The sequence below is a fragment of the Heterodontus francisci genome, chromosome 11, assembly GCF_036365525.1.
Source record: "Heterodontus francisci isolate sHetFra1 chromosome 11, sHetFra1.hap1, whole genome shotgun sequence".
In the NCBI taxonomy this organism is placed as follows: Eukaryota; Metazoa; Chordata; class Chondrichthyes; order Heterodontiformes; family Heterodontidae; genus Heterodontus; species Heterodontus francisci.
In genome coordinates, this window is record NC_090381.1 from 56,429,767 (window position 1) to 56,573,945 (window position 144,179).

The window sequence follows — 144,179 nt, forward strand, 5'->3', positions numbered from 1 at the left end:
ATCTGCATTGGTAGTGGAGTTGGGGAGGGATGGGACAAATATGTATTTTTGGTGTAGTTGTGAGGGAGGAGACGGGGGCAACTCTGCAGTTTCTACGCAGAGCTAGCAGCCCTTTAAAAACGGCATCAGTGCCTGTGCAGAAACAGTTGACGTCGTTCACGGAGTTGCCAAGCCTGCCCCCACCACATGGTTGTGGAGGGGGAAGGGGGTGGTGGGCAGCGACCGCCCAGCATATGATAATGAGCCACCGGGCTCAAGATTGTGGCGGCATAGCGGTGCGCGGCCTGTGTGTACCGGCTGCCATTTTTTATGCCTGCTGCCACTCCCAGCTGCAGGACTAAAAGATTGAGCCCAGTGTGTGTGGGAGAAAAAGAGAGAGGGGGACAGAGTGAGAGAGAGAGGGGGCAGAGAGAGAGAGAGAGAGAGGGGGTGGGACAGAGAGAGAGAGCAGTGCGGGGGGGGGGGGGTGGGAGAGAGAGGGCGGGTGACAGAGAGAGAGGAGAACAGGGGAGAGATGGGGCAGAGAGATATAGAGAGGGGGAGAGAGCGAGACTGTCTGTGGGACAGTGAGAAGGGGACAGAGAGGGGGCAGAGAGAGGGATTGAGCAGAGAGAGAGGGGGAGAGAGAGTGTGTGTGGGAGAGAGAGAGGGGGGCAGAGAGAGGGGGCAGCGAGAAAGAAGGAAAGAGAGGGGTGAAGAGAGAGAGAGTATCAGATAAAGAGGGGGAACAGCGAGAGAGAGGGGGCAGAGAGGTAGAGAGGGGAGAGAGGGACAGAAAGAGGGAGGGGGCAAAGAGAGAGGGGGGAGAGAGTATGTGTGGGACAGAGGGGGGCAAACAGAGGGGCAGAGAGGGAGAGGGGGCAAAGAGAGAGAGGGCAGAGAAAGAGAGAGAGGGGTGCAGAGAGAGATAGAGTGTGTGGGAGAGAAGGAGAAAGGGGACAAAGAGGGAGAGAGAGGGTGGCAGAAAGAGAGAGGGGAGATAGAGTGAGAGGGGCAGAGAGAGAGGGGGCAGAGAACATGAGGGACAGAGAGAGATAGAGAAGGGGAGAGAGAGAGTATGTCTGGGGGAGAGAAAGAAGGAGCAGAGAGGGGGGCAGAGAGAGAGAGGGGGCAAAGAGAGAGAGAGGGCAGAGAAAGAGAGAGAGAGAGAGGGGGCAGAAAGAGATATGATAGAATTCTTCATCAAGATGGAGAGTGACGTAGTTGATTCTGAGACTAGGGTCCTGAATTTTAATAAAGGAAACTACTAAGCTATGAGGCGCGAGTTGGCTATGATGGACTGGGAAACATTACTTAAAGGGATGACGGTGGATAGGCAATGGCAAACATTCATAGAACGCATGGATGAACTGCAACAATTGTGTATTCCTGTCTGGCGCAAAAGTAAAACGGGAAAGGTAGCCAAACCAAGGCTTACATGGGAAATTAGAGATAGCATTAGATCCAAGGAAGAGGCCAGAGGATTGGGAGCAGTTTAGAATTCAGCAAAGGAGGACCAAGGGATTGATTAAGAAGGGGAAAATAGAGTACGAGAATAAGCTTGCGGGGAATATAAAAACTGACTGTAAAAGTTTCTATAGGTATGTGAAGAGAAAAAGAGAGTTAAAAACAAATGTATGTCCCTTACAGTCAGAAACAGGGGAATTTATGATGGGGAACAAAGAAGTGGCTGACCAACTAAATGAATACTTTGATTCTGTCTTCACAAAGGAGGACACAAATATCATACCAGATATGTTGGGGAACACAGGGTTTAGTGAGAGGGAGGAACTGAAAGAAATCAGTATTAGTAGAGAAATGGTGTTGGGAAAATTGATGGGATTGAAGGCCGATAAATCCCCAGGGCCTGATAGTCTGCATCCCAGAATACTTAAGGAAGTGGCCCGAGAAATAGTGGAAGCATTGATGGTCATCTTCCAAAATTCTATAGACTCTGGAACAATTCCTGCAGATTGGAGGCTAGCTAATGTAACCCCACTACTTAAAAAGGGAGATAGAGAGAAAACAGGGAATTATAGACTAGTCAGCCTGACGTCAGTAGTGGGGAAAATTCTGGAGTCCATTATAAAAGATTTTATAGCAGAGCACTTGGAGAACAGTGGTAGAACTGGACAGAGTCAGCATGGATTTACGAAAAGGAAATCATGCTTGACAAATCTACGAGAATTCTTCAAGGATGTAACCAGTAGAGTTGATGGGCGTTGGGGGAGGGTGGGGGGGGCGGCAGTGGATGTGGTTTACTTGGACTTTTAGAAGGCTTTCGACAAAGTCCCACATAAGAGATTAGCATGTAAAATTGAAGTGCATGGGATTGGGGATAGTGTATTGCGATGGATAGAAAATTGGTTGGCAGACAGGAAACAAAGAGTAGGAATAAACGGGTCTTTTTCCGAATGGCAGGCAGTGACTAGTGGGGTACCGCAGGGATCAGTGCTGTTCACAATATATATTAATGATTTAGATGAGGGAACTAAATGTAATATCTCCAAATTTGCAGATGGAACAAAAGTGGGTGGGAGGGTGAGTTGTGAGAAGGATGCAGAGAGGCTTCAGGGTGATTTGGAGAAGTTAAGTGAGTGGGCTAATGCATGGCAGATGCAGTATAATGTGGATAAATGTGAGGTTATCCACTTTGGTAGCAAAAACAGGAAGGCAGATTATTATCTGAATGGCTATAAACTGAGAGAGGGGAATATGCAACGAGACCTGGGTGTTCTTGTACACCAGTCGCTGAAGGTAAGCATGCAGGTGCAACAGGCGGTAAAAAGGCAAATGGTATGTTGGCCTTCATAGTGAGAGGATTTGAGTGCAGGAGCAGAGATGTCTTGCTGCAATTATACAGGGCCTTGGTGAGGCCACCACACCTGGAATATTGTGTGCAGTTTTGGTCTCCTTATCTGAGGAAGGATGTTCTTGCTATAAAGGGAGTGCAGCGAAGGTTTACCAGACTGATTCCTGGGATGGCGGGACTGACGTATGAGGAGAGATTGAGTCAGTTAGGATTATATTCGCTGGAGTTCAGAGAGTGAGGGGGGATCTCTTATAAACCTATAAAATTCTAACAGGACTTGACAGGGTAGATGCAGGAAGGATGTTCCCGATGGTGGGGGAGTCCAGAACCAGGGGTCATAGTCTAATGATACGGGGTAAACCTTTCAGGACTGAGATGAGGAGAGATTTCTTCACCCAGAGAGTGGTGAACCTGTGGAATTCACTACCACAGAAAGCAGTTGAGGCCAAAACATTGTATATTTTCAAGAAGGAGTTAGATCTAGCTCTTGGGGCGAAAGGGATCAAAGGTTATGGGGAGAGGTTACTGAGAATAGGTTACTGAGTTGGATGATCAGCCATGATCATAATGAATGGTGGAGCAGGTTCAAAGGGCCGAATGGCCTACACCTGTTCCTATTTTCTATGTTTCTATAGAGTGTGTGGGAGAGAGGGAGACAGAGAGAGAGGGGACAGAGGGAGAGCGGGGACAAAGAGAGAGAGAGAGACGGTGGCAGAAAGAGAAGGGGGATAAAGAGGGCAGAGAGAGAGGGGGGGGGCAGAGAGAGAGGGGGGCAGAGAGTGAGAGGGGCAGAGAGGGAGGTGGCAGAGATAGAGAGAAGCAGAGAGAGATAGAGGGTGAAAGAGAGGTGGAACAGAGAGAGAGAGGGGGCAAAGAGAGAGCAGGGCAATTGAGCGAGAGAGATGGAGGAACAGAGACAGAAAGGTGGAATGGGGTGGACAAAGAGAGATGGGGGACGGAGAGAGCGGAGACAATGGGGGGAACACAAAGGGGAGGAAAGAACACAGAGAGGGAGGAGCGACACAAAGAGTGTGGGCAGAACGACACAGAGGGGGAGAACGACACAGAGAGGGGTGAACGACACAGATGGGGGGAACGACAGAGGGGGGGACAACACAGATGGGGGGAGAACGACACAGAGAGGGGATTAATGACGCAGAAAGGGGATGGAACGACATGGGGCGGGGAATGACACAGAGAGGGGGGACAACACAGACAACGTGGAGAAAGAGAGAGGAGAGGGAACAATCAAGATCACTCCTGATAGATGGACATCTGTCCGGAATACTCCGTATCATTACAAGAAGCGTGCGGGCAGACATTGACTACTTGTGCAAGCAACAAAAATGCCAGGTATCTCACTCAATCAGTGTCCAACATAGTGATGAGAAAGTAAGTCAATCAATTAGTCTTCTGATTTAAAGCTTCTTCACAAAAATGCACATTTGTTGTTGTTTTAATTAATAATAATCAACATTTTAATGCCTTTATATTTCCAAAATTGTCTCACCGGCCCCTATGTAAGACAAAAATTGTAATGTGCCCCCCCCCCCCCCACTCCCACACAAAAAGGTTGGACACTCCTGCTCCAAGCTTTAACCTTGTGTTTTAAAATAACCTAGCAGCTAGGTTATTTTAAAACACAAGTTTAAAGGCTTGTGTTATGTAAACACATTTTAAAATGGCAAAACTCACGATTTCTATGCACTGGCATGCATTATTTTCACTTGGGACATAAGCTCAATGGCATGTTGAAAGTTGCTGGATTGTTACTTCTTTATAAATGTCGCAGTTCCACTGCTATCCATTTGGAATCACATTGTTCCAGAAATTGTATTGAGGGGAAAACAGGCAAGAAAATCCAAGGGATCTTCAGGAGTCAGCCCTGTAAGTTCCTCATGAATACAAGAGTACGTGTAATAGGGCTGAGTGATATTGGCAAAAATAGGATGCTGCTGACCCATATACAACAGTTTGTAACTACAATGCAACAGATAGCTTTAATAAACCTTAATCTATGATGAACTATCTACGATTCCTTAACAAAATTCATGTTGCATTTGCATTTTTAAAAACTGTCAGGGAAGACATAGTAAAAATTTATTATGTATCAATGACTATGTTAGAAATAGTCATTAACTGATTTTGTTTTGCTGCCAATTGGATTAACCGACAAGTTTCACAAGTATGTCAAAGATCAGTAACTGAAATGTGTATCATTTACTATCCAGTTTGAGGGCCGATAACCTGAGTGGGCAATGTCATTTGAAAGTTGTCTGTTCCCTATAATTAAATTACATTAAAAGTGCATCTTTGCTAACAGGGAAGAGATTTGGCTTGGACATAAATATTTTAGTCTGGAGTACAATCTCACAGATAGTGACTAAACATCTTGTAACTGAATAATACATGTAGTAACCACTGCTCAATTTTTTGCAGAAAAGCTTTTAGTTAATATTTATCTTGTCAGAGCTGAATCGGAATTGACAGTGATAGACTGAGATATAGACATAAGTGAATTTAAAAGAATCGCTTTATTAGAGGAACTGAAGTGTGCCCTTTATTTGTAATTGTGTTTATCTAATTTTGTCACTAGCTTTGGTGAGCAAATGACATTTTGTCCATGAGAGATTCTGTTGTTTCTGTATTTTAGAATCCAAGACCTAGTTTAACAGCCTGCCAAGATGAATAAACTAGTCTTGGGTACCTACCATTAATCACTCTGTCCTTTCCTGTCCCACTCTGCTTTTCTGTTTTACATGACTCTTCTGAAGTACTATATGCTCCATCCTATAAAATTCTCCTGCTTGGAGATCACTGCCCTTTTGTTAGCTGCCCTGTCTTCCGACATATATTACAAGCAAATGGGGAAGATGCACAAACATTGACCATCACTGGTTAAATTGTCTTGTGCCAACAGCAGTGTGAGAAGTGGTCCGTCTTCCTATTGCTGATTTTTCTACTGCCTCAGCTCAATAACAATAACAATCCTCCCCTTGAGTTTTATGGTTTATTGGATGAATTTGTGGTCCTAACACAGTGTGAATCCACAGAGTATGATAAGGTCCATGTACCACCCTGTGACATAGTGTAGCTAGCTCTATTCTGTCAACAAAAGTAATTCACATTGGCATTGGATACTATTTTGCTTGCCAGCTAGCTAACAGTTTTGCTACTCACCATTGTTGTTTGTAAACTTATTTATAGGGAGAAATGTGTTTCAAATTGGACTGTGTTTTGATGGCATTAGATTAGTTATACACTTTATATGCAGATTAATTGCCCCCATGTCTGTGTCTGAGTCAGTAATTTTGTCAAATGTCTGCGGTGAAAAAAGTTGGTACCTATTCCTGGCTTCATTGGAAATGTAATCTTGTGTTGTGATGTTAATACTGTCTTTGCCAGTATTGCTCTGTACTAATTATAGAATGTATTTCGTTTTAAAGTAAGTGTACACGGGCTTATACTCTTGGCTCTTTTTGAGTTCCAACTTATTGGAAACTCTTTTTTAGTTTTCCAGGTTTGCATATATGGGGTGCAATTAACATGGGCATTTCAACTTATTATAGGTCTCAACAAAGCAGTACAAGTACCTTTTAATTTTGTTTAAAAAAGGCATCGTTTCTCAGCGCAGTTTTATATAACGTCTTGTTTTAGAAACACGCAATGTTAAAACCTCACTGACAGGCGAGGCGTGGCCAGCTATTCGGAGGAGCCGGAAATGTTCAGTGGGGTCTTCAAGCTGGCACGTTGTCCGGGAGGAATCAATCCCAGCCCGAGGAGCATCGAGCCGGAGGCCGGGGGGAGAGTCAATCCCAGCCCGAGGAGCATCGAGCCGGAGGCCGGGGGGAGAGTCAATCCCAGCCCGAGGAGCATCGAGCCGGAGGCCGGGGGGAGAGTCAATCCCAGCCCGAGGAGCATCGAGCCGGAGGCCGGGGGGAGAGTCAATCCCAGTCCGAGGAGCATCGAACCAGTTTGTACTCAATCGCTCGAGACGGGTGCGTGGGGAAGAAGGGGGCTCGAGGTGGGTGGGGGAAGAAGGGGGGGCTCGAGACGGGGGTGGGGGGGGGCTCGAGACGGGGGTGGGGGGGGGTTCGAGACGGGGGTGAGGGGTGCTCGAGACGGGGGAAAGGGGCCTCGCGGGGGGAGCTGGAGACTGGGAGCGGGGGGGGGTGGGGGGTGGTGTCTCGAGACGGGGTGGAGGGGGGCTCGAGAAGGGGGGGCTCGAGATGGGCGGAAAGGGGGGGCTCGAGACTGGGGGGAGGGGAGGCCTGAGATGGGGGTGAAGGGCTTGAGACTGGTGGAGGGGGAGCTCGAGACGGGGGCAGGGGAGGTTCGAGACGGGGGGTGTTGGGGGGGAAAGGGGGGGGGCTCGAGACTGGGGGAAGGGGGCGCACGAGACTGGGGAGGGGGGCTCGAGATGGCGGGGAAGGGGGTCTTAGACTGGTGGAGGGGGGGCTCGAGAAGAGGGAAGTGGGGGGGGATTCGAGACGGGGGTGGTGGGGGGTACGTGGGCCTGAGACGGGGGGCTGGAGGGGAGAGGGCGCTTGAGATGGGCGGTGGAGGGATTGGGGGCTCGAGACGGTGGGACAGGTAGGGAGAGGTGGCTCGAGCTGGGGGGGGGGGGGTGGGGTGAGAGTGGGCTCGTGACGGGGGAGGGGCATGAGAGATAAGGAGTGGGGGGAGAAGGGGTCATGATGAGGGGTTGGGGGAGGAGTGGGGGCTTGAGACAGTGGTGGATGGAAGGGGACAGCATGGGTGGGAGGGGGGGTTGCCAGGAAGTGGGGAGGGAAGCAATGGTGTAAAGATAAGCCCAGCAAGTATAGCCCAGTCAGTTTAACTTCAGTGGTGGGGAAACTTCTCAAGAAAAAATAATTTGGGGCAAAATTAATAGTCACAAGGACAAATGTGGGTTAATTAAGGAAAGCCAGCATGGATTTCTTAAGGGAAAATCATGTTTCTTTAACTTGCTGGAGTTTTTTGAGGAGGTAACAGAGGGTTGATGAGGACAATGCTGTTGATGTTTTTATGGACATTCAAAAGGCATTTGATACAGTGCCATACAACAGAATTGTGAGCAAACCTATAACTCGTGGAGAAAAAGGGACGGTAGCAACATTGATATGGAATTGGCTGAGTGACAGGAAACAAAGAGTAGTGGTTAATGGATGTTTTTGGAGCTAGAGGAAGGTTTGTAGTGGAGTTTCCCAGGGGTCAGTGTTGGGACCCTTTCTTTTCCTGATGTATATTACTAATCTAGACATTGATGTACAGGGCACAATTTCAAAGTTTGCAGATGATACAAACTTGGGAGCGTTGTGAACTGTGAGGAGGATAGTGTTGAACTCCAAAAGGACATAGACAAGTTGGTGGAATGGGCAGACAGGTGGCAGATGAAGTTCAATGCAGAGAAATGTGAAGTGATTCATTTTGGTAGGAAGAACATGGAGAGAGTATAAAATAAAAGAGGGTACAGGAGCAGAGGGACCTGGGTGTATATATGTATATACAACCTGGCAGGGCAGGTTGAGAGAGTGGTTAATAAAGCATACAGTATCCTAGGCTTTATTAATAGGGGCATAGAGTACAAGAGCAAGGAAGTTGTATTGAACTTGTGTACGACAGCTGCAGTATTGCATCCAGTTCTGGGCGCTGCACTTTAGGAAAGACTTGAAGGCATTGGAGAGAGTACAGAAAAGATTCACAAGAATGGTTCCAGGGATGACTAACTTCAGTTATGAAGGTAGATTGGAGAATCTCTTTAAGGTTTTAGTTTAGGCAGGCATCAAGATCGGCATAGGCTTGGAGGGCCGAATGGCCTGTTCCTGTGCTGTTACTGTTCTTTGTTCTTTGTAATTCAGGACTGTTTTCCTTGGAGAGGGGAAGGCTGTGAGGTGATTTGGTAGAGGTATTCAAAATCATGAGGGGTCTGGACAGAGTAGATAGAGAGAAACTGTTCCCACTTATGAAAGGATCGAGAACAAGAGGGCACAGATTTAAAGTATTTGGTAACAGAAGCAAAAGTGACAGGAGGAAAAACCTTTTCACGCCACGTAGTTAAGGTCTAGATTGTGCTGTCTGAGAGCGTGGTGGAGGCAGGTTCAATTAAAGCATTCAAAAGGAATTAGACAGTTATACGAAAAGGAGAAATGTGCAAATGTGGAGAAGGCAGGGGAATGGAACTGAGGGAATTGCTCTTTCAGAGAATCAGTGCAGACACGATGGGCTGAATGGCCTCCTGCACTGTAATGATTCTGTGATTCTGTGGGACGAGTTGGGGGGGTGTGCGGCGGGGGGAAGCAGGGGGCTCAGGACAGTGGAGGGGGTGCGGGTGGGGGAGAAGGCTGGGGGTGGGGGGAAGATGGGAGGGGAGAGGGGCTCGAGCACTCTACTGACTGACTTTGTTGCCTTACAGGCCCGTACGGTGCACTGATTAACATCGCCAGAAGAGATGGAATACATGACAGAACCTGCTGTAAGCACCCAGGGACATATGTAAGTACATTAAGTTATAGTATGGACTGTTAAAAATTATTTAAAGTCTGTGTAATAACAATGCACAGGGTCTACCTGTAAGGACGTATTGTTATGACCAAGGCAGGAGTAATGCACTGTTAATTCAGTCCCACTATTCCACATGTCAAGCATATTAGTAAAGTTTCCCACCTACAGGATAATCACCAAATCAAACACTTGAGGAATTTACAGGAAGGAGTGATGAGGATAGTGCAGTGGATGTGGTCTACATGGATTTTAGTAAGGCATTTGACAAGGTCCCACTTGGTAGACTGGTCAGTAAAATGAAAGTCCATGGGATACAGGGGAATGTGACAGGTTGGGTCCAAAATTGGCTCAGGGACAGGAGACAAAGGGAAGTAGTCAACAGATGTTTTTATGAATGGAAAGCTGTTTACAGTGGCGTTCCACAGGGCTCAGTGTTGGGTCCCTTGCTGTTTGTGATATATATTAATGATTTGGACTTAAATGTGGGAGGCATGATTGGGAAATTTGCTAATGAGGTAAAAATTGGCTGTGTAGTTGATAGTGAAGAGGATAGCCGTAGACTGCAGAAAGATATCCATGGTTTGGTTGAGTGGGCGGAAAAGTAGCAAATGGAATTCAATCCAGATAAGTGTGAGTATTGCATTTGGGGGTAGCAAATAAAGTGAGGGAAATACACAATAAACGGGAGGATATTTTGAGAGGGGTAGAAGAAGTGAGAGACCTTGGAGTGCATGTCCACAGGTCCCTGAAGGTGGCAGGGCAAGTAGATAGTTATGAAGAAGGCATATGGAATGCTTTCCTTTATTGGTGGAGGTATAGAATTCAAAAGCAGGGATGTAATGCTGAAACTTTATAAAATGCTGGTTAGGCCACAGTTGGAGTATTGCGTACAGTTCTGGTCACCACTTTACAGAAAGGACATAATTACTCTGGAGAGAGTACAGAGGAGATTTACAAGAATGTTGCCAGGGCTCAAAGGTTGCAGATTGGATAGGCTAGGGTTGTTTTCCTTAGAACAGAGGAGGCTGAGGGGTGACTTAATAGAGGTGTACAAAATTATGAGGGGCCTAGATAGAGTAGATGGGAAGGACCTAGCGGAGAGATCAATTACCGGGGGCACAGATTTAAGGTGATTGGTAGAAGGATTACAGGGGACATGAGGATAAACTTTTTCATCCTGAGGGTGATGGGTGTATGGAATTCACTGCCAGGAACGGATGGTGCAGGGAGAGATCCTCAATTCTTTTAAAAGGTACCTGGACATGCACCTGAAGTGCTGTAACTGGCAAGGCTATGGACCAGGTGCTGGAAGGTGAGATTAGATTGGGCAGCTAGTTTTTTCAGCCGGCACGGACACGATGGGTTGAATGGCTTCCTTCTGTGTCGTAATTCTTCTATGGTTCTCAGGTTCTCTATTTGTCCCCCAGAATAAAACACAGCAAACCAGGTTTCTTTAAAATAATATTTATTAGAAAAGAAATAAGAAGTCTGAACCACTAATGAGATATATCTATATATGAAAGATTCCTTAATTCCTTAACTCTCATACGTGCACACACACATTCAAAAAGAAACCGGTTAACCAGGGAAAAAGGATTTTTTGGTTTACGGCTCTGTCTTCGGAATAATAACAACTGTGGAGTTTATCACGCTCTCGTAGGCTGTTTTCAGTACGGTGAGGTGTCCCAAAGTCGAATAGTTGGATGCCACGCGAAGTCTTTCCCAGCGAGGTTAATGAGCAGTCTGTGTTGGGTAGGCATTCACAGCAATTTAACTGCAACAAGTGTCACATAGGTCTTCCTATGTGAATGCACGAAGCATTCGGAATAAAATAAATGAGTTAACAGCGCAAATAGAGACGAATGGGTATGATTTAGTGGTGTTTACTGAGACGTGGTTACAGAGAAACCAGGTTTGGGCACTCAGTACTTCGGAAGGATAGGCAGGAAGGAAAAGGAGGTGGCGTAGCTTTGTTAGTAAAGGAAGAGATCTGTGCTGTAGTGAGAAATGATATAGGCACTGGAGATCAAGATGTAGAATCAGTCTGGGTAGAAATAAAAAATAGCAATGGAAAGAAGTCCCTGGTGGGATTAATCTATAGGTCTCCAAACAGTAGTTCCGCACTGGGGCACAGTATAAACCAGGAAATACTGGGGGCTTGTAAGAAAGGTAAGGCAATAATCATGGGTAATTTTAATATGCATATAGACTGGTTTAATCAAATTGGCAAGGGTAACCTCGAGGGAGAGTTCATCGACTGTATTAGAGATTGTTTTTTTGGAGCGATATGTTGTGGAACCAACTAAGGGAGCAGGCCATTCTAGATTTGGTATTGCGTAATGAGATGGGATTAATTAATGATCTCATAGTTAAGGATCCTCTAGGGAAGAGTGATCAGAGCATGCTAGAATTTCAAATTCAGTTTGAGGGTGAGAAACTGGAGTCCCACACTAGCGTTCTGGAGATAAACAAAGGTAATTGCATAGGCATAAGGACAGATTTGGTCCTAATGGACTGGGCAGGAAGACCAAAAGGAGGACAGTTGATGAGCAGTGGCAGATGTTTAAGGTGATATTCAATTCCTCTCAACAAAAATATATTCCAGAGAGGAAGAAAGATGGTAAGAGGGGGAAAAAAACATCCATGGCTGAGCAAGGAAGTTAAGAATAACATAAAGGCAAAAACTAAGGCATACCATATTGCAAAGGCCAGTGGCAGGCTGGAAGATTGGGAAACTTTTAAAGATCAACAAAGGGTTACTAAAAAAGTATTAAAAAGAGTACAGATAAATTATGGAGGAAAACTGGCGCAAAATATAAAAACAGATAGCAAAAGCTTCTATAAGTATATAAAAGGGAAGTAGCTAAAGTGAATGTTTGTCCGTTGGAGGATGAGACTGGGGAGTTAATAGAAGGGAACACCGAAATGGCAGAGATACTAAATCAGTATTTTGCCTCCGTTTTCACGGTGGAGGACACTAGTACCATCCCAATAGTACCAGGTAATGCAGAGGTTATAGAAAGGGAGGAACTTAGAACAATCATCGTCACCTAGGGAAAAGTACTGAGCAAACTATTGGGGTTGAAGGCAGACAAGCCCCCAGGCCTGATGGCCTACATTCTAGGGTCTTAAAGGAAGTGGCAGCAGAGATAGTGGATCCATTGGTTATAATATTCCAAAATTCCCTGGATGCGGAAAAGGTTCCAGTGGATTGGAAATATAACACCCTTATTCAAAAGGGAGGGGTCGAAGACAGAATCAATTTGGCTAGAGCTAAGGAACAAAAAAGGTGCAGTTTAATTGTTTGGCATTGTCTGTAGGCCACCAGCTAGTGGGAAGGACGTGGAGCAACAAATTTGCAAGGGAATTATAGAGAGGTGCAAAACTTATAGGGTAGTTATAATGGAGGACTTTTTTTGGATAATATAATTATCCAAACATAGACCGGGATAGTAGTAGGGTAAAGGGTAGTGAGGGGCAAGAGTTCCTAGAGTGTGTTCAGGAACATTTTCTGCAGTATGTTGCTAGTCCAATGAGAAAAGAGGCACTGCCAGACCTGGTTCTTGGGAATGAGTTGGGCCAAGTGGATCAAGCATCAGTAGGAGGGCACTTCGGGGACAGTGATCATTGTATCGTAAGGTTTAGGCTGTCTATGGAAAAGGACAAAGAGCAATCCAGAGTAGGAATAATTAACTGGGGAAGGCCAACTTCAATGGGGTAAGAATGGAGCTGGGGTGAATAAATTAGAGTCAAAGGTTGGCAGGAAAACCAATAGCTGAACAATGGGCTACCTTCAAAGAAGAAAGAGTTCGGGCACAGTCAAGGTATGTTTGCTTGAAGGGGAAAGGTAGAGCAAATAAATCCAGAGCTCCCCGGATGACAAAAGAGGTCGAGATTAAGGTAAAGAAAAAAATGTGTGTCAATGACAGATGCCAGGTAGAAAATACTATGGTGAACCAGGCTGAATATAGAAGGTCCAGAGGGGAAGTGAAAAAACAAATATGAGAAGCAAAGAGAGAGCATGAAAAGAGACTGGCAGCTAGCATTAAAAGAAATCCCAAGGTTTTCTATAGATATATAAAGAGTAAAAGGAGGAGTAGGGCCTGTTCGGGACATAAAGGGGATTTACACATGGAGGTAGAGGGCATAGCTGAGCTATTAAATGAATACTTTGCATCATTCTTTACCAAGGAAGAAGATGGAACCCAGGCAATGGTGAAAGAGTAGGCAATTCAGACACTAGAAGGGTTTAAAATTGATAGATGATGTATTAGTTAGGCTGTCTGTACTTAAAGTGGATAAAGCACCAGGAATGGATGGGATGCATCCAAGGATAATGAGGGAAGTGAGGGTGGAAATCACAGAGGCACTGGCCATAGTTTTTCAGTCTTCCTTCGACTTGGGGTGGTGCCAGAGGACTGGAGAATTGCAAACGTTACGCCCTTGTAAACTTAAGCCCAGAAACTACAGGCCAGTCAGTTTAACTTTGGTGATGGGGAAACTTCTCGAAAAAGTCACTCGGGACAAAATTAATAGTCACATGGACAAATGCGGGTTAATTAAGGAAAGCCAGCATGGATTTAAGGGAAAATCATGTTTAACTAACTTGCTGGAGTTTTTTGAGGAGTTAACAGAGGGTTGATGAGGGCAATGCTGTTGATGTGGTGTACATGGACTTTCAAAAGGTATTTGATAGTGCCGCAGAACATACTGTGAGCAAACCAATAGCTCATGGAGAAAAGGGGACAGTAGCAACATGGATGTGGAATTTAGCTGAGTGACAGGAAACAAAGAGTAGTGGTTAATGGATGTTTTTCGGGCTGGAGGAAGGTTTGTAGTGGAGTTCCCCAGGGTCAGTGTTGTGACCCTTGCTTACCTGATATATATTAATGACCTAGACATTGATGTACAGAGCACAATTTCAAAGTTTGCAGATGATACGAAACTTGGAAGCATTGTGAACTGTGAGGAGGATAGTGTCGAACTTCAAAAGGACATAGGCAAATTGGGCAGACAGGTGGCAGATGAAGTTCAATGCAGAGAAATATGAAGTGGTTCATTTTAGTAGGAAGAACATGGAGAGACAGTATAAAATAAAAGGTACAATTCTAAAGGGGGTGCAGGAGCAAAGGGACCTGGGTGTATATATGCATAAGTCATTAAAGATGGCAGGCAGGTTGAGAGGGTGGTTAATAAAGCATACAGTATCTTGGGCTTTATTAATAGGGGGATAGCGAACAAGAGCAAGGAAGTATTACTTAAACAGAATAACTGCAGAATTGCGAGTCCAGAACTAGGGGGCACTGTTTTAAAATTAGGGGTTGCTCTTTTAGGATAGAGATGAGGAGAAATTTTTTCTGAGGGTTGTGTGACTTTGGAATTATCTGCCCCAGAAGGTGGTGAAGGCAGGGTCATTGAATATCTTTAAGGTGAGTTAGATAGATTCTTGTTAGGCAAGGAAATCAGAGATTATTGGGGGTAGTTGGATGTGTGGAATTCGCGACAGAAACAGATCAGCCATGATCTTATTGAATAGTGAAGCAGGCTCGAGGGGCCGAATGGTCTAGCTCTGCTCCTAATTCGTATTGTCATAAGTTATGTTGAACTTGTATAAGGCACTAGTTCGGCCTTAGATGGAGTATTGTGTCCAATTCTGGGCACCACTCTTTCGGAAGGTTGTCAAGGCCTTGGAGATGGTGCAGAGGTGGTTTACCAGGGATAAGGACTGCAGTTGTGTGGAGAGGCACGCCTAACTTTTGTGCTATAGTTAACCAAGAGATGAACCTCTGACCGCATAACTGTGCCATCACTTGGACTGTCTATTTCTACCTCTAACATCGCCCAACCCTGCCCCTACCTCATCTCATCTGCTGCTGAAATTCTCATCCGTGCTTTTGTTACCTCTAGACTTGACTACTCCAACACACTCCTGGCCGACCTCCCACATTTCTTTCCACCAAAAACTTCAGGTCATCCAAACCCTGCTGCTGTGTCCTTACTCACACCAAGTCCTGTTTACCCATCACCCCATGATTGCTGATCTACCTTGGTTCAGATTCAAGCAGTGTCTCGATTTTAAAATTCGCACCCTCATTTTCAAATCCCTCCATTGCCTTGCACCTCCCTATCGCTGTAATCTTCTCCAGCCTCGCAACCCTCCAAGATAGCTGCACTCGTCTAATTCTGGCCTCTTGAGCATCACTGCTTTTATTTACTCTACCATTGATGGCCATGCCTGCAGCTGAGGTCAGTGATTATCAGCTTTAATAACAGGAAGTGACTTTTAAAAAAAAAAAATTGTCAAGAACACTATCTTAAGAGCTGCAATGCTTTTACTCAAATGCCAATAAGTATGAAAAAACAAGACAGACACATTTCAACAACACTTTAAATGTTTTTATAAAATGTTAATATTTTCTCAAGTACCAAGTTAATAAAGTTTTATAAAATGAAATAAGCCAACTAATTACCATCAAAATGGGTTTGATCTATCCAGGTTGGGTACTGCACGAGTCCTTAATGAGCTGCATGCCGAGCTGCAGGTTGCAGACCCCTGGCCTCGGCCAGAAGCTCTGGAATTCCTCCTAAAGCTCTCTGCCTCTTGTCTCTTTGCTGCATTAAGATGCTCCTTAAAACCTACCACCTTGATCAAGCTTTTGGTCATCTGTCCTAATACTGCATTATGTGGCTTGGTGTCAAACTTTGGTTTAACCCTCCTGTGAAACGCCTTGGAATGTTTTATTACATTAAAGGTGCTATATAAATACAAGTTATTGTTGATGAGATTGGCAAGGCTGTGATTGTTGCCCATTGTGTCAGCTGTGGCTCAGTTGATAGCACTCTCCTGAGTCACAAAATTCCAGGTTCAAGTCCGATTCCAGGACTTAAGCATTAGAATCAAGGCTGACATTCGAGTGCAGTACTGAGGGAGTGCTGTGCTGTCGGAGGGGCAGTCTTTTAGATGAGACATTAAACCTAGGTCCCATCTGCCCTCTAAGTGGATACAAAAGGTCCCATGGTATTATTCGAAGAAGGGCAGGGGAGTTATCTCCATTGGCCTGGCCAGTATTTGTCCCTCAATCAACATCACAAAAACAGATTATTTCGTCCTTAATACATTGCTCTTTGTGGGAGCTTGCTGTGCACAAATTGGCTACCGCATTTCCTACATTTACAACTGTAAAGTGCATTGAGATGTCCAGTGGTCATGAAAACTGCTATGTAAATGCAATACTGTCTTTTTTTTCTTTTTAAAGCAGATGCGGTTAAGGGGAGACCTAATAGAGGTATTCAAAGTTGAGGGGTTTTGATGGGCGAAGTAGGGAGAGACTGTTCCCTCCGGCAATTGGATTGACAACCAGAAGTCATGGATTTAAAATAAATGGCAAAACGAGAGGGGAATACGCTTCCCTAGAAGGTGGTGGAATCTGTTTTGATAGGAGCTTTTGAAAGGCAATTGTAGATGTATTTGTAGGGAACTAATTTGTTGTGTTATGAGGAAAAAGTTGGGGTGTGGGACTAAATAGAACAGCTCTTTCAAAGAGCTGACACAGGCTTGACAGGCTGCATATCCCCCTTCTGTGCTGTGACATGCTATGAAAATAATTACACTTCCGCATGCAGGGCACTGGCACTGCTTGTCCAATTATGTGCACCAGTCTGTTAGACATTCATTTTTTTTTAGGCTGCGTTTGCTGACAATTTAGCCATTAGGTGGCGCAGTACTTGCACATGCGCAAATGTAGGCTCTTCAACTGGAACGTCTGTGACGTTCAGGCAGCTGCCAGGATTAGAGATGGCGCTGCTCAGTTTATCACAGGAAATGCTTATGGCTAGATCGTTCTAACAAACTAACCTTACATTAAGTTGGATGAAAGCCCAGTTATATGCTATGTAGTTACAGGATACTAACTAATCCTCAGATCCATTTAATATTCCAGTAATCCTATTAAATACAAAGGAATTTTATGGTTGAATTTCCATTGAAAGATAGTGAATTGTCACCCTGATAGAAAATCAGGCAGAGTATAAAATGGTCTGCCAATTCGTTATTGTGATTCGTTTATATGACTGACCAGGACTGATTTCACCTGAATACAGCTACTAGCTCCCGCCCCACTGGTCGCTCTCACCCCCTCGGCAATTCGCTTTCTCCCCCACCTCCCCACTGGCTGCTTCGCCACCCCCCCCCCCCCCCCCCCACTCCCCTGGCCGATTGTTCCCTGCTCGCACCACCCTGTTCACCGGCCGTTCACTCCCGGAGGGAAGCAGCGCGGCCTAGAGCTAGCGGCTGGCGAGGGCACGGGGAAGTGCGAAGCGAGCAGCCAGAGAGTGGGGTGACATGAAGCGAGGAACAATCGGCCAGGGGAGTGGAACGGGGCAGCGAGGTCTGGAGCGAGCAGCTGAAAGGGAAGCAGCATTGAGCCCTGGAGTGAGTTGCTGAGGGGGGAGAGCAGCTAGTTGGACCGGGAGTGAGTGACGGGGATCGAGCTCCAGCTTCAAAGTCTCCCATTCAGCTGCTTCCTCCAGCCAAGTGGGGGCCTGGATGCCCGATGATGCTTTATTGCGCATGCGCGAAGATGGACCAGGCGCGGATACATCATCCCGCGTACACGCCACTTGGTCCTGGCAAGATGTAGCTGCGCATGTGCGCAGCTTGGCGCACTCTGACATCAGCGGGCCGCTGCGTTGTCAGGAATCACTTTGTTATTTTTATTCGTTCGTGGGATGTGGGCATTGCTGGCTAGACCACCATTTACTTTCCCATCCCTAATTGCCCTTGAACTGAGTGGCTTGCTAGGCCATTTCAGAGGGCATTTAAAAGTCAACTACATTGCTGAGGGTCTGGAGTCATACGTAGGCCAGACCAGGTAAGGACAGCAGATTACCTTCCCTAAAGGACATTAGTGAACCAGATGGGTTTTTACAACAATCGACATAGGTTACATGGTCACCACTAGACTAGTTTTTCAATTCCAGATTTATCCACCGTGGTGGGATTCAAACCCATGTCCTCAGAGCATATGCCTGGGGCTCTGGGTTACTGGTCTAGTAACATTACCACTATGCCACCACCTCCCCTTGCAGGAACTGACCAAGGACAGTTGGTCTCCAGTGATTGGACTGTCCTTCAGGTCTGATCCGTGAGTTGCACTTGAGTTGTAGAGGGGCTCGAACATGTGTGCCAATTATTTGTATGTCCCCACAATACAGTGACACCACCTAGTTTAGATATTGGATTACTGAGTATAAACTCTGTTCCATTGTTCCATTTCTTGGTTCTGATTTGAAGTGAGTGGCTGAGAAGAGGGAAGTGGTGTGGCCTAAAGCTTGCGGCTGGAGGGGTGGGGGGAGATACGGGGAGTGAGCGGCCAGAGAGCGGCATGGCTGGGGTGTGGGGGTGATGGGGGGTGTGGGTGGGCTGGAAGTGAGGAGTGGGGATCAGTTGGTTGAGGGGAGTGGGGGGGAGCAAGCAGCTGGAGAACGGGGTAGTGGCGAGGTGCGGGGAACAATCCTCAGAGGGGAGTGGGGCAGGAGCAGTGGCAAGGTCTGGAGCTAGTGGCCAGGGGTGGCGGAGGTGGAGAAAGCGTTGAGGCCTGGAGCGAGTTACTGAGGGGGTGGGGGGGGGGGAGCGGCCAGTGGGGCAGGAGCGAGTAATTGAGTTGGGGCAAGCGAGTGGCGGGGAACGGTTTCCCACACATGCGGCAATTAGTCCTGGCAAGGGCTGAGACGGTAGGCTGCGCATGCGCAGTATCTCTGAGAGCGGGAGACCATTTGCGCATGTGTGCAGCTTGGAACGCTCTGTTGACGTCGGGCCGTTGCATTGTCAGGAGTCACTTTGTTACTGGAATGGTACGAGCAATGAAGGACTTCAGGAATGCCGAGTGTCCAGAGAAGCTGGGGTTGTTCTCCTTGGAGCAGAGAACATTAAGAGGAGGAGAGTTGTTCAAAATCATGATTGGTTTTGACAGAGTAAATGAGGAGAAACTGTTTCCAGTGGCAGAAGGGTTGGTAACCAGAGGACATAGATTTTATGGTGATTGGCCAAAGAACTAGAGGCGACATGAGGAAATGTTTTTACACAGTGAATTGCCACCTGGAATCCACTATCTGAAAGAGTATTAGAAGTAGATTCAATAGTTGCATTCCAAAGAGATTTGGATAAATACTTGAAGGAAAAAACTATTTCAGGGTTATGGAGAAGGGTTGGGACAAATTGGATAGCTCTATCAAAGATCTGGCACAGGAACAAAGGGCTGAATGGCTGGCTCCTGTGCTGTAACTTTCCATGATTTTATGAAGTCATATGGCAGTGAATTTCTCCAGGGATTTGGTGGAAGAGTTCTAGAATCCCTGGAACAATGGCATAAATGGCATTAGGTTTTTTCCAGAGTGTCCATGGCTCTTAAGTTACAGCAGACAATCTGGAGAACCATTCTGGAAATCCAACACCACGAGCGCTTTTTTTAATTTGACCTCCAGGCTATCCCTACCAGGTGGTTTGTCCTAAGCCTCAGAATTTCCTAGCAATAGTATGATAGAGAACTGCCTTCATTGTTTTATATTCTGACTTAATCCTAACCTCCAGTATTAGCTATGCCGTTTTACACCTTAAAATATCCAACTGGAGTAGGTTAGGTATAATTTTCTACCTCCTGTAGGATCACTTTCTATTGTTGAGAGTATTAAGAATGTTATTAACAAAAGGTTAGAAGTGGATATAATGCAATAATATATAAACTGTTGGAGTTTGCTCAAACCATCTGAGCCCTTCGAGTTAATTGTATTGTCTCCATTCTCCTAACTATTCACATCCTTAGGTTTAAAAAAAAAGTGCTTTACAGAGGTGGTAAATGAAGATGGTTTGGGAGCTACAGATAACTATTCTCACAAGATTCAGATGATATCATTTGGTTACATTGCAGAATACAGGAAAATATACTGTCATTCAATTTCTTGTTAGTAGGCTAGATTTTCAGACCGTTCAAAAGTAAACTTTTACATATTTGGTAAATTGAGAGTAATCTCTCGGATGTATTCAAATTCAGTTGTTTTCCTTCCATTCTCAGCCTGTGCTGCCAGTGTGGTATTCCTATCTCTCCAAATCCTGCAAATATGTGCGTTGCCTGCTTGCGGACGCAAGTTGACATCACAGAAGGAATCCCAAAACAAGTAAATGTTCATTTCTGCAAGCAATGTGAAAGGTAATGATTGCAGACTAGAATTAATTTGTGCTTTTTTGTTATTTAAAGATAAGCATACTTGCGTGTTGATGGCATGGGAAGGCACAAGTTTTCACTATCTTAAAAGTTGTGTTGGTTTGCTAAGGAAAATGAGGTGTTTCCCTGAAACCGATATTTCGTAGTGAATAGTTGAGAGTAATTGCTTGCCTGTTAGTTGTTTGTAGTCCTGGCTGAAAGTAAACTTGTCTAATTTTTTTTTTGTAGGGAATATTTACTTGTTATAAAAATGCCCTATTCTGTTTTGAAAAAGTCGCCGTATGAATGTTTGGAGAGATGATGGTTTGGTATGGAAATTAATGAAACATTTCAGAATCAATAGTTCTTAAAAATGTTGGTCAATTTAATTCAACCTGCCCGCAGATCAGAGTTTAGAAAGATACTAATATTACATTTATCACATTTTTTTCCTACTTTGTATTGTTGAGTGCCAGAAATGCTGGATTGCTTGTTATTATTTCAGAGGCCTGAATAAACAGTTTGTTTCTTTTTGTCAGCACCGTGGCATTGTTTAAGGATTAAATTGGTGGGATAGGCTTTGGAAACGTGCTGAAAAGATTTGTCAAATCCTTGGCTTTTCTAAGGCTTTTAAATTTTATACTATCAATTGTGAATTGCTTTAAAATTGTGCAAAGACAGTACATTTCCTCTGATTCAGATATTCATGTACAAACCTTTACAGAATAAGTGAAACGATTTGGAGGTATAATCTGCTAGATGAAAACAGTTATTTAGACACATAATTTTCAGAGTTATATAATTTCCTGTGTACTCAGGATAATTATGATTACGTATATAAAAAATGGTTTTGTTTATGCAAAAAAATCTTTCACCATTGTTAGAAACTAAATTTTCTTTCTTCATTCTTTATAGTCTGTAATTATTTTTGTATTAAATGGAAACTAAGTTACCATGTTTATCTGCGATTTCCATTAAACCACTTGAATAGTACAGGACTCTAGCTACATGCTACACTTTGCAAACCAATTGATGACAACACTCCAACAGTAACACTGCTGTGGGCTACAAAATATACCATGTAAACAGTTGTTCTTAGGCCTATGTTCATTGACTTGTTCAGTGAGCCATCTGCTATCATAAATAGTTGTGACCTCTTTCCAACCATCCTGTTCTGCTCCACATTCTGTATCTCAGGTGATGTCAAATTTTGTCATGAAGGTAAGGCTGCTTTTAATATGCCAGTCTGAGGTATGAGGGATCTGACTTTTTAAATTGTTCTTCTTGTAGTGGCTTCTTACCTGCAAAGTTATGTGGAGTTGAGTTAAAAGTCAATTATGAAAAGTGACATGAAAAAAACGCTGGGTTGGACTTTTGTAATGCATCCTTAGTTAAAAATCAAAAACAAAATTGTATTGAACATGTTAAATAATCTTTTTTTTTGCTAGAGCAAGCTTGAGTCTTTTGCCATTAATAGTGTCTATTTGTTTTAAGTCATCTATGTGTCTGATACATGTAGAAATCCGTTGCCATACTTGCAGGTGCCCAAACTTAGCTATGCAAGGTACCCACTCTAGGAAGAGGACTCACTCGCCCAACTCCAATCTGTCAGGTGCGGAAGGAAGACTTGGGGATTAGAGTAGGAACAGTGATACTTGTAGAATTCAACTAGCTAAAACCATATAGTTTACCAGCACATGGTACTGGTAACTTGCTACTGTTCGTCTGTTTAGAACCTATCTATCCACTGGTTTACAAGATTTTCTGGAGCTGAGTTGGATGAATCCCAGCCCCTATTGTTAGATCTATTAAATAATGGCTAGACGATTGCCTGGATGAATTAACTCAGATGTTGGCTTTTGGTTTTGTTCCGCAGATATCTTCAGCCTCCAGGGACCTGGATACAATGTGCATTGGAATCAAGAGAACTTTTAACTTTGTGTCTTAAAAAACTAAAGTCCCCTTTGACCAAAGTTAGTAGACAGTATCATCTGACAAAATGAATGTTTCATTTTTGTTTTTTTTTTAGGGATGATATTTGTTTCATGGCTTAAAGTTGTTGTTATATATTTTCCACTGGATAAAAATAGGCATGGAGTTCAAGCCTGTCTATCAAAATTCTTTGATGATGTTTGAATATTTTCCGTAGTTGTACATGGATACTAGCAGTCTCTTCTCATTTTAGCTTAAGTAATTATTACGCTATCAGCATTGCTAATTTGCCAGTGATCTGGAATTCTATTTTCTCAACCACTATTGTCTGTAGTTTAAAAATATCCTTGTCTTTTCAGCATACCCTGAAGTATTTATACTTCATATATTTAAAATCCAACCGTCTTTAATCTGTAAATTTCTAATGCTGAGCTTTACAAAGTAGAACTGGGAAATGTCAGAATTTTTTTTTTAAAGAAGAATGTATCGGTATTTTGATTTTTGAATGTTTGAATTTAAACTGTGAGCACTGACAAACTCCAAGGAAGTTGTCCAGTAGGGCATCAACATCTATACAGTGATTCTTTATAGGTGCCAATTGTTCTGCTGAGTTTTCTTCATTAGCATCATCAGCTTGTATTTATATAATGCCTTTAATGTAGTAAAACATCCCAAGGTACTTCATGAGCATTATCAAACAAAATTTGACACCAAGCCACATGAGATATTGGGACAAGTGACCAAAAGGTAAGTTTAAGGAGTGCCTTAAAGGAGGGAAGCAAAGAACAGAGATGGAGTAGTTTAGGGAGGGTAATCCAGAGCTTAGGTCCTTGGCAACTGAAGGCACGGCCACCAATGTTGGAGCGATTAAAATCTCATGTTCAAGAAACCAAAATTGAAGGAGCATAAATATCGCAGAGGGTTTTGGGTTGGAGGAGATTTCTGCTCATCCAGTACTGAATATCAGGAAAGCAGTGTGAAAATATAGCGATTGTGGAGGGGTTGAGGGAAGTGGTGGTAAGGTAGAGCTGGGTATTGGTGGTGTATATGTGAAAACTGATGCTGTTTTTTTTGGGTGATGTTGCTGAGGGGCAGCATGTAGATAGAGTCATAGAGTTTTATAGCACAGAAACAAGCCCTTTGGCCCAAAGCGCCTGCGCCGACCATCAAGCTGCCGTCCTGACTAATCCCATTTCCCCGCACTTGGCCCGCAGCCTTGTATGTTATGGCGTTTCAAGTGCTCATCTAAATACTTCTTGAATGTTGTGAGTGTTCCTGCCTCTACCACCCCTTCAGGCAGTGTGTTCCTGATTCCAACCACTCTCTGCGTGAAAAAATTCTTCCTGAACTCCCCTCTAAACCTCCTACCCATTACCTTAAATCAATGCCCCCTAGTTATTGACCCCTCCGCTGAGGGAAAAAGTTTCTTCCTATCTATCCTATCAATGCCCCTCATAATTTTGTATACCTCAATCAGGTCCCCCCTCAGCCTTTTCTGCTTCAAGGAAAACAACTCCAGTCTGTCTTCATAACTGAAATGCTCCAGCCCAGGCAACATCCTGGTAAATCTCCTCTGCACCCTCTCCACTACAATCACATCCTTCCTATAGTGTGGCAACCAGAGCTGTACACCGTACTCCAGCTGTGGCCTAACTAGTATTTTATACAGCTCCATCATAACCTCCTGGCTCTTATACGCTATGCCTCGGCCAATTAAGGCAAGTATCCCGTATGCCTTTCTAACGACCTTATCTACCTATTCTGCTGCCTTCAGTGACCTATGGACAAGCACACAAAGGTCCCTGTGACCCTCTATACTCCCTAGTGTCCTACCATCCATTGTATATTCCATGGCTTGTTAGACCTCCCAAAGTGCATCACCTCACATAAAGAACAAAGAACAGTACAGCACAGGAACAGGCCATTCGAACCTCCAAGCCTGCACCGATCTTGATGCCTGCCGAAACTAACACCTTCTGCACTTCCGGGGCCCGTATCCCTCTATTCCCTTCCTATTCATATATTTGTCAAGATGTCTCTTGAACATCGCTATTGTATCTGCTTCCACCACCTCCCCTGGCAGCAAGTTCCAGGCACTCACCACCCTCTGTGTAAAAAAAAAACTTGCCTCGCATGTCTCAGGATTAAACTCCATTTGCCACTGCTCCACCCATGTTACCAGCCCATCTGTATTGTCCTGTAGTCTAAGGCTTTCCTCCTCACTATTTACGACACCACCAATTTTTGTGTCATCAGCGAACTTACTGATCATACCTCCTATATTCACGTCTAAATCATTAATGTACACGACAAACAGTAAGGGTCCAAGTCCCTGCGGTACACTACTTGTCACAGGCTTCCAATCGCAAAAACAACCCTCTACCATCACCCTCTGCTTCCTTCCACTAAGCCAATTTTGGATCCAATTTGTCAAATTACCCTGGATCCCATGGGCTTTTACTTTCTTAACCAATCTCCCATGCGGGACCTTATCAAAAGCCTTACTGAAGTCCATGTGGACTACATCAACAACTTTACTCTCATCTACACCTCTAATCACCTCCTCGAAAAATTCAATCAAGTTTGTTAGACACGATCTTCCCTTGACAAAGCCATGCTGACTATCCCTGATTAATCCCTGCCTCTCCAAGTGGAGATTAATCCTGTCCCTCAGAATTTTTTCCAATAATTTCCCTACCACTGATGTTGGACTCACCGCCCTGTAATTACCTGGTTTATCCCTGCTACCCTTCTTGAATAATGGTACCACATTCGCTGTCCTCCAATCCTTTGGTACCTCTCCTGTAGCCAGAGAGGATCTGAAAATTTGTGTCAGAGCCCCTGCTATCTCCTCCCTTGCCTCACATAGCAGCCTGGGAATTTATCAACCTTTAAGCCTGCTAATACTTCCTCCTTTTCAGTGCTAATTTGATCAAGTATATCACAAATCCCCTTCCCTGATCACTACACCTACATCGTCCCTCTCCATTGTGAACACAGATGAAAAGTAATCATTCAAAACCTCACCTATGTCCTCCGGCTCCACACACAGATTGCCTCTTTGAACCCTAATGGGCTCCACTTTTTCCTTGGTTATCCTGTTGCCCCTAACATACTTATAAACGCCTTGGGATTTTCCTTTATCGTCTGCCAGTGATTTTTCATGCCCCCTCTTTGCTGTCCTAATTACTTTTTTAAGTACTCCCCTACACTGTCTATACTCCTCTAGGGGCTCCGCTGTTTTCAGCACTCTGAATCTGCCAAAAGCCTCCTTTTTTTTCCTTATCCAATCCTCTACATCCCTTGACATCCAGGGTTCCCTTGACCTATTGGTCCTACTCTTCACCTTTACAGGAACATGCTGCACCTGAACCCTCACAATTTCCCTTCTAAATGACTCCCACTGGTCTGAAGTAGACTTTCCTATAAGAAGCTGCTCCCAGTTCACTTTGGCCAGATCCTGTTTTATCATATTGAAATCTGCCTTCCCCCAATTCATTTCTTTTATTTTCGGTCCCTCTATGTCCTTTTCTACAACAACCTTAAATCTTAGTCATGGTCACTATCCCCGAAATGCTCTCCCACTGCCACTTCTACCACTTGTCTGGGTTCATTCCCTAGGATTAAGTCCAGTACCGCCCCTCCTCTTGTAGGACTCTCTATGTGCTGTCTCAAATAGCTCTCCTGAATGCACTGGAAGAATTCTGCCCCCTTTAAGCTTTTTGCACAAATACTGTCCCCTCTGATTTAGGGGAAGTTGAAATCTCCTACTACTATTATTACTCTATTGCACCTGAGATTTGCCTACATATCTGCACCCTACCACTGTCTGACTGTTTGGAGGTCTGTAGTACACTCCCAGCCAAGTAATAGCCCCCTTTTTGTTTTTAAGTTCTACCCATATGACCTCATTAGAGGAACCTTCTAAGATATCATTCCTCCTTACTGCAGTAATTGTCTCTTTAATCAACAGTTCAATGCCACCTCCTCTTTTAACCCCTCCCCTATCAGGTCTGAAGATTCTATACCCTGGGATATTAAGCTGCCAGCCCTGTCCTTCCCTCAACCATGTTTCAGTGATAGCAATATCATATTCCCATGTGTTAATCAACGCCCTCAATTCATCTGCCTTACTAGTAAGACTCCGTGCATTAAAATAGATACAATCCAGCCTTGCATTATTTGCCTGAGCCTTAACAGGTCTGCATTTACTCTGTCCTCCGGACTGACTTAGCTTCACATTTATATTTGATTGTACATCACCCCCTACTGTGCCTCCACTCTGTATCCCATTCCCCTGCCAAATTAATTTAAACCCCCCCCCTCCAACAGCACTAGCAAACCTCCCAGCAAGGATGCTGGTCCCGTTCTGGTTCAGGTGCAACCCGTCCATCTTATACAGATCCCACCTTTGCCAGAAACAGGCCCAGTAAAGCCCTCCCTCCTGCACCATCTCCCCAACCATGCATTCATCTGCTCTAATCTCCTATTCATGTAACCACTAGCCCGTGGCATCAGAAGAAACCCAGAGATTACAACCTTTGAGGTCCTACTTTTTGATCTGCTGCCTAGCTCCCTAAATTCTTTATGCAGGACCTCATCCCTCTTTCTACCTATGTCATTGGTACCAACATGGGCCACGACCTCTGGCTGTGCACCCTCACCCTCCAGAATTCTTTCCAGCCGCTCAGTGATATCCAAGACCCTTGCACCAGGGAGGCAACATACCATCCTGGAATCACGTCAGAGACCACAGAAACGCCTATCTTTTCCTCTAACCATAGAATCCCCTACTGTTATTGCTCTCTTGTCCCTTTTTCTCCGTCCCAGCACAGCTGAGTCAGCCATGACATCCTGGTCATGACTCTCTGTGCATTCTCCAGAGGAACCCTCTCCCTCGTCGGTACTTAGAACTGAATACCGGTTAGAAAGTGGGATGTCCTCTGGGGGCTCCTGCACTACCTGCCCTGACTTCTTTGTCCGTCCGGCAGCCACCCAGTCACCCCCTGACTATGCTCGCCTAGGCGCTGGCTTGATTACCTCCTGAAACGTGCCATCCACGTAGTCTTCCACTTCGCAGATGCGCCGCAGTGACTCCAGCCGCCGCTCGAGCTCCAAAACCCGAAGTTCAAGCTTCTGCAACCGGAGACACTTTCTGCAGACTTGTTCACCAAGGTCACGTGGCACTTCCACGACTTCCCACGTTGCACAGGAGGTACATTTCGCTTGGCCAAGCTGCCCTGCCATTACTTACTTTTACAATGAGAAAAAAAATGAGAAATAGGAGGGAGTCAAGGTTAGATACTTGGGGGACATCAGAGAGGGAAGAGAAGCCATTGCAGGTGATTCTCTGGCTATGACTGGATAGATAAAAATGGACCTAGGTGAATGCAGTCCCAATCAGCTGGATGACAGTGGAGAGATGTTGGAGGATAATGGTACGGTCAGTTGTGTCAAAAGCTGTAGATGGGTTGAGCGGCGTGAGGAGGGATGTTTTACTTTTGTCACAGTCACTTAGGATACCATTTGTGACTTTGAGTTTTGGTAATGTGGCGGGATGGAAACCTGATTGGAGGGATTCATACTATTGACAGAATCTAAGATCAACATGGTTATATGCATGCTAAATGGAACTGTGGCTCCTAATCACAGTATATACAAAATAATCATATCTGCTGTAGCCCTGTTGATAACACTCTCACCTCTGAGTCAGAAGGTTGTGGGTTCAAGTCCTACTCCAGGACCTGAGCACAAAAATCAAGGCTGACACTTTTTGCAGTACTGTCGGAGGTTCTGTTTTTTGGATGAGATGTTGAACCGAGATGCCCTCTGCCATCTCAAGTGGACATAAAAGATCCCATGGTAACATTTTGAAGATGATCAGGGAAGTTATTCCTGGTGTCCTGTCCAAGATAGCTCTCAATCAACATCACAAAAGCAGATTATCTGATCATTATCACATTGCTGTTTGTGGGAGTTTGCTGTGTGTAAATTGGCTGCCACATTTCCTACATTGCAACAGTGACTGTATTTCAAAAGTACTTTATTGGCTGTTAAATGCTTTAGGGCGTCTGTGCTCGTGAAAGGCGCTATATAAATGCAAGACTTTTTTTTTACTATAACTGTTCTGAACTACCTGTCAGCTAGCAGGTTTGATCTTACCATCTGACTTCCCAACTGAACCACATTATATTTAATACGTTAAAAACCATTAAATGGAAGTGAACTTCATTCTGACACCTGCTGCTCATCTGGAAAAAGACAACAAAAAGTATCATTTTTGGAGAGCATCATCTTGTGTCCATGAATGCCGAAAGAGGTTCAATGTTATTCTGTTTGGGTCAGTATTTAGGTGCCCTTGGCAGATAGTTAAAACAGTGTGCCTTCTCCACTTGGGAAACTTATCCACAGTAACTTCCAACAAAAAAGTAAGTACTTTTTTTAAAAGGAGTTTGTTGAGCCAGAGGCAAGGGGGTGTGTCCACACAGCGCTCTTGGGGGACACTGTCTGTGATTTTGTTTTCTCATCTCCACCAGCCCCCAAATGGGGACTTGACCATGGCCCGAATACATCCTGTTCAAATGGATGAGCTGCTTTTAGAGCAGTGGTTCTCAAACATTTTTGTCTGCAGACCATGTAGGCAGGCAAAAGATCCTGCAGACCACCTACCAATACTACCCCATCCGCTTTCACTTGCCACTGCAAAAATATTTAGCAGAACTAATGGGAAGAATGGCTCTGCTTTCGATGAAACTCCAATGAATTGGTGTCTGGTTCCAAGCTGGAGAGCCTCAGTCTCATGTCAGGCTCCATGTTCAGCTGGTTCCAGCCCCCACAATTTTTGAAAATCTGATCTCGCAGTTGCATTCGAAACATAAATCTTTCTAATAAAACTACATTGTTGTTGCCTGTGCTGATGACGACTCGTGCTCCCCATGCTGCATCTGGTCTCACAATGAGGGTTCTGGCCTGTTCTCTGGTATGGCCTTGGAAATGGTGTTGTGCATCAGTGATTTGCATTTTGCAACAGCTCGCCGACCACAATTGAGAATTATTATGTTTGAGGAGCGGCAGGCACTGTCAGCTCACCAGATTTTTGAAGTGAGGCCGGTGGGTCAATTTCGGGTGAAATTGCAGCTGGTTATGAGCCTGAAAGTGGGTCATAGTCAATTTCTATTGCACTATCTTTTCCCTCAAGTGAGTGTAGCATTCAGGAATTGGTGGTTTCAACGAACCAGATTGAATGCACTATCAGGTGGCAGGATCAAACCTGCCAGCTAGCATTTAATTTGGCATGGTTATTCTATGTATCTGCTGATCGGGAGAGATGGGTCTGATTAGCATGTATGAACATGTTGAGTTTTGCTATATTTTCTACTAACCAATAGCAAAACTTGCTAGAATCTAATGAAATTATTGATGCATGTGGAATTATTGTACAGAGGTAGCTTACTGGACAATTTTTTCACTGGTTTTGTCATCCGTATTATTAATCTTATGATTCATATATTCATGGATATATGGTGCTAAGTGTCGGATCAACCATGATCTCATTTAATGGTAGAACAGGCTTGAGGGTTAAATGGCCTACTCCTGTTCCTACGTCTTGAATGTTTGTTTGTATTTAAACAATTAATGAATGTCTTTTTAAGTACTTCTTTTTGATAACATATAAGATAATCAGAGGGTTAGATAGGATGGATAGTGAGCGTCTTTTTCCTCGGATGGTGATGGCAAACACGAGGGGACATAGCTTCAAGTTGAGGGGTGATATAGGACAGATGTGAGAGGTAGTTTCTTTACTCAGAGAGTAGTAGGGGCGTGGAACGCCCTGCCTGCAGCAGTAGTAGATTCGCCAACTTTAAGGGCATTTAAGTGGTCATTGGATAGACATATGGATGAAAATGGAATAGTGTAGGTCAGATGGTTTCACAGGTCGGCGCAACATCGAGGGCCGAAGGGCCTGTACTGCGCTGTAATGTTCTAATTCTAATAACAGGATAATTGCTTTCTAGGAATAATTGCTGCTGTATTTGTAAAGGTCATTAAAATGTTTGGGGATCATTTTCGACAAAATCTCCTATTGTAACATAATACTTGGAATGCATTCAAAATTTGCTCTGTCTGTTCATTATATTGAAAGTTTCCTTTTGGTATGGATGGGCAAGAGGTGACCATAATTTTGTAGCAGTACTGCAGTTAGATTATCACAGTAAACATTTGAAGGAAAAAAATCCATGCTCTCTATCTTGTCCTTGAACATCATCTCGCAGCCTCCTGTCTCAGGTTTGAATAAGAAACTAGAATGCTGGTGAACTATCTAGTTCATGAAGTGTTCTATCATTGGGCTATCATCCTCAATAATTTTAAAGTGTTTTCAACTTGTTGAAGAGAATGGATTAAACAATGACGCTGTTTTATATTTTCTTTTAGTCATTTAAATCCATGCCTTTTAAAAATCAACAGTTTGTCTACAATGAAAATAATGCAAATATTTAAGTCAGTAAAAGAACATCATGAGTAAATATGTAGTTTTTAATTTTGTGCAAAAGCTTAATATTTCAATTTATTATCCAAAATTATATTGCAAAATGTCTTGGGGTGGGGGGGAGGTGGGGCGGGGGGCTGACCCCTAATGTCTAAGTTGTGCCATGTAGACTGAGAAGGTCTTCTGTTTGATTTGTGGTTTCTGTTAGCTGATCTCAGCTGGGGTGGCAACAGATTCACTAAATTGACTTCAGCTCCTCTGAAGGGGGGGCAGGACTGGGGGAGGAATAGTTATAATGACCCTTCACACCCCACTCTCATCCCCCCCCTCCTCCTCCCAAACACACACAGGCTGTTGATCTGTGGAACACATCAGCAAAGCTGACTCTTTCAGAAGAGGGGACAAAATTGACAGAAGGAAAATTATATGTTGTATTGTGACATTTAGAAAGGTCTGTCTGAGCATCAAAGACTTTTTCCTAGAATCTTTGTAAAATTGAAGTATGAAGTAAAATATTGCGAATTTGGACAAATGTGTTTTTGTGTAGAAAAGATGTTAATGGGGCAAATTAATTGTGGAGATATTTTTGCTTGCAACTTAACACCAATTACGTCTTTTATTCAGGTACGGCTAATTGATGCAGGCTTTATTTGGACTGAGCCTCATTCCAAAAGGTTAAAGGTCAAACTTACAGTTCAAAAGGAGGTAAGAAAAAAGTTATTCAACAATTGCAACTCTTGTTTTTTTTTCTTTTATTGAGTCACTGCAGTTATTGGGGATAGTGTCGTTGGTGTGTTTTCTTTTTTTAAAAAATACCAGAGGTGACATTCTCACTTTGCTACATTGAATATCTTGAAGGAAAGCACTGAGGATCTTGAATGCAAAATTGGAAAAGTGGAATTTTTGAATGTAGAGAAGTAAGGGAATAAGCAAAGATGAGTCCCACACTGTTTCCATGAGAGCTGAGCAGTGACTTTGCATTTGGACACAGTGGCTTTACTAAGGGGGGAAAGGATGAGTATTGATGAGCCAATTTTCAGCCAGGCCTTTAGTATTGTAGCACTCATCCAGGATAAGGTTGTGGGTTGGGAAGGGCCTTGTTTAAGAGGCGGATGTTTTGTAGATAAAATGCTTAGTTTTTCATGTCATAGAAGAGCTTTCATTTTTTTCTTTTACTCCTTTTATAGTAGTTCTACTGGTGCATACATTGTCCTTAGCTGATAGCAATGTCTGATAACTTGTTCATAGGCTTTGTCTGTACCTATTTGAGTACTTATATATTTCCTAGGTGTCTTGATCATTTGATTAAGGAAAATGTTGTGCCCTTATGCATCAGTGAAATTACTTATGGCTGTAATTCTACAATTATATCTCAGCATTTAATATTCAACCTGTTTTAAATTTTCTAACAGCAAATTTTACGTGCAGGTAATGAGTGGAGCAGTCTTGCAGCAGGTTTTTGTGATAGATTTTGTCATCCTGCAACAGATGTGTGATGATTGTCACCGTGTTGAAGCTAAAGACTATTGGAAAGCAGTAGTACAAGTCCGACAGAAGGTGAATAAAATGTTGTTTTACCTGCAAAAGTAACATTTAAAAAGCCTTAACGTTTCAATGTGTTTAACTGCATTTATGATCTTTTAAAAGATGTATTAATACTAAAATATATGATTCAACTACTGGAATAAAACTCTAAAATGTAACAATTCATAAACTTCAATACAATTTCAAAATGTAATTTCTGAAAAGTTATCTCTTTTACTCTGAATTTTTCTTACCGTTTATGACCAGGCTGTTCGCTGATTTCTGGCAGCTCTAGTGCTGGCAGAGGTGGAAAGCTACTTCTGGACATAGTTTGCAACCTCCTAGCAGTTTTTAGGGATTGGATTTCTTTGGGTCACTATATCTGCCCATATGTGGCTGGACCTATGTCGTCTTCTTTGGCCTCCTTGTCTCGAGAGACAATGGGTAAGCGCTTAGAGGTGGTCAGTGGTTTGTGGAGCAGCGTCTGGAGTGGCTATAAAGGCCAATTCTAGAGTGACAGACTCTTCCACAGGCGCTGCAGATAAAATTGGTTGTTGGGGCTGTTACACAGTTGGCTCTCTCCTTGCACTTCTGTCTTTTTTCCTGCCAACTGCTAAGTCTCTTCGACTCGCCACTCTTTAGCCTCGCCTTTATGGCTGTCCGCCAGCTCTGGCGATCGCTGGCAACTGGCGCCCAGGACTTGTGGTCAATGTCACAGGACTTGATGTCGCGTTTGCAAACATCTTTAAAGCAGAGACATGGACGGCTGGTGGGTCTGATACCAGTGACGAACTCGCTGTACAATGCGTCCTTGGGGATCCTGCCATCTTCCATGCGGCTCACTTGGCCAAGCCATCTCAAGCGCCGCTGGCTCAGTAGTGTGTATATGCTGGGATGTTGGCTGCCTCAAGGACTTCTGCGTTGGAGATACGGTCCTGCCACCTTATGCCAAGGATTCTCTGGAGGCAGTGAAGATGGAATGAGTTGAGATGTTGCTCTTGGCTGACATACGTTGTCCAGGCCTCGCTGCCATAGAGCAAGGTACTGAGGACACAGGCTTGAAACACTCAGACTTTTGTGTTCCATGTCAGTGTGCCATTTTCCCACACCCTCTTGGCCAGTCTGGACATAGCGGACGCCTTTCCCATGCGCTTTTTGATTTCTGCATCGAGAGACAGGTTACTGGTGATAGTTGAGCCTAGGTAGGTGAACTCTTGAACCACTTCCATGATCGCTGATATTGATGGATGGAGTCATTTCTGACGTCCTGTGCCATGATGTTCGTTTTTTTGAGGCTAATGGTTAGGCCAAATTCGTTGCAGGCAGCCGCACTACTGTTGATGAGTCTCTGCAGACACTCATCTGCGAGATGTTAATGCAGCATCGTCAGCAAAGAGGAGTTCCCTGATGAGGGCCTTCCGTACTTTGGTCTTTGCTCTAAGACGGGCAAGGTTGAACAACCTGCCACCTGATCTTGTGTGGAGGAAAATTCCTTCTACTGAAGACTTGAAGGCATGTGAGAGCAGCAGTGAGAAGAAGATCCCAAACAGTGTAGGTACGAGAACACAGCCCTGTTTCACACTACTCAGGATAGGAAAAGGGTCTGATGAGGCCCCTATGCTGAATTGTGCCTTTCATATTGTCATGGAATGAGGTGATGATAGTAGCTTTTGTGGACATCCGACCTTTACTAGTAATCTGAAGAGACCACATCTGCTGACAAGGTCAAAGGCTTTGGTGAGATCTATGAAAGCAACGTAGAGGGGCATCTGTTGTTCGCGGCATTTCTCCTGCAGCTGGCGAAGGGAGAATAGCATGTTAATGGTGGATCTCTCTGCTCGAAAGCCACATTGTGCCTCAGGGTAGACACATTCAGCCAGCTTCTGGAGTCTGTTTAAAATGACTCGAGCGAAGACTTTCCCCACTATGCTGAGCAGGGAGGTTCCACGGTAGTTGTTGCAGTCACTGCGGTCACCCTTGTTCTTATAGAGGGTGATGATATTGGCATCGCGCATGTCCTGTGGTACTGCTCCCTCATCCCAGCACAGGCAAAGCAGTTCATGGACAGCTGAGAGTATAGCAGGCTTGGCACTCTTGATTATTTCAGGGGTAATGCCATCCTTTCCAGGGGCTTTTCCACTGACGAGAAAATCAATGGCATCACTGAGTTCCGATTTTGTTGGCTGTTCGTCCAGCTCATCCAAGACTGGCAGAGACTGGGCTGCATTGAGGGCGGTATCAGTGACAACATTTTCCCTGGAGTACAGTTCTTGGTAGTGCGCCACCCAGCGGTCCATTTGCTTGTGTTGGTCAGTGATTGTGTCCCCTGATTTAAACTTGAAGGGGCGATCTTCTTGATGGTTGGCCCAAAAGCTCTCTCAATGCCATCATACATTCCTCTGATGTTTCTGGTGTCGGAGGCCAGCTGAATACGACTGCATAGGTGTTGCCAGTAATCATTTGCACAGCGCCTGGCTGTTCTTTGTGCAGCGCTTCTGGCTGCTTTAAGTGGTACGGATGTTAACTCGCTGGGGGCTTTCTTGTAGTTCAACGGTGCAGTGCACTTAGTGGCTCTGACAGGTTCCAGCTCTTCAAAGTGAGATTGAAACCAGTCTGCATTCTGCTTCTCACGTTTGCCAAAGGTGGTAATTGCAGGGTCTGATGAAAACTGAATGTATACGAGAGAAACACTTGTTTCTTCCCATTTGCTCTATTCTAACTGGCTGCTATTAGTTCCTAGCATTCAACATTCAGATGTTGATGAAATGTCTTTGGATCAAATGCAGAAGAGCACTGCCATGCACAGGAATCATCAGTTTAAAAATGAAAATCCACAGGCAGTGTGCTGGCTGCCTCTTTCTTCCTGGAGCCTGCTGCAGCACATTTCCACCCCATACTGGCGTAGCTCCCCAGCATAGGTCAGGGAGAACATCTTTGATAATGTCTTTGGTAGGTATTATGGCTGGATCCATGGTGGAAATTAAAGGGGTGTGCAGAAATCCTTTTCACTAGGGATATGTTAAAAATGAAGAGAGTGTGTCTAAAGCCCAGGCTAATTGTGCATATAATACCATATCACAGCAGCATACCTCAGAAAATAAGGTGTTAGATCTACTTTTTCCTCCTTTGTTGTATATGGGAATCAATTTTTAAGTTTTCCAAAATGATACAATGTGGAATTTTTTTGTCTTGAGCATTCATTTTAACTTGTTGAATTTCATAAATATAAACACAATATTGTCAGTTGCAAGTAAATGTACTTGACTACATTTATGTATGAGCTGCCAGCAAAGTGTACCAAATTGGAGTGGAAACATTTTGCTATATTTCTGTTTGATAGATAATTTTGACTTTGAAACTTCTGCTAATATGCCGTAGATATCTTCAGAAAGTGCCCTATCAAGTCTTGCAGCATGTTTTAACTCCAGACTTATAGTCTGAAATGTTATTTGCTGGAACAGTTCATTGTAAAGATTATTAACAAAGTATAACTTGAAAATAATTTCATTAAAATTTTATTTCTGGCTAAATGAAAATTTTTTCCTTCCTATTTCTGTTGGTTTCTCCTTAGACTCCACACAAGAAAACTTTTTATTACCTGGAACAGTTAATCCTTAAACATAAACTGCACCAAAATGCACTTCGTGTCAAGGAAATCCATGGTAAGTGAATATTGTGAGCTAGTTCTTTGCCAATCTAACAACCAAGACAGTGCCCTAAAATTCTCACCATGTATTTACATTTTTTCCACAAATTTTAACCTCATGATGAAGTTTGCAGTTTGACAGGCAACTGGACATTAACCAAGTCGTCACATGAAAGTCTGGAGAGCTAGAATAAGTGGGTTGTTTGACCATGGATGGCATCAGAGTTGAGCCCTGTACCATTTTTCCTAAAATTCACATATACTTTTGAGCAGGGAGCAGTAGCTAGTGATTAGGGCTGGGAATCCAGACTCTCTTTTTGCTATCCACGGATGTTCTGGCTGAGATCAACTAACTCGAGCAATACTGGAAATTCAACCTGGGATTTTTAGCTGTATATAAGTTGGTTACACATTACTTATATTAACAGTTTTCAAGAAAAGCTATGAATTCTCGTGTATATAGGTGATAAGTATCTTAGTCACATTTTCTACAATTCAGTTTCCTGCTTGCTGAAAACTTTGGCAATACTTAACACTCGTACACAATTCCTTATTTAGGTGGTGACATTAAACCATTTTAAATAAGTAAATGAATGTCTGGTAAAATAACAAATTGTAAATGAAAATATTAAGTACACATATGATAATTGCACAGCGTAATAGCAAGGCTAAGCAAATAACATTTAATGGATGGCCAAAATGGAGTTTGAGACATGCCGTTTGGGATTATGCTGAGTAAAATTTCCTTTTAAGATTGACTAATTTTGGAAGAGCCGTCTTCTGTTTTTAACATTTGGCCATATTTGAAAGGTAAATGTGAGCCATGCTTAAGGTTTGGGTAAATCAGTGCAGGGTAATGACCTGCCTTATTTTTTTTCATGAACCTCCTTCATTTTGAAATTGTTTGTTTGAATGTTTTGAAATAATCAAAAGTTTAGCCACAGCACTAATTGAGTTTTCATTTTAGATGGTCTGGATTTCTATTATGGTTCCAAGCAACATGCCCAGAAGATGGTGGACTTCCTGCAGTGTACAGTTCCTTGCAAGTAGGTATAGAAATTATACCACAGGCAAAACTTAGCAATAATTGTGAGGGATATTTGTAGTATATTAAAATGATTCTCTGCTAGTTCAAACCTGTTTTTAAAAGTTGACATGCTATTTACTAATGAGAATAGTTCCCTTTGTCTATTCTATATTTTTTTTTAAAGAAGTGGCACATCACTAACACCACTCTCAGTTTTACTGGTACAAAACAGATTTTTATGGGGGTGGTAGGGATGATACAAAGTTTTTTTTTTCCCCTGTAATTTACACCAGTATGCATATTTGTCAAGCCTTTCTAAAATTAACCAACACTTTTTCATTATTAGCAAAAGGAAGAAAGAGTGAATCAACTTCCCAGCAATATGAAAAAATGATATAGCCAAAACTATCCTTTTAATAATATAGCTGCTATACCCAGTCTGCAGCAAAAGTGTTACACAACAGTTCTACCTGGCTGAGAATTTCAAGTCAGCTCGACTTAGAGACAAAGCTCGAAATGGCTCTCCTTTTAAAGGGAAGCCTTTGGAAAATTCGTGGATTTTTTTTGACAACAGAACGTTGAAGCCATCCTTGACATAAGATAGTTTTCACATGTCACTAGAGTGAATAGACCTACTCCAAAGGAAGTGGTGTTACTACTGAAGGGAAAAAAGATCTTCCCAAATGGATTCTAGTATTTCTTTTGTCTTTTATGTGCATCAAGATGATAGTTTGGGGGATTGAAACAGTCTTTCCCCTTAAGATACTTAGGGGTTGGGAACCTGAGGCCTGGATAATTTTCAGGTCCTGCCCATGTGCCGCATCTACAGAGCTCACGTGATGCTACCTTTAAATGTAAATGCCGTAATTGGGTTGGAGGTGAGCTTGGCCACCAATTAGCCGCACCGAGAATTACCAGGAGGCTGGAGCTGCCTGCAGAGCATGAGCGGCAAAGGCAGACCGCAGCCGTGATGGAGCCTGCTGCTGCCTTATAGCAGGCAGCTCCTTAGAGGGCCAGCAGCCTAACCAGGCGGGAAAGTGGCCATATGGCCAAATGAGAGGGACTGCGCAGGATCTAGCGCAAGACCCCCAGATCTTGAGATTATTAACCATATTTAAAAATCTCCTTTAACTTCTTTCCACATTGAACCTGACAGCTACTAATTGGAGGTGAGTGGTTTCTTGACTCTTCCCCCACTGCTCTCATTTTGAAAATTGGAGTGCGTTTCAGAGGCGTCAGGATCCAGTGCTGCTGGGAAGGGAGTTCCAGGATTTTGAGCCAGTGACAAGTGAAGGAACGACTATATAGTTCCAAGTCAGGATGGTGTGTGGCAGGTGGTGGTCCCATGCAGCTGCTGCCCATGTCCTAGATGGTAGAGGTCGTGGGTTTGGAAGGTGCTGTCTAAAGAGCCTTGGTGTGTTCCTGCAGTGCATCTTGTAGATGGTTACCACTGTGCGTCGGTGGTGGAGGGAGTGAATATTTGTTGATGGGGTGGCAGTCAAGCGGGCTGCTTCGTCCTGGATAGTGTCGAGCTTCTTGAGTGTTGTTGGAGCTGCACCCATCCAGGCAAGTGGAGAGTATTCCATCACACTGTCTTGTAGATGGTGGACAGTCTTTGGGGAGCCAGGAGGTGAGTTAGTCGCCGCAGGATTCCTAGCCTCTGACCTGCTCTTGTAGCCATGGTATTTATGTGGCTACTCCAGTTCAGTTTCTGGTCAATGGTAACCCCCAGGATATTGATAGTGGGGGATTCAGCAATCGTAATGCAATTGACTGTCAAGGAGAGATAGTTAGATTTTCTTGTTTGAGATAATCATTGCCTGCCACTTGTGTGGTGCGAATGTTACTTGCCACTTATCAGCCCAAGTCGTGATATTGTCCAGGTCTTGCTGCATTTCTACACAGACTGCTTCAGCATCTGAGGAGTTGTGAATGGTGCTGAACTTGGTGTAATCACCAGCGAACCTCCCAACTTCAGACCTTATAATTGAAGGAAGCTCATTGATGAAGCAACTGAAGATGGCTGGGCTGAGGACACTACTCCTGGAGCTGAGATGATTGGCCTCCAATAACTGTAACCATCTTCCTTTGTGCTCGGTATGACTCCGACCAGTGAATTCCCCCTAGATTCCCATTGACTCCAGTTTTGTTAGGCCTCCTTGATGCCATGCTTGGTCAAATGCTACCTCGATGTCAAGGGCAGTCACTCTCACCTCACCTCTTTAGTCCATGTTTGAACCAAGACTTTAATGAGGTCAGGAGCTGAGCAGCCCTGGCGGCACCCAAACTGAGCATCACTAAGCACTACTGTCAGTGTGGTCTCTCTAATGCCCTGTACAGTTGTAGCAAGACTTCCCTACTTTTAAACTCCATCCCCCTTGCAGTAAAGGCCAACATTCCATTTAAATAAGAGCAAAATGCTGTGGATGCTGGAAATCTGGAATAAAAATGGAAAGTGCTTGAAATACACAGCAAGACAGGCAGCATCTGTGGAGAGAGAAACAGTTAACATTTCAGGTCTGACCTTTCAGTCCTGAAACATTAACTCAGTTTCCTTCTCCACAGAGGCTGCCAGATCTGCTGTGTATTTCCATCACTTGTTTTTATTCCAACATTCCATTTGCTGCACCTGCATGCTAACTTTTTGTGATTCATATACGAGAGAATTCTGCAGCCTCTCTTCACTTAAATAATCTGCTTTTCTATTCTTTCCACCAAAGTGGACAATCTCACATTTTCCCACATTATATTCCAAATTTTTGCGCACTCACTTAACCTATCTGTATCCCTTTGCAGACTCTTTGTGTCCTCCTCACAACTTGCTTTCCCACTTGTCTTTGTATCGTCAGCAAATATGGCTACAATACACTTGGTTCCTTCATCCAAGTCTCTAATATAGTTTGTAAATAGTTGAGGGCCCAGCACTGATCCCAGTGGCACCCCACTAGTCATAGTTTGCCAACAATGAACTATTTATCCTGACTCTGTTTCTTAGTAGTTAACCAATCCTTGATCCATGCTAATATATTACCCCCAACACCATCAGCTCTTAACTTGTGCAGTAACCTTTTATGTGACACCTCATTGAATGCCTCTGGAAATCCAAATACTCTACATCTACCGGTTCCCCTTTATCCGCTCTGCGTGTTATGTCCTCAACAAATAATTTGTCAAATGTGATTTTCCTTTCACAAAATCATGTTTACTCTGCTTGCTTCTACTATGATTTTCTAAATGTCCTGCTAATACCTCCTTAATAATGGATTCTAGCATTTTCCCAATGACACGTTCAAATAACTGGCCTGTTGGGCTGAATTTTAAGCTGCCCTAGTGGGTCGGATGGTGGCGTGGGGACGGCATAAAATGAGCGGGAGGCCTCCCGCCTCTGGTCAACTTTACGGCGGTTGGGCGGGGCGGTGGGTGGTCGGGAACGGTCCGCCCGTCCGAGGCCTATGAGGGCCCTTAAATGGCCACTTACCGGCCACTTAAGGGCCCTCGCCCGCCTCCACGGGTATTTTACCCATGGCAAGCGGGCTTGCTGGGGACGTGAAAGGCCGCCGGCCTTTCTGTGCGCAAGGTGGGGCCATGGCAGTCAGGCCTCCCAACCCATCCCCGGGATCCAAGACACCTCCCTCCCCCCAAACGACCACTCCAGCCTCACCAGGGAAGGACCGATCTGCCTGGTGAGGCATGCCCAACTTACCTTGTCTCTTGATTCCATGGCGTCGGCTGGGCTGCAGTCCCAGTAGTGGCCACCGTTCCCCTCGGTGGCGCTGTTGGGACGAAGAGCTATTGGCCCGCAACTCAGTGAGGCGGGACTTCCTCCCTCATGCGGGTGGAAGTCCCGCCTCGGGCCAATTAAAGCCCGGGGACCCGTAAAATGCGGGACGAAACCCCGAGCTAGGTGGAAGTGGGTTTGTCACCGACTTTTACGCGGTGTCGAATTCCCGTCCGCCTAAAGTAAAATCCAGCCCATAGTTTCCCGCTTTCTGTCTCCCTCCTTTCTTGAATAGAGTTCTTAAATTGTGGCTTTTCAATCTGTTGGGACCTTTTCAGAATCTAGGGAATTTTGGAAGATTACAACCAATGTATCCACTATCTCTGCAGCTGCTTTTAAGACCCTAGGATGCAGACCGTTAGGTCGAAGGGACTTGTCAGCCTTTAGTAACATTACTTTTCCTAGTGCTTTTTCTCTAGTGATTGTTTTACGTTCCTCCCTCCCTTTTACCTCTTTATTTTCTACTATTCTTAGGATGCTTTTTGTGTCTTCTTCTGTGAAGACAGATACAAAATACTTGTTCAAAGTCTCTGCCATTTCCTTGTTTCCCATTATTAATTCCTCAGTCTCATCCTCTAAGGGACCAGCGTTTACTTTAGCTATTCTCTTCCATTTTATAGAAACATAGGAAGTAAGAGCATGAGTAGGCCATTAGTCCTGTGGAGCCTGCTCCACCATTCAAACAGATCATAGCTGATCCTCTATCTCGACACCATTTTTCCCCCACTATCCCTATATCGCTTGATGTCATTAGTATCTAGAAATCTATTGATTTCTGTCTTTCTTGGGTAGAGAGTTCCACAGATTCACCACCCTCTGAGTAAAGACATTCCTCCTCATCGCAATCTTAAATGGCCTCCCCCTTGTTCTAGACTCACCAGCCAGCGGAAACATCCTATCCACATCTACCCTGTCACGCCCTGTAAGAATTTTCTAAGTTTCAATGAGATCACCTCTCATTCTTTGAAACTAGAGAATAGAGGCCCAATTTCTGTAATCCCTCCTCATAAGACAATCCTGCCATCCCAGGGATTAGTCTGGTGAACCTCCGTTGCGCTCCCTCTATGACAAGTTTATCCTTCCTTAGATAAGGAGACCAAAACTGTAAATAATACTCCATATGTGGTCTCACCAAGGCTCAATACAATTGCAGTAAGACGTTTTTGTACTCAAATCCTCTTGCAATGAAGGCCAACATACCATTTGCCTTTCTAATTGCTGCCTGTACCTGCATACTAGCTTTTAGTGACTCATGAACAAGGACACCCAGGTCCCTTTGGACATCAACACTTCCCACCCTCTCACCATTTAAGAAATACTCTGCCTTTTTGCTTTTTTCTACCAAAGTGGATCACTTCGCATTATTCACATTATATTCCATCTGCCATGTTCTTGCCCATTCGCTTGGCCTGTCAAATCCCTTGCAGCCTCCTTGCATCCTCCTCACAACTTACATGTCCACCTAGTTTTGTGTCATCAGCAAATATACTTGTAGAAGCTCTTACTGTCTGTTTTTATATTTCTTGCTAGTTTACTCTTCTTTTCTAATTCCTCCCTCTTTTCATCTTTTGCTGGTTTCTAATATTTTCTCAATCTTCCGGCCAATACTAATCTTTGCAGCATTGTACGCCTTTTCTTTCAATCTGATACCATCTTTAACTTTCTTAAATAGCCACAGATGGTGCATCCTTCTCGTAGAGTCTTTCTCAATGGCATATGTCTTTGACAGTTATGAAATATCTCTGTAAATGCCCTTGCTACTATGTTACCTTTTAACCTATTTTCCCAGTTCATTGTATAGCCAACTCTCTTCATTCCTTTTGTAATCTCCCTTATTTAAGTTTAAGACACTAGTTTTACATCCAAGTTTCTCACCCTGAATATGAAATTCATCATTATGATCACTCTTGCTTAGAGGATCCTTAACTATGAGATCATTAATTAATTATGTCTCATTACCAGGTCTAAAATAGTCTGTCCCTGGCTGGTTCCAGAACGTATTGTTCTAAGAAACTGTCCCAAATGCACTCTGAACTCAAGGCTACCTTTGTCAATTTGATTTGTCCAATCGATATGAAGATTAAAATTGCCCATGATTATTGCAGTACCTTTTTTACAAGCCCGCATTATTTCTTGATTTATACTCTCTCCTATGTTGGGTGGCCTATGAACTTCTTCTGGTAGTGACTTCTTTCCCTTGCTATTTTTTTTATCTTCACTAAACTGATTTTACATCTTGATCTTCTGAACCAAGATCATTTCTCACTACTGTACCGATCTCATCTTTTATTAACAGAGCTACCCCACCTGCTTTTCTTCCTATCGTTCCGAAACGTCAAATACCCTTGTCTATTCAGTTCCCTGCCTTGGTCAGTCTGCAAACTCATCCCTGTAATGGCTATCATATCATACCCATTTATTTTTATTTGTGCTATCAATACATTCATCTTGTTATGAATGCTGCCTGTGTTCAATAAAGAACTGTTAATTCTGTCTTTTTACCATTTTTCCCCTCGTCTGACCCTATTTGCTGGTGGACTCTTGTATTTGTATGATCTGTCCTTTCCTGTCACACTCTGGTGATCAAACCATACTTAGTAATAATAACTTTAGCGTACTTTATTAATTGTAATTATTTGTGTCAGCTGCATCATTGTGGTTCTCATTTTTGGCAATATTTTCCTGATCTTGCACATTCATTGTTTTAGTTTAGTCGCATTGTAATTCACTTGTTGGGTTCCAGCCGGGATTAGCTGATTTTCAGGTATTATTTTAGTTTTAGTAGTAATTGCTGCTCAGCCTCTTGAGTTTTGTAACCATGACCTGAGTAGAAACCTGAGTTGCAGTGTGAATTATCAGTTATTTGTCTAACTATGCATCATTGAGAAAACATTTAGTATAAATGTAACCTATAAAAGATGACTGTATTTTTACCTGTTGCAAATCAAAAGCTGATATCTACTTATTCGAGGTTTTGTGTTGCATCTTCCCTTCGTGGGGTTTCTTTCTTTAGTCATTTTAGATGGTACTTGCTGTAAATTGCGCTGTCAGAATGTGGTGGCTTTTTATGTATTGCAAACATTTTTTGCATTAGAGATATTAGAAAGATACTTGTGAATTTGGTTTGAATAATGGGGGCTAGCCTTTATGGATTTCAATTCCATTATTGCTTTATTTTTCTGCTTCTTTGTTGAAGGCTAACTGCAGTAATTGCTTGGGTAACGAGTTTTTCACTTAAGTTTAGAATTTTTGCATTTTTTCCGTCAATTATTTTTCAAATGGTTTTATGTTGATAACGACTGAAGTATTTAAAAAAAAATCTATTAAATACATTTTTGGCTTTTTCATAATCTCTTTTTTATATTTAATTTCCTTCAAGTTTTTCTTCAATACTAGCAATCTTTGCTTGTTTTTGGCAGATTTTGATTTTTTCTATCCAGCAAATGTAGATATTTCCTTGAGATAATGCCTTTGTTCCTGGATTAATAGTTATTCTGCGTGGCTACCTTTTGATTCACAGGCTCCCCTATGATCAATGACAGTGAGACTTGTGATTAAACATGCAAGTGTAACCAGAGACATTTGATCATTTCAGTTCCTCTACTGACAAGGCAGAATCACTGCTCAAAGAATATTTTTTATCTAGATTCGTAGAATATTGAAGAAATAGGGCTGTAAACTGCATATGGCCCCATATAAGGCATGGCATTATGCCACTTCTAAATAAAGTAGAATGTATTGTCAAACATGAGTGTTAAGTTGAAGAAAAAACTGAGGTTGCAGAAAGTGCATTTCTAATACTGTTCTTATGAGCAGCAAGCGAAATTGCCCCAATGACTCATCGACCTTCCCGTTCCACACATCCACTGCTAACTTCACCACCTCAAAGAATTGAGTCTATCTGGCACGCAACCGGTGTATTCATCCAGTACCAGATCTGGCTGGACCATAACAAGTGCTTTTGGGCTTCATTTTCCTGTGCATAAGCCACTCACAACTTAAAGATTATTCTAGACAGCAAAGTTAACCTCTGGCTTCTTTGCCCCCCAACACCCCTGAAGGATTTCTTTAAACCTCATACTCCTGCACCTTCCATCCTCACTTCCAACAAGTGTAAGGAGATTATCCATTCTGCTGCTTCCCATGCCACCCCCATCCTTCCTACCCAAGCTGCATCTTTTTCTAATTTCTTTCCCATCTCCCCTCATATCCTCTCAAGGTAATCTACTTTTAATCCCTTGCAAACCACAGCCCTGCCTATTAATCTGTTAATTGTGTATCAATTGTTTGATTCTGTGAAGGTGGAGGGTGTCAATTGGGGTCTTACTTGAGCACTTATAAGCAGGCACTCACTGAAGCTGGTGGAGGGTTTTGAGTGAGAAGCTCCATGTTTGTAATCCTTTTACTCTGGGCAATAAATTTGAAACTGATTAAAGATAGGCTCTAGCATTATCCTTCCATAACAAACTTTCGGGAGTTTAACACCACCTTCAATCTCCCTTTCCTCTCCAACATCCTTGCCCATGCTGTTGCCTTCCAAATAAAGGCCTGCTCGGGTCTGGGGGAAAAAAGCCCGACCCGAACCTGACGGAACCACATCAGGCCCGACCCGGCCTGAGTCCTTCCATTTTTTCCTGCGCCCGACCACCGGAATGTTCGCTTTACCTATCTTCCGATTCCGAATTCGTTTTTCGCTTTTTCAGTTTGCGCAGATAAGCAACAAAAACTTTAATCGGACTTGAAAGGTTGTTTAAAAAGATGAAGATTGGAGCCACAAAGTCAGTGATTGTTTGGTCACGAGTTAAACAGAAACCCATGGAGTTGTGCCCAGACAGGTTGTGCCACACTGTGCCAGTATCTGTATTGCTTAAACTAAACACAGCTATTGCCTGAAGGCTCAGAAAATATAATTATACATTACCTAGACTCTTGCTTTACAGGTTGAACTACTTGCTGCAAGTTTATCCAGTGAGCAGCTGAGATAGAGACCAGGAAGGTCCTGAGTGATTAATTATTATAAAATATACAGTTTATATAAAAAATATAAAATGATCACTGTCAGGACTCTAGTCTGCACACATACAGTACTGTCTCACTGAAACTGACAGCAACTTCAAGAATTCGGATGTGTGCAGAATTATCCAGAAGTTGCCATCAGTGAGTCTATGCTCCTCCATAAGGTGTGCTGTAAAGCTTCCCAAAAACTGATAGCTCCCTTGAAATCTTAAATTTTAAGTGCTTTTAACTTCCTGGTTTGCTGTGCTTAAATACTTCAATATGGTTGCCTACCTGCTTGCTAACATCACTGCTGCTGCACCCCAAGACATCCCCCTGATTTGGTGCCAGATTTAAAATGCCATAGGGAAAGTGGAAATTCCCACCAAAGAGATCACTAGGTCTTTGTGGCAGCTTATGTCAAGGTCAGTGATGAGTGTTTAGTTTTAGTTTAGAGATACAGCACTGAAACAGGCCCTTCGGCCCACCGAGTCTGTGCCGACCATCAACCACCCATTTATACTAATCCTACACTAATCCCATATTCCTACCACATCCCCACCTGTCCCTATATATTTCCCTACCACCTACATATACCAAGGGCAATTTATAATGGCCAATTTACCTATCAACCTGCAAGTCTTTTGGCTGTGGGAGGAAACCGGAGCACCCGGAGGAAACCCACGCAGACACAGGGAGAACTTGCAAACTCCACACAGGCAGTACCCAGAATTGAACCCGGGTCGCTGGAGCTGTGAGGCTGCGGTGCTAACCACTGCGCTGCTCTTGCTTCACAGCTCACTGCAAAACCCTGACCTTAGGCTAGCTAGGGCACAGAATGTATTGTGGATGGAGAACTTCATTGGTAGTACCATCGTTGACTGGCCGAATCCTGAACTACATAGCTGCCAAACTGGCTTTGCGGCAGGTAGCAAGAGAACTAACATGAGGGAATAACCTACTTGACCTCATCCTTACTGATCTACCTGCTGCACATGTGCCTGTCTATGACTGCATCAATAGGAATAACCACCACACAGTCCCTGCCATCTTCACAAATCCACATCAATAAGACCACCTACTTTCAGCTCCGTAACATCACCTAGTTTCACTCCCGTTTCCGTCCATCTGTTACTGAAATCTCTATCCACGCCATTGCCAGCTCCAGACTCCATGATTCTAATGCTCTTCTGGTCGGTCTCCCATTGTGCATCCTACTTAAACCACCTTCTTTTATGACCCTAATTACAATGCACCTCTTTGTTGCAGCTTGTGGTCATCGCTCCGAATATTCATTATTTGGCTGATTACACTTCTTTGAAGCACCTTGGGACATTTTTCTACATTAAGAGTAGTATATAAATGCAGCGTGTAATTGTACTTGCCAGTTATACTTTACGTATAGTGAGTCACCTCAGTTAAAATGGAGTGAGACTGCCATAGCCTTCATTATTTGAATGCTGACATCAGATGCCATTTTATTCAATCCTAATTTTCTTGGCTGGAAAGTTGAAAACTTGCCTTCTGTACAGATCACCTCACAAGAGAGGATATGATGCACATTCTTGGACTAGCCTATCTGCCTCAAGCAGATATAGTACAGTGTATAAGGTGAATTTATTTTCTGAAAAAATACACAGGGCTTATGTTTTTTTTTTCTGTGTATCCAAAAACAAACACTTGTATTATGTTTTTAAAGGTACAAGGCATCTCAGCGTCTAATCTCCCATGATGTCCACACTAACAATTACAATTACAAAAGTACTTTCTCTGTGGAAATTGTTCCTGTCTGTAAGGTGAGAATCATTGGTTTTTAAGTTAAACTTATCTTAAGTGTCAACTGCAATGAAATCTTGTGTTTATCTTCATGGTTTTGTTTAATCTTCAAGTGTGTAAATGCTTCATTGAGGTAACTTCCAAAAAAAGCAGCTTCATATGTCACTGTAGAGCAGGTCTTCAATTCTTGTAAAGTGGCCATACTAATATTTGACTCTTAGTGCTACACTTTTTAAAAGCACGGATTTGGGATAGAAAGAAAAATTTCGGACACTTGTGTACCAGTCATGTTGCCCTTAGGAATGAAATTCTTTTCCGCGTTATATTAAAGAAAAGTTGTTTTAGTTCTATATGATTAATATCACTATTAAAGCTGTTCATAGCATTAGAATCTTCATTACGATAATATTTCAGCATCAGAGTGTATGGGTTGCACAAATTTAAGAAGTTTGTCATTCTACTGGATCTGTCAGTAGTCTGTGGAATAAATTTCTGTAGTTACATGGTTGTTTTCGAGCAACTGTTCATTCTAAACATAAATCTCTTTATACTGCAGTTAGTAATCATTCAGCATGGACATTTCTCAGAGTGCACTGATCATTAACACTGACACAAGATGTAAAAATTTTGAAAGGGAAGGGAAACGTGAACATAATACTGTAAACTTAAGTGGATATGTTCGTGGACATAAAGTAGCAGATATGTGTAGTGGCTCAGTTTTAAACATGATCAATAATGAGAGTAGAAATGATCTACCAAACATTTCGCAGCCATGACAGTACAAGAAGGTCTGTACTTTTAAAATCTTATTTTCCTCTTTTACAGGACAATATAGTATGCTTGCCACCACGACTAGCACAGAGCCTTGGAAATATGAGTCAGATCTGTGTTTGTGTTCGTGTGACCAGTACAATACACCTTATTGATCCTAATAGCTTGCAGAGTAAGTTTCTGCTGTACATTTGCTTCAAATTTGTATTGTAATATTGGCAAATAAATCTGTTTCCTTGAATATATGCTGTCTACAGGGACTGAGTTGGAGGGTTTGTTGATATTTATTTTCATATTTTAGCACTACAGTAAATTAGTCAGTGGTTATACTCTTTGGTGTTGTGGCCTACTCAACTCCGTTTAGAATTAATCGGTGTTTAATTGCAATTGAATTAGCAGCAGTCATGGAGTAGTGATTTACTCGACGGAGGAATATAACCTGGAAAGCAGAAAGAATGAAAACAATAAAAGGCGGGGAAGAGCATCCAAAAGTGAAGCATTTTAACTCTAAGTAAAACAGAATGCCTGAAAGCCCTGAATGATGATGTAATTGGGACACAGACAGACCTCTGCAACAAAATTTACAGAACGGGATTCATAACTGTGGATCTTATACAGTCAATGTTCATTAAGATCCCAAAGAAACCAAAACCCCTAGAGTGTTCAGAGCACAAGATAATAAGCCTCATGAACCATGTAATGAAAATGATTTTAATAGTCATTTTGGAAAGAAATGACCAATCTATAGAAGCAGAGATAGATAGTGAGTCAGGATTCAGACCAAAGAAAGGAACAAGAGAGGGCATCTTTAACTTGAGAGTAGTGATCGAAAGATATCTGGAAGTACAAAAATCTGTGTATGTATGCTTTATAAACTATGAAAAGGCATTTGATAGAGTCTACCATCAGAAAATAATGGAGTGCTGAAACAAACTAGAAATTGACAAATGATAAATGGATAATTCAGAATCTATATTGGAAGCATTCAGCGGTAATGAGACTTGATAGCGGCTTGTCAGACAGTTTCCCAATCAAAAGAGGAGTGTGCCAGGGATGTGTTATGTTCCCAAAACTGTTCAACCTGTACACTGAAACTATCTTCAGAGACATAGAACATCTACCGGGTTGCGATATTGGTGGGTTGAACATTAACAGCTTGATATATGCAAATGACACTGCACTGATTGCAGAGTCAGAAGAGGCTCCACAGGAAATTGTGAACAAACTGAATGCAAGGAGTGTGGAACATGGATTAAGAATGAATGTGAAAAAAACCAAGACAATGGTGATGAGCAGGGACCCAACCCTGGAAGTGAAAATTGAAGTCAATGGACAAGTCCTGGAACAACTGAAAAGGTTTATATACCTTGGGCAGGTTATCACAGATGATGGAAATCTGACTATGAGATCCAAAGGAGAATTGAGATAGCCAAGACCAGCTTTGTCAATGAAGGACTTATTAACATCAAAGAAACTGACCCTGACTCTTAGTAGAAGAATGCTGAGGTGCTACATTTTATCATCTGTGTTAAATGCCTTGGAGACATGGACAACAAATAAAGAGACTATTGATAAGTTGAATGCATTTGCGATGTGAACATATCGGAGGATGTTTCGCATATCTTACACAGGCTAATGAGGAAGTGCTGGAAATGGCTGGAGAAAAGAGGAAATTAGTGCATAACATCAAAAAGAGAAAGATACAATACTTCAGTCACATCATTAGAGCAGAAGGTAGACAGAGGCAATTATTGGAAGGAAAGATCGATGGAAAATGTAGAGAGGAAAGCAGAGAAGAAAATGGATGATAGATATAATGGACTGGATGCAGTTGACCTATGCAGAATGTGTAAGGATAGTACAGGACAGACAGAGGTGGAGATCCATGATAGTCAACCTTCTGGGAAGATGATGCTAACGAACAAACAAAAACTTTCATAAATGACTAGTTGATCTCTCGTTGCATTGCACATGGCGAATCAAGACCAAATACCATTTACAGATCAGTCAGAGAGGACTATTTGGAACCAGGCTGGGGAGAAAGGAGGGGAGTGGTGGAGAATAGGGGAAGGAGCTCAAGGAGGGGTGGGAACACATGACCAGGATGAAAGAGGGGAGAGAGCAGTTTAGGAAAAGATGATGGTGGGGAAGGAAAAGCAGGGAGAGCCAGCAAACTTGCTCTGTAGGTGAGGCGGGGCTTGTGGTGAAGTAGTCTGCCTTCCATGTGCAATTTCTTTTGCTGGGGTTATGGTAAAATAATTTCCCCTCGCCTACGTCCAGAGATTTATCAATGTGGATAGGGAAGAATTCCCATAGTGTGGCCTGGCTTTTTTATTGTTGGAAAGGGTATTGTAATCAGGAGAAATACAATGTGTATGAAAACTTAGAGGTATGTCAGTAAATTTATGTTCTTTTGGGCATTCATGATGACATTTAACTTTAAATTCTCTCATCCATCTTTGAATTCATTGAGGCTAAGCAAGATCTTCCACAGGCAATAGAAGCCTTCAAACGTCCACCTTATCTGAGGGCTATGGCTGCAGTTTAACTTCTCAGTATGGGGATAGGACCATTTCATTAAGGTGGTCTTCGAGTTTTAACTTTCACAGAGAGCATTATAGGTATTTTGTGTAACTGTAAAGATGCTACATACTTTCAAAGGAGTTTCTCATTCAAGGGCATCCAGTGGCCTTGTGTGAAATTGCAGTTAGAGCCATAGAAAAATTATGACACAGAAGGAGGCCATTCAGCCCATCATGACTGCACCAGTCGAATAAACTATCCGTCCAAACTAATCCCACCTTCCAGCGCCTGGTCCATAGCCCTGCAGGTTACAGCACCTCAGGTACATGTCCAGGTATCTTTTAAAAGAATTGAGGGTCTCTGCCTCCACCACTATTCCTGGCAGTGAATTCCAGACACCCACCACCCTCTGGGTGAAAAAGTTTCCCCCCATGTCCCCTCTAATCCTTCTATCAATCACCTTAAATCTGTGCCCCCTGGTAACTGACCTCCCTGCCAGGGGAAATGAGTCCTTCCTGTCCACTGTATCTTAGGCCCCTCATAATTTTGTACAGCTCAATCAAGTCACTCTTCAGCCTCCTCAGTTCCAGGGAAAACCACCCTAGCCTCTCCAATCTTTCCCCATAGCTGCAACCTTCAGGCCCTGGCAATATTCTTGTAAATCTCCTCTGTGCTCTCTCCAGAGAAATTATGTCCTTTCTGTAATGTGACCAGAACTGCATGCAATTATCCAGCTGTGGCCTAACCAACGCTCTACAGTTCCAGCATCACATCCCTGCTTCTGTACTGTATACCTTGGCCAATAAAGGAAAGCAATCCATATGCCACCTTCACTCTATCCACCTGTCCTGCCACTTTCAGGGACCTGTGGAATGCACTCCAAGGTGTCTCTCTTCTTCTACCCCCATCAGTATCTTCCTGTTTATTGTATATTCCATCGCTTTATTTGCCCTCCCTAATTGCAATACCTCACACTTCTCGGGATTGAATTCCATTTGTCACTTTTCTACCCACGAACCAAAACATTGATATCATTCTGGAGTCCACGGCTTTCCTCCTTACAATTAACTACACGGCCAATTTTTGTGTCATCAAATTTCCCAATCATGCCTCCCACATTTAAGTCCAAATCATTAATATATACCACAAACAGCAAGGGACCTAACACTGAGCACTGTGGAACACCACTCGAAACCTCTTTCCATTCACAAAAACATCAGTCGACTACTACCCTTTGTTTCCTGTCACTGAGCCAATTCTGGATCCAACCTGCCACCTTCCCCTGTATCCCATGGTCTTTCATTTTACTGGTCAGTCTGCCATGCGAGACCTTATCAAATGCCTTACTAAAATCCATGTAAACCACATCCACTGCACTACCTTTACCAATCCGCCTTGTCACTGCCTCAAAAACCTTAATCAAGTTAGTAAGACATGATCTTCCCCTAACAAATCCATGCTGACTATCCCTGATTAATCCATGCCTTTTTAAGCTACAGTTTACCCTGTCCCTCATAATAGATTCTAACAATTTGCCCAGCATCGAGGTCAGACTGACTGATCAATAATTACCTTGCTTATCCCTCACACCCTTTTTAAACAATGGTACAACATTCGCAGACCTCCAATTTAGAATTTAAAGTCAGTGTAGAGCAGCAGATTGTTTTTTACCGAAGTCTGTATGTACACGCTTGTAGAATCGGCAAGTTTTGATTCTAAACAGCTGTTGTGCTCCCTTTTGCCGTGTCTGCAATGGATGCTTTGAGACAATGGTAGAATGGTTGAATCAAGTGTTCCTGTCAGGAAAGGAGAACATATAAGATGTTACATACCTGAAGCTGAAATAATGCTTTCTACCTTATGGACTGGCTGTCTTTTGAAAGGATGGATTTATGGAGGTTCCTTTGTCTTGGTAAAACTGTTATGCTAAGCATCTTGGCATCCTGATGGGGAGGCTGCTTGGTATTTGGTCCTATCTGATGTAAGTTGCTGGAAATAATTGAATTTTGTAGAGCAAATAGGCTATTGTCAGGACAACAGTGCCAAATCTTTTTCACCTAATGTCAATATGACTGCTTTAAAGTCGATCTTTTACAGCTTCATTTACAGACATGCTGCTACTGCAGGTAGATGCTGACACTGGACAATTATTTCCGCCATAGCCAGAGTCTGACTGGAATGGTGTCACTGACTTACCAATTTTAATATGTAGTAGAGATTTTATATTTATCAAGGTCAAAGTGCTTGCCCTAGAATTGCATTGCAGTACTTTAGAGTTGAACCAGAGTGTAGCACTAAAGATTCATTGATCGTGCCCATCATCCTATAAAGAATATTGTGGAAGCAGTTTCAAGCTTGTAATGCAGTAAAGGGATTCTGACTATCACAAGTCAAGAGTACAGCTTGAATGTGTATACATGTCAGCTTTTAATTCTTCGTAAAGGAAATGTAATTTTTCCATAAATAATTTAAACTGGTGTGGCATAATATTGCAATTGAATTATAGGCAAGACCCAGTGTTGAAAAGTGGCTCATAATTGAAAGCAGTTCCCACAATAAGGTACAATTTAGGGCTAATTATGGCAATTATGATGCAGAATAGTGACTTATTTTAAGGGGACTGCTGTGAATATGCCATTAGCGCATAATGAAATGGCTTTGGGACCTTCGTGGCGTATAAGGCTCAGTGCATTTATCCAGTGATTTGTGCTGTTAGTGTTCTCATCCTGGGCAGCAGTGTGAGCATTAGTTACCTCCGGTGTCTCTGGTCTCGGTTAGGTTAAAATCAGTCTCAATTCCCAAACCCATTTGCTGGAAAATATGTGTAGATGTTCATGAACACAGGATTAAGGTTGACTCTGATGCCACTACTGTGGTTTTAAAGCTGACTCAAATCTGAATACCTATTTGGGTGAAATGTGATAGGTGTGTCAGTGCCCATGAAACTGTAGTCCAGATGAATCACTGCTTCAGGAGAGATAGTGAAAAAATACTAATTATTTAATGAGACAGAAAATGAAATACTGCAATTGCCGGAAAGCTGAAATGAAAACAGAAAATGCTGGAATTACTCAGCAGGTCAGGCAGCATCTGTGGGGAATGGAAAGTAGGATTATCGTTTTCGTGTTGATGACCATTCGTCAGAACCAGATTATGATCTGAAACACTAACTCTGCCTTCCTATCTTGATAGATACTGTCTTCTGTTTGAGTGTTTTCATTTTCTATTAAATAATTTTTGTTATTGTAAACTGGGATTGGAAAATGCATTTTGATAGTTATTGTGCGTTTATATGTTTTTCTTGTATTTAGGGCATATCTTGAATTTTGTTTGCCCTTACATAATGCTAGTATTGTTATGGCAACGTTGCAGGACTACCCTATTAAATTTATATATGTACATGTTGGACTGAATTTAAACTATAGATCTTTACTGGGTATTAAAAATATTTAAGGTCTGTTTTTGGACCTAACTTAATGAAGCAAGGTTTCTAATACTTAAGTTAATGCACACTTGATTGTAGACTTCAGCTACTGCAACAGAAGGCGCTTGTGTGTACGAGAGATATTGCTGCACAATCTTTCCTTACTTCTACTAGCCATAGAAAAATCTCGAGGGAAAAATTGATGAGATATCAATGTATTCATTGCAATTTAATTTTTTTGTATAGAACAATGAAGTGAGTGAATGTTTTTTTCCTGTAGAGAAGCTCTCCATCCCAGTAAAACCATTTTCTAATGCAAGATAATTTACTGTATAATACACTACAAGTAACAACATTTTCTTCTGTTGTATAATGTAGGCTACTAGAGGTGGATTTGAACAGTGCACAGTGGGCATTAGTAAAATTAACTTGGAGTAAAGTGGCTGTAGATAGTGAAACAATAGCTGGCTAAGATGGTGTGTTACCTGCATGTCATTCTCTCTTCCAATTTGTATTCTGAATCCCTTGGTTGTGTTAGCATTTTCCTGTACTCCAAATCAACTGTGTAGCTTATAGTTTGTTTAGTTTTTTTGTAATTATAGTAGCTTTATTCTTTCAATGTTGCAATAGGAGATAAGTCCCACAATAGATAGGGTTGAAGTGTCCTAATTTGTCTTTTTGTATTACTTGTAGTTGCTGAAATTGATGGCTCTACTTATTGGCGCTCCCCCTTTTACAGCCTGTATCAACCTGGGCAGCTGGAGGAGTTTATTGTTATGGATATTGACATAGTTGGAGACTGCAAGCGTGTTCCTGGTGCAGGCACAAAATCTACCAGAGTAAGTGAACAGATGATCTTTGACGAGGTGTGAAATTTTCTGCTTAGGGTCTAAGAAAACAAATTTCTCTTGTAGAAAGTAATTTTTGCAAAAGTGGAGTTTTCCACATTGTCAGAATTATTGAAAGAATAAATAAGAGCTTTCTGATTCTTCCAAGCCAGCAGACATTCGTTAGTGCTCTGCTGCGTTTACATATATTAGATACATTTTGTCACATTGGAGTGATAGTAAAAACTTGTGCAAATCATATTCAGAAATTTTACAATAACAGTTGAATTAAAAATTTGCTGGCTTCCATAATGCATACTTCAATACTTTGCGCAGCTAAATTCATAGTAACTAAGTAGACCTTTGTCGCGTAGTAAAAACAGGTCTACCTTAAATTCAGTGGATCAAATACATGTGGGTGTCTGTTTTAACATTGTAGTAAATGCTAAGATATCTGGAATTTATTTTCTGTACTGAATGGTTAGATTTTAAAAATGTGCCTCTTGGGTGGCAATAACTGGTGCATTTGTAGTGGGCATTTCAATTAAGTATTTGTTGTCGGAGTTAATTAATCATACAATATAGAAAAAATATGTTTTAATATAGAAATGTTTATTAATGGAAGCCTATGATGCCTTTTAGACATTGTGTGAGGGAAAAAAAATAAAAGGAAAAAAATAGTCATAGAGAAATGACGCAACAAATATATGAATACATTTTTACTGTACTGAAGATTTCATAACAATGTAAGTGAGAGTTGCATTCATTTCTTGCTCAGAACTTTGTGAAGTTGGGAATGTAGGACTCCACACATACTCAAATGTGTGAAAGGTGCATTGATCACCATCTTTCAACCACCTCTTTTATTTTAATGGTTGAACTTCTCCATCATTAAAATGTTGGATAAGTTGGTAAGCTATCTAAATTTGTGTTAACTTTAGAAGCTTAACATATTTTGGTTTGGCTTTGCACCAGCTGCTTTCATTTTCCAACTAAATCCCATTATTCGAGGTGTGAGACCACCTTTTCCAGATGTTTTCTGATGTGTGATGGTTGAAAGCATTTCTTGCAATTAACAGGAGACTTAATTCAGTTGCTCTAACAGACATTCAGAAGTGCCACATCAGTAAAGTGACTGCAAACTTGGCATAAACAGGCAGGTTATCACTGCCTGATACATTTTGCTGGTTTTAACTGCCTTTGTTAGTGTGAAATAAGAGCTTGGTTATGTAATTGACTCATGACTGAAAATTGCTACTTGGACTGTTGCCATTTGACATCCCTTCAACTTTCCAACCTACAGTGTGTTAAGTTTCCAAAAGTTTTGAGAGCAGCCCTTAACCAAAAATTAGACAAAGCCCCATCTTTACCCTTTGTATAAAGCAAATGATTTCACAACAATTATGATGTTTTGTAATGAAAGCTTCAGGTGAGTTTATTGATGAGAAGTTGTTCAGATGTGCACTAAAAAAATCTAAAATCAAAATCAAATGCAAAAATCCTGCTGCAAACATTTTCTGATAATTGTGACTTCCTGTTGGTTTGCAGGTACTTTGGGTAAATTTTGTGTTTGTTTTTTTTCCTATCAATTGTATTTCTAAACTTGCATGCTGAAAACGTGATTTTAAAACTTGCAAGAAAGTACTACATTCTATGTATTTTTTTTGTTTTCCTTAATTTGATTTTTCTGTCTAGCCCTTTTGTTACTCCGATCTAGTCTGGAATACTGCATCCCATAACCTAAATCTCATTGCTGATACAGTTTGTCACCAGTCGGCAATGCTTCCTTTTTTCTTCTCGAGCATTAGTTAAAAACGTTTTAGATTTAAGCAAGCAGAGAGAACTTGGGCTGCCAAACTATGAGGCAAAAGCATCCTCTGTTATTGTTCGGTTACTTTTCATGTTCTTCATAAATTATGATATTGTGGTGCTACTTCCTTCAAAGCTATCATTCGTATTTTAAAATAAACTGTACTGATATTCATTTGGTATTCCACAGTAAACTTCCCAAACTGGTTTAACAAGGTACTTTCCTAACTGTACTTTAGTTAGGCCACACTTAGAATATTGCGTGCAATTCTGGTCGCCACACGTGGAGGCTTTGGAGAGGGTACAGAAAAGGTTTACCAGGATGTTGCCTGGTCTGGAGGGCATTAGCTATGAGGAGAGGTTGGATAAACTCGGATTGTTTTCACTGGAACGACGGAGGTGGAGGGGTGAGATGATAGAGGTTTACAAATTTATAAGCGGCATGGACAGAGTGGATAGTCAGAAGCTTTTTCCCAGGGTGCAAGAGTCAGTTACTAGGGGACATAGGTTTAAGGTGAGAGGGGCAAAGTTTAGAGGGGATGTGCGAGGAAAGTTCTTTACACAGAGGGTGGTGAGTGTCTGGAACCTGCTGCCGGGGGAGGTGGTGGAAGCAGGTACAATAGTGACGTTTAAGAGGCATCTTGACACATACATGAATAGGATAGGGATCGAGGGATACGGTCCCTGGAAGTGCAGAAGATTTTAGTTTCGGCAGGCATCAAGATCGGCGCAGGCTTGGAGGGCCAAATGGCCTGTTCCTGTGCTGTATTGTTCTTTGTCCTTTGTACTCTGCTATAAAAAATGTTCTAGTTTTTTAAAGCAACACATGAAACTAATGTGTGCATTTCAAGAAGTCGAATAAATGGGGTTCAACTGCTTTGTATGCCATTAGTGAATTTTTTATACTTTTCTCATTTTGTACTTTTGCAGGTGCGTAAAATTTGCAGGACACATTTTTAAATAGTATAGTAATCTTAAACGTTGCAAAGTAAATCGGTAAAGATGTCATGAATTACAGCATCTTTTTATTGTTTCCCTTTAGCCAAAATAATAATTTGGGGAAAATGTTTCCATGCCATTTTTTTTCAGACTACTAAATTGTGATTTTGCTTGTAACATTTTTTTTCAACTTTTATTCTAGCATACATTGGCTGGGGTCTGGGTACAGAAAACATCTGAGATGGATACTAGCCAACAATACTATTGCCGTACTCATTTGGGACATTTGCTTAATCACGGGGATCTGGTGTTGGGGTCAGTAATTGCCTATAAAAGGCAGTTAATTTAAGAATTGTAAAGCAATATGACTTAAGATGTGAATTGTCTTCAACATAATTTGAAGCATATTTTAAGTGCATATACTAAAATTTGTGAAGGTTTTTATTTTCTTTCATAAACTACCCATTTGACATTCATTACCCTAAATTTGTGTATGGTACTTGGACATTTCACTCTAGTGGGAGACATTCTGTAAACTCAAATATTAATGTAAACTCAAATATTAATATTAATGAAATATCATGCCAGTATTTATAATCGGAAAACTTTCAGTGTTTTATTATATGCATTGCCTATGTAGCAGTTTGCTGTTGCACTTGTAATTGCTGTCCACTTGCCACAAAGTTGTGTACTTGTGTGTCATCCAAATCTGCATGCTTTTTTGTTTTCATAAGAACATGAAAAATAGGAGCATGAGTAGGCCATATCCTTTGAGCTTGCTCAACCATTCAATAAAATTGTGGACGATCTTCGACCTCAATTTCAGTTTCCTGCCCAATCCCCATACTCAATTCGTTTAGATTCCAAGAATCTACTGATCTCAGTCTTGAGTATACTCAGTAATCTCCATATTAGTAGCATTCACAGCCCTCTGCAGTAGAGAATTCCAAAGATAATTTTTGAAATAGCCTGGTTTGTTTTCAGATGTATTTAAATATGTTTTTTTCACTGGATTTTTGGCACATCCATAACCATCCCTAAGTCACCCTGCCCACATCTCACAGATGGAAACATAGAAATAGAAGCAGGAGTAGGCCAGTCAGCCCTTCAGGCCTGCTCCGCCATTCAGAAAAGATCATGGCTGATCGTCTAATTCAGTACCCTGTTCCTGCTTTTTCCTCATATCCCTTGATCCCTTTGGCATCAAGAAATATATCTACTTCTTGAATATAATTAATGATTTGTCCTCCACTGCCTTCTGCAGTAGAGAATTCCACGGGTTCACCACCCTCTGAGTGAAGAAATTTCTCCTCATTTCGGTTCTAAATGGCATACCCCGTATTCTGAGACTGCGACCCCTGGTTCTGGACTCCCCAGCCAGCAGGAACATCCTCCCTGCATCTAGCCTGTCTAGTCCTGTTAGAATTTTATAGGTTTCTATGAGATCCCCTCTCATTCTTCTAAACTCCAGTGAATATAGACCTAGTCGACCCAATCTCTCCTCATATGTCAATCCTGACATCCTATGAATCAGCCTAGTAAATCTTCTTTGCACTCCCTCCATGGCAAGAACATCCTTCTTCAGATAAGGAGACCCAAACTGCACACAATACTCCAGATGTGGTCTCACCAAGGCCCTGTATAACTGCAGTCAGACATCCTTGCTCCTGTACTCAAATCCTTTTGCAATGAAGGCTAACATATCATTCGTTTTCCTAACTGCTTGCTGCATCTGAATGCTTGCTTTCAGCAACTGGTGTACGAGGACACCAGGTCTCGTTGCACCTCCCCCTTTCCCAATCTATCACCATTCAGATAATGTGCCTTTCTGTTTTTACAACCAAAGTGGATAACCTCACATTTCTCCAGGTTAAACTGCATCTGCCATGCATTTGCTCACTCACCCAACTTGTCTAGATCACATTGGTGCCTCTTTACATCCTCCTCACAGCTCACATTCCCCCCCCCCCCCCCCCCCCCCCAAGCTTTGTGTCGTCTTCAGACTTGGAAATGTTACATTTAGTTCCCTCGCCCAAGTCGTTAATATGTATTGTGAATAGCTGGGGCTCAAGCACTGATCCCTGCGGTACCCCACTAGTCACTGCCTTCCACCCCGAAAAAGACCTGTTTATTCCTGCTCTCTGTTTCCTGTCTGTCAACCAATTCTCAATCCATGCCAGTACCCCTGATCCCTTGTGCTTTAATTTTGCACACTAACCTGTTATCTGGGACCTTATCAAAAGGCTTCTGAAAATCCGAATACACCACATCCACTGGTTCTCCCTTATCTATTCTACTAGTTACATCGTTAAAAAATTCCAGTAGATTTGTTAAGCATGCTTTCCCTTTCGTAAACCCATGCTGACTTTGTCCAATTCCGCTTATGCTTTCCAGGTGTTCTGCTATCACATCCTTTATAATAGACTCCAGCATTTTCCCTGTAGTTCCCTGTTTTTTCTCTCCCTCCTTTTTTAAATAGTGTGGTTACATTTGCCACCCTCCAATCTGTAGGAACTGCTCCAGAGTCTATCCAATTTTGGAAGATGACCGCCAATGCATCCACTGTTTCAAGGGCCACTTCCTTTAGTACTCTGGGATGCAGATTATCAGGCCCTGGGGATTTGTCAGCCTTTAACCCCATTAATTTCCCTAGCACTATTTTTTTTTTTACTAATACTGATTTCCTTCAGTTCCTCCCTCTCATTAGACCCTTGGTTCCCTAACATTTCTGGGAGGTTATTTGTATCTTCCTTTGTGAAGACAGAACCAAAGTATGTGTTTAGTTATTCTGCCATTTCTTTGTTCCCCATTATAATTTCCCCCATTTCTGACTGCAAGGGACCCACATTTGTCTTCACTAATCTTTTTCTCTTCACATATTTATAGAAGCTTTTACAGTCAGTTTTTATGTTCCCCGCATGTTTACTCTATTACTCTTATTTTCCCCCATTTAATCAACCTTTGCTGAATTCTAGACTGTACCCAATCCTCAGACTTACTGCTTTTTTTTGGCAGTTTTATATGCCTCCTCTTTGGATCTAATACTATCCCTAATTTCTTTTGTAAACCACAGTTGAGCCACCTTTCCAGTTTTATTTTTGCGCCAGACAGGAATGAATAATTGTTGTAATTCATGCACATGTTCTTGAAATATTATCCATTGCCTATCCACTGTCAACCCTTTTAGTAAAGTTCCCCAATCTACCATAGCCAACTCGCGCCTCATCCCTTTGTAGTTTCCTTTATTTAGATTCAGGACCCTAGTTTTGGATTCAACTACTTCACTCTCCATCTTAATGAAGAATTCTATCATGTTATGGTCACTCCTCCCCAAGGGACCCCGCACACCAAGATTGTTAATTAATCCTTTCTCATTGTACAATATCCAGTCTAGGATAGCCTATTCTCTAGTTGGTTCCTCAACGTATTGGTCCAAAAAACCATCACGTACACACTCCAGGAAATCCTTCTCCACAGTATTATTGCTAATTTGGTTTGACCAATCTATATGTAGATTAAATTCACCCATGATTACAGTTGTACCCTTATTGCATGCGTCTCTGATTTCCTGTTTAATGCCATCCCTTACATCTCCACTACTGTTCGGGGGCCTATAGACAACCCCCACCAACGTTTTCTGCCCCTTGGTGTTTCCTAGCTCCATCCTTACAGATTCCACATCATGATTTTCCGAGCCAAATCCTTCCTCACTATTGTATGGATTTCCTTCTTTACTAACAATGCTACCTCACCTCCTTTCCCTTTTTGCCTGTCCTTCCTAAGTATTGAATACCCCTGGGTGTTCCGTTCACATCTTTGGTCAACCTGCAGTCATGTCTCCGTAATCGCAACTATATCATAACCGTTTATATCTATTTGCACTGTTAATTCACCTACCTTATTGCGAATGCTCCATGCATTAAGACACGATGCTTTTAGACTTGTCTTTTTAACATTGTAAGTAATCTTAGCTTTATTTTGCACTATGGCCCCATTTGTTTCTCGCCCTTGTTTTCTCTGCCTTCCACTTTTGCTTCTTACCTTTCTGTCTTTTATTTCTATCCTTGTTTCCTCCTCCTCTCTCTCCCTGTTCAGATTCCCATCCCCCTGCCATTCTAGTTTAAACCCTCCCCGATAGCATTAGCAGCTCCCCCCACCCCCACCAAGAGGAAATTGGTCCTGGTCCTGCCCAGATGGCAGATAGATTGTATTAATACGTCAAATGCTTTAACAAATTAAGAATATCTTTATTTAAGTAATCTTAAGCAGACTGTGTTTTCTTTATTTAAACCTACCTTTCACATTGGTGCCAAAGTTACAATAAATCTGCTACAGAAGCCATGATCTTGGGCAAGGCACAATAGCATATCGCCTGACAAAATGAGCAGTGCCATGGAAGCTCTGCAAGCATTTAAAATAAATGTATGGTTGCACTAAAACCATTTTAGGAATAATATGCTTGCTGAATGAAGTGATTCAGATGTTTGTGCATGTATTTATATAAATAAATATCTATTATTTTTTAGGCATGATCTGGTTAATTCAAACCTCAATGATGAGCATGTGAACAAAATGAATTCTCAACATGTTCCTGATGTGGTAAGAAATATCCTTGTAATTATAATAGGAATATAAATATTTTTGATAACGGTCTTGTTTCAAAAAAGTGAACTTGATTATTTTTTTGAATCTACATCCTTAGTAAGTAAAGGATATTCTATCGGAAATTATTCAATGGGATGTATATTCCATTAACAAATCAGACATGGTGCCGATATTAAAGGGGGAGCACCACGCCTGAAACTCCACTCTGAAACGATTGATCCAAAGGGCTTTGCCTCATTTGCTCTTTGCTTTATTCCATGCACTTTTTGAAATGTAAAGAAACCAGATGTCCTATTTATATCTTTTTTTTGGTCTTGGGGTGTGGGGGCAATGACTGCATTTATTGCCCATCTGTACTTGCTCTGAGAAGACAGTGAGGGGCCTTCTCCTTGAACAACTGTAGTTCTTGTACTCCCACATTGTTGTTGGGTAGGGAATTCCAGGATATTGATTATTGATCCAGTGACAGTGAAGGAATGATGGCATAGGTCCAATTCATGATCGTGTGTGATTTAGAGGGGAACTTAGTGCTGCTCGTCCTTCTCTATAATAGGGGGCACAGAGTTACCAATATGATTGTCATGCTCGGCCCCCACCTGCCAAGAATGGGACACATTAATTTTGTCATGAAAATTGATTTTAAACTGTTACTGGAGAGAAGAAAGGACTTGTTAAACAGATCAGCCGTGGCTGGAAAAGGCATTTGCATATCAAGAGACAGTGTTTGGAAGGACAAAGAAGCCATTCCCTGACGCATTCAACCCACAATGGACTTTTGACCACCAGACATTGAAAGTGGGGGAGCTCGCATTCCTGGTTGACTGCTAAGATGGCTGAATACGCAAACGGACATGGTCAAACTAGCTAGTCACATGACTAACCTGCTGGGCAACCTGCGTTTTTTGAATTTGTACCAACAGTATGGGCAGAAAGTCGATTTGCTCCTGGACTGAGAAGATCTCTCTCCTGTCTGCTCCCATCTCTTTCTTACAAGCCTCTGAAGACACATGAACCTCAAGAGAGAAAAGTCTCCTACAGTGAACAAGGTTTAGGAAGAATACTGGGCCCCAGCGAAAAGCAAGATCTATCTATAATCAAGGACACTACAGTGGGCTTGAAGAACCATAATGGAAAAACCTCTTCAGATATTGCCTCAAACTTTTCCACTTTATTTTTTCTTATCTTTTCTGTCTCTATTTATGTGTGTATCGCTTATGCATGCTTGCGTGGGCGCATTGTGTATCCATAGGCGTTAACCGAATTAGAGTTTAGGTTTAAGTGTGATAAATTTCAACTTTTCTTGAAACCTAAGAAAGCTTGTTTGTGCTGGAGTCTTTGCCTTATAATCAGAAAGCAGTGAACAAGGATTCACCAAGGGGAAGCTAAAAACACAGGGTGTTTAAAATTAAACCCTGCTACAGTAAGACCAGGTGAAGACTGAAAGGGAACCCTCGACCTCTTTCTCACCTGGTCGTAACAATGATATTTTTTTAAAAATCAGTACAGAAAATGCCAATGTATTTTTGCAAATGCCTATGTACAATAAGAGAAAACAGTGTAATTGATTTAATTTTTGCACATCTCAACTGCAATAAATCTGTTTTACTAATATTCCAGATGCAAAAGGGCTAAAGATGCTTGTTTACGGTGTCAAGCCTTGGGTTACTGAATTTGAATAAATAGTTGGAATAAAAGATTAAATTCTTCCTGGGGTGTTGAGCAGTGTTTCTTTGTAATTCACATACAATCGGTTTACCATGTTGATTTAGTTTTTATACTTATGTTTTGAATATCTAATCAGTTTAACTAATGAGTATCAGAAGAAGGAAAGATATAGGGGCTAGTCTACCTATTTTGGATTGAGGGAAATAATGTGACATTAAATGTAAGAGATGTAGGTCTGAGAGCAAGAGAAGCTTTATAGAGTTGAGGCTATGAAATACACTGTCAGAGTTAGTGATTGAAACAGAGACCATGTCAACATTTAAGAATAGGCTACATAGGTGGTTGAATGAAAATGGATATAAAAAAGTATAAGAACAAAAGATGGCATATTGGTTCAGTACTGCTGTTTGTGTGAATGATAAACACCAACATGGGCTGGCTGGGAAAAGTGGCTTGTTTTGTGTTGTAATTTCTAACTAATTCTATCCATAATGGATGTGAAAACAGGTGGTCACGGAATGCAACTCAGAGTACTGGCAGGATGTTAGACCTCTTACCTTGTGGGGGATGGGAGTTAGGGTGGGCAGTTAAAATGAATTGCAAGGATTACAAGATTACTTAACATGTTTAACAAAATTATTGAAGATGTCAGTTATTCAGTTTCTAAATATTTGTGCACCAAATGTACCCTTCATTGGAAAATGACATCAACAGTTCAATGTAATCAGTCTTGTGCCCATTATTTACAATAACTTCTTTGCTCTTACTCCTACTTTTGTAATGTGCAATTCCTTTACTTTTTATTTTACAGAGAAACATAAGGGAAATTTTACTAATGTTCTTATACAGTAGTGTAGTAGATCTGGTACTGGTCCAGTAACCTGGTTTATTTCATTTTCCGTACACTGTCCAACCTATCATTATGTTTGCTCTGAGGCAGTGCAATTTATTTTCCCAGTTTCTCTCCATTGCCTCTTCTTTCCTTTTCACAAGACTCTTAACCCTTTTTGATTGGCATTTAGTGCACATTTAAAAAAAAAATTCCTCTTCCTTCTGACATAACTTCCACTCTTTTCTGCTATCTTGTAAAGCACTTTGAGTCATTTTTGTACATGGGCGGCGTAACTGAAATGATAGTGGTTGTTAAATACACGCGATTACATTTTTATAATATATCATTCCTAACAATCAAACTTTGAGCAATTTGGAGCATATTGTAGTTTTGCATGATCTTTTTGATTAAACCAACTGATTTTAAATCAATATTTTCTGGCAAAGTAAAAGGATCCTTCTCATTCTGCTACATAGATGTGTAGATTGATGTGAATGCATAATAACTAGTCAATTACTTACGTTTGATAACCCATATTACATTTTCCTCTAGGTATTGATTAAAAAGAGCTATGATCGGGGAAAGCGGCAACATCGTAGGAATTGGAAGCTTAAAGAACTGGACAAGGACCATGAGGACATGGGAACAGATGATGAAAAGTATAGTCTAGCTTTTTTCATCTTCAATCCCATTAATACAATAGATTTATGGAGCTATTACTTTGAAAGTATCTTGAAAACTAACAAAAATGTGTTCTTAAATTCTGTGCCATTAAAACTAAATATGCCAACTCAAGCCTTTTTGGAAAAAGCTGCTTGGTATATTGTCGATGTGTGTGCAGAATCTTCTGCTTAGTTTTACCTGGCCGCACCTTTCCTGTGTCTATGCAGTCAGATCATTCCTACTGTCTGCTTGGGAAAACCAGAAGCTGCACCAGCAATATTTACAGTGTAATTTTCCTTACAATAACTCTTATTAAATTGTTACTATGTGAAAGTATTTCAATCTTGAAAGATAATTGGACAAATGCATACGTTTGGCCAATAGTAGCATACCTGTGTTGAGGCACGTTTTAAAAATAATTTTACAGCGATTTAACTGTGACATTGGTCAACTCAATAATTGTATTTATAGGGGCCCAGATTTTGCAGTTGTACTGACACAATACTGTCAGCGTTTGCTGTCATTACTCTGTGAAACTGACATCAACTTCTGGCATCACATATGTGGAAATCCAGAAATTGCTGTGAGTGATTCTGAGCTTCTCTAGATGGCGTGTTGTTGAGGGTTCCCCTGCCCCCCAGAATGCAGTAAATTAGAAATAATTGAACTGACAAGAACATCCATTCTTCGACTGTTGGTCTCCCTGTGTAAACTCTTAAGAAGTTGTACCTTGTTGAATGAGATTTAACATACGAACATACATACGAACCTCGAGCCTGCTCTGCCATTCAATAAGATCATGGCTGATCTATTTGTGTTTTGAATTCCACGCTCCCATCTACCCCCGATAACCTTTGATTCCCTTGCCTAACAAGAATCTATCTACCTCCCCCTTAAAAATATTCAATGACCCCGCCTCCATCACCTTCTGAGGCAGAGTTCCAAAGTCGCACACACTTCGGAGAAAAAATTTAGCTTTTTTTAAATGGCATACTAAGTTCATAACTATTGCAAAATAGCCTCACTGGTCCTGAAAGAATAATTTTATATTTTTTGTTCTATTTTGCCATTATTTTAAAATATGAAACTTAGCATAATTTTTAAAAGTCTGTTTAGCTTAGCTTCTACCGTAATCCCATGTATACGTCCCAATAATTTATTTTGCTATCTGTAAAATTTAAAAGGGAAGGGATTCAGTAGTCTTTACTTTCTGGTTTGCTATCTGAAAATACTTCAGTGTGATTGGCTGCTTACCCTGCTTGATGACATCACTCTAGCTGGACGCCTGGTGATCCCCTTGACTTGGTGCCAGATTCAAACTGACCCTGGGAAAGGGGAAATCCATGCCACAGAGATTGCTAATCTTTGTGGGCAGCTTTCTTCAAGGTCAGTGGTGAGTGCAATTGCTTTGTTGCTGATTGCAAAATCCAGCCCTATGTAATGTAATACTATATAAAGAATTGCTAGCTAGACCACTTTTTCAAAGGACATTGAGCTCTTGGATAATAAGGACATGACAGACCTGTTAAATGAGTATGTTCTATCAATTTTCACAATGGAAGAAGGGGACAAAATATCAGCAGTATAAGTTGAGGGAGGAACTGAGTGGATTTAACATTTTTTTTTAAATGGCACGGGACATAATAATGGGGTTTAAGGTCTTGTTTCCTCCCCATGGTATTGCAAAAACAAATTAGTGAGGAAATTGCACATGCTAGCCATAGTTTTCCACAGATTTAGATTAGGGAATTTTGCTTTTGGATTGGAAAATTGTAAATATCACTCCATTTTATAAGAAGGGAATGAAGGATTAAATCAGGTAAGTACATCAGTTGTGCAGATAGTGAGAGAATTTATCATAGCTAAAGTAACTGAGTACTTGGAGGGGCATGAGATAATTAGAGAGTCAGCATAGATTTGTGAAGGTAGGTCATGTTTGACTAATCTAGTTGATCTGTTTGAGGAGATCACTAGCAAGATTGATGAGGGAGTGTCAATGGACGTAGACTGAGTGGGTAAAACTATGGCAGATGTTGGCCTTTTTCTGAGGGCATTGGAATTCACAAGTGAGGGAATGAAGCTTTAGTTGCACAGAACTTTGTTCAGACCACATCTGGGTATTGCTTTCAGAAAGAGATATTGGCCTTGGTGCTGATGCACCATATTGAAAGCAAACCTTAAAATAAATTACAGGTTGCATAGGTTTGGCTTACATGCCCTTGAGTTTAGAAGATTGAGGGGTGATTTGAATGAGGTGTTAATGATAAAGGGATCTGATAGGGTAGATACAGAGAAATGACTATATGACTGTCTCTATGACTAAATTATTGCCTCTGGTGGAGGAATCCAGAACAAGAGGCATAATCTTGAAAAAAGCACTTGATTTAGGAGTGAAATCATGAAGCACATTTTCACTGAAAGGATAATGGAAATCTGGAGCTCACTATCCAAAAAGTTGTGGCAGCTGCGTGAATTGAAATTTTGAAACCTGAACTATAGATTTTTGTTGGGTATGTATATTGAAATATGTGGAGAAAAGGTGGGTCAACAGAGTTGAGGTACAGATAAAGATCTAACTGCGTGGCAGAACATGCTCAAGGTGCTGAATGGCCTTCTTTTCTTCCTATGTGTCAGCTGTGCCGTGTGGGACTAAAACCAAGTGTAGTCCAGACCAGGAAGGGGTGGCAGGACCAGTTGAATTGTCTTTTTTACAGAAATATGGCAGCTTTCATGGTCACCTTTTCTGGTGCTTTCCCAGACATTGAATTCAGTTTCAGAAATTGCCATGGTTGAACAAACACACAACCTCAGTATTGCTAGTCTAATACGAAAAACACTATCATATCCCGCCATATGTATGTTAAGTATGCATAGTTGTCCTTTTGGATTCACTAAATTTTAATTTTATCTTTCCCCCGTCCTGTCTTCAATCATCATGCACTAATTTTGGTCTAAGCTGGTGAGATTTTTTGCTCTTGAGCTGATGGTTCTACTCCTGCTGAACATAGAGCTGAGAATAGTATATGCGGAGATACAGTGGCGGCGCAGTGGTTAGCACTGCAGCCTCACAGCTCCAGCGACCCGGGTTCAATTCTGGGTACTGCCTGTGTGGAGTTTGCAAGTTCTCCCTGTGTCTGTCTGGGTTTCCTCCGTGTGCTCCGGTTTCCTCCCACATGCCAAAAGACTTGCAGGTTGATAGGTTAATTGGCCATTATAAATTGCCCCTAGTATAGGTAGGTGGTAGGGAAATATAGGGACAGGTGGGGATGTGGTAGGAATATGGAATTAGTGTAGGATTAGTATAAATGGGTGGTTGATGGTTGACACAGACTCGGTGGGCTGAAGGGCCTGTTTCAGTGCTGTATCTCTAAACTAAACTTTCGATCTTTAGGATAAGCAGTAGTGGGAAACCAAACCTATCCTTGACACAGCACATCATTAAATTAATTTACTGCGCTGTACTGCTTTAAATTGGTTCCATTTAACCACAATAAAGGTAATATTGTCTCAATGATTATTGCGTGGTCATGACCAAATGATCTATTTTTAAAAATGTATGGGAAAACTGGATTGTGATACTTCAAAATGATGTAATGAACATGTAATATATTTCTGTACATTCTAGACAATACTTGGAATTCCTTGAAGACCTTGAAGATGATGATATCATTAGGAAGAATGTCAACATTTATCGTGGTGAGTTTCACACTGAGGTTCATGAACAAAATGACCTAAAAGCCAACAGCCATTGATATTATAGTGGTGGGGGGAAAAGAAGTATTATCAGTGAAAATCACTTTTCTCTTATTCATTCATCCCCGAATCTCTGTTTGGTAGAAGTCTTTGTTATAACTTATCCTGCAGCCCTGTGGAGAAATAACATCTCATATCAGCTGTTAATAATTTCTATCTTCCTAGCTGAGATGGATGTACGTGGAGAGGTACCAGATGTAAAGACAACATTGCACTTGGCCAGAATCATGCAAATATTTATCATGAGGGGTTTCTCATTGGTCCATTAGGATTAAAGATCATTACCATTCCTGCTGCACACTCAAAGCTGTCTGTTATTGCACAACTCAAACTTGGTTGGACATAAAAACCATCTAAATATTCAGTTTTCCAGTATGTATGGAAGGCAATAATGATTATTTACCCCTAGATGGCATCAGAGTACTATGCTTAGGTTTTTTGGGTGTAAAAACTGGGAAAATTAATAGTTTTGTATTGCAGGTGTCTTGTGCATCAAAAAGGTTATTTGATTTTATACCTTCCAAGTTTCCAGATTTACTGTAGAGGATCTCAGATCAGTTGTGTCTGCATCGGAATCTCGTATTGCAGGCAAATCTTCTGACTGCAATGCTTCATTGTTCTGACTGGGTGTAACATCAGTGGTCAGAGTCAGCATATTTGATCCAGAATCCCGTTGATACTTGTATATTGTTTGATATGTTTATTGAGGATTCACACTGCTCCATTTGACACTCTTATCTGAAATTTAAAGTATAACTATATGATTGTAATAAATTTGTCCTTAAAATGTAAACAACTTTTGTTCATAGATTCCTCAAATATTCCAGTTGAAAGTGATGATGATGATGGCGCTCCTCGGATCAGTTTAGCGGAGATGTTGGAGGACCTTCATATATCTGTTGATGCCACGGGCGGTGATGGAGCAGATATGATTGACTGAAAAAAGCCTTCTTGAAATTAAACTATTTCTTTTTCTCAAATTGGTAACCTAAACCATTGTCTGATCTTATCTACTGTAATACTAGTGTTCACTGTGTAAAGATTTACACACATTCTGAAGTATCAGAACTCATATTTAGAAGTGCTGCAAGTCTAGTCAGCAGAGTTAATATGCTCTTATTCTGAAATTAACATTTAACCTTGGAATTGATGATAAAAGTTACTTCATTTACTCAATTTCTAGGTAATCTACCAGGGAGCATGCTAACTCAAGAGATCCTCAAATTTTGTGTGTGTATTTGAGACTTGCACCTTCTTTGAATCATATTTACATAATATCCCATATCATCAAAGGATTAAATTAACTTTGTTTCCATGTGTTAACGATTGTAGGATCTGATGGTTTACAAATATGAATTACTGATGACTGCATACAATAATGTTTGCTGCAAATTGGAATTATCAGTTTGCATGTCGAATTCATATTTTTATTTTCAGAGGTTTAAATATAATTATCAGATTAAAGGATGTATTTCACTTTTATTTCCCTGTGCTTGCCTTCCAAAACAATTATATAGCAGCTCTCACATTCTTGGGACATCTCGATGCAATTCACAGCCGATTAAATGTTTTTGACATGTCACTGTGAGGTAGGAAATGCAGCAGCCAATTTGTACACAACATCCCACAAACAGGAATGAGATAAACAGACCAGGATATCTGTTTTTCTAATACTGCTGGAAGGATAAATGTTGGCCAGGACAGGGTGAACTCTCCTCCTCTTCAAATACTGCAATGGGATCTTTTACATTCAGTTGAGAAGGCAAACTGGGTCTTGGTGTAACATCTCACCTGACAGACAGCACCTCTGACAGCACACCACTCCTCTAGTACTGCACTAATGTGTCAGGATAGATTATGGGCTTAGGTCTTTGGAGTGGAGCTTGAGCCACAACCTATTACCTCAGATGAGAGTGCTATGACTGAGCGAAGGCTCACACCTCTTTAGAAAAGTGGCTGATTTTTTTTTAAGGTAATAAAATCACTGCATTAATTAGGATACTGTGGTACTGCAGAATTACGACAATTATTTATACCAGAGTTCTCCAACTACATTCCCATTTAGTTAGCTACATGTTATTGACATAGAGCGGATGCCAGTAACAAATGGTTATGACCAGTGCAACAGGGTCTCTCCTAATAACTATAATTTCCTGACCACGGCATCATCCTGCTGAATCTATGCTGTGCATTCTCTAAAGCCTTTATGTTCTTTCTATAATGCAGTACTCAGAACAGCACACAGTGCACTTAACTGGACTAACTAATGTTTTGGATAATAAATTTACTGCTTGTGAACTCTATGCATCTATTTATAAAACCCAAAGTGCTGTCAGCTTTTTATGACTTTATGCACTTGCACATGTAGGGCTGTATTTTGTTGAGCGTCTGGCTCTGTGGCGAGGGAGGGCTGGAAGATTGGAGCGGCAGTGGCCGCCATGGAGCCCAACACCAGGAATGCTGGGCCCGATCTTCCTGGCGGCAGGGAAGCTCCGTGGTGGCACATCCACTGCTCTATGGCAGGATCTGGATTTCAATATTAAAATCACCTATTTAAATACATTTAAATGGAAGCAGGAGCGATCTTACTGGCAGTTGTGGATCTTACTCCCACGCCTTCTCTTTCCTGACCACGGAAAGCCGGTGCCACTGAGGTGGGAAGGGGGGAGCTCTGCATTTGTAGTGAAGTTGGGGTGGGGAGTGGTGTGAATGGGTCAATTCTGCATTGTCAGTGTAGTTGTGGGGGAAGGCTTGAAATCTCCACTTAGATCAGTTGGGAGGGGTGAAAGAGGTCAACTCTGCACTCAGTGCATTTGGTATCGGAAAGGGGTAATCAGGGCTTTTCTGGTGTAGTTGAGCTGGTGAGTCAAACTTTAATTTTTATTGCAGTTGTTGGGTGGGGGAAACAGGGTCAACTTTCGTCTGTCAAAACAGGCCTGGCAGCCCTTTAAAAATGGCTCCAGCGCCTACGCAGAAATGGGCGTTCCATTGACTCAGTCGCCAAGGCAGCCCCCACCATGTGATTGGGGGGAGGGGGGTGTGTGACTGCCCTGCATATTATAATGATCCGCTGTGGGCTGCCACTGTTTTTGGAGTGGAGGTGGGAAATTAAAATCCAGCCTGTAGTTTCAGGGAATTATGTATTTGAGCCCTTATGTCTCTGTTTATCCATACCCTGCAGCATCTTCCAGTTGTGTATATTCTGATTCCTTGTTTTTTTCAACCAAAATGTATCACTTCATACATAACCACATTAAAATGCGATTGACACCGTTTTGACCATTCCACTAACCTTTCTGTGCCCTTCCAAAGTCTTTCACATTTCTCTGTGCAATTTGCCAAACTCTTGCTTTTGTGTCATTAGCAAATTGCAGGAGGTAAAATTCTGATCGGCAAGTACAAACTGTCCAAATATTCTAAGTATAAAAGTGAACTCACCATTAACTCCCGGCATACACTAAACCCTTCACTCCAAACAAGACTGGTTTCCCTGAACCTTTGTTTTCTATCAATTAATTTTCTATATGTGTCATTACATTTTGCTGCAACAATATGCACAAATGTTTATCTCTTGGCTCCCTTTGAACTGGGCAGACTTTGCAGCAAAAAATACTCAAATAGGACAAATTTAGAGGAGGAAGAGAAACATGCAACTCGTCTCCCATTGAGATCGCTATTAAATTTAGTGCTTGTTACTGGTACTTGCAATGTATATTTGATGCCATGGCTTGACTGAACAAGCTTAATTCCTGGAGAAAGGTAGGGTAGATGTGAAGAAATAGAACCATAATCAAGGTATCCATTATTGTATTAAAATATTAGAAAATGATTAGTAACATTTTATACAGTCCGTTTTGAGTAAGGAACTAAGGTTGATCGTTAACAGCAATCAAATTATTTTTTTTTTTAACAAATAGTTTGTTACTTGCCAGTTAAAGGTTACAATTTCATTTGCAGTGTAAGCCCCCTCCGCTTCCCCCATATGGCAAGCTTTGAGGATGATTGGAAGGTAAATCAAGGTATCTTTCCTACTGCAGAAGTCATAAACTGCATATTGAATCAGATGTGGCAAAATATCATGTGTGTGTGTCAGTCAGTGACTGCTATGTTTGTAAAGGTATTGCATTCTTCACTGACTCCTGTTCTCTGTTTCCAGTGAAACTGTTAAATACTGCACAATATACTTGGTAAAGTGTTAGTTTACTTCCCTTTGCAGCTGTTCACAATCGTGCAGGAAATGTACGTTTTTGAAGATTTAGGCCAAGAGGCCCACTATTCTTGGTGTAAAAAAAAAATTACCCCTTTGATCCCCTTTAAACCTCCTCCCTCTCACCTTAAATCTATGCCCGCTAGTTTTAGTCACCCCTACCATGGGAAACAGACTCTGGCTATCTACCTTATCTATACCTCTCATAATTTTATATACCTCCATCATGTCCCCTCTCAGCCTCCTTTGCTCCAGGGAAAACAGACCCAGCCTATCCAATCTCTCTTTATAACTCAAGCCCTCCAAACCAGGCAACATCCTTGTGAATCTTTTCTGCACCCTCTCTAGCTTAATCACGTCTTTCCTATAGTGCGGCGACCAGAACTGCACACCGTACTCCAAATGCGGCCTAACCAACGTCATGTACAACTCTAACATGACGTCCCAACTCTTGTACTCAATGCCTCGGCCGATGAAGGCAAGCATGCCATACACCTCCTTCACCACCCTGTCTACCAGTGTTGCCACTTTCAGGGAACTATGTACTTGCACCCCAAGGTCTCTCTGCTCAACAACACCCCAGGGTCCTGCCATTCACTGTATATGTTCTGCCCTGGTTTAACTTCCCAAAATGTATCACTTCGCACTTGTCTGCCTTAAATTCCATTTACCAATCCCTTGCCCACTTTCCCAATTTATCTATATCCTGTTGTAACCTGAGACAACCTTCTTCACTGTCCACTGTATCACCAATTTTGGTGTCATCTGCAAACTTACTAATCATGCCCCCTACATTCACATCCAAGTCATTAATATATATGACAAACAACAGAGGGCCCAGCACCAATTCCTGCGGCACACCACTGGACACCAGCCTCCAATCTGAAAAACACCCCTCCACACCGCCCTCTGCCTCCTATCACCAAGCCAATTTTGTATCCAATTTGCTAGCTCACCCTGGATCCCATGTGTTCGAACCTTCTGGACCAGCCTACCATGCGGGACCTTGTCAAAGGCCTTGTTAAAGTCCATGCAGACAACGTTCATCGCCCTGCCCTCGTCAATCCTCTTGATCACCTCCTCGAAAAACTCAGTCAAATTTGTGAGACATGATTTCCCACGCATAAAGCCATGTTGACTATCCCTAATCAGACCATGCCTTTCCAAATGCATATAAATCCTGTCTCTCAGAATCCCTTCCAATAACTTTCCCACCACTGATGTAAGGCTGTTGAAGTTTCAACTCCCAACCTTTGCAGTAACAGAACTAGAAGGTGTTTTATGTTATATAATACATTCCTTTGAACATAGGCATTAACTCAGAGTTAAAATAAAAGCACTGGTGTGACACTGTTGAAAGCAATTGATCAGATATGTAAAATAATTGCTTGTATATTGGTATAGAGTTATAGAGCATGGAAATGGGCCCTGCAGCCCATTGTGTCTGTGCCGGCCATCAAGTACCTATCTATTCTAATCCCATTTTCCAGCACTTGGCCTGTAGCCATGTATGTTATGGCATTTCAAGTGCTCATCGAAATACTACTTAAATATTGTGAAGGTTCTTGCCTCTACCACCCCTTCAGGCAGTGCGTTCCAGATTCTAACCACCCTCTGGGTGAAAGGATTTTTCCTCAAATCCCCTCTAAACCTCCTGTCCCTTACCTTAAATCTATGCCCCCTGATTATTGACATCTCCACTAAGGGAAAAAGTTTCTTCCTATCTATGCCCCTCATAATTTTGTATACCTCAATCAGGTCTCCGCTCAGCCTTCTCTGCTCTAATGAAAACAACCCCAGCCTATTCAGTCTCTCTTCATAGCTGAAATGCTCCAGCCAAGGCAACATCCTGGTGAATCTCCTCTGCACCCTCTCTAGTGCAATCACATACTTCCTATAGTGTGGCAACCAGAACTGTACACAGTACTCCAGCTGTAGCCTAACTAGCGTTTCATACAGCTCCATCATAACCTCCCTGATCTTATAGCCAATGCCTCGGCTAATAAAGGCAAGTATCCCATATGCCTTCCTAGCCACATTATCTATCTGTGCTGCTGCCTTCAGTGATTTATGGACAAGCACACAAAGGTCTCTCTGACCCTCTGTACTTCCTAGGGTCCTACCATCCATTGTATATTCCCTTGCCTTATTATTCCTCCCAAAATGCATCACGTCACACTTCTCAGGATTAAATTCCATTTGCCACTACTCTGCCCATCTTACCAGCCCATCTATATCGTCCTGTAATCTAAAGCTTTCCTCTTCACTATTTACGACACCACCAATTTTCGTGTATCTGTGAACCTACTGATCATACCTCCTATATTCACGTCTAAATCATTAATGTACACGACAAAGAGCAAGGGCCCTAGCACTGATCCCTGCGGTACACCACTGGTCAATAGCTTCCAATCGCAAAAACAACCCTTGACCATCACCCTCTTCTCCTGCCACTAAGCCAATTTTGGATCCAATTTGCCCAATTGCCCTGGATCCCATGGGATCTTGACCAATCTCCCATGCGGAACCTTATCAAAAGCCTTACTGAAGTCCATGTAGACTACATCAACTGCTTTACCCTCATCTACACACTTAGTCACCTCCTCGAAAAATTCAATCAAATTTGTTAAACATGATCTCCCCCTGACAAAGCCATGCTGATTAATCCCTGCCTCTCCAAGTGGAGATTAATCCTATCCCTCAGAATTTTTTCCAATAGTTTCCCTACCACTGATGTTAGACTCACCGGCCTGTAATTACCTGGTTTATTCCTACTACCCTTCTTGAATAATGGTACCACATTCACTGTCCTCCAGTCCTCTGGCACCTCTCCTGTGGCCAGAGAGGATTTGAAAATTTGTGTCAGAGCCCCTGCAATCTCCTCCCTTGCTTCACATAGCAGCCTGGGATGCATCTCACCTGGGCCTGGGGATTTATCCACTTTTAAGCCTGCTAAAACCGCTAATACCTCCTCCCTTTCAATGCTAATTTGTTGAAGTATATCACAATCCCCCTCCCTGATTGCTACACTTATATCGTCCTTCTCCATAGTGAAGACAGATAAAAAGTAATCATTTAAAACCTCACCAGTGTCTTCCGGCTCCACACACAGATTGCCACTTTGGTCACTAATGGACAAAAGCTAACCAGACTATAAGAAAGTGTTTGATTAGAGTACAGAGTACTAAGTGTGTTTTTGGCAGACCGTTACAGAAATTACATTTTCTGAAAGGAGTCATGTCCCCTGTGAAGAAGATAGCCAATGTTCCCAAGTAGACCATCCCTCTTGCTGTGTAGAAACAGAGTGGGGGGTATGGAGGATTGGTACAAGATGAAAGCATCACAACAGTTGTTGAGGAAAGTAGGCACAGACCTTCATGATTTGCAACATTAATGGAATGCTGTAATTAATGAAGGTAGTGAGCTTGTCTACAGGAACCTGCAAGTTGATGTCTGTGCAATCATTGATGGCCTGTACTGGGAGTTTATAATGTGGACAAATCCCAGAGTCCTATCTTGCTGTTTTCCATAGAGAATGTGATATTGTTTGCTTTAGTAAAAATGGCATCAGTTTCTTGCTTCATGTAAGCACAAATTGCAGATTCATGTTACTGATATCCCTTGTGACAACCAAGAAGTAGCTGGAGGCAAAGGACTTGGTGCTGTAGTAACTTTGACTAAAATGTTCAATGTACTGCCAGCTATGGCAGTGGGTTGCAGGTCTTGTTGCAGGAGCTGACATAGTTCCATGACTCCCTCCTTAAACATTGGTCCTCTGAAAAGTGCAGATATGTAACTTGATGCATACACACCCTGCTGGAGGTTGAGGATTTCTGTGAGCTCTCCTCTGTGGTCTTTTTGCAGCTGCATGTGGTTTTTCCACCTTTTATCGCTGCTCTTCCTCTAGCCAAAATGGTGTCCATTTTCAGAAAAAATGTATTGCCAATACCTACTTAAGGTACCTGAAGGTTGTTCAGCCACACTACAAGCAGCAAAAAGCCCAAAATGAGAGTTAATGGCAAGGAACCTGCCAAACAATTGCAGTGATTTAAATCAGCGTAGATGAGGGTCCCTTTAAGTAGTGCAGGAAATGGCCATGATTTATGACAGGATTATGGATTTAGCATAATAAAAGCAAGAAAAGCTGGAAATACTCAGCAGGTCTGGCAGCATCTGTGGACAGAGAAGCAGAATTCGAGTTTCGACCCTTCATCAGAACTGGCAAATGTTAGAAATGTAATAGATTTTAAGCAAATAAAGTCAGGGTGTGGCAAGAGGTAACAAAAGGCAAGGTGTTGATAGGACAGAGGGTTACAGAGAATAACTGACCAGAAGGTCATGGAGCAAAGGCAAATGGTATGTTAATGGTGTGCTGAAAGACAAAGCGTCAGTGTAGTCAGAAACGGGAATTTATTATGGGGAACAAAGAAATGGCTGTCCAACTAAATGCATACTTCGGTTCTGTCTTCACAAAGCAGGACACAAATATCATACCAGAAATGTTGGGGAACAAAGGGTTTAGTGAGAGAGAAGAACTGAATGAAATCAGTATTAGTAGAGAAATGGTGTTGAGGAAATTGATGAAATTGAAGGTCGATAAATCCTCAGGGCCTGATGGTCTGCATCCCAGAGTACTTAAGGAAGTGACCCCAGAAATAGTGGATGCATTATTGGTCATCTTCTAAGATACTATAGACTCTGGAACAGTTCATACAGATTGGAGGGTAGCTAATGTAACCCCACTATTTAAAAAGGGAGGTAGAGAGGAAGCAGGGAATTATAGATCAGTTGGTAGTGGGGAAAGATTTTATAGCAGAGCACTTAGAGTACAGTGGTAGAATCAGACAGTCAGCATGGATTTATGAAAGGGAAATCATGCTTGACAAATCTACGAGAATTCTTCGAGGATGTAACTAGTAGTGTTGATGAGGGGGAGCCAGTGGATGTGGTTTATTTGGACTTTCAGAAGGCTTTCGACAAAGTCCCACATAAGAGATTAGCGTGTAAAATTAAAGTGCATGGGATTGGGGGTAGTGTATTGTGATGGATAGAAAATTGGTTGGCAGACAGGAAACAAAGAGTATGGATAAATGGGTCTTTTTCCGAATGGCAGGCAGTGACTAGTGGGGTACCGCAGGGATCAGTGCTAGGACCCCAACTATTCACAATATCTATTATTGATTTAGATGAGGGAACTAAATGTAATATATCCAAATTTGTAGATGACACAAAATTGGGTGGGAGGGTGAGTGGTGAGGAGGATGCAGAGAGGCTTCAGGGTGATTTGGGCAAGTTGAGTGATTGGGCTAATGCATGGCAGATGCAGTATAATGTGGATAAATGTGAGCTTATCCACTTTGGTAGCAAAAACAGGAAGACATTATTATCTGAACAGCTATAAACAGAGAGGGGAATATACAACTAGACCTGGGTGTTCTCATACACCAGTTGCTGAAGGTAAGCATGCAGGTGCAACAGGCGGTAAAAAAGGCAAATGGTATGTTGGCCTTCACAGCGACAGGATTCGAGTACAGGAGCAGGGATGTCTTGCTGCAATTATACAGGGCCTTTGTGAGGCCACCGCACCTGGAATATTGTGTGCAGTTTTGGAATCCTAATTTGAGGAATTTTCTATAGAGGGAGTGCAGCAAAGGTTTACCAGACTGATTCCTGGGATGGCGGGACTGATGTATGAGGAGAGATTGAGTCAGTTAGGATTATATTCGCTGGAGTTCAGAGAGTGAGGGGGGATCTCATAGAAACCTATAAAATTCTAACAGGACTTGACAGGGTAGATGCAGGGAGGATGTTCCCGATGGGGGAGTCCAGAACCAGGGGTCATAGTCTAAGGATATGGGGTAAACCATTCAGGACTGAGATGAGGAGAAATTTCTTCACCCAGACAGCGGTGAACCTGTGGAATGCAATACCACAGAAAGCAGTTTTAATACAAGTTGTTTTTGTTTTCAACCCTGTTACTGCCTACACTGTGGGCCTTTGATCCTTCACCTTCATGTGTCAGTGAAAGTAAAACTAGAACAGCCACTGTATTTACCATATTTTATTTGTTTTGATATAACCATTCTTCTTAACTAAATATATCTGGCTCCAACAATAACAAAAAAGGTAACTCCCACAAATTTACCTATCTAATCGGGTATGTGGGTCAGAGGTCAACCACTTCCCCATTGGCAGGCAAATTGCTAAGAATGTACTGACACACTTGTCACCTGCTGACTGAAAGTGTCGCTGATAGCAGCTTCATAGTAAATGACCGCCTTCAAAAATATGTATGTTAATCAACGTAAATGTGAAAAAAGGGATTGCATCAGTGGGCAAGAAACTGGCAAAAGAGAGTGAGGATGAGAGAGTGAGTGAAAGGTGAGGGAAGGAAATAAAGAAGAAGAAAGAAAGGAAATATAACTTTGTTGACATTTTAGTGAAGGCTTACCAGACTGATTCCTGGGATGGTGGGACTGACGTATGAGGAGAGATTGAGTCGGTTAGGATTATATTCGCTGGACTTCAGAAGAGTGAGGGGGGGATCTCATAGAAACCTATAAAATTCTAACAGGACTTGACAAGGTCGATGCAGGAAAGATGTTCCTGATGGTGGGGGAGTCCAGAACCAGGGGTCATAGTCTAATGATATGGGGTAAACCATTCAGAACTGAAATGAGGAGAAATTCCTTCACCCAGAGAGTGTTGAGCCTGTGGAATTCGCTACCGCAGAAAACAGTTGAGGCCAAAACATTGTAGGTTTTCAAGAAGGAGTTAGATATAGTACTTGGGTCTAAAGGGATCAAAGGGTATGGGGTGAAAGCGGGAACAGGTTATTGAGTTGGATGATCAGCCATGATCATATTGAATGGCGGAGCAAGCTCGAAGGGCCGAATGGCTTAGTCCTGCTCCTATTTTCTATGTTTCTATGTGAAAACAAGTTTTGGTAGACACTTTATCAAACATAAGGAGGGAAATAGAAAGCAATGAAGATGAACAAGGTAAAAGAAACAAACGAAAATCTCGTCGGAGAGAAGAGCAGAGCTTTTTCAAGGTAGGCATTCCCGGAAGAGAAGTGGCAATGAATTAAACACTACTCCATGAATGGTGTTAGAGACTAAACATTCCAAACAAAGCAGAATAGCAACCAACGAACATAATTGATGTTGAACCACATTGGTAAAACGGGAATATAAGTCAAAGAAAGTAACAGTCAAGCATTATACTGCTTTGGTCAGACTGCACCTTGAAATGGCATCTCGTCCTGGTCACCAAGAAATAAGAAAGACGTTCAAGAGCTGGAGAAATTCAGAGATGAGCTACTAGGCTGATTCTCAGTCTTTAGATCTTGACTTATGACGAAAGACTGGAGAAATTTATACTTCTCACCCTAGAAAGAAGGCGCCCGATAATTACAGGGAGGGTCAAGGGGACGCCAAAGAACCTGGTAAAACCAAGATGCTGAGACCCTGCCTAACCTAACAGCAGAGCTCATTAACATGTTTTCCATTTCCTGCTTGGCAGCTGACTAAGTTGGCTGCCTGACCAGCAGCCAGGAAAGAACATCAGCAGCAGGAAGCCACAGCTGGGAACGTTTAGGGACATCCCCGGTAATCAGGGGAGGGAGAGAAAGGCCCCAATCGGAAGGGCTGGGGTCAGGGAAAAGCTGGCAATCGGAACTGGGGGAGGTCAAAGCCTTCCTTTTGGGTCTGAGGGGAGCACTCCTGTTCCTCCTCATTCACAAGGAATTCCGAAAAAGGCACTTAACTTATGGAGCTGGCAGTCCCCGCCACCTTTTCACTGTCATGTTTCACAATCCCTGGGAAACGTCTGACCCAGCACAAGTCAATTTTAAATCAGGCTTCCAATTACAGTATGTTAATCATATGCCGCACCAAACGCCCCGATAGCTGCTGCCATAAAAGTGGTGGGCATGCACATGTTGGGGATGTGTTCTCGTTGGCAACCACTACCACCCACCCTCCACCCCCACCTGGCATGGGGAGGATTCATATCAAAACTGAAGGGGGAAATTTTATGCTCTCCCCGTGGCGGGTTTGGAGGTGGGAAGAGCATAAAATCGGGTAGGATGATGGTGGTGGGGGGGATGGAGGGGCAGGGCGGTGGGGGTGGGGTTCCCTCCACCACCAAAATTTAGTCCCGGGAGGGAAGGCCTGTGAATGGCGTTACCATTCCACTAATTGAGGCCCTTAACTGGGCAATTAACCCCCAATTAAGGATCTTTTCCCACTGCAGCTGCAGTTAGCCAGGCAGCAAGCAGCCCTGTCGCTGCACGGGAGGTATGGCACGAAAAGCTGTCCAGCTGTTTCTGGCTTTGGGGGGGGGGGTCCTTCATTAAAAGGCACAGTGCTTGAACGCAGGACCCAGCATCGGGAAGGAGGGAGGACCCCCCTGCCCTTGCTGCCAACCCCGCTCCCCCCACTCCCCACCCTACAAGACCCTTCCCATTCTGATCTACCTGAGGCCTGGTTCCAGTGACTCTCCGCAGCCTCTGGTAGATGCACCTACAGCAGCAGCCACCTCCTCATTGGTGGCATTGCAGCTGCTAGCCTCTGATTGGCCAGCAGCTTTGTGAGTGCGGGACTTCCAGCGACAGGGTCTTTTTTTATTTGCCTATCATCCTGGTTTTCAGTGTGAACGAGTTAGTAGCAGAACAAAAACATTTTTTTTAAAATCACTAGCTTAGTGTCAGCTGTGTCGCAGTTAGTGGCATTCTCACCTGAGTCAGAAGGTTCCATCTTCAAGTCCCACTCCAGTACTTGTGCACAAAAAACAAGGCTGACACTCTAATGCAGTAGTGAAGGAGTACATTTATTTCATTTCATCTTAGTTTGTTCAGTTTGCTTACCCACTATTTTTTTTCAGGTTTGCACTTGCTGCTGTTCAATATTCAGTGCATTAACACCTAATCTGTACTAATGCTTTGTCTTTCAACACACCATTAACATATTGTTTGCCTTTGCTCCATGACCTTTTGGTCAGCTATGTGGCCTGGTCCAATCAGCACCTCCTTTGTTATCTCTTGCCCCACCCCACCTCACTTGCTTATAACCTGTGACTTTTCTAATATTTGTCAGTTCCGAAGAAGGGTCACTGACCCGAAACGTTAACTCTGCTTCTCTTTGCACAGATGCTGCCAGACCTGCTGAGTTATCCCTGGTGTCGTGGCCAATATTACCTCTTGATCAACATCCCCCCAAAATCTGGCATTATCTATTTGTTGTTTGTAGGAGCTTGCTGTGCACACATTTGCTCCCACATTTCCTATATTACCAGTGACTAAACTTCAAAAGTGCTTCATTGGCTGTAAAGAGCTTTGAGATGTCCAGTGGTCGTGAAAGGTGCTATATAAATGCAAGTCTTTTTTTTTTCTTCTTTTATGATTACCGCTGAAGGTATGCCCATTCTGAAATTTAAGTGGACCTCAATTTAGGAGGAAACTGTTGGGAGCCTAATCAATATATTCAAGAAAAGGATCCGTTAACATTGTTAGCACCGAAACAACATTTTCATGTTGTAAGGAATCCGTGACTTTAGACAAATAATCCCCCACTGTTCAGGCTATTTTAGTAAGAAATTACACAGCCTGGTACCCCTACAAACCCAAGATGATCAGGCTTGGCCTCCATTGGGCTGTGCCCCCAAGAACCGTTTTAACTCGAAGTGGCCTGCACCCTTTGGCTGTCTCAATCTACACATTTCTTGCACATTGATTTAGTCACACTGATATAGCAACTACTCGTCCTATCATGTTCTGACCCTGAAATTATTTTATCCAATTGTTCTGTTCAATCAGCAGTAATTGGTGGATGTGCTCAGTCAATCCTATCCTTATTTTAGCTCGTCATACTATCATTGTTCACCGGAAATTTGTTAGCTCAGTTCCCATTCTTACATAAGCACAGGCGGCACAGCACCTGATGGGATACTTGACTATATGCATCTTGAATCCTATTCCTACATGTCAATCTGATAAATCCATAATAATAAAAGTAAAATACTGCAGATGCTGGAAATCTGAAATAAAAACAAGAAAAGCTGAGCCCCCACCTCTGATTTCACGGCCTCTCCTAATTTAGCATTATCTGCAAGTGCTGAGTTTCTGAATCCAGGTCATTTATGTGAATTAGAAACTGTAACAGTCACAGCATTGAGTCCTAAGGCATCAAACTCTGTAACACTCCTCCCCTCCCCCAACTTTGACATAATTCTTCTCATGAGTACTCATTGTTTTCAAATATTTAACCAGTTTCTTAATCATTCCTGAACCCCCACAGCATTGAGTTTAATTAATAACCTTTCGACGTTTAAGAGACATCTTGACAAATATATGAATAGGAAGGGAATAGAGGGATATGGGCCCCAGAGGTGCAGAAGGTGTTAGTTTCGGCAGGCATCAAGATCGGCGCAGGCTTGGAGGGCCGAATGGCCTGTTCCTGTGCTGTACTGTTCTTTGTTCTTTGTGTGAAACTTGATCAAAAGTCTTTGAAAGTCAAGGAACACCACATCATTGGGCTTACAGCAGTGTATAAACAAAAAAGATGCTCATTTTAAAAAAAACCAAAATAAGCCTGTTAATAAATATTAGAATAGCGAAAATGCCAGAGTTGATTTTTATAGTATGCCAGTAACTACCATTACTCAGTTGGAACTATTCCCACCAGCAATTATCTTTTGCATGCTGCTATTAAGTCAATTTGTTATTGAGTTTACAGCTTCCTCCTTGACCTTATTTGCTTTCATCTTAGCAACAAGCTTTTTTGAGGAATCTTGTCAATTTTTTTTCTGAAAACAGGGATAAATAACATTTGACTGCATTGCCTTCCGGTAATTAACCTCTACTTTGCAAAAGGAAATTGTTTATCTGTAGTTTGATTTGATGATCTTAAGCATAGTGACAGGTTAACATCTAGTTAGATACCCAGTGTGATAAATACACAGTTAAAGTATATTTTTAATACTCTATACAATGTTCCTTTACATTGTAATGCAGGTTTATAATGCATCAAATATACATGCCATAACAACCTGAAGAAGAGTCATTAATATCACCAAGTTTCCATGGCAGCTTTTGGTTTTGCTAGCATCCCTCATGTTGATGTAAGTGACTTTGGCTGCAGAGGCAAGGAAGTCACTGGAAACACCATCTGTTATTGAGCCCTTTTGACATTCACACAGACTTACTCCCAGATATCCTGGCCAGCATTATTCCCCGTGAGGCTGAACAATTTGGCATGGTTACTTGTTGCATAGAGTCCATCAGTCATCTTGACTTGGTGATCATCCACAAGAGCTCACAATTACACAGAAATTATGTTTTTTTGTAAGTTTAAGTTTTTCATCAGTCATGGCAACCATCAATTCTTGTGACATGTTAACAATCACTGAAAATTTAAAGGAGTTTTAATGACATTAATGCTGCAAAAAGGAAAGGCTTATTGCATCATTAATCTAGAAATATATAAGCTGTTACTGGAGCAACCTGTTTTATTTAGTAGGGGCTTTGATGACTTGCTAGTAGAATAGCTATCTGTCTTTGGGGATAATTTTGACTTTGAGCAATAGTGTAAAATGGGTGTTAGCAAATCGGCAGCCTGTTTTACACTCATGATTGTTAATTCCATTGAAATGAATGGATAGAAAAATCGTGAGAGATATAAAACGGGCTTCTGATTCATTATCACCATCTCACTCTATTGCTCAAAGTCAAAATGATCTTTTTGTGTATCTTTAATTCACCTTATTAACAGTCACAGTTTTGCAATTGACTGCATTGCAATATTCCATTGCAATAGAATTTACATTTTAGAAGTGCTTGCATAAGTAAAAATGAAGGGGGTAAAATTGGTTTTCGGCATGCAGTAGTGAGTGGAACCCCATCCAATTTTCCTTTCCATTGTGTCACTACCAATATCACCCCTGAAATGTCAAGTTTGAATTTCAAAGAATTCTGAATTTAGAAAACACTTAAACATTATTTTAGTTATTCACAAACTGTAATTATCTGGTCTACAGAGTATGGCTTTATGTGTCATCACTAGTTCAGAAGTAATTAGTATATATTATTGCATCCTGCCAGTTGTAATGGAGCAAAGAATATATTAGCAATTACGTTCATTGTGCACATCATAACTTGATTCTTACTGTGACAACTTTGAAACAATTTAGTATCTATCTAACTTTGTACAATGACCTTCCGACAGCAAGTTGTATATCCTGCCTTTTGCAGAACGCCACGGCAGTGGAATAGTTAAGGCGCTCTCTTATTTGTTTGTTGTTCACTTATAACTCAAAGAACAATTTTGGAACCAGTGAGGAATTCTAGTGTTGCTATATTGTGCTGTAGATGGCAGTAGAGTTCTAGTAACTAGAACAGCTCCAATCAGTGCAGAACAAAGATGTGCGATCTTTCTAAATTTCTGGCCTAAAATGCATCTGAGGAAAACTTTTTGCACAATACCATTCTCGATACACTTTTTTCAGATTCACTCTCTACTTCCATGAATTTTATTAGCATTGCATGTATATGTAAAAAGAAATTGCAACTTCTGTTTTCCTTATTTTGGTTTTGCCTCATTGTTGAATATTTTATTTGTTCTGGCATTCCAAATGTTACAGTCTATTATCACAATGATAAATATTCTTTGTAAAATTGGCAACACTATCTGTTAAGGTAAAACAAGCTCTAGCTCATTTCTTTGTTCAGTTAGTGTGCTTATGCAGAGATTTTTTAAAAGCTATTTTTTAAAGCTATCAAGCATGTGACAGTCGTCATATGGTATTTGCTTATACATGATGAGATAGATTATGGAATACTAGAAATTGATTAAATGTTGTCTTCTATTTCTGAATGGACATGCTACTCTGCTACAGAATGAATTGTTATTGGCAGCTTTTGTAGTCCAGAATGCATGTTTCTCCAATTGGCAGCTGTGAAGATCTGACAGACTGTTTCTTTGGAAGCTTATTTTATTTCATATGACTATATTTCAACCAAACTTTACATATTCAAGGTATGGTTCTGGTAGTCATTTTTATCTATTTTTTGGTGGGTCATTTAGGTCATCAGGCAAAGGACACTTGTGTTCGGAATAGGAGATATTTCCACTTTGGTCGTCTAATCTCAGTATTGAATGATTCCCGGTCTAAGATTGCAAAACACAATGCTTCATAAAGTACTTCAACTCCAACTACAGAAAAGGAGCTGATGCTTCATTAGAGCAACATATCAATTACTCAAACTAGGCCTTCCTAAGTGATTCCCAAACTGGGAGCAATATTGTGTTCTGAATCCATCTCTCCCAGGAAATGGGTAGAGATGGTCAAACTCACTGTGTTCTATTGTTATAGTTAACAGAGAAGAGATTGTATCCCATCAGTGTGGACTGGATTTAAATTGGAATACTAGAGTCACAATTTATAAATGAATATCTTTAGCTTCTTCAGGGCTGATATTCCAAGAAAATTTCAACTGTGTGTGTGCTTGTGCAAACTTAATAAGTTTTTATAGCTCATTGGTATTTCTTTTCTGCCATCAAGAGCTGCACTTTTACTTATAAAAAAAATTTCAAAGACCATTTTGTAGTTCTTGGAAATTCTGCAGGAAATTATCCTAAACTAGTCTGAAAGGAGCTTAATAAAAGGGGATACAATATATCTCTAGATGTTTCTGCCAGAATATTACAATCATTCCACTTCGTCTAATAGCTAGCTCACTACAAAATAAAGCGGAGATGCAAAAAAACAAACAAAATGTGCTGGAAATACTCAGCAGGTCTGGCAGAATGTGTGGAGAGAGAAGCAAAGTTATCATTTCAGGTCTGTGACCTTTCATCAGAACTGGCAAAGGTTAGAAAAGAATTAGGTTTTAAGCAAGTGAAGGGGAGGGGGATGGGGGAGAGAACAAAGGGGAAGGTGCTTGATAGGGCAGAGCGGCAGGAGAGATTAAATAACAAAGCTGTCCTGGGACAAAGGCAAAAAGTGTATCAATGCTTGTGATGAAAGCCAAAGCATTAGTCCAGAGAGAGTGTGAATAGCAGTGTAATGAGCAGCTCTGACCACATGCAAAACAGGCACATGATTAAAAAATAAAATATAAAAAAAGCCCAGTCATGCTCTGAAGTTATTTAACTCACTGTTAGTCTGCGAGGCTGCAGAGTGCCTAATCAAAAGATCAGGTGCTGCTCCTCGAGCTTGTGTTGATGTTCACTGGAACACTGGAACAGGCCAAAGACAGAAATGTTGGCATGAGAGCAAGGAGGAGTGCTGAAATGGCAAGCTATCGGAATCTCAGGGTCATGCTTTCGGACTGACGGGATGTGCACCGCAAAGTGGTCACCCAATCTGCGTTTGGTCTCCCCAGTGTAGAGGAGACCACATGTGAGCAGCGAATACAGTATACTAAACTGAAAGAAGTACAGGTAAACCACTGCTTCACCTGAAGGGAGTGTTTGGGAGCTTGGATAGTGAAGAGAGAGGAGGTAAAAGGGCAGGTGTTACACCTCCTGTAATTGCAGGGTAAGGTGCCGTGGGATGGGGAAGAGGTGTTGGGGGTAATGGAGGAGCAAACCAGAGTGTTGCGGAGGGAGCGATCCCTTCGGAATGCTGACAGGGAACGGGAGGGGAAGATTTTTTTTATTCATTCATGGGATGTGGGCATCGCAGGCGAGGCCAGCATTTATTGCACATCCCTAATTAGAATTAGAATTAGAATTAGAATTAGAATATTACAGCGCAGTACAGGCCCTTCGGCCCTCGATGTTGCGCCGATCATCTGACCTACACTATTCCATTTACATCCATATGTCTATCCAATGACCACTTAAATGCCCTTAAAGTTGGCGAGTCTACTACTGTTGCAGGCAGGGCGTTCCACGCCCCTACTACTCTCTGCGTAAAGAAACTACCTCTGACATCTGTCCTATATCTTTCACCCCTCAACTTAAAGCTATGTCCCCTCGTGTTTGCCATCCTCATCCGAGGAAAAAGACTCTCACTATCCACCCTATCTAACCCTCTGATTATCTTGTATGTCTCTATTAAGTCACCTCTCCTCCTCCTTCTCTCTAACGAAAACAACCCCAAGTCCCTCAGCCTTTCCTCGTAAGACCTTCCTTCCATACCAGGCAACATCCTAGTAAATCTCCTCTGCACCCTTTCCAAAGCTTCGACATCCTTCCTATAATGCGGTGACCAGAACTGCACGCAATACTCCAGGTGCGGCCTCACCAGAGTTTTGTACAGCTGCATCATGACCCCGTGGCTCCGAAACTCGATCCCCCTACTAATAAAGGCTAACACACCATATGCCTTCTTAACAGCCCTATTAACCTGGGTAGCAACTTTCAGGGATTTATGTACCTGGATACCAAGATCTCTCTGCTCATCTACACTACCAAGAATCTTCCCATTAGCCCAGTACTCTGCATTGCTGTTACTCCTTCCAAAGTGAATCACCTCACACTTCTCCGCATTAAACTCCATTTGCCATCTCTCAGCCCAGCTCTGCAGCCTATCTATGTCCCTCTGTACCCTACAACACCCTTCGACACTATCCACAACTCCACCGACCTTCGTGTCATCCGCAAATTTACTAACCCACCCTTCTACACCCTCATCCAGGTCGTTTATAAAAATGACAAACAGCAGTGGCCCCAAAACAGAACCTTGCGGTACACCACTAGTAACTAAACTCCAGGATGAACATTTGCCATCAACCACCACCCTCTGTCTTCTTTCAGCTAGCCAATTTCTGATCCAAAGCTCTAAATCACCTTCAACCCCATACTTCCGTATTTTCTGCAATAGCCTACCGTGGGGAACCTTATCAAACGCCTTACTGAAATCCATATACACCACATCCACGGCTTTACCCTCATCCACCTGTTTGGTCACCTTCTCGAAAAACTCAATAAGGTTTGTGAGGCACGACCTACCATTCACAAAACCGTGCTGACTATCGCAAATGAACTTATTCTTTTCAAGATGATTATAAATCCTGTCTCTTATAACCTTTTCCAACATTTTACCCACAACCGAAGTAAGGCTCACAGGTCTATAATTACCAGGGCTGTCTCTACTCCCCTTCTTGAACAAGGGGACAACATTTGCTATCCTCCAGTCCTCCGGCACTACTCCTGTCGACAATGACGACTTAAAGATCAACAACAACGGCTCTGCAATCTCCTCCCTGGCTTCCCAGAGAATCCTAGGATAAATCCCATCTGGCCCAGGGGACTTATCTATTTTCACTCTTTCCAAAATTGCTAACACCTCCTCCTTGTGAATCTCAATCCCATCTAGCCTAGTAGGCTGTATCTCAGTAATTTCCTCGGCAACATTTTCTTTTTCTACTGTAAATACTGACAAAAAATATTCATTTAACGCTTCCCCTATCTCCTCTGATTCCGCACACAACTTCCCACTACTATCCTTGATTGGCCCTGTTCTAACTCTTATCATTCGTTTATTCCTGATATACCTATAGAAAGCCTTAGGGTTTTCTTTGATCCTATCCGCCAATGACTTCTCGTGTCCTCTCCTTGCTCTTCTTAGCCCTCCCTTTAGATCCTTCCTGGCTAGCTTGTAACTCTCAAGCGCCCTAACTGAGCCTTCACGTCTCATCCTAACATAAGCCGCCCTCTTCCTCTTGACAAGCGCTTCAACTTCTTGAGTAAACCACGGCTCCCTCGCTCGACAACTTCCTCCCTGCCTGACAGGTACATACTTATCAAGGACACGCATTAGCTGCTCCTTGAATAAGCTCCACATTTCGTTTGTGCCCATCCCCTGCAGTTTCCTTCCCCATCCTACACATCCTAAATCTTGCCTAATCGCGTCATAATTTCCTTTCCCCCAGCTATAATTCTTGCCCTGCGGTATATACCTGTCCCTGCCCATCGCTAAGGTAAACCTAACCGAATTGTGATCACTATCGCCAAAGTGCTCACCTACATCTAAATCGAACACCTGGCCGGGTTCATTACCCAGTACCAAATCCAATGTGGCATCGCCCCTGGTTGGCCTGTCCACATACTGTGTCAGAAAACCCTCCTGCACACACTGAACAAAAACAGACCCATCTAAAGTACTCATTTGTGTAATTGACCTTGAGAAGGTGGTGGTGAGCTGCCTTCTTGAACTGCTGCAGTCCATCTGGGGTAGGTACACCCACAGTGCTGTTCGGAAGGGAGTTCCAGGATTTTTACCCAGCGACAGTGAAGGAACGGCGATATAGTTCTTAGTCAGGATGGTGTGTGTCTTGGAGGGGAACACAGGTGGTGGTGTTCCCATGCATTTACTGCCCTTGTCCTTCTAGTTGGGAGAGGTCGTGGGTTTGGAGGGTGCTATCTAAGGAGTTTTGGTGCATTGCTGCAGTGCATCTTGTAGATGGTACACACTGCTGCCACTGTACGTCGGTGGTGGAGGGAGTGAATGTTTGTGGATGAGGTGCCAATCAAGCGGGCTGCTTTGTCCTGGATGGTGTCGAGCTCCTTGAGTGTTGTTGGAGCTGCACCCATCCAGGCAAGTGGAGAGTGTTCCATCACACTCCTGACTTGTGCCTTGTTGATGGTAGACAGGCTTTGGGGAGTCAGGAGATGAGTTACTCGCCGCAGGATTCCTAGCCTCTGACCTGCTGTTGTAGCCATGGTATTTATACGGCTACTCCAGTTCAGTTTCTGATCAATGGTAGCCCCTAGGATGTTGATAGTGGGGGATTCAGCGATGGTAATGCCATTGAATGTCAAGGGGAGATGGTTGGATTCTCTCTTGTTGGAGATGGTCATTGCCTGGCACTTGTGTGGCGCGAATGTTACTTGCCACTTATCAGCCCAAGCCTGGATATTGTCCAGGTCTTCCTGTATTTCTACATGGACTGCTTCAGTATCTGAGGAGTCACGAATGGTGCTGAACATTGTACAATCATCAGTGAACATCCCCACTTCTGACCTTATGATTGAAGGAAGGTCATTGATGAAGCAGCTGAAGATGGTTGGGCCCAGGGCACTACCCTGAGGAACACCTGCAGTGATGTCCTGGAGCTCAGATGATTGACCACCAACAACCACAACCATTTTCCTTTGTGCTAGGTATGACTCCAGACAGCAGAGGGTTTTCCCCCTGATTCCCATTGACCTTAGTTTTGCGAGGGCTCCTTGATGCCTTACTCGGTCAAATGCTGCCTTGATGTCAAGGGTAGTTACTCTCACCTCACCTCTCGAGTTCAGCTCTTTTGTCCAAGTTTGAACCAAGGCTGTAATGAGGTCAGGAGCTGAGTGGCCCTGGCGGAACCCAAACTGAGCGTCACTGAACAGGTTATTGCTAAGCAAGTGCCGCTTGATGGCACTGTTGATGACACCTTCCTTCACTTTACTGATGGTTGAGAGTAGGCTGATGGGGTGGTAATTGTCTGGGTTGGACTTGTCCTGCTTTTTGTGTACAAGACATACCTGGGCAATTTTCCACATTGCAGGGTAGATGCCAATGTTGTAGCTGTACTGGAACAGCTTGGCTAGGGCCGCGGCAAGTTCTGGAGCACAGGTATTCAGTACTATTGCTGGAATATTGTCAGGGCCCATAGCCTTTGCAGTATCCAGTGCCTTCAGTCATTTCTTGATATCATGTGGAGTGAATCGAATTGGCTGAAGTCTGGCATCTGTGATGCTGGGGACTTCAGGAGGAGGCTGAGTGGATCATCAATTCGGCACTTCTGGCTGAAGATTGTTGCAAATGCTTCAGCCTTATCTTTTGCTGGGCTGCTCCATCATTGAGGATGGGGATATTTGTGGAGCTACCTCCCCCAGTTAGTTGTTTAATTGTCCACATTCATGGCTGGATGTGGCAGGACTGCAGAGCTTAGATCTGATCCGTTGGTTATGGGATTGCTTAGCTCTGTCTATCGCATGCTGCTTACGCAGTTTGGCATGCATGTAGTCCTGTGTGTTGTAGCTTCACCAGGTTGACACCTAATTTTGAGGTATGCCTGGTGTTGCTCCTGGCATGCCCTCCTGCACTCTTCATTGAACCAGGGTTGGTCTCCTGGCTTGATGGTAATGGTAGAGTGGGGGATATACCGGGCCATGAGGTTACAGATTGTGGTTGAGTACAATTCTGCTGCTGCTGATGTAGGTGGTAATCAGCAGGAGGTTTCCTTGTCCATGTTTGATCTGATGCCATGACACTTCATCGAGTCCAGAGTTGATGTTCAGGACTCCCAGGGCAACTCTCTCCCTACTGTATACAACTATGCTGCCACCTCTGGTGGGTCTGTCCTGCCGGTGGGTCAGGACATACCCGGGGATGGTGATGGCGGTGTCTGGGACATTGTCTGTCAGGTATGATTCCGTGAGTATGACTGTGTCAGGCTGTTGCTTGACTAGTCTGTGGGACAGCTCTCCCAACTTTGGCCCCCAGATGTTAGTAAGGAGGACTTTGCAGGGTCAACAGGGCTGGGTTTTCCGTTGTCGTTTCCGGTGCCTGGGTCGAAGCCGGATGGTCTGAACGGTTTAATTCCTTTTTATTGACTTTGTAGCGGTTGGATACAACTGTGTGGCTTTCTGGGCCATTTTAGAGGGCATGTAAGAGTCAACCACATTGCTGTGGGACTGGAGTCACATGTAGGCCAGACCAGTAAGGACAGCAGATTTCCTTCCCTAAAGGACATTAGTGAACCAGATGGGTTTTTACAACAATCGACAATGGTTTCATGGACGTCATTAGACTAGCTTTTTTTTTAAATCCAGATTTATTAATTGAATTTAAATTCCACCTTCTGCTGTGGTGGGATTTGAACCCATGACCCCAGAGCAATACCCTGGGTCTCTGCGTTACTAGTCCAGTGACAATATCATAATGCCAACGCCTCCCCCTTTGGGGGTGGCATCACGTTGGTGGTGGCAGAAATGACGGAGGATGATCCTTTGGATGTGGAGGCTGGTGGGTGAAAAGTGAGGACAAGGGGAACCCTGTCACGGTTCTGGGAGGGAGGGGAAGGGGTGAGGGCAGAAGCGAGGGAAATGGGCCGGGCACGGTTGAGCGCCCTGTCAGTGTGGGGCGGGGGGGTGGGTGGGGGATCCTTGGCTGAGGAAAAGGAAGACATACCAGAAGTGCTGTTGTGGAAGGTAGCATCATCAGAGCAGATGCATCGGAATTGGAGAAACTGGGGAATGGAATGGTGTCCTTACAGGAGGCAGGGTGTGAAGAAGTTTAGTCAAGGTAGCTGTGGGAGTTGGTGGGCTTATAATGAATATTAGTGGACAGCCTATCCCCAGAGATGGAGACAGAGAAGTCGAGGAAGGGAAGGGATGTGTCGTAGATGGACCAAGTAAAGTTGAGAGAAGGGTGGAAATTGGAAGCAAAGTTGATGAAGTTTTCCAGTTCGGTGCGGGAATAGGAAATGGCACCGATACAGTCATCAATGTACCAGAAGAAGAGTTGGGGGAGGGGGCTGAGTAGGACTGAAACAAGGAATGTTCGACATATCCCACAAAAAGACAGGCATATCTAGGACCCATGTGGATACCCACTTACTTGAAGGAAGTGAATGGAGTCGAAGGATAAGTTGTTCAATGTGAGAACAAGTTCAGCCAGGTGGAGGAGGGTGGTGGTGGATGGGGACTGGTTAGGTCTCTGTTCAAGGAAGAAACTGAGAGCCCTCAGACCATCCTGGTGGGGGATGGAGGTTTAGAGAGATTGGACGTCCATCGTGAAGGGAAGGTGGTTAGGGCCAGGAAACTGTAAATTGTCAAAATGATGTAGGACATTAGAAGAGTCATGGATCTAGGTGGGGAGAGACTGGACCAGTGGAGAAAATATAGAGTCAAGATAGGAAGAAATAAGTTGAAAAAAGAAATAAGATGAAAAATCTTTGTAAAGTTAATTAGTGACTTAACAACTGAGCTGTCAATCTTCTTATTATATTGCCATTTGAATGTATTGCTTAATATATGATAGAAAATTGTACATTCAAAAAATAAATCAGGCTTTGATATGAATATTTGTCAGTGGATCAAAGCAGTTAAAGCTTTGTTTACTCTGACAACAATGAGGCAATACTGAAGAAGTTGACTTTGTTATGGGCAAATGCAGCTTGAAAATTCCCCAGAAACTTTTCTTGCATCGGATGAGAGCATAAATTACCTTGGAAGAACAATTCTGTCTGACTGAAAGATTACATTTAACGTTGCCACGACTAAATATTGCAGATGGTAAAATGCAACATAACCGAGGATTAATGGCTGCAAAATCGGGAACAGTTCCTATTTCTAAGAAGGGTTTAGAACGTAAAAAATGATCAACCTTTTCCAGACTATAGCCTGAAAAGATAACTGTTTGATGCAAACTTTATTTGACATTGCAAGAGATCTTCATCAGCAGTGAAATGCTCAACCTGTACTTACCTTAAACTTAGTACAATGCAACTGACTAATTTTATTTCAAGAACAACCAACTTAAAATGCTACCAAAATATGCAAATACCTTGTTTTGATTTGTAATAACATGAGAAATATTTGTGCAACTGAAAAGTATCTCAAATGTTCCAACATAAAATTATAAGAAAATGGAGGATCTTATGGGCATTGAGAATGGTAAGCAAAACTTGGCATCACCATTTTAGAAGATTTAAAAGTGAAACTATTGCACACAAATTTATGTTGGTAATTTTTATTTATTACAGATGTAGACTTATGCAGCAATTCTAAAGCATTGTCACTGACTTTCCCCAGCTTTCTTTTATACAGGTGTCTGCAGTTCTTCAACTTCAAAGTCATTATATTGATATCACATTGTTAAGTCTGTGTAACCTTGATGTTGCACAGCCTTGGTGTTTTCCTGACAGAATGTACTTCAAAATCCAAGCTTTCAAATCATGTTGCATTTGGGTTCAGCTGGATAAGGCAGAGAGTTAGGCTTAATCCAACAGAATATTCCCCGAACCCCCAAGGGACCATTATTATTGACCTGAAAATAAAGCATTGAATGTAACTACATACATAAGCGATAAATTCCCCAAAACAATAGCAAGGATAGTGTCATAATCTGTACTATATTAATTATTATAAAACAAGAGTTAGTCAATGAAGATGCGAAGCTTTAATGCACAGTGTGAAATATGTTAGTAAATATATATATATTCCCTTCTAAACACCCAACACACACACGCACACTGGTCAAAGGAAAAATAAAGAAATTTCTCTGCAGTCGTCTTTTACAAAAAGAATACTTTGGCCAAATACTTGTTAACTCTTGAAGGAACAGGAGAAGATATGGAATAATATCAGTTATCCCTTTATTCTGGTGATCCAAATACATGTCAATGGCTGCCACTGGAATCTTTCTGGAGCAGTTCTTTTCAGGTGGCATCGAGAATTAATCTGGCAGGCTTTTCAGGAGAAATGAGGCATCAGCGGTTTCAGCTATCACACACTGGATTCTCAGAGGTTCTCAGAGAGGTGGAGAAAAGATGAACTAGTCTTCTCTTTTAGTCGACTGACCTCCAACTGACTCAAAGCAGTATTCAAAATGAAATCAACTCTTGACCACCATAAATCTTGACATGTCACTTCTCTGTAAGCAACTCCCATTGTCAGAAGGCACCTGCTGTTTACTTAGCTGAAAATATGTGACTTCCTGTAAGTGTTTTTAAACAGAATCCTTCCAGTGACTTTTTAAAAAAAATAACAAAGTCCAGCATCTATGGAATCACTTCAGTCCTCCAAAGGAATCCATCTCCCCAATTGTCAATCACAAGTCCTCAAAAAAGTATTAAAAAATAGAAGCACTTTCAAAACAGTATATGTAAATGGCTTAATAGCAAATTATAGACCCAGAGGTTCCTTCAGTTTGCATTGGCTTCACCAGTGAAATTCGCTTGAAATCGGCCAAACCAGCGTAAAAGATTGAGGAATTTTAAATGCAAGTTATGTTGAACGAAAATCAAGTTTCCACAATCTTAATGCTGCTTTGAAAAACTTCATGTTGGAAGCCGGTCCAGTCCTGAAAACTGGCCATGTCCTTATCCCGCCCGGGTGAAATAATGAGCATAGCGTGTTTCCGCTTAGCGCACATGTTTGCTTTAGTTCAAAGAGGGTCTGCAAATTAAACTTGTTTGATTATGTACAAAGGCACTACTAGGCATGTTATAAAAGTTTTTAACTATTAAAAAAAACATTTAATTTACTAAGAAGCTGACTAATATGCACCAATGAAGCCAAGTAAAAACTTCCATATAGTTTTTAAGCCATTTTCAGTGATTTAAAATCGGATAACTCACAGGTGGCGGACTAGACACTCATTAGAAATACTTATTTTTTGTGATAAACCCATTTTTAGCAGTATTAATAAAACTGCAACAGGTTACCACTCTTAAGAACATCAAGAAATAATTTTTAATGCAAGAAAAAATAAACTATTATGTTCTACTTCGCTGCCCAATTATGCTGGTGCATGCAAGATTCTATGTTTGTGGTTATCCAAATAAGTTTGTGCAGAAACTTGAATCATAACTTCACTTCGGAAAACCAAAGCAATTTCAAGCACAGTTTGGGCCCAGACTGCCGATTGTGCCCAAAACGGAAACTCTACCCCGTTGTCTCTGTTAACAGCTTGTGTGTCTTGGAGATGACGGTTGTGAACCAGCACATGATGCTGAACAGTTGTTACAAACCTCCCACCACTGGAGGTTGCAGAATGTGCAATTTACCATTTCTTCATACTTCACATTTAATTTTTATTTCTGAGTTTCTTTTCAAGTTAGGCCAACTTTCATCACCCCTGGTTTTGTGACAATTCTGTTAATGGGGAACAATTGAGTATAGCTCCAAATAAGAGTCAGATTCTAGAAGAGCATGAGAAGTTGACTTAATAACAACTATCCAGTTTAGCTCTCATCTCCATTTTACATACTCTTTTATAGAATGTGACAGATCTACAGATATTAGGGTGATGTGTATTGCATAATAATATACTATTAAGGTAATCGTTTCTGTATACAGATTGATGAAAATGAAGGTTTATGCAGATGAGACGAGACAAGTCTTAAATGGCATCTTTTTATTAGTTGGATAACATGGGGGAATGGGCTGAAGTAAACCAGAATAGGCTTGATCAGCTAGTTCTATTACATGTTATTGAACTGAGTACAAGCATCAGTTACTGTAAGCATTAAGGCACTAACAGGTAATATTAAGCATGTAGACATATAGACATGCGCAGATTCTAAACCCAATGTCAACAGTAAAAATACATACCTGTTTAAAATAATGGGAACACATCAGCTTAGAGATTAGTTCGTGTCAGCGTGACCTGGGCACAGAGAGCAATCCCTGTGCTGGAATGGATAGGCCTGAGCTGTACTCAACATTGGGCTTTGGGCCTCGTTTACATGAATGCAGTGAAATGTAGATGCTTGTGAGCGGTGACATTTTTGGCATGTAATGAGAGTGTGACATATTGTGAAGACAGAAAAAGAGGCATCCAGGGCCCAAACCTGAAATAAGAATTATATCCTTTGCATATGAAAAATTGGGATCTTAACGTCTGTTTGAGGTTCCCTTTTTAAAATTGACTTGCCCTGGAAAATTGGATCCTTAGATACCCGTGCTGCATTTGTAAAATGGGCGCAATGTCATCAAAATTCTAGGACTGAAAATCAACACCAAATGAAAATTTGCTTCTCACTTTTTAAATAATATAACAGATATCCTATGTAATTGATCTTGAACAGTCTGGAACATGGTTATGATATTCAATTGCTAACCTAGCTGGTAGCTTTAAGGCCACTGATCTAAATAGACAACTCAAAGTGATTGTAGCTTCTTATAAACTGCTGAGATCAATCCGTGGTTCTGTTTTCTGCCTGGAAAGTGGGTGCACAAGGTCCAATTTTTTCCCCCGAAATTTCTTTTCTCCTTCGTAGTAAAGATTTTTCTAACATTTATCTCAAATAAACTCCAGTACAACGTGAAATCACTGCTGAATATCTCTTTGAATGTCAATTGATGTAGCATAAAGAATTGCTGTGATCTGAGTTGCAAACTATTTACTGAGTGAATTTTTATCCACATAAAACCAATGTAGTTGTTAGACTACTACTGTAATAGAACCTTCTGAAATGACAAATTAATATTACATTCAAAAAGATTGTACTGTGTGACTTATGCAGGAATCCTCAAGAATATAATATGTCAAATAGCTTCAATTTTTATTTACCTATTTAGAAAATTAGTTACATAAAACAGTTGGTGGTTTGGACTGACTGGTACTTACTATGCAACCCTGTTTTCAGTAATTCTGGGTGTTTGTGCAACTGCCTGTAATGAATTTAGGCACAGTAAGACTTGTGACAAAATTTTATGACTATTCTATAGAAACAGAGGCATTCACAGCATTCTAAGAATCTGAGAGCACATTGCTGGTTTGCTTTCACAACAAACATTATCCATGTTCTTGAATAACACTGTAGTACTAAGCTGCTTCTGTGATCTTGGATTCACAGCAACTGCCAGACATATGCTGAAATCAGCAGAATCTTTGTTTATTGCTGAATAGGTGATGCTCCAAAGCCCTAATGAAGTTTCTGTGGCATACTAATACAGCCAGGATTTCCCCAGGAGTATTGGGTAAGCTGAAGCTAGTAGGAGAGTGCTGTCAGTTTCACAGCACACTGTAATGCATATCATAGGTTCAAAGAAAGAAATGTCATAAATTCCATCTTCTGCAATATGTCTTAAACTGTTGTAAATTCCACAGGATATATTGTAGTTGTCAGTGATGTGTCATGATCTATTTATAGTTGGCGACATGATTGCTCAATTGTATACTTATTTTAAATGGAAAAGTAAAGAATTCTAGAGAAGGTTGGATGGCCATCTCAAAGAAATAGACGTGTAGGGCTATGGGGATCGAGCCAGGGAATGGGACTGACAGCATAGCTCCGTGGAGAACCGGCATGGACTTGATGGGCTGAATGGCCTCCTTCTGTGCCGTAAATGATTCTATGACTCTATAAAGCTAAGTTATTCTCACAGGAGCTGCAGTGTATAGGAAATGTGTTAACAGGTAACACTGTTAATGTACTGCAGGATACTGAGCTGTTAACTTTAATAATAAAACATATGCAAAATAGCATCAGATAATTTTTATTCTAACACCTTAAGGTGAACATGTACATTTGAGATATCTGGTTGACTTAAGGTTCAAATATATTCTGTCCCGAAAAAAACAAAATGAACAAGTATATTAAAACATGCACACTGCTATTTTCTTGCACAGTGCATTACTTCCTACTGCTATGGCAGATGATGGGCTGCATTTTAAAATCCCGCTGCCAAAATAGGTAGGGGGTGGAAAAATTTGCAGCCCGCACACACTGGGCCCATGTCAGGAAGCTGCCACGGTTCAAAACACGGCGGCTTATTAGTATGGCCGGGGCGGCCGCCCCCCACCTCCACCCCCCCCGCTCCCCAATGATGTGAAGGGGGGCAGGCAAGCCAGCCCTGACAATGGCATCTGGCACCAATGTGCAGGCGCTGGTTTCATTTTTAAAGGGCTTACAGCCCTCAAGGAGCATTTACATTTTAAAGGAACAGTGACTTTAAAGTTTTAAAAAATGAATGAAATAAGCTTTCCATGCCCTCCCCCATCCTCCCAATGGCATAACACATCATTCCTGCCTTTTCCCCACACCCCCGCAATACATATCATGAAAATTTGCCCTCCCCACCAAAGTTCAGAACAAAGAACAAAGAACACAGGCGGCACAGTGGCGCAGTGGTTAGCACCGCAGCCTCACAGCTCCAGGGACCCGGGTTCGATTCTGGGTACTGCCTGTGTGGAGTTTGCAAGTTCTCCCTGTGTCTGCGTGGGTTTCCTCTGGGTGCTCTGGTTTCCTCCCACGTGCCAAAGACTTGCAGGTTGATAGGTTAATTGGCCATTATAAAATTGCCCCTAGTATAGGTAGGTGGTAGGGAAATAGAGGGACAGGTGGGAATGCAGTAGGAATCTGGGATTAGTGTAGGATTAGTATAAATGGGTGGTTGATGGTCGACACAGACTCGGTGGGCCGAAGGGCCTGTTTCAGTGCTGTATCTCTAAACTAAACAGTACAGCACAGGAACAGGCCATTCGGCCCTCCAAGCCTGCACCGATCTTGATGCCTGCCTAAACTAACACCTTCTGCACTTCCGGGGCCCATATCCCTCTATTCCCTTCCTATTCATGTATTTGTCAAGATGTCTCTTAAACGTCGCTATCGTACCTGCTTCCACCACCTCCCCTGGCAGCAAGTTCCAGGCACTCACCACCCTCTGTGTAAAAAAACTTGCCTCGCACATCCCCTCTAAACTTTGCCCCTCGCACCTTAAACCTATGTCCCCTAGTAACTGACTCTTGCACCCTGGGAAAAAGCTTCTGACTTTCCACTCTGTCCATGCCGCTCATAACTTTGTAAACCTCTATCATGTCGCCCCTCCACCTCCGTCGTTCCAGTGAAAACAATCCGAGTTTTTCCAACCTCTTCTCATAGCTAATGCCCTCCAGACCAGGCAACATCCTGGTAAACCTCCTCTGTACCCTCTCCAAAGCCTCCACGTCGTTCTGGTAGTGTGGCAACCAGAACCTTTGTCCTTTACCCCTTCCCATCACCCCTGACCAATCAGAAGTGTTTTAACCCCGCTGCCCTACTTCCCGCACAGAGAAAATCAACTCCTCCCCCTTCTCCACAGATATTGTGCCTTGTTTCCTCCAACGAGGATTCAAAGATGCGGTATTGCCGGCTGCCGGAATAAAGATCGGAACCTGCTCTCAGAATCGCTGCGGCCGGCATGTTAATGAAAGGTAAGTATCCATTTGCATATTTTAATGCTGGTTTCATCGCCGAGCGGTGTGGGCTCTGCCGGTGTTGGGGTTGGTGGCGGGCCTCGTCCGTTGCAATCTTTATTCCCTCCTCGCTACTGTTCCTGGCGTTGGAGAGCCTATAAAATCCAGCCCGATATGTTGGTTTCTAACCTCAATGGCCAAAACATTTTTTTTCCCCTAAATTTGCTTGAAATATTTTTACCTTAATATATTAAAGGTATCAAAATGCTATATAATGGCATGGTAGAACATTGTCAATGGTTCTGAAGAATGCGAGATCCTCATTTTTAGGTTGCTTTCTGGAATTACATGTCAAGCAAAGCTAGGAATCTCCTGACATGAAATTAGAAACTTTGGAGCTTAATCCAACTACAGTATCACATATTAGATTAGATTAGAGATACAGCACTGAAACAGGCCCTTCGGCCCACCGAGTCTGTGCCGAACATCAACCACCCATTTATACTAATCCTACACTAATCCCATATTCCTACCAAACATCCCCACCTGTCCCTATATTTCCCTACCACCTACCTACCCTAGTGACAATTTATAATGGCCAATTTACCTATCAACCTGCAAGTCTTTTGGCTTTTGGCTTGTGGGAGGAAACCGGAGCACCCGGAGAAAACCCACGCAGACACAGGGAGAACTTGCAAACTCCACACATATCTGGCAGATTCATTACCTGAGGTCTGGAATAGGTTATTTTTCTGTCCTCTTGGCTGGGGAAAGGTAGATGATGTATAGGTGAGTGAGGCTGCAAATGTGGAATTTTTTTACACCCAATGGTGTAGTGATAAAGTATGCATTCAAGTAGAAGTGTGCAAAGGAAACCCGACGCGAGCCCAAATTCCAGACCCGGAAGTTCGACCTGACCCGACCAGAACGCGAAACATGTCGACGGGACCCGTTAGGGTCGTGTCGGGTGGCAGGCCTTTACATCAGTACAAGGGTGAAGGCCTCCTACCCGACCTGACCCAGACGGGATCCGACGGCATGTGTCGGGTTCAGGTCGGACTTCCGGGTCCAGCATTCGGACTTGGGTCAGGTGTTTCCTTTGCACACCTCAACGTCCAAGCCTGTAATGTTGACACACAAATATAGTGCTTGCTATGTATCTCCTGCTAAAGCTTTTCAAATAATGACTGATTTTGTAATAAGACTATAGCCAGGATAGGGTTTCGGCTACGAATATATGAAGGGTTACGGCTTGTATACAAGGGAGAGGGAATGAAAGAAATACTAAATAACAATAACAACTTGCATTTATATAGCACGTTTAACAAATTAAAAGGTCCTAAAGTGCTTCACAGGTGTACAATCAGCCAAAGATTTACAATGAGCCAAAGAGGGAAGTATTAGGATAGGTGGCTAAATGCTTGATCAGAGTGGTAGGTTTTAAGGGGCATTTTAAGGAAGAGAGAGAGGTGCAGAGACAAAGAGGTTTAGGGCCTAGACAGGTAAAGGCACGGCCATCAATGGTGGAGTGAAGGACATGGGGGATTCACAAAAAGCTAGGTTTGGAGGAAGGTAGAGATCTTGGTGGAGGTAGATGTAGAATAGTTAGTGGAGGTTGTTATTCAAAGGAAATTGATTCTAACCAAGATACTCAAAATTTAGAGCAATAAGTCACCAGGAAATGATGGTTCATATATAAGGATCCAGAGGGATACTAAGGAAGAATGGTCTGACTATAATTTTCAAAGTTGTTTGAAAAGAAAAATCGTACCAGAGGGTTGGAGGGTAGCAAATGTATCACCTTTCCTCAAAAAAGGTGGCAGGGAAGAAATTGAAAATTAAACACAAGTTGGTCTCACTTCAGTTGTAGGCAAGTTGCTAGAGTTTATAATATTTCAGGACAAAATTGATACGCACCTGGAGAAACATGAATTCCTCAAGGTCAGTCAGCACAGATTTCTAAAAGTCAGGTAATGCTTCACCAACCTTGTAAAATGCATTGAAACAGAGAGGAAATATAACAGAAATGGTTTTATATGGATATGGTTTATATGGATTTTCAAGAAGCATCTAATAAGGTACCGGATAAGTCTTCTGGCATAGATAATGTCACAGAAAATTGAGAGGAATGTGGCAATATGGATAACAAGATGGTTGGAGGATAGAAAAAGAGTAGGAATAAAAGGAAGTTTCTTGGACTTGAAAGCTATGGCTGTTAAAATTTGATCTGTGGAATACCTTTTAAAGTGAACCTGTCATATTGCTATGAATATTACACTGTATTTTAATTCTTCTGAAGATTTGCTTCAGTTGCAGCTTTAGAGGAGACAGTTTCTATTTGCACTTTGTCCTTGTGCTATGTCCTGGCAAAATGTGCTGGAATTTAGAAGAGTAAGAGGCGACTTGATTGAAACATATAAGATCCTGAGGGGTCTTGACAGGGTGGATGTGGAAAGGATGTTTCCCCTTCTGGGAGAATCTAGAAGTAGGGGTCACTGTTTAAAAATAAGGGGTTGCCCATTTAAGACAGAAATGAGGAGAAATTTTTTCTCTCAGAGGGTCATGAGTCTTTGGAATTCTCTTCCTCAAAAGGCAGTGAAAGCAGAGTCTTTGAATATTTTTAAGGCCGAGGTAGATAGATTCTTGATAAGCAAGGGGGTGGAAGGTTATTGAGGGTCGGTGGAAATGTGGAGTAATCAGTTCAGCCATGAACTTATTGAATGCGGGAGCAGGCTCGAAGGGCCAAGTGGCCTACTCCTGCTCCTAATTTGTATGTTCATATGTTCGTATGGGCAAATTGTGGTATTTTTTTGCTGCAGGCTCATACTTCCTGAGGCTGCTAATACTCATTTCAGTTATGAGCCCTCATTGTTCTCCAGAAAGAACAGATCAATATTATTCCTGAGTAGATTGTACTCAAACCCCAATTGCAAAGGTGAACGGATTGTGTTTCAACACAGATTATCACCCAATAACAAATAATGACAGTTTTAGTGTTTTGCATTTCCTTAGTGATTCTTATTGACTGTTGCCTAAACCTCTGTGAGAGCTTGGAAATTATGCTTAAAGGCAAGAAAAAAAAATACATAGCTGTCCTCAGTTCTGTCTTTCTGTTTTAAGCTGCAATTTTATTTCAAAGTATTGCCTTGTTCATTCCTGACTTAAATTGAACAGGTTCTTAGCATTCCTTTTCCAGTTTTTTTCCCCTTCTGTCCTAAAGGACTGACTTTACTATGGTTCAGTTCATCAGTGTTGGCAGCCTTTCAGTCCTTTATCAAAGTGGCCATTCCGTATGTGGGACACTAGATGGTAGGCTATTAAAACACTGGGGTAGATTTTGACTGCAGTGGGTTTTGGTAGTTGGTGGATGAAGCAAAGGGGCCAGCTGCCCGATTGTGTTAGCTGAAGGCCCGGCCTATACATTTGCAGCAGTGATAGGTAGCTTGTCCAATTGGTGGATGAGATTTCTGCCAATGCGACCAAATGTTTAAAGGATGAATACACCACTTAAAGATAGGTGCCACTTTACCCAGAGCAAACTGTGACAGATGCAGCACCCAATGTTAAATGCAAGTGCCTTTAAGTTCAGTGCCACCTCAGTGGGGATTCTGGTGGAGTAGGTGAGGGCACACAGGCAGGTCCTGTTTCCTTTGGATGATGCCAGGATCCCTAAAGAAACTCAGCAACAAACCTGGAGATGGTTAAAGTAATAAATGTCCAAAGCATCATCCCAAGGACATTAATTCTGAGCTGCATGAGATTCAATGACCTGAATAGAAACACAAGGGTGAAACTGATGGCTTGCTGTCACTATCTCTTGGCATCAGACCTTTCCACCGCAGTTTTGTGCTGCTCTGGCACTCCAAATTTCTCTCTCCCCTACTCCAAATTTTTCTACCTCAATCACATCAGGTCGCTATACCATTTCTTCTCATTACAATCACACACTCACTTGCTGCTGATGTCCTCATAACAGGCACAAACAGGTGTTCACTTGGTCACGGGAGCAGCAGGTAAAGGAAAGGAAAGCCCAGGTAATAGCTTGCTGGATGGCAAGCCAGAGTCCTAGTTGTGGACCATAGGACACCGCAAAGGCCCAGCCTACACAAGGAAACTGCTTGATAAGCACCAGCAATTATTAATAGTATTGGACACCCTGCCTAGGAAGTCTGAGAATATGGAGGAGTACAACTTCAGCATGTGTGACATTCTGGCCAGTGATATTAGCATTCTGCAGTCTACCATGGTCACCTCTGTGGATACTGCAACCAGGTCTTCTGCACAGAAGTGTGGCATCAGCTGTTGCAGCTTAGATTGAAGCTCAAACTGGCACCATTCAGGACTGGGCTCCACCAGCAGTGCCAGTTTCAGAAAGGCTGGTGGAACGCATGGAGCAGGATTTTCCTGTGGGCTTCTGAACTCCACCATCAGGCTCAAGTGGGGCTCAAAGGCCGCACTGTGGGGAAGCAGTCACTCATTGTGATATTTCCTGATTTGGCCAATTATTCATGTTCCGACCAAGGTGGAGGAGTGCACTGTTTATTCTAGTTCCACTTCTCTACAGAACAGAACATATATTTAAATTTTTTCCCACTTACTGATACGGTCAATCATAGGCTCTATTTTTATCCCAGAATAAAATACACCAACCAGGTTTCTTTAATAAACAACAAAATTATCAGTTTATTATAAAACAAGTCTTAACCAGTAATGAAGCAAAGCATAAACACACAGATCGAAATATAAAAGTTCCCTTTTTACCTTAGCCCCCACCCCCCACACACACACACACACACCACACACACACACACATATATACACTGGTTAACTGGAAAACTAAAGGGATTTTCGTTTTACAAAGAACAGAGAACAGTACAGCACAGGAACAGGCCATTCGGCCCTCCAAGCCTGCGCCGATCTTGATGCCTGCCGAAACTAACACCTTCTGCACTTCCGGGGCCCATATCCCTCTATTCCCTTCCTATTTATATTTGTCAAGATGTCTCTAGAGCTCTATTACAAAACAAAATAGAGAAAAGAAACCACTTGGGCTAAATACTTGCTAATTCTTGAAGAAGAAAGAGAAGATATGGAAAGATGTCCTTTGTTTTGGTTTGGCGTCCCAAATGCGTATAGATAGCTGTCACTGGGATCTCCCTAGAACAGTTCTTTTCAGGCAACATTGAAGATCAATTTGGGTAGGCTTTCCAGGAAATTCAGCAACAGAGGTTTCAGACAGGCCTTGCAGCAGAAATGCAGCAGCAGTTTCAGTCCGCTTCTTACACTTGCTTCTCAGTTTCCTGAGAGATGGAAAACTAGCATGCTTTTTCAAACTGCTAGAACAGACTGAGTTGGGGTGGTTTGTTCTTCTTAGTAAGTTTTCTCCAACTGTCTTTTCAAACCATTGTTCATATCCCAACTCACTGTTCAAAGCGAAATCATGAACAATGTCACAAGAGACATGCCTCCTGACCTTTATAAATCTGACCTGTCACTTCTTGTAAACATCTTCTCCAAGTCACAAACAAGCCCTGCTGGGTAATTATTTGAAGACAAGTGCCTTCCAGTAACTGTTTATAGTCCAGACCTCTCAGTGACCCTCGTAAAAAAAAATACATGGATTCCTTTTCAGTTTTAATCCACAAATCTTCAAAATTTACCAAAAAAATAGAAACACTTGTAACATTGGCCAGAGGGTGGGCTTGCTGTCTAATTAAGATGCTGCTGCACCCAAGCAGGCAGGGGGTCTTCTATGCCTTCTTGGACTGCTGGTCCCCTAGTCTGCTGCCAGGAGACTGCTTCCAGGCAGCTAAACTGTCCCCTGTTGCCTGCAGGGACCTGGAGGCTGCCTGGAAAATCCCAGACTGCCTCTATTAATAGGCCTTAATAGGCCTTTAAGTGGCTTAATAGGCTACCTGCTGCTTTTGGTGGCCCAATTGCCGTATTGCTGAGGTTAGATAATGACGCAGATGCTGGAAATGCTTGCGGCATTCTGGGCACTGTCTTCATCTAAACATCAGAGGAATTCTGGAACTTTTTATATTGGTTATTATTGATATTTTTGGGTTTTCTGCCATATCACTTCTCCTTAAAGGAGAGCACATAAGACTAGATGTGTTTAGGCTGTTCATTTGTATTATTATGTCCACCATTGTATTGGATGGGATAACTTATTGTTTACAATACACTTACATTAGTAAACATGAGAAATTTTATGTCTCTGGTTTGGTGGTAAAAATGTATAGTTAGCCTACATTTACTGCCCAAAACAGTCTTAACAGTGTATACAGGAAGAACACACAATAAACTGTTAAAATTCCAGATGCACACTCTATCATTATACCTGTGGTAGTATGAGTATAATTGTATTGCCCTTATCCTAACGATTTAGCTCTGGAGTTAAGAGCAATGCTTCAGAACATAGGTTCTGTCCCCTGCTAAAGAGAGACTGGCATGAAACACAATGAAAACACATTGCTATCTGTAGGTTAATGCCTTATCTGGCTGTCATCCACCAGGCAAATTTTCTTGCATAAATCTCTAGCTTAGTTATGCATTAGAAAGGAGAAATGAGTCATGGATACGACCAGATAGTTGGCTCATACATTCTGATATTCCTGGTATTATGTAGCAGCCTCACCTTCATAAACTTAAAGCTTTCCCTACTAGTATAAATCAGCAAGTTCTTTGTAGGTGCATTGTTGTGTCTGTGAATAGAGCTAATGGAACTTGAGGTATCGGGGAAGTCGGAAATAGCAAAGAATAATTCAATTTTCCATTGATGCTGTGGTACATTAGAAAGTTGATACAGCTTTATATCCTGAATAAAACAGCAGTAACTGGTGAAATGATTTTGAACACTGCTGACTGATTGGTATCCACAGTTGCTGCAGTTTGAAAGGTGCCAGTAGAATAATAAATGAGAACAGCATTCACCTTCACTGGAGCCAGCTGAAATACATATGTGATGTGAGGTTGAGTTTCCAAAGCTTTTTGAATTTGCTGGACATTTTAGACAGTGGTTGCTTATTAAAATTAAATCTTTGCAAACAAAGGCTTTTGGAATAATAGCAAAATTAATGTAACATCTGTACAAAATTCTTTATAAAAACCTTGCCTAAAGCAAATTAGCTAACTATTTCATAGACTGCCACTTCAAATACTCTGCTGCACACTGACTAAACAATACCATGGATTACAGACTTTAAGCTACATCTTTTGTGAACAGAATCATGAGATATGTGAATATGATTAATTGCATTGCTTCAAGGGACAAAATAATGTTAAAGTAAAAATAAAATGAGACTATGATGTACATTGATGCATAATGCCTTGAAGTGTGGAGAAAACAAAATAACTGGGGTATATGGAATAAAATGTAACTTAAGTATTGTTTCAGAAGTACTTCAAATAAATGTAATATCCTAGGGTGCATACTGTGTATTAAGGGAATAGGCTGGCTTGACCCAATGTTTACAATACTGAGTGTCAGTAAATCAGCTCACACGCTCTCTTATGACCGGTAAGTGAAGCTCAGTTCACTAGATGCTTACCAGTAAGAGCTTGTTTCTATGGATTATTTGTAAAGGTCTCCCAAGTCCACTGTTAAGTAGCTTTTCTTTCTTTTGCAAGAGCATGCTAAATAAATGCAAGCTTGTGAATAGCTTCGTCAATCTATCACTAGAAGGCCAAGGATGATCTCAAGTCTCTTTTTGTCCTTAACAATAATTAAAATAAATAAATGGGAGAAACTTAGGGTGCCATTTAAAGCAACATCATTGACAGTACTCATTCAAAAGATTGCAGGAATATGACACATTACACAAAACCCCTCCTATAGTCTTCAGTGTGAGAGTGCAGGTCAAAAATGTTCAATTAAGTCTGAATCTTGAGGGTATGTTTTCAATTCTAACAATATTGAAGATTTGCTATAAATTTCTAGAGGGGGTGCTGTTCAGGGATAAGAACGTAAGAAATAGGAGTAGGAGTGGGTCATATGGCCCATCAAGTCTGCTCTGCCATTCAATAAGATCATGGTTGAACTTCTACATCAAGTTCACTTTCCTGCCCAATCCCCATACCTTTTGATTCACTTAGTGACCAAAAATATATTGATCTTAGTCTTGAAAATACTCAAGGATGGAGCATCTACAACCCTCTGAGTAAAGAAATTTCTCCTTATCTCAGTCCTAAATGACTGACCCCTTATCCACGAGACATCTGAGATAGAGTCATTTACGGCACAGAAGGAGGCTATTTGGCCCATTGAGTCCTTGCCGGTTCTCCACGTGCTGTCAGTCCCACTCCCTGGCTCGATCCCCGTAGCCCTGCAAGTCTATTTCTCTCAGATGGTGATCCAACCTCTTCTTGAAGTCACTGATTGTCTCCGCTTCCACCACCCTTGTGGGCAGTGAGCTCCTGGTCATTACCACCCGCTGGGTAAAAAAGCTCTTCCTCACAGAAATGTAGAGAGAAAGAGACAGAGAAATGGACAGAGCATGAGAGAGAGAATGAGAAAGAACATACAAATACAAACAAACAAATTAGGAGTAGGAGTAGGCCATTTGGCCCCTCGAGCCTGCCCCACCACCCAACAAGACCATGGCCGACCTGTTTGTGCTCGCAACCCCACTATTCTGCCTGCCCTCATAACTTTTGACTCCCTTGTCAATCAAGAATCTATCTAACTCAGCCTTAAAAAACTCCAATAGATACAGGCCCAACCAGTCCAACCCTTCCCCACAAGACAACTTCTCCATCCCAGGAATTAATCGAGTGAACCTTCTCTGAACTGCCTCTAATGCAATTATATTCTCTTTCAAATAAAGAGACCAAAATTGCAAGCAGCACCCCAGATGCGGCCCCACCCACGCCCCGAACAATCGCAAAAAAACTACTCCACTTCCATATTCCATTCCCCCTACGATAAACTACAACATTCCATTTGTCTTCCCAATCACCTGCTGTACCTGTATACCAACCCCTTGTGAATCATGTACCAGGACACCCAGATCCATCTGCACTGCAGAGTTCTGCAATCTGTCTCCATTTAAATAATATAATGCCTTTCTATTCCTCCTGCCAAAGTGGACAAGTTCACACCTTTCCACATCATTATCCATCTGCCAAATCCCTGCCCATCCACCCAACCTATCCACATCCCCCTGTAGACTCCCTATGTCCTCCCCAAAATCCATCTCCCACCCATCACTGTGTCATCAGCAAACTTAGCAACCATAAATTCAGTCCATTCATCCAAGTCATTGACATTCTCCGTAATTAACTGAGGCCCCAGCATCGATCCCCGCGGCATCCCACCAGCCACCAGATAATGCCCCCTCGCCAGGGAAAACTGCCATTCAGCAACTAACCTTCCAAGCCCTCAAAGAATTTTATAGGTTTTAATGGAATCGCCTCTTATTCTTCTGAACTCCAGAGAATCCTCAATCTCCCTCATAATACAGTGCTCTCATCTCAGGAATAAACTTAGTGAACCTTTGGTTTTTTTTATTCATTCATGGGATGTGGGCGTCGCTGGCCAGGCCAGCATTTATTGCCCTTCCCTAATTGCCCTTGAGAAGGTGGTGGTGAGCTGCCTTCTTGAACCGCTAGGGTTCAATACCTAACCATTTGGGTTAGGTATACCCACAGTGCTGTTAGGAAGGAAGTTCCAGGATTTTGACCTAGCGACAGTGAAGGAACGGCAATATAGTTCCAAGTCAGGATGGTGTGTGACCTGGAAGGGAACTTGCAGGTGGTGGTGTTCCCATGTATTTGCTGCCCTTGTCCTTCTAGTTGGTAGAGGTCGCGGGTTTGGAAGGTGCTGTCTAAGGAGCCTTGGTGCATTGCTGCAGTGCATCTTGTAGATGGTACACACTGCTGCCACTGTGCGTCGGTGGTGGAGGGAGTGAAAGTTTGTAGATGGGGTGCCAATCAAGCGGGCTGCTTTGTCCTGGATGGTGTCGAGCTTCTTGTGTGTTGTTGGAGCTGCACCCATCCAGGCAAGTGGAGAGTATTCCATCACACTCCTGACTTGTGCCTTGTAGATGGTGGACAGGCTTTGGGGAGTCAGGAGGTGAGTTACTCGCCACAGGATTCCTAGCCTCTGACCTGCTCTTGTAGCCACGGTATTTATGTATGGCTACTCCGGTTCAGTTTCTGGTCAATGGTAGCCCATAGGATGTTGCATCCCCTCTGAGGCAAGTATACTCTTCTTTAGGAAAGGAGAACAAAACTCTACACGGCACTCCAACTGTGGGCTCAACAAAGCCCTGTGCAATTGCAGCAAGACTTCTTTGCTCTTATCCTCAAATTCCCTTGCAATAAAATCTGCCTTCTTAATTTGCTTGCTGTATTTGCATGTTAACCTTTGATGATTCATGCACAAGGGTACCAAATCCCTCTGAATACCAAGAATTACTAGTCTCTCACCTTTTAAAAAAATATTCTGCTTTTTTATTCTTCCTACCAAAGTGGATAATTTCACACTTCTCCACATTATACTCTCTCTGCCACCATCTTGCCTGATCACGTAATCTGTTTATATCCCTCTCCAACTTCTTTTGACCTCCTCACATGTTACTTTCCCAACAAACTTTGTATCATCAGCAAACTTGCATATATTGCACATGGGCTTCTCATCTAAGTCATTAATATAGATTGTAAGTAGCTAAGGCCCAAGCACTGATCCTTGTAGCACCCCACTACGTTAACTCTGCCACCCAGAAAATGACCCGTTTATTCCTACTGTCTGTTTTCTGTCCTTAACCAATCCTCAATCTGTGCTAATGTATTATCCCAACCCCATTAGCCATAATCTTGTGTAACAACCCCTTGTGTGGCACCTTATTGAATGCCTTCTGAAAAGCCAGATATAGTACATCCACTGGCTTCTCCTATCTACCCTGCTATTTACACCCACAAAAACTCCAGTAGAATTAAGAATTCAGTTAAAGATCCTTATTAGAATTTTGTCTGGGCTAAGATGTGGTTAAGAAAATACTAACAACAGGAGAGTCAGTGGGTGAAATACAAATAACAAATGCAATAAATACTTTATTCAGTTGGTCAACTTTATTAAATATCATCGTCTTTTGTGTTAAGTGTAGCGAGCAAATCAATTAGAGGGTGCTTAATCATCTGAGGCAGTTTAGTGGGGTGGGTGGTAGGTAGCTTCTTAACAAGGTATATCTGCCTGTTCTTTAGCTTAGTGACAAGGAATGCTTTGAGTAGTGCATTCTATTCATCTATGAATTTAACAATAAAGGCTAACAGTAAAAGCTTTCAAAATTCAGTAAACCTTTTTAATTGAACAAATTTTGGATTTTTGGAGCACAATTTGAACATCAAGTCAAAATGAAATAAATTTCAGCCGTCAGTACCCATATAATATACAACTAATATACACATTTGTACTTGTATTGAATAAATATTTCAAAATAAATCTATGCAAATGAACAACAGCCAAGGTGTGAGAAGAAAAAGTATTGTCAAACTACTAAAAGAAATGATGAACAACAGATGATGGCTCCCAAGGCAGTCAAAAGAGTGGTAGTCCGTTGATACCTAAGTTACCACAAGTGGATTTTGCTTTTATGATTTACAAATACAGGGACTCTTTTAACTTGTTCACTTCATGAGATTTAATAACATTATAACAAGTATTGGTTTACATGTAAAAAAGAAAGACTTGCATTTATATAGCGCCTTTCAAACGTCTCAAAGTGCTTTACAGCCAATTGAGTACTTTTGAAGTGTAGTTGCTGTTGTAATAGCAGCTAATTTGTACACAGCAAACTCTCACAAACAGCATTGTGATAATGTCCAGATAATCTGCTTTTTGTGATGTTGATTGAGGGATAAATGTTGGTGGGCCGAAGGGCCTGTTTCAGTGCTGTATCTCTCTCTGACTCTATGACTCTGTGACTCTAAGACACTGGTAATAACACACCTGCTATTCTTCAAAATAGTGGAATGGGATCTTTCACATCCATCCAAGAAAGCAGATGTGGCCTCGGTTTAACATCACATTCAAAGATGACGGGCGGAATTTGGAATTTTGTGGGACCTGCAAGAGCAGAATTCATGGCAGGCAGGGTGACTTAATTAGGTGTGAGGTGATATTTGAATTTTCCAATGGTGGGTTCAATTTTAGAGATTAAGTCAACTCGTGTTTGTGGTGGTTCAGGCCTCAGACCATCCTGTGGTAGGTTCCGACTTTTCATATATTTGCGTACCATGAATACTCATTGCCTTATAATTACTTCAAATTAAGTCCTACCTGCCACATTCAGTCATCAGCGCATGGGAATTTCATAGCATCCAGTTCATGTTTCTTTAAAGGTGGCGTACACCAGTCGGCTTTGTGCAGTTGTGTCTGTTTTCTTTCTTGAACTCTTTGGCACAAGGAAGGGCAACATTGGAGTGGATGTTTAGCTCCATACTCTGAACCAACTCGGAACCACTCTTTTGAGGGGAATGTGGGGGTGTGCGGTTTTGAGAGGGTGGTGTTTCGAATACCTGAAGGTGCAGAGGAGGGAAGCCAGGGAGGGCAGAGGGTGGGGTTTCGGGTGCCTTGAGGTGCAGAGGGGGGAATGGCCTAGCATTCTGGGTGTGAAGTCGGTGGTGGTGGTGGTGGTGATGGAAAGATGACCACAAAATCAGGGGGAGGTGGTTATGGTGTGGGAGAGGTGTAAAGACGGGTGAGGATGGGTAAGAAATTAGTCTAATTTAAGGGAAAGAACCTAGAAATCTCTGCCTCCTGAAGAAAATCAGCAAGGCTGATGATCCACCATGTTTGCAAAGAAGCCTGATTCATAGCCCTGCTGTTAATGCTGCTTAGCAGAACGATAAAAGCAAAATACTGCAGATACTGGAAATCTGAAATAGAAACAGGCAATGCTGGAAATACTCAGCAGGTCTGGCAGCATCTCTGGAGAGAGAAGCAGAGTTAACGTTTCAGGTCAGTGACCCTGTTTTTATTAGCAGAATGATGGTGGGTTCCACCAATGAAAAGCGTTCCCCGCTATATGATTGCACGTGTCTCCCTGCCTGCCGCCGGAACTTTAATTTTAAATAATAATCGTGTGGGAACTACCAAAAAAGGAGGGAGTGGAAGTGCCGTCAACTTCCGGTTCCACCGTTGGAAAAGGCGCGAGATGGATAAAATCAGCATTTCCAACAGTGCAGTGCTCCCTCAGCAGTGCACTGGAGTGTCAGCCTTGAGTATTGTGCTCAAGTGCTGGAGTGTGACCTGACTCCAGAACCTTATGACTCAGAGGCAAGAGTGCTACCAACTGAGCTACAGCTGACACTTTTGACAAAAATAGTTGTGTATTGCAGAGAAGCACTGTCTTTGATGTCTTAACATCAGAAATAGTTTTGAGTGTTTGAGTTAATCCTCCTGATGTGGTGAGAACTTGTTCTTGGCAATAATTGCACTTGAATACCTACCGTACTGGTGTACCATTTCCCTCTCTGCTATAATAATAGAGGTAGTCACCTGATTATTTTAAAAGAGGTAGTGCCTCTGTTAAGATCATAGCCAAAGAAATCTACTAAATGTCTATACACAGTTATCAACAATTAATTTTAAACTACAATTCATTTAAAAATGGTTTATTATCTTGTAAATTTAAATGAGGAAAAAGCCTCAGATTCAAATGTTCTTGGTAGCCTTTGAACTATTATTGGAAGGTTATACCAATCTTTCTTTGTTGATAATCAAGCTTTTGCCTTGACAATACTTCTTATGTAGCTTGTGGAGGTACTGATACATTTTCACTGACAGATATAGTGAGACCCTACTGCTTTTACTGAGCATTAGCTTGACAAAGCAGCTTTTATTCCAATCTTTAAAAAGGAGTCTCTGCCACCAGAGAAGTGTGACCCCCCAATCCTCAAGTGGATTTGAAGCTGCCTAAATCTATTGTCGCATTTTACAGTGTTATCCAGATTGGATTGATGTTGGAAAGCTTCTCAGATCATTATGCATTCTAAACTTTCCAAGGGAGCCATAAGGGACAATGGGCAGCTTGTTCTGTTTTTGTTGAGAGGAAATGAGTACTAGTTCAACAAGACCTGTACTTCAGGCAGCCAATTTAATCATTGTTGAATCACATAAAACTGATTTAAAAAATTTTGCACTAACTTCAGGAGAAGGTTCCCAGGGCCATGCATAATATCTGTTTTACAAGAAGAGTTTGTAAATTTGTAAGTTTTGATCTAACTTCAAAAAAAGAACTTTATCTCTTTTGAAGAGGTTACCCCAAACAAAGCATGCTTTCTTCAGCTTGAAGTCCTCCCTCCAGCACAGAACTTTTACATTCCTGCAGAATTGCAGAGAATTTGGACAGTCTTTTTAATGATCGTATAAACATTGATGGGACACTGTCTCCTGACCTATTGAGCAGCCAATAAGCAAGGAATTGAGTGAGCCATCAATTAGTGCAAATTAAACTGATGAAATTTGCCCTCGGGTTTGGGTTCACCAGTCATTTTTAAAATTCGGAGCTCTGTAAACAGCTGGAATGTCATTATTACTTGTCATATATAAATCATTCTATTTATAATTTAGAAGCAAAATCAGCCAGATGAACTTGTTTACTTCTAATCCTTCACGGGGAATTTAAAATTCATGCTAAAAATCTGTTAGCAAAGCTAACATTCTGTTGTTAAGTGGAACTATCACTCTTCATTTGAGGTTCACATTCCACTGACTTATTCATTGGGGCAGGCTCTTCACCAGTTCATCCTTAAAAGCTTTCTTGAGCATTACAGTCTGACTAAAGTGAAGCAATTCTGTTTTAGCACCATTGGTTTTCTAAAGTAGTTCCTCTTAATCCTATACTGATCTACATTTTGTTTCAGGTGTCCTTTGTTTAGAGAGTGCAGCTTTAGTTTGGAATTTTACTGAGCCAAATGTTCAATTCCATTTTTTAGAAAGCTAGAACAAAAGAAAGCTTCTGGAGTTGATTTTATATTTATTGCTTATACTTGTATTTTTTGTATGTATGGCAGAATAGTTCTTAATTTATTAAAGTCACACACACTCAGGGCTGAAATTTTACTGGCCCTATGGCAACAGGCTGGAAGCTGGGAGGAGTCTGAATATTGCAATGAAAGGCATGGGGAAGGAGGCCTGATGTTTTTACGTCACAAACAGATATTTTGAAGGGCGGCTGGCATGACAGGAGGACCTTGTGCTCAAACATGGCAGGAAGGTAATTAAGCTTGTTTTTAACAGGCAATTAACTGCAATTTTACCAGGGATTTCAAATTTTACAAAGAGTACATGGGAAATATAGAGCTTCAGAGCCTCACCAGGTATAAGAAGGTGGTGGATTAGCAGGCAGTCAGAGGGTGGAATTATGTGGACATTGGCAGTGGCAGTGGGGAGCAGGGACAAATGCGCCAGCACAGCGGGGAGTACTGCTTGAGTGCCATCTTGTAAGTGGCAGTAGTGTGAATATAATGAAGGCTGAGATGCCCTGGAAACTGAGTGCAGCTATCTGCCATGGGTCTCCTTCGCTCCTTCACTCAGGCTTTGAGACTCCCGTTGAGGAGGAGCATCAGCGAGGAAGAGAGCTGCAGCCACCGACAGTGGGCTAGCATCAGCCTGAGGGATGACAGGAGTTTCAGCCTCAGAGGGGAATGCAGAAGGATGGTGCAGAAGGGCACGCAATCAGCCTCTTGTGTGCAGAAGAGGTTACCCACCAGAGAGAGTCTACCGTCGGAGGCTCAACTTCTCGCAAATGTCAGAGCAGCAGTGTTGTCGAAGACTGCGTCTCTCCAGGGAGGCTGTGTGCCATGATGGAAGTGAGCCCTTTGGGAAATGGTGACCACCCAATGCCTGTGGCACTGAAGGTCACTGTCATGCTGAATTTCTACGTCTCAGGATCATTCCAGGGATTTTCTAGTGATATGTGTGGGATCTCCCAGCCTGTAGCTCATCACTGCATCAAGATGGTCATCAATGCCATCTTCAAGATGGCTAGACCATACATGTGCTTTCGTACCGATTTGGAAAGTCAGTCTGAGAGGGCCATATGGTTCGAGGCCATCACTGGATTCCCCCAGATGCAGGGTGTCAAAACTGCACCTATGTGGCCATCAAGGCTCTCACAGACTAGGCAGCAACCTTCATCAACAGGAAGGGCTTCTGCTTGCTCAATGTAGAACTCAGCTGTGACCACTGCAAATGGTTCCTTCAGGTCTGTGCAAGGTTCCTGAGAAGCATCCATGACGTGTACATACTAAGGCAGTTCCAGTGCCCAACCCTTTCAGGCCCCCCTGCGTGCCTTCTAGGATGGATACTGGGTGATACGGGTTACCCACTGAAGACCTGGCTACTGACGCCTGTGAGGAACCCAAGCACTGATGCAGAGAAGAGATACAACACTGGCCACGGGACAACTTTAGCGATCATCAAGCAGGTCATAGGGCTTCCGAAGATGTGGTTCAGATGCCTGGATCGATCAGGAACAGCCCTTCAGTATGCCCCAACAAGGGTCTCACGCTGGTGTGCTGTGCACTGCACAACTTGGTGCTACAGTGGGGAGAAGCTTTGAACAATGAAGATATCATGAAGCGTGATGCCTCTGACAATGAGGATATTGTTACGACCTCAGTGAACCCGTTAACATTAAAACACGAGATATGAACTCCCCAGGCCAATTTGAAGAAGTACACAAGATTTCACATCTTAAGACTTTTACTATAGCAACTAAACCAAAATTCAACATTAACTAAACAGTACTTTTTAAGTAGCTAAATTACAGAGAAAGGTGTTTTCCTTTCACTTATTAAAACACTTGAAAACCCCACAGCACATTTATACATTACACAATGTCCTCATTGAAGTGATATCTTTGCAGTTAAAAGTCCCAAACTCCTTCCAGTTGCAGTGGGTTTGATCTCCCAGTTCTTTTCAAAGTCAATGTCCTCATCGCTCACTTCTTCAGAGCACTTTTGAACTGGACTCCCATGAATAAGACAATCTCTGGTGACCCCGTTGGTCTTTTTCCTCCACAAACCTCAGCATTCGAATTGGGGTTCAAGTCTTAGCAGCCTTTCGTTATCAGTGTACTGAGAGCAGATGTTTTCTCTCTCTCTCTTCTGAGGCTGCCACTGCTGGATTTTGTGTCATCCAGTCTTCCTTGCAGCCTCCAGATTTCTGAAAGCTTGTTGAATTTATACAGAATCAAAAATCAATAGTCATTTGCCTTTTTCAATATGCAGTGTCCGCAAGAACGGCCACAGTAGAGACACCTGGGCATTCCTTTGTTTCTCGGTGTTAAAAATTTCAACTCGAGTTTGCACCTTCAGGGCCCCTCGCCTTGTTTACGATCTGAGAGTATGGGAGAGCGATCCATTGTTCTTCAGGTTTTCCAGCCTTGCAATCTGCTTTCAAAAGGGCCTTTGATCTCAGTTCCTTATTCACATGGTAATCAGGATTTTTGTCTTGCCTCTAGGTAGAGTTGGTGTGAGGTCACATGTTTCCTCCCAATCCTTCTTACCCTACATTAAAAATCAGTTTTTAAAAACATAATCATACTACAAAGTCCAGCATTCATAACAATATGGCGAAAGATGCTGACCAGACGCTGAATGAAGAACACCAGGAACACAGGCAAGACACATTGAGATACACACTAGTACACGCAAGGGAGGTACGTGACGCACTAATACAGGCATGTTTCAGATGATCCTTGCTAACAGATCCATGCAATCCAATAAAGCAACAGTCTTTTGCAGCCCTGTTACCATTGCTGTTTCCTTCATTGCCTTTACCATTTACCTGTGCCAATTAAGACTGTGGCATGAGGAATGCATTGACCTCACCCTGCGTGGTCCTTCCCATTACACACTTTGAAGAGGCCAAGCTACTGCTGAAGGTCCAGTGGGCTGCCAGAAATGATAGGATTCCTCTTGCAGTGTAACATCAGAAATTTATTGCAGAACAAAAAGAGTGCAAGGCAGCATGCATTAACAGAATTTAAACCGCTAGGTGCTCTTCTTAAATCTCTTATGTGTGCTCCTACGTGGTGATGCCCCTACGCTGCCAGCTGAGGTGGAGGCAGGCTGTTGCCCTTGGTGCCCCGTGGCCTTTGATGACCTTGGCAGTCGTCCTCTGGCTGCCTGAGGCCAGGAGGAGACACCCCTGTCATCGTAGCTACGCGAGATACTGGTGTCACTGAGAGAGGAGCTGAGGAGTTGCACGCCAGGAGTACCCTGAGAGGAATCCTGAGATGCATCAGCCTCATGCTCCAATACCCTTTCATACATACCTCCCTGCTTACCCGAGGAGGTCGAGGACCTGGCAGTGAGTCCAGACGTCTCGCCCCCCTTTCATCCAGCCATTGCTCCACAGAGCTCATGGAGGTGGCGATATCATGCAGGTCTGTGCACATCTCTGGCATCCACTATGTGGTTAGTTGAATGTGGCTCTCTGAGGGTCGCCAATCTCTCGATGGAAGAAGCCAAGTGTGCACATGCCAGAGACATGGCGGCACTCATGGCCTGGATGGACTCCTCCATCGTCCATGCCAGCTGCGCAGGGCCTCTGGAAGGTCTGCCAGATTTTCCCGCACCTCACGCTGCAGCTCCAGCATCTGCTGCCTTGCTGATGACTCCAGAGATATGTCATCAGCCTGAGGCTCAGCATCGCCCTGCCGTCCCACAGTCAGTGTCAGTGGCCTCAGCCTCCTTCAGCTGCTCGAGCACATCTGTGGTAAAGGCCTGCTAACTGACCTGAACCCGACACGACCCGACGACTTGTGTCGGGTTCAGGTCGGGTTGGGTCGCTCTTCCAGGTCCAGCTTTCGGCCTCGGGTCGGGTCGGGCCGGGTCCGGGTCGGGCTGGGACCGGGTCGGGCACCCACAGTATTAATTGGACTTGAAAGGTTGTTTAAAAAGATGAAGATTGGAGCCACGGAGTCAGTGATTGTTTGGTCACGAGTTAAACAGAAACCCATGCAGTTGTGCCCAGACAGGTTGCGCCACACTGTACCAGTATCTGTTTTGCTTAAAATAAACACAGCAATTGCCCGAAGGCTCAGAAAATATCATTATACATTACCTAGACTACTTGCTGCAAGGATATCCAGTGAGCAGCTGAGATGCAGAGACCAAGAAGGTCCTGAGTGATTAATTATTATAAAATATACAGTATTTATATAAAAAATATAAAATGATCACTGTCAGGACTCCAGTCTACACACATACAGTACAGTACTAGACTAGAGTCCTGACAGTGATCATGCGGCCACTCAGTAACAGCAGTGTAGAAGTCATCTCTGACCAGTCCTTCACAGAGAGGCTGACAGGCCACTGACAGGCAATGCTGCTGCCTGGCCTTTGCAAGTGGCTGGGTGGGCACAGCCTATCAACCAATCTCACATTCATGCCTAGTCACTTGCCAGACTGCAGGGTAAGAATGTGCGACACACTCACCTTGGCAGAATGCATGAGGTCATTAACCAGCTTGCAGCACTGCAGCCAGGTTCGAGGGACGATCCCATGGCTACTGACCTGCTCTGCGATCTCTGTCCAGGCTTGATTCATTTGGTGGGCCATCCCTGCGGAAGAGGACCTGCCACCTTGCGTGAGCAGCCTGGAGCAGAATATTCAGGGAGGCATCACTGAACTGTGGGGCCACCCTAGATCTTCCTTCTGCCATTTCTTGTTCTACCTTCATCTTCAGGGCTTCACTATGCTGCCTTTGTGGGTGGATGGAATTGTCAGAGTGCTGGCAGCCCTCTAAATATGGTGCCAGCACTTCTAGCGGACAGACCTCACACCACCTGTGCCATCTGAGTGGATGGTTCCTCCACCTCCCAGCAGTTAATTGGCTGGTTGCCACTGAATTGTGTTCTCTGGCATACCCCCTGCCTGAGCATTAGCAGCTCCTGCTTCCAGTCCCAGTGGTGGGACCTCAGGTCTTTCGGCAAAATTCAGCCCACAATTTCCTCTTTTTGTGTTGAATATATGCAAAGCCTTATAGGCTACAATCAGCCATTTTTGCACATCTGGTACTATTTTTCTCATGGATAGAGAATGTGTGCACTAATGAAACCTGTCAGAAGCAGGCATTAACTGTGTTAATAGGAGAAACAGCTATATAATTGCAGAGGACATGACAAGGCTTTATTTTTCACATCTATTTGATAAATCAAGGCCAGGACAATGCTTGAATAGTTGTGAATCAAATTTGAAATGTTTGTTGTGACACAAAAAGTAATTTGATCTTTGTAATGAGTTTGAAGCTGCTTTGTAAAGTAGGTTCTGCAGTTAGCGATTTCTGGATGACAACATTGATGATGGAAACTACTTGCACCTCTTCGGTCTGGCACATTTCATTCCACTATGGCTACGTATGCCAGTCACCATTTAAAATTCACATGACAACTGCTGTCATTAAAATGTAAATTTCCTTTTTATCCCAAATAAAATCATTTGAATTTTTGATGCCAACATCTGTGGGGGTATGTGTTGAAGTATTTTACATAAATTTTTAAAAAAAATTTTGAAGTGGTAAATCTGATTCCTGAAACTAGCTGCCTTCAAGGGGTTGGAAGTGGAGACAATCAATGACTTCAAAAGGAAATTGAACAGCCACTTCAAGGAAATAAACTTGCAGGGCTACGGGGATTGAGGTGGGGGGTGGTGGTTGGGGTTAGTGGGACTGACGGGATTGCTCTGAGGAGAGCCAGCATGGACTTGATGGGCTGAATGGCCTCCTTCTGTGATATAAATGATTCTATGACTCTATGATTCTTGGTGATATTGAATTAACCACCCATTTTAAACCCTGATTGATTTCCCTTCCTTTGACTGCAACAGAAAAGAAAATCGGCCGTGGTGTATAATGGGCAGCTAATTCAATTTTGTCCATTTTACACCATTTCCCAATATTAAAACTACTCCCATTGTATGCTTTTAAGACTGGGTAAGCCTATGATTTCCACTTCTGTTTCTTAGCTATATTATACATTTGAGGAAGATTATTGCCAGCAATCACAGTTTAAGCGTCACTGTGCCTAGTTTCCAAATAATCCTGTTATGGTGTTAAGAACTGAACTCCTTTCTACCTCATTAGTACTTTGACGAAGGGCATTTTCTGTGCCCTTTTGTGCTGGAATTCATGAAGTTATCACTTCAGCAAGTTGGACCCCCAAAAAATGGAAATATTGCTGTATCATTTTGTTGTAAGAACATCATCTTTCTCAAACATCCAAAAGATTCCTTCTAATCATCTCCACTTGGGATGTTCTATGAGAAAGACCTAGTACTTCCTCTGCAGTAGGTAGAGGAGACACTTTAGAGCATATCTATAGCAGAGAAGGCATGTCATGCATGAACATGCTCTGTGAAAGAGCTGTCCAATTTAGTCCCACACCCAGATTTTTCCCCATATACCTGTAAATTTGTCCTTTTTTATGACCAAGGTGGGAGTAATGCACTGTTAATTCAGTCCCACTACTCCACAGGTCATAGCATATCAAATAAAGTTTCCCACCTACCGAAGAATAGCCAAATTAAACACTGTATTTTTCCTCTCGAATAAAGCACACCAAACCAGGTTTCTTTAAACATAAACATAGAAACATAGAAAATAGGAGCAAGAGTAGGCCATTTGCCCCGTCGAGCCTGCTCTGCCATTCATTATGATCATGGCTAATCATCTAACTCAGTAGCCTGTTCCGGCTTTCGCCCCATACCCTTTGATCCCTTAAGACCCAAGAGCTATATCTAAGTCCTTTTTGAAAACATTCAATGTTTTGGCCTCAACTGCTTTCTGTGGTAGCGAAAACAACTACAACATTAACTATTTATGAGAAAAGAAATAATAAATCTTAACTACCAAGGAGATAAATCTATATATACATTCAAAAGAACCTGGTTAACTGGGGAAATTTTTTTTTTTGGTTTACAGCTGTTTCTTAGGAATAGAAGGAATAATAAAAATAATTGAGGTTCACGTTCTGCTAGGATGTTTTCAGTACAGTGAGGTGTTCCAGAGTCGAATAATCAGATGCCACTCTAAATCTCTCCAGGCGAGGTTGATGAACAGTCTGTGATGGGTAGGTGTTCATTGCAATTTAACTGCAGCAGGTGTCACATATGTCTTCCATCAGGGGTGTAGCAACAGATCTGCTTGTGTTTTGAAGCAGCAGTCCAGCAGTAGAAGAATTCTTCAGATTTCAGGATTTCTTAATACACAGAAGGCAGCAGGAATCTCACTGGATGTAGGAATTCTTCAGAGACTGGAGGCAACGGGAATCTGCCATCTTTCAAATGCAGGATTTCTTTTCAAGATATGCATGTCTCCTTTACAGAGAGAGGTAACACTTTCTGGATCTTTTCTCCCTTGCTCCAGGCAGTTCAAAGTAAGATTTCAAATGCCTGCGCTTTGTCCAATTCATAAGCTTTTTAAAGGGTCCAGCGTGAAAAAAGAACCTTCCTCAACATGGTCACATGTCCAGACACAGTGTCTCCTCCTGGTTCAAAAGCTGCTCCGAAGAAAGGTCAAACCCCTGTGGTTTCCTTGAAATTGCTGGCCTTTCTGTTCTTATACAAGTTCAACTTCCTTGCAAAGCATCCATAAAGTTCAACTCTTGTTCTGAATCTCCTTTCAAAACATTGCAGGAATTCCAATTATTTACAAGTGTCTTCCACTGACCAAGAAAAATCCTCTTCTCAGTTTTTTTAAAACACAAAGAATTTCAAGTTTTCTTTTTAAAAACAAAACACTTGTAACATCTTCAAGACCAACTTATTCCTTATATATTTTATTTATTTTTATTTAGAGATACAGCACTGAAACAGGCCCTTCGGCCCACTGAGTCTGTGCTGACCATTAACCACCCATTTATACTAATCCTACACTAATCCCATATTCCTACCACATCCTCACCTGTCCCTATATTTCCCTACCACCGACCTATACTAGGGGCAATTTATAATGGCCAATTTACCTATCAACCTGCAAGTATTTTTTTGGCTGTGGGGGGGAAACCGGAGCACCCGGAGGAAACACACGCAGACACAGGGAGAACTTGCAAACTCCACACAGGCAGTACCCAGAATTGAACCCGGGTCGCTGGAGCTGTGAGGCTGTGGTGCTAACCACTGCGCCACTGTGCCGTGTGGTTACATCAATGATTTGCCAAATTGTGCTTGTGTACCTATTGCATGTATTCAGAAAATATACTCTTGCAAGATGTCTCCAGACCTTCCAACATGCAAAAATATTTGTAGGAGGAAGACTCAACCAAGTACTGAAGGCATGAATTGTTGTCAAAATTGCTGAAGATTCATAGTACAAAGGCAAAATACTGCAGATGCTGGAAATCAGAAACATATGGAGAAAATGCTGGAAATACTCAGCAGGCCACTCAGCACCTGTGGAGAGAGAAACAGAGCTAATGTACTAGAATTTGTGGTTGTAATGACGGTGAAACTGTCACCATTTGCCATAATTACCATGTAAAACTGATGCAATTTTGGGCATTCGCACAGGGACAGTTAAATGTGGAAATAGGGAAGTTGCTGTCAGTGATACTTTGCTCCTCCACAGGATATGCATTTGTAATATAGAAAGGGGAGTTTTAAATTTTTGACCGGCTGGGAGCAGGAGTGGGGGTGGGTAGGGGAAACCTGAACTCCACAGCATCTATGTGATGTCACTGACAGCTTCCCTGCCTGGAAGACAGCCTGATTGACAGGTTTGATTTTCAGTTGCGTGGGGAATGCTGGAGATGAGGCCACTGGACCGGGTAAATCCAAGTCTTGACCTGGAGGGGGCTGATCTGGGGGGTGGGTAGTGTCCAATCTCATGGGGCAGGGTTAGATGCCTGAGGGATCAGAGGCTGTTTGGAGGGATTGGTGATCGGAGGCCAGAGGAATCAGAGGTGGGAATCTTGGAGATTGGTGGCTGTGGGGCTGTAGAAGGGGATCGGAGGCCTGAAGGATTGGAGGCAGAGTGAGAGCATGGTCGATGACAGGAGGTCTGAGGGATTAAAGGCTGGTGGGGTGGGGAGGGGAATTGGTGATCAGCAGCTGGAGGAATCTGAGGCAGAGGAGGTTGGTCTGGTGGCCCCGGGGGATGTGGGAGGTGATTGGAGACCTGAGGGATTGGAGGCTGGGTGAGAGAGTGGTCGATGACCACAAGCCTAGGGGATTGAAGGCTGGTGGGGTGATGGGGGATAGGGGATCGGAGGCTCTGAAGGATCAGAGGTTGGACGGGAGGGATCAGAGACTGGAGGAAGGGGTTTAAAACCCGTGGCGGGGGATGTTGGTGACCTTGGAGGGGAGATTTGGTGGCCTCAGAGGGTGGCCAGAAATTTTCGGGGGCGGGTGGTGCTGTTGGAGGCCTTGGGGAGATCAAAAGGGTCAGCCGTTTCTGAGTGTGAGGGATTGGCAAGGCTGGTACGCTGGGCCTAGCAGGTAATTGGAAAGGCACTTATCTCCTGGATCCGGCAGTCCTTGCCTTCCTTTAGCCGATGGGTTTCCCGATGCCCAGGAAACCCGGCCAGCCAGAGCTAAATTTGAAATGGGCGATATATCAGAGTCTACCATCCTCATAATATTTAAATTGCCAACCCACTTTCTGTGAGAGGGTTGACTCCCGCCCCCATCCCATGTCCATTAAAAGTGAAGGTAGGCGGGTTGGAGGTAGTTTGAGGTTGGGATTCAGATTTTTAGCACTTGAATCTCCCGCTTGACCTGAACTTTCCATTTTATGTGATTAAACATCCCCCAGAATCATAGATCTGATGTGAAATTCAACAATTTACACATTATTCTCACTGTAAAAAACAATGACATTGTTAGAACTTCAATCAGGAATAAATGTCTTTTTAACAGTGTACTAAGTCATAATTACTGCCGAACAACCTCGTTAGCCCTGCAAAAACTAACTTTACAAGTGTGGAGTTTCATTCACTCAGATGAACATATAAAATGTTCAGAATTTTTAAAAATAAGAAATTATTTTTATTTTAAGGCTTGTTTTATGGTACTTAATCTTCTCCCACCTGTATCTCCCAATCTTTAGTTTGTTTTCTGTACAATGATTTAAATGTGATTTATATTCCCTATCTTTTACTTCTTGCTTTGCTGTCCATGAGAATTCTTCAATCTGATTGTGGCTTATGCCAGGCAAACCCCCCACCTGCCAAGACTGAGGCACATATTTCGCCACATGAGCATTAAAACTTAAAATTGCAAGCCCCTGACTGGAAAGACATTTGCACGGTAACAAATAGTGTTGGAACAAGGGACAAAGGGCCATGCCCTGACTCATTCAACCAACAATGGACTTTTGATTACCAGACGTTGAAGGTGGGGGGAGCTAGCATTCCAGTTTGACTGCTAAGATAGAAGAATCCACAAACACAGAAGAAGTGGTCAGGCCAGTTTTAGTCACATGACTAGCTGGCTGTTGGAATTTGAACTTCCAACGGATTTTGAACTCAGAAAGCTGTGTGCTCCTGGAACTGAAGCAGAACCCTTTCCTGTCTGCCTGCTCCCATCTCCGTCCCACAGAACTGAATCTTGTGAAAACACGTGAACCTCAAAGAGAGAAAAGTTTCCTACGTGAACAAGGTTTAAGCAGAATACTGGGCCCCAGCGAAACAGCAAGAATTACCTACAAAAGGACTATACCATGAGCTCGAAGCACAGTAACAAAATATTGCCTCAAACTGCTCCACTTTATCTTTTCTTCTCTTTCCTGTCCCTATCTGCATGTATATATCATGTGTGCATGCTAGCATGGGTATGTTGTATATCCGTAGGTATCGACCGTATTAGAGATTAAGTCTAAGTTTTAATAAATTTCACTTTTCTCCTTTAAACCTTAGAAAACCTGGTGTGTTGGTTTCTTTGCCTTATAATTGTAAAGCTGTGAACAAGGATTCAAAAAAAGGGGAGTTCAAAACACAGTGTGTTTAGAAATAAAACTCTGTTACAATAAGACCAGGTAAAAACAGCAAAAGACCATTAGACACATTTCTCACCTAGTTGTAACACTTTTAAGGTCGCCAGAAAAAGTGGTAAGCCTGAGGATTGGGAGCAATGTAGAAGCCAACAAAGGAGGACTAAGAAACTGATTAAGAAAGGGAAAAAAGATAATGAATGCAAGCTAGCTAGAAATATAAAGGTGGACAGTAAAAGCTTCTTTATGTATGTGAAAACGAAACAATTAACAAGGACGAATGTGGGTCCATTGCAGGTGGAGACAGGAGAGTTTGTGGTGGAGAAGGAGGAAATGGCAGAGAGACTAAACAATTACTTTGTGTCTGTCTTCACAGAGGAAGACACAGAAAATCTCCCAGAAATACTAGGGAACCAAGGAACTTGTAAAAATGAGGAACTGAAAGTAATTAGTATCAATAAAGAGGTAGTACTTGAAAAATTAATTCGATTGAAAGTTGATAAATCCCCATGACTGTATGAACTACATCTCAGAGTATTGAAAGAGGTGGCTATAGAGATAATGGATGCATTGGTGGTTATCTTTCAAAATTCTGTAGATTCTGGAAGGGTTCCTGCAAACTGGAAAGTAGCAAATGTAATCCCACTATTTAAGAAGGGAGCGAGAGGGAAAATGGAGAACTACAGACCTGTTAGTTTGATGTCAGTAGTAGGGAAAATGTTAGAATCTATTGTAAGGGATGAGATAACTGGACACTTGGAAAATAATGATATGATTGGGCAGAGTCAACATGGATTTGTGAAAGGGAAATCATGTTTGACAAACTTATTGGAGTTTTTTGAGGATATTACTTGTAGTATAGATGAAGGAGAACCAGTGGATGTGGTGTATTTGGATTTTCAGAAGCCTTTTGATAAGGTTCCACACAGGAGGTTAGTAAACAAAATTAGAGCACCTGAGATTGGGGGTAATATACTGCAATGGATTGAGAATTGGTTAACAGACTGAAAGGAGAGAGTCGGAATAAATGCGTCATTCTCAGGATGGTAGCTGTTACTAGTGGGGTACTGCAAGGATCAGTGCTTGGGCACAGCTGTTTACAATCTATACAAATGATTTGAATATGCTCTAGGCTGCCAAATTTTTGTGGGCAGCTATTTCTGAGGTCAGCAGCGAATAGTGTCCCTTTGTTCCTGGCCACAGAATCTGGGCCGTTGCTTTAGGCTGGTGACCTTTCGTAAGAACTGGAAACTATTATAAATGTAACAAGCACAGGGCCAGGGAAAGTGGGGTGGGGTGGGGTGGGGGGGGAAGGGGAGGAAAGAACAAAAGGGAAGGTCTGTGACAGGGTGGAAGGAAGGAGTGATTTAATGAACAGCAGAATCATTCCCAGAAATTGCTATCTGAAAAATGGGGGTAGGCGCTATGATCTGAAATTGTTGAACTTGGTATTGAATCCGGAAGATTGTCAAATACCTAATCAAAAGATGAGGTTATGTTCCTTGAGCTTCTGTTGAGCTTCATGGAAACAGTGGAGGAGGCCGAAGACAGAGAGGCCAGAGTGAGAGTCGGGCAGAGAATTAAAATGACAAGCGACCAGAAGCTCAGGGACTGAATGGAGGTATTCGGTGAAGTGATCACCCAATCTGCATTTGGTCTCCCAGTGTAGAGGAGACCGCATCGTGAGCAGCGAATACAATATATGAAATTGAAAGAAGTACAAGCAAATCAATGTTTCACCTGGAAAGTGTGTCAAGGGCCTTGGATAATGGGAAGGGAGGAGGTAAAAGGGCAGGTGTTACATCTCCTCAGCTTGCATGGGAAGGTGTCCTGGGAAGGGAAAGGGTGTTGGAGGTGAATGAAGAATAGACCAGAGGGAATGGCTCCTTCAGAATGCTGAAAGGCAAAGGCCTCCTACGCTGTTTTAATGAAGCTCAATGGAAGCCGAGGAACAGCACCTCATCTTTCGATTAGGCACTTTACAGCTTTTCAGATTCCATGTTGAGTTCAACAATTTCAGATCATAAACTTTGTTCCCATTTTTTCAGACAGCAGAAGCTGGTAATGATTCTTTTGGGCCTCCTTATCTCGAGAGACAATGGATACACGCCTGGAGGTGGTCAGTGGTTTGTGAAGCAGCGCCTGGAGTGGCTATAAAGGCCAATTCTGGAGTGACAGGCTCTTCCACAGGTGCTGCAGAGAAATTTGTTTGTTGGGGCTGTTGCACAGTTGGCTCTCCCCTTGCGCCTCTGTCTTTTTTCCTGCCAACTACTAAGTCTCTTCGACTCGCCACAATTTAGCCCTGTCTTTATGGCTGCCCGCCAGCTCTGGCGAATGCTGGCAACTGACTCCCACGACTTGTGATCAATGTCACACGATTTCATGTCGCGTTTGCAGACGTCTTTATAACGGAGACATGGACGGCCGGTGGGTCTGATACCAGTGGCGAGCTCGCTGTACAATGTGTCTTTGGGGATCCTGCCATCTTCCATGCGGCTCACATGGCCAAGCCATCTCAAGCGCCGCTGACTCAGTAGTGTGTATAAGCTGGGGATGTTGGCCGCTTCAAGGACTTCTGTGTTGGAGATATAGTCCTGCCACCTGATGCCAAGTATTCTCCGAAGGCAGCGAAGATGGAATGAATTGAGACGTCGCTCTTGGCTGGCATACGTTGTCCAGGCCTCGCTGCCGTAGAGCAAGGTACTGAGGACACAGGCCTGATACACTCGGACTTTTGTGTTCCGTGTCAGTGCGCCATTTTCCCACACTCTCTTGGCCAGTCTGAACTGTAATGATACTGCTGTTTATTTAATCTCTCCTCCCTTCCACTCCATCATAGCTCTTGATTTTTGCTTTTACCTCCCCTCCTCCCTTTCCTAGCCTCTCTACTTGCTTAAAACCTGTAACATTTTCCAGTTTTGATAAAACGTCACCGGCTTGAAACGTTAACTCTGTTTCTCTCTCCACAGATGCTGACTGGTCTGCTAAGTATTTCCAGCATTTTCTGTTTATATTGGGGATTCACAATGTTTTGCACACTTCACTTTAGACCCAGAAGTTGTTACAAATGCTCCATTTGTTCTGTTTGATTCAAAATATACGAGCAAACTGATGAATGTGATAAGTTATCGAGCAAAAAATGTAGATGATTGTTCAAAGCAATGACATCGTGTATTTATATAGTGCCTTTAACGTAGTAAAACATCCCAAGATGATACTGTGGAGATCAATCTCAAGATGAGGACAGCTTGGACATTTTTCTAACTACCATTCACCAAATGTTCGTAAGGGAGGATACAAAATGAAAACATTGTGTTTGATATTAATGTATGACCTCGGTACATTTAGACAAACCTTACTTTAAATGAGTTTCTTGAACAGCTATGTTGTTCAGTTTTAAAAAATTTCCATGGCCCAACTCATTTTTACACATTAGTTTCTGCGTTTGTACGGCAGGTTTCCACTGCATGAATGCTTCTGACATGTACAAATGTTGCATTTCAGTATAATTTGGAGCATGGAACTAAGCTATTAAGGTCATCAATTGAGACTGGTCATCAATCCTTCCTCATCTCATTAATCGGATATAAGTTCATTTAATCACATCCACAGCTGGATGAAGAATCAATGAATTAGTTATCTAATTCAACTTGCCTTCTTTCTGTAGAATATCTGCTTATATTAATGGTTTATGCTGTACAATGCAAAAAAAATGTACATACTGTGACCCATACCAATGTTATCAGAACAGAACCATTGATCCTAAACACCTCCCCCCCCCCCCCCCTCCACATTGTTAAATAACCTGTTGTTCCATTATGTGTTGAGACCTGGTATGTTTCCAGTCCAAGGAGAAGAGAGGCACTGCTGAACCTGGTTTTGGGAATGATGTTGGTCAGGTGGATCAAATATCAGTAGAAGAACATTCAGGGGACAGTGATCATTGTATCATAAGGTTTAGGTTGGCTGCAGAAAAGGGCAAAGAACAATCTAGAGTAAGAATAATTAACTGGGGGAAAACCAACTTCAATGGGGCAAGAATGGATCTCGGATGAATAAATTGGAATCAAAGGTTGGCTGGAAAAAGGTTGCTGAACTATGGGCTACCTTCAAAGAAGAGGTAGATCAGGCACAGTCAAAGTAAGTTCCCATGAGGGGAAAGATAGGGCAAACAAATCCAGAGCTTCCTGGATGACAAAAGAGGTAGAGATTAAGATGAAGAAGAAAAAGTGTGTTTATGACAGATGTCAGGTAGAAAATACTATTGAAAACCAGGCTGAATATAGAAGGTCCAGAGGGGAAGTGAAAAAGTACATAAGAGAAGCAGAGGGAGTATGAAAAGAGACTGGCACCTAGCATAAAAGGGAATCCCAAAGTGTTCTTTAAGCATATAAATAGTAAAAAAGTGGTAAAAGGAGGAGTAGGGCTGATTGGGGACCAAAAAGGGAATTTATACATGGAGGCAAGGGGAATAGCTGAGATGCTAAATGAATACTTTGCACCTGTATTTAATAAGGAAGAAGATGCTACCCAGGCCAAGGTGAAAGAGGAGGTAATTAATACACTAGAAGGATTTAAAATTGATAAGGATAAGGTATTAGATAGATATTTAAAGTTGATAAAGCAACAGAACTGGATAAGATGCATCCAAGGATACTGAGGGAAGTGGATGGAAATTGCAGAAGCACTGGCCATAATTTTCCAGTCTTCCTTAGACTCAGAGGACTGGAGAATTGCAAATGTGACACCCTTGTTCAAAAACGGGTGTAAAAATAAGCTCAGCAACTACAGGCCAGTCAGTTTAACTTTGGTGGTGGGGAAACTTCTGGAAAGAATAATTCAGGACAAAATTTATAGGCAAGTGGACAAATACAGGTTAATTAAGGAAGCTAGCACAGATTTGTCAAGGGAGAATCATGTTTAACTAACTTGCTGGACTTTTTTGAATAGATAACAGAGGGTTGATGAGGGCAATTCTGTTGATGTGGTGTACATGGACTTCCAGAAGGCATTTGATATAGTGCCGCATGACAGACTTGTGAGCAAAGTTATATCTCATGGAATAAAAGGGACAGTAGAACAGGGATATGAAATTGGCTGTGTGAAAGGAAACAGAGAGTAATGGTTACTGGATGTTTTACAAGTTGTAGCAAGGTTTGTAGTGGAGTTCCCCAGAGGTCAGTGTTGGCACCCTTGCTCTTCCTGACATATATTAATAACCTAGACCTTGGTGTACAGGGCACAATTTCAAAATTTGCAGATGATACTTTCATGCAGGCCCCCACCTGCCTAGAATGAGGCACATTAATTTTGCCACATGGACGTTAAACTTAACATTGTTGCTGGGAAGAAAAGAGGGCCTATCACAAGGAATTGCCAGGCCTCTCACTGGAAAGACATTTTTGCATACTAGCAGACAGTGTTGGAACAAAGGAACCAGTCCTTGCTCCCCAATACACCGAAGACATGGTCAGACCAGTTTAGTCACATGACTATATATTATATTAGTCGCATGACTAAATGGCTGTTGCAGAGTTTTGAACTGAGAGTTTTAAATTGGCCACAGAGAATTTGAACTCAGAAAGCTCCTGGCTCCTGGATTGGGAACATCTCTCTCCTGTTCACTCTCATCTCTTTCTCACCAGTTTCGGAATCCATTGAAGACACAGGAACCCCAAGACAGAAAAGTCTTCCACAGTGAACAAGGTTTAAGAAGAATACTGGGCCCTAATGAAAAGCAAGAATTACGTACAAAAGAATTAACTGCAAAAGTGAGCTCAAAGCACAGTAACAAGAAACTCTTCAGATATTGCCTCAAACCTCTCCACTTTATTTTTCTTCTGCTCTTTTCTGTCTCTATTTGCATGTGCATATCGCTTATGCATGCTAGTGTGGGGCGTGATGTGTATCTGTAGGTGTTAACCAAATTAGAGTTTAAGTTTTAATAAATTTCACTTATCTTCTTTAAACCTAAGAAAGTCTGTTTGTGCTCATTTCTTTGCCTTATAATTGGAAAGCGGTGAACAAGGATTCACCAAGGGGGAGCTCAAAATGCTATGCGTTTAAAATTAAATCCTGTTACAGTAAGACCAGGTGAAGGCTGAAAGGAAACCCTAGACATCTTTCTCACCCGGTCGTAACAATACAAAACTTGGAAGGTTTGTGAACTGTGACGAGGCTAGTGTAGAACTTCAAAAGGGCATAGACAAGTTGGTGGAATGAGTGGACAAGTAGCAGATGAAGTTCAACGTGGAGAAATGTGAAGTGCTTCATTTTGGTAGGAAGAACATGGAGAGACAATATAAGATAAAAGGTATAACTCTAAAGGCGGTGCAGGAGCAGAGGGACCTGGGAGTATATATGAATTGAAGGTGGCAGGACAGGTTGAGAGAGCAGTTAATAAAGTATACAGTATCCTAGGCTTTATTAATATGGGCATAGAGTACAAGAGCAAGGTGATAATGTTGAACTTATATAAGACACTAGCTCGACCTCAGCTGGAGTATTGCATCCAGTTCTGGGCGCCACACTTTAGGCATTGGAAAAAGTGCAGAAAAGATTCACAAAAATGGTTCCAGGGATGAGGAATTTTGGTTATGAAGAAAGATTGGAGAAATTGGGACTTAGAGAAGAGAAGGTTGAGAGGTGATTTGATAGAGGTATTCAAAATCAGGAGGGGTCTGGACAGAGTAGATAGAGATAAACTGTTCCCACTCATGAAAGGATCGAGAACGAGAGGGCACAGATTTTAAATAATTGTCAAAAGAAGCAAAAGTGACATGAGGAAAAGCCTTTTCACACAGAGAGTGGTTAAGGTCTGAGATGCACTGCCTGAGAGTGTGGGGAAACAGGTTCAATCGAGGCATTCAAAAGGGAATTAGACTGTTAACTAAAAAGGAAGAATGTGCAGGGTTACGGAAAGAAGGCAGGGGAATGGCACTAGGTGAATTGCTCATTCAGAGAGCTGGTGCAGACAAGATGGGCTGAATGGCCTCCTTCTGTGCTGTAATAATTCTGTGATTCTGTGGAATCTTGACTGTGTATTAGACATGCAGCTCCCAAACCGCTGCCATGCTCGGTGCAGTGTATTCTAATTAATTTTCCAGGAAATTATGGCCTGAATTTGCCACTGGAGGATTGGGGAGCACAACAGTCTAACTTATGGCCTTTATCACCATGATCGCCAATGTGGTGAAATCTGGACCAATATATTAAATCAGATCTTGAATGTGGGTAACAGAAAACAGCTGTAAAATATGCACTTTTAAGATAAATCATTTCTATTCAGGCTATAAATGCTGTCTGATAAAATCAGCCTTTCAGTATTTGTGCACTTTTATGCAACACAGCATGTGCTCGGCAGGATTTAATAGGAGCAGATTTCATGCAGGTTTGTAGTTATTTTCTTCCTGTGATTTGTTGAAATTCTCATCAAGCAAAATGGTGGATAAATTTTGCTGTAATGTGTATCCTTCTTTTCAACCTTTTCAGTCAGCACGTAACCAAGATGCTAGTAAAATATAGTTACTGCAAAGCATGCTCAGGTCCATTTCATTTTGCTTTTCTCTGGAGGCACATAACTGCTGGTGCAGAGATCGTGGAACTGCACTGCAATGAATTTAAAATCCCTGGATTAACAGTTAACAGCCACAGTCTGAAGGTAACTCCCTATTCTGCAATCAATAACAGCCTAATGGGAAAACATCCGAGGCCGTAAGAAAGAATTTTAGTCCAGTTTGCCAAAAAAATGCTTTTATAATATATACTTTTGTTGCATTTTTCACTATAAAAATGAATAATTAATTTTTATAGAGTGTATTATCTCCACCACTTGTGTGAATGTAAGTACAAACCTTTATAACAGATACGTTTTTTTATATAGAACAGAACTAACTTCAATTTATAAAGAATGCCATTTATATGGCATAGCACCCATGTTTACCCAGGAGTTTGTTTGCGAACAGTTGGCCCCATCAATAAGTCCGTTAGGTGTTCCACAAGAGCTTTAATTTGCTAGGATTATGAGAAGAGCTGTAATTTTATTCTCATTTTCTGAATCTCATAGGCTCAGTTTTTGTATTTCAGCCAGAATTAGAGCAAAGACTTAAGCAGATGGGGTTCACTGAATGTATTGAAAGCAAAGGATAAAACATTGGTTGGCAGATAGGAAACAAAGAGTAGGGATAAATGGGTCTTTTTCCAAATGGCAGGCAGTGACTAGTGGGGTACCGCAGGGATCGGTGCTAGGACCCCAGCTATTCGCAATATACATTAATGATTTAGATGAGGGAAATAAATGCAATATCTCCAAATTTGCAGATGACACAAAACTGGGTGGGAGGGTGAGTTGTGAGGAGGATGCAGAGAGGCTTCAGGGTGATTTGGACAAGTTGAGTGAGTGGGCTAATGCATGGCAGATGCAGTATAATGTGGATAAATGTGAGCTTATCCACTTTGGTAGCAAAAACAGGAAGGCAGATTATTATCTGAACGGCTATAAACTGAGAGAGGGGAATATGCAGCGAGACCTGGGTGTTCTCGTACACTAGTCGTTGAAGGTAAGCGTGCAGGTCCAACAGGCGGTAAAAAAGGCAAATGGTATGTTGGCCTTCAAAGCGAGAGGATTCGAGTACAGAAGCAGGGATGTCTTGCTGCAATTATACAGGGCCTTTGTGAGGTCACACCTGGAATATTGTGTGCAGTTTTGGACTCCTTATCTAAGGAAGGATGTTCTTGCTATAGAGGGAGTGCAGTGAAGGTTTACCAGAAAGCAAGATGAGGCTAAGGTGGGATTTGAGAAGGGGCATTAGGCAGAAACATACTGTCATCCTCAATGTCCTTGGTGACGTTGGATGCAATGAGCTGTGTCAGTTCAGCGCACCATCTCCCGAGACCTGGGCTCAGGAGATTCAGGCATGCCTATCCCCTCATGGCTCTCCTCTGTTCCCCGCGATTGTGCGTGACCACGTCATGCAAGAAAGAAGGAATATGTCAGTGATTGTGCTGCTCTCTGCAATGTGCCTACCATAGTTGAACAACTTCATGTATGTGGAGGCTGTGAGAGGTGTTGCTGAGGCTTGCATCATTGGGAGATGCACGAGGGTGAAGTGCAGCATCTGAATGTTAGGCCTGAGTCTAACTGCTAGGGACTGCTGGTGGATGAGTGATGGTGTTGTGGTGCATTGAACAGAGTGAGAGGTTGGTGGTGTGGTGGGTAGAAGATACCATTTGAAGATGCATTCACTGACCTTGATGACCTGTGTGAGGTCATTGAACCTCTTGTGCACTGTATCCCAGTCCTAAGGGCCAGCCTCTGGGCAGTGACCTCCTTGGCCCCCTGCTCCCATTCCCTTTGGAGGAGGGCTTCCTGGACCCTCCATGGAAACATGGCCTCTTTTCTCCTGTCAATCTCCATCATTAAACCCTCTAGTGCCACATCCCTGAACCTCGGACTGCTCTCTTTTCCCTGGTGCTCCATTTGCTTAGCTTCTACTTGCAGTCAGTTGCACTGCAAGCAGTCAACAGCAGCTTTCTTCTAATGAGTGCAACTCCCTTTTAAGGGGGGCAAGCTGCCTTTAAGAGGTGCAGGTGAGCTGGGACATGTGCTAGCCATGCAAGCTGCTGGGCCCTCCGTTAAGCATGCAACCAGCCAGATGCATGGGTCGCACTCAGCTGAATGCGACAATCATTGAAATGAAGAGGCAGCACAAGGTTTGCGTGCTGCCTGCCTCAATGGGACCAGGTGTGAGCTGCTCATGAATCTGTGCCGAAAACAGAAGCTATCAAACTTCTATCCAATGATCTTTACAAGTAGTTATTAGTGTTATGCAAGTGCTTCTATTTTTAAATTTTTTCTGAGGACTCGTGGTTGAAGTTTGTGGAGGTGGATTCATTTGGGACTGAAGTGATTCCATGGATGCTGGACTTTGTTTCTTTTTAAGAAAAGGTCATTGGAAGGACTTGAGCTTTCTGTTTAAAAACAACATTTACTGGATGTCACATGTCATCAGTTAAGTAAATAGCAGGTGCCTTCTGACTATGGGAGTTGGTTACAGAGAAGTGACATGTCAAGATTTATGGTGGTCAAGAGTTGGTTTCATTTTGAATACTGTTTTGAGTCAGTTGGGTTTGTAGCCTGCTGACAGTAACACTCAGCTTATCTTTTCTCCACCTCTCTGAGAAATACTGCAAAATCCAGTGAGTGATAGCTGAAACACCTGATGTCGCATTTCTCCTGTAAGGCCTGCCAGATTAATTCTGCCTGAAAAGAACTGATCCAGGAAGATCCCAGTGACAGCTGTCTATGCGTATTTGATACGCCAGAATAAAGGGCCAACTTATATCAATCCATATCTTCTCCTTTTCCTTCAAGAATTAACAAGTATTTGGCCAAAGTATTTTTTTGTCTTTTTTGTAAAAAGATCGCTGCAGAGAAAATTTCTTTATTTTTTCTTTAACTGGTTTGTGTGTGTGTGCGTGTGCCTAATTTTAAATAGGAAGTTTCATATTTCAATGTGTGTGTTAATGCTTTGCATCTTTACTGAATAAGTCTTGTTTTATAATAAATTAATAATTTTGTTGTTTATTAAAGAAACCTGCTTGGTGTATTTTATTCTGAAATAAAAATAGAGTATATAATTGATTGTATCGGTAACTGGGTAAACATTTAAATATATGTTGTGACCCGTGGAGAAGTGGAACTAGGGAAAGACAGTGCTATCCTGTCTCGGTCATAATATTAGTATGAGAAAGATAATTGACGTTGTTACCTCAGTGTTTCATTTTATAAGTCTTCAATACCTCTATTCATTATAAGAGAGCTTGCATTGGGAACAGGAAGGAAATTTCTTATAATTCGTAAGTAATTCTGTATCAACCGAGTAACAAATTGGATGGTGCACTGATATGATGATGTATAAAGTTTAAATAATAACCCACGTAAGAAAAATTGAAAAAGTTCATATCTAAGCCAAAATTACTTGTGCTGCATCTTAAACTTACTGGGTGTCTAATATTTTGGAATTTGAGCAGAGTTTTCGGAGCCAAATAATTCAGCCTTTACAAATGGTGACAATACCCCTTTATTTCTCTCATTGCACAAAAATTTGCATCATGTAACTAAAAATATATGATTTTGGTACAACTGTTATGGAATATCTGCCCACATCAACATGAACAGAGCTAATGACTCTAATTTTATATTTGGACGGCAATAACAGACCTAACACAACAGCAAATAATTAAAAACCTACAGTGCAAAATGAAAGTGAGGAAAATATTTTGAGGGTTTGCAGTTTTGCCAGCATGGATGCTGTCATGCAAGTAGCTGTGCTAGCTATGAGTTGAGGTAAAAGAAGACTTGATATGCCTTTACCATGGTAATCCTGACAAGGGTTGGCTTATGCCAATTTGTCTGACTGATGTAATCGTAAGCACCTTGAACAATTTGTTTAGTGTTGCATATATATTTCCATTCCTTTCTCCCTCATATTTATCTAGATCCCCCGTAAATGCATTCGCCTCGACTACTCCTTGTGGTAGCAAGTCCCACATGCTTACCATTTATTGTTGTATGCTTTACAACTCATGTAGGGAATATCTTCAATCTTGCATCCTTTACCACAACAACAACAAATTGCACTTATACAGTGCCTTTAACATAGTAAAAGCCCAAAGTGCTTCACAGTGAGTCTGACACTGAGCCACACAAGGCGATATTAGAACCAGGTGATCAAAAGCTTGGTTAAAGAGGTAGGTTTCAAGGAACGTCTTAAAGAAGAAGATGGAACCAGGTAAGTGCAGTCCCACCCAGCTGAATGACCGTGGAGAGGCATTGGAGGAAGATCGTGTGGTCAACCCTGTCAAATAATGCGGACAGCTCGAGAAGGATGAGGAGAAATAATTTACCATGGTTGCACTCACAAAGATGTCATTTATGACTTTGATAAGGGCCATTTCAGTACTGTGGTGGGGTGGAAACAGGTTGGGGGGGATTCAAAATTGGAATTGTGGGAAAGATGGGCATGAATTTGGGAACTGAAAACACATTCAAAGGGCTGGATTTCATAGTCCCGTCGCCAGGCGTGGAAAATGGCGGCCATCCCCCATGGGACCCGTGCCTCTGTGAGTCTGCGGCGGGCAGCCACGTTACATATTCATGGTGGCAGCTCCCCCAATTACATGGCGGGGGTGGCATTGGCGACACTGTTCATGGCGTCACCGCTAGGGAAGCAGGTGCTGACGCCATTTTTAAAAGGCTGCCAGCACTGCAGACAGTTCAACAAAGTGCAGAGTTCACCCCTTCCCCCCCACCTACCTATCAGGGTGCAGAGTTCACCCCTTCCCCCCCACCTACCCATCAGGGTGCAGAGTTCACCCCTTCCCCCCCCCTACCTATCAGGGTGCAGAGTTCACCCCTTCCCCCCACCTACCTATCAGGGTGCAGAGTTCATCCCTTCCCCCCCACCTACACATCAGAGTGCAGAGTTCACCCCTTCCCCACCACCTACCCATCAGGGTGCAGAGTTTACCCCTTCCCCACCACCTACCCATCAGGGTGCAGAGTTCACCCCTTCCCTCCCACCTACCCATCAGGGTGCAGAGTTCACCCCTTCCCCCCCACCTACCCATCAGGGTGCAGAGTTCACCCCTTCCCCCCACATACCCATCAGGGTGCAGAGTTCATCCCTTCCCCCCCACCTACACATCAGGGTGCAGAGTTCACCCCTTCCCCCCCACCTACACATCAGGGTGCAGAGTTCACTCCTTCCCCCCCACCTACACATCAGGGTGCAGAGTTCACTCCTTCCCCCCAACTACACATCAGGGTGCAGAGTTCACCCCTTCCCCACCACCTACCCATCAGGGTGCAGAGTTCACCCCTTGCCCCCTCAACTACCCATCAGGGTGCAGAGTTCATCCCTTCCCCCCCAACTACCCATCAGGGTGCAGAGTTCACCCCTTGCCCCCCCAACTACCCATCAGGGTGCAGAGTTCATCCCTTCCCCCCCAACTACCCATCAGGGTGCAGAGTTCACCCCTTCCCCCCCACCTACCCATCAGGGTGCAGAGTTCACCCCTTCCCCCCCACCTACCCATCAGGGTGCAGAGTTCACCCCTTCCCCCCCACCTACACATCAGGGTGCAGAGTTCACCCCTTCCCCCCACCTACACATCAGAGTGCAGAGTTCACCCCTTCCCCCCCAACTACCCATCAGGGTGCAGAGTTCATCCCTTCCCCCCACCTACCCATCAGGGTGCAGAGTTCACCCCTTCCCCCCTACCTACACATCAGGGTGCAGAATTCACCCCTTCCCCCGCAACTACTCATCAGAGTGCTGAGTTCCCCCCTTCCCCACTTCCCTAATCACAAAGTGCAGAGTTCACCCCTTCTCTCACCCCTACTCATCAAAGTGTAGATTTCCCCCCTTCCCCTCCCCCACACCCCCCACCCCCACCCATTAGAGTGCAGAGTTCACCCCTTCACTACTCGGTGGCACCAGCTTTCTCTGGACGGGAAAGTGAAGGCGTGTGAATGCCGTTCGTTGCACTGAGGATCGGGAACTGAAGATGAGATTGCTGCAGTTTATGTTTTAATTCAAGCAAATATGTTATTTAAATATGCTAAGTCAGGTCCCATTACAGAGCAGCAGAGGGGCCTCCACAGAGCTTCCCTGCCGCTGGGAAGATTGGACCCGACAATTCCGGAATTGGGTTCCATGGTGGCCACTGCAGCTCCGATTTTCCGCCCCCCCCACCCCCAGCCATGGAACCCAAAGTTGTGGTGGGAACAAAATCCAACCCAAAGACTTTGGAGAGGAATGGGAAGTTGGAGATGAGATCGTGGTTTCCAAGTACAGAGGGGTCAAGGGTGGATTTTTGAGGACCGGGGTGATGACAGCAGATCTGAAGAGAAGGGGGGATGTACACGAGGAGAGGCAACTGTTAACAATATCAGCTAACATGGGGGCCAGGAAAGGAAGTTGCTGCGATAGGATTGAAATGACAAAGATCATTGAGTGGAACTATCAATGCCAGAACTTTTTAAAGAAATCTTATTTGGACTCTGCAAAGGACAAATGGATTTTTCAAAGCAGCATTATTGACTGATTGGAAGGATAGCTGTTTGCAGTACCTATACCCCACGGACTGCACTGGTTCATGAAAACAGCTCACCACCACCTTCTCAAGGGAAATTAGGGATGGGCAATAAATGCTGGCATAGCCAGCGACGCCCACATCCCCCGAACGAATATAAAAAACAAAAAGAAAGTGTCTGTACTCCCATGTTTGTCTAGGTCCTTGGAAATCAATCACATAGCAAGAGGATTCAACTATTGTGCAAGGTTGAAAAGCCTCATTTTATTTTATTTAATGTTTATTTTGTATTATAACTATGATTACATTGTCATTTACCTTCAGACTTAATAAAAGTCTTGTTTGCATTACCTTTGAATAGTTTAATTAACAGGTAATCCCACCCTTATTATGAAACATCACCAGCATTAGGACTGCTTAACTATTTATTCATAACACATGATAGTCTCATATCTCTAATAGTCTCATGGCTTCTTCCAAATACCATTAATTGTAAGATCGAGAAAAACCTAAGGATCAGCTTCCATCTTTTCAATGTGAAAAGCAATACTGCTTTATATACATGGAAATAGCACTATGGATGTTTGCCAACATTGATTTATTGCTTGCAGGTAAGAATTTCTGATAAGTAGGGATTCAAATAAAACAAGAATAGTTCAATGGTTCTCTGCTATTTAGTTTTAAGTAGCACAGCTACCCAAATATGTCGTAAAGGAGTGCTTCTCATCTTACAATAAGCAGTGTCCAGCATGTGTGTCAGCAAAACAGATCTAAAGCAACTGCTATAAAAAAACTGAATTCCATTTAAAAATAGTATTTTAAAAATGCTTCCATAGATTAGTTTGACAGTACATCCAGCAAAGCAAGTTTTGGCACTTAATGTCAATTCTATATTTTCAGCCAGATTGGGCTTCTGTTATTGCAGCATAAGCCTTCTCCTGCATCTGTGTGAAAAAAAAATCTGAGCAAATTTCTATTCTCAATCCTGGAAATGTCAGTGATAACTACCTGTTTTATATAAACTATTGAAATTAATGAATTAAATGAACACAGCTGATTGGGCTGTTATCGCATGTATACTGCCTTATCTCTTTCTTACAATGCGGCTTGAAAATTGCTGTGACCATGAAGCAAGTTTTCCATGAGGTCTTCTGACTTGTATATAATGAAATGTGCTTTCTGGTGCTGGAGATTACTGATTGCATGTACCTTTTGTTGCTGTTGCTTTTTTTTTGTCCTGCTGTTTTGGAAAAAATGCACAGATTACATTTGTGTGGATATGCCCAATCTTCCTTTAGCTGCACATTCTGCCTGCATTTGTGATTTGATTGTTCAACAGTAATGGAGCAGTGGTTCAAACAGAACTTGGCTTACTAGCTGCAGTGGAATAAGTAAATAGAATCATTGATATTCAGGATTTTAACCAAAGTAGAAGTTGGGTATGATTTATGTGTACCTCAGAAGTATATGAAACTGCGTTGATTAGTATCATCCACTGTTTACATAAATCCTTTCCAGTACAATTTCTGAATGTAACATCTCAACAAAATGCTGGTACTAATGCTTTGTGTTATGCTTAATCTTGGAAAATGTACTGCCATAGATGTATGAATGGTAACTGTAATAAAAGCAGTAATAGACTTTTTGAATGTCCAATATCAAATTAGCATTTTATTATGTTAATAAAAATGTGCATTGCTTGTGCTGATATTTTCCTGGATCTCAGATTGTTAGGTTGGACTCTATGAGCTGAACCTTTTCATGAATTAGCTAAATCTTTCTATTACTAATAGCATACAAACAGATGCTTTTGTTTTTATTAGGTATAGTACTGCCATGAGGGCTAAATATACTCATTGCGTTACAAATATGGGAAAATAAACTTTGAGTTCTGCATTACCATCTCTGGCACACATTCTCTTAAGAATAAACAGAGCAGCTTCCCATAGGTCAGCAAGTTGATCCAGTGATTTGGTGAGTAATGCAGAGTAGGAGTTCTCAGGCTTGATCCCTGCTCTGTACAGAATTAGCTGATGTGCGTTAGGTCAGCAATGGGGAAACTACAGTTGGCCACTGCATTTGAGAGGGGAAAATAAGTCAAGGTTTCTGCTCCAGATTATTATCTTCTGGCTCCTGTTTGGAAATGTCGAAGAATGTATTTTAAGTGACAGCCATGTCAGTTGAACAATGATAACTCCCTAAGGTCTACATGCTGAGTGACACAAACTGTGAAGACTCAAACATAAATTGCCACTCTTGCATTTCACTACTTTTTATTTATTTTATTTAGAGATACAGCACTGAAACAGGCCCTTCAGCCCACCAAGTCTGTGCAGACCAACAACCACCCATTTATACTAATCCTACATTAATCCCATATTCCCTACCACATCCCCACCATTCTCCTACCACCTACCTACACTAGGGGCAATTTACAATGGACAGTTTACCTATCAACCTGAAAGCCTTTGGCTGTGGGAGGAAACTGGAGCACCCAGCGGAAACCCACGCGGTCACAGGGAGAACATACAAACTCCGCACAGGCAGTACCCAGAACTGAACCCAGGTCGCTGGAGCTGTCAGGCTGCAGTGCTAACCCTTCCATATCTCAAACTACACTTGTAGGTAA

The 144,179-nt window shown here is 42.4% G+C and overlaps 1 protein-coding gene across 2 annotated transcripts; it reads left to right on the plus strand.

Moving 5' to 3' along the window:
* Nucleotides 1-6,521: 6,521 nt before the first annotated feature.
* On the plus strand, nt 6,522-70,952 carry nmd3 (NMD3 ribosome export adaptor). Of its 2 annotated transcripts, none has more exons than XM_068042179.1 (16): nt 6,522-6,815; nt 9,207-9,286; nt 20,365-20,499; nt 22,370-22,466; nt 31,538-31,618; nt 32,342-32,470; nt 36,009-36,099; nt 37,051-37,129; nt 47,583-47,679; nt 48,485-48,602; nt 55,071-55,216; nt 58,155-58,267; nt 62,479-62,551; nt 65,607-65,713; nt 69,343-69,413; nt 70,280-70,952. In XM_068042179.1, exons 2-16 carry the CDS (start codon nt 9,243-9,245, stop codon nt 70,408-70,410), a joined length of 1,512 nt encoding a protein of 503 aa, XP_067898280.1. In that variant the 5' UTR covers nt 6,522-6,815; nt 9,207-9,242; the 3' UTR covers nt 70,411-70,952. The 2 variants fall into 2 exon arrangements, with proteins under 2 accessions (XP_067898280.1, XP_067898279.1); XM_068042178.1 differs by having other exon boundaries at nt 6,522-6,789.
* Nucleotides 70,953-144,179: the final 73,227 nt, after the last annotated feature.

What these genes read in the sequence shown, in the direction of transcription:
- nmd3 (XM_068042179.1), top strand. Translation starts at nt 9,243, where the DNA reads ATGGAATACATGACAGAACCTGCTGTAAGCACCCAGGGACATAT. An exon ending in AACTTACAGTTCAAAAGGAG is followed by an intron (nt 31,619 to 32,341) that starts GTAAGAAAAAAG and finishes TTTTACGTGCAG; the next exon opens with GTAATGAGTGGAGCAGTCTT. An exon ending in CTCAACATGTTCCTGATGTG is followed by an intron (nt 62,552 to 65,606) that starts GTAAGAAATATC and finishes ATTTTCCTCTAG; the next exon opens with GTATTGATTAAAAAGAGCTA.